The 144,179-nt window shown below is 37.6% G+C and overlaps 1 protein-coding gene and 5 long non-coding RNA genes across 7 annotated transcripts; 5 read left to right on the forward strand and 1 right to left on the reverse strand.

The window, feature by feature from the left end:
- Positions 1 to 14,073: 14,073 nt before the first annotated feature.
- LOC145789215 (uncharacterized) lies at positions 14,074 to 18,511 on the forward strand. The gene is made up of 6 exons (XR_014327956.1): positions 14,074 to 14,122; positions 14,220 to 14,253; positions 14,716 to 14,771; positions 16,437 to 16,526; positions 16,619 to 16,733; positions 17,915 to 18,511. It is a non-coding gene; the product is annotated as an uncharacterized LOC145789215 (long non-coding RNA).
- Positions 18,512 to 30,482: 11,971 nt separating this feature from the next.
- Positions 30,483 to 53,288, forward strand: LOC145823505 (uncharacterized). Its single transcript, XR_014365788.1, has 2 exons — positions 30,483 to 30,684; positions 53,159 to 53,288. It is a non-coding gene; the product is annotated as an uncharacterized LOC145823505 (long non-coding RNA).
- A 3,978-nt stretch (positions 53,289 to 57,266) lies between these two features.
- LOC114291197 (uncharacterized) lies at positions 57,267 to 99,746 on the forward strand. 2 transcript variants are annotated; one of them, XR_014365789.1, is made up of 3 exons: positions 57,267 to 57,665; positions 94,212 to 94,280; positions 99,550 to 99,746. It is a non-coding gene; the product is annotated as an uncharacterized LOC114291197 (long non-coding RNA). The 2 variants fall into 2 exon arrangements; XR_014365790.1 differs by lacking the exons at positions 94,212 to 94,280; positions 99,550 to 99,746 and adding an exon at positions 60,144 to 60,419.
- On the reverse strand, positions 78,279 to 82,763 carry LOC145789713 (uncharacterized). The gene is made up of 6 exons (XR_014327957.1): positions 82,660 to 82,763; positions 82,529 to 82,562; positions 82,012 to 82,067; positions 80,256 to 80,345; positions 80,050 to 80,164; positions 78,279 to 78,862 (listed from the first exon to the last, which is right to left on the reverse strand). It is a non-coding gene; the product is annotated as an uncharacterized LOC145789713 (long non-coding RNA).
- Positions 99,747 to 103,818: 4,072 nt separating the features above from the next.
- Positions 103,819 to 106,810, forward strand: LOC145823506 (uncharacterized). The gene is made up of 2 exons (XR_014365791.1): positions 103,819 to 104,056; positions 106,535 to 106,810. It is a non-coding gene; the product is annotated as an uncharacterized LOC145823506 (long non-coding RNA).
- A 15,177-nt stretch (positions 106,811 to 121,987) lies between these two features.
- On the forward strand, positions 121,988 to 122,521 carry LOC145824256 (secreted RxLR effector protein 161-like). Its single transcript, XM_082923880.1, has one exon. The coding sequence runs from the start codon at positions 121,988 to 121,990 to the stop codon at positions 122,519 to 122,521; it is 534 nt and encodes a 177-aa protein (XP_082780006.1).
- The last annotated feature ends 21,658 nt before the right edge of the window (positions 122,522 to 144,179 follow it).

Here is a 144,179-nt window from a genome sequence, read left to right on the forward strand (position 1 = left end):
CATAACGAAAAAATTAAAATATTTAAAAATATATTTATAAAATAAAATAAAATATTTAAAATAAAAATTATATATTTAAAATAAAAAAATAAATTTTTTTAAATTTTAATATTTAAAAAATATATTTAACATAAGTTTGTATTTTTTTAAGTTTGTGTTTGGTTATGAGTTTTGAAAATAATTTTTGAATTAAGTTTTGAGTTATGTATTTGGTTAAGACTCTATGAGTTTTGAAAATATTTTTGAAAATTTCTAATTGGAATTGTGATTCTAAAAGAGAACCAAACATGTTTCTAAAAAAAATATTTTTTCGGAACATGTTTTTACTCAAAACTCAATTCAAAAATTATTTTCAAAATTCATAACTAAACACAAACTTAAAACTCAATTCAAAACTTTTTTCAAAACTCAAAACCAAATTTTTTCAAAAACTCTATTTTAAAAGAAAAAAAATTTCAAAAAAAAATTATTTTATTTTTTATAATTATTTTTAGAATCATGATTTGAGTGTGGAGTCATATTTTGAGTTATGAGTTTAGAAAAAGAAAAAAATTGGTTATAAATTTTGAAATTTTTTGAAATTATTTTTTTAGGGTAAATATTTTATATTTTAAATATTTATTTATTTATTTTAATGTGCATTATATTTCATACATCTATGTGTTGTATTTTTTTTTAATTTTTAAAAAAGATTTCAAAATATTTTTTAAAAATTAAAAAATTTTAAAAATTTTATTTTTTATTTTAAATATATAGTTTTTATTTTAAATATTTTATTTTATTTTATAAATATATTTTTAAATATTTTAATTTTTTTTGTTATGCATTTGGTTACGATTTGACTGTAGAGTTTTGAAAATAGTGTGGAGTGCTGAGTTATGTGTTTGGTTATAAGATTTGAAAATAATTTTTGAATTGAGTTTTGAGTTATGTGATTGGTTATGATTTGAGTGTGAAGTTATGTTTTGAGTTTAAAATATTAAAATTAAAAAAATTAAAATATTTACGAAATAAAATAAAATATTTACATAAAAATTATATATTTAAAATAAAAAAATAAATTTTTTTAAACATTTTTAATATTTAAAAAAAATAAATCCAAAAATACTGTTCCAAACACTGTTTGTTTCTTCTAAACCTGTCCTCCAATCCAAAAACATTTTTTAATATTTTAAAAGGAAGGACAATAAGGTAATTTATTATAGAAAAAGTTAACACCGTTTGGAACAATTTGACAGAATGGGGAACCTTGACATTATCAGGTAAAGTAGGGAAAGTTACTGTAATTATTCAAACTACAAGAGAGGTCTCTGTATTTGTCAGAAACCTCAGGAGAGGTAAATGTAATTTACCCAAAAATAATTAATTTAGTGTGAGTTTTTAAAATAAATTATAAATCAATGGTAAAATTTATCAACTTTAATAATTGAAGTGATAAATTTTTTCACGACATTATAATTTATTATTATTGTTTTATCTTATCACTGGTTTGTAATTTTTCGATAAATTATTGGGTGCCGCGAGTAATGTTACACAGGGTCTTAATTTAGAACCCTACTTCCTTCTAATCTATAATTTGTTTGATCCATAGGTCCGTTGTGGGTCATATTAATTTAAATTGTTTATTTTTAAAAAAAATTCTCATATATCATTTTTTTTTAAAAAAAAAAATGGAGGAGGAAGAGGTCACACATGAGTTAGCGCAATATGAATATCAAAATGAATACAAATGTGAGTGGATGAATAAGTAAGTAATATCCGATTAACTTGATTTTAACAAACATTTTATATTTGATATATTCTAAAATATGAACGGTTTAAATTATTAAAATAGATCCCAAAATGAGCTCATTTAACCGTACAACAGTCGTTATTGCGTAACCCGCGCAACAGCATCCCCACTCTCAAGGTGGAGAGGTCAGATGAAGGCTGAGGACGACAGAAAAGGATAGAGAACTAGCAGACAGTAGGAAGAGAATAGAGCCTCCGACCCCAGTGGAGGTGCTGGGAGTCGTCCGTGATTGGTCAAAAAAAAAGTTTTTTTTTTTTTTTTTTGTTTCCAGCCAACCCCAAGCCGACACGTGACACTTGGGGGGGGGTGGTTCACTGGGGGTGCCCCCAGCTGGGGTCTGAAGCACGACTGGTAGGAAGAAGTGGAAGTGCGGTAGCTAGTGCCGATGAGAGTATGGAATGAGTTGGCTGACAAGGCTAGGGCTTGCAAAGTGAAAAAAAAAACAGATGATAGAAAAGAAAGAGGGAGAACAACAATTTCATAAATATTCTCACTCTAAACATTTTGAATAATTCTAGTGTAATTATTTTTGATTTTCTATCAATTTATAATTATTTTGCATTCTTTTTATCTATTTGTAATTTTTTCAAAGATTTGTTTGTGCAATGTCAACATTTTTTCTTTTTATTAATATGATTCCATTGAAAAAGAATAAATTAAAATTAAAATTATAAAAAAATTCATAAGAAACATCACAATAATTGATAGAACATTGTCCGGATCAAATAATTGGAGGAAACGGAGGGAGGGGGCTCATAGTTTTTTTTTTTTTTTGTTACTGGGAAATCCTTCGACCCTCCCGCAGGTCCAAGGCAGCGCCCCATGAGGAGATCACCTGTAACAACCCTCGTACTGTTTACTGATTTATGACCGATTGATTACCGTTAATCACCGATTACTGTTAAACGAAGCTGATAATGACTGATAACTAACTGATAATCGAACTGAATGAAATACTGAACCGACTGACTGAAGTTGAAACTGAATTGACTGAGTATATGTTAGTTAATTGCATTCTATCTGTTTGATTGTCTGATTATCTGTTCATGTTTATATGTTTAAACTGCTATTTGAAGGCCTTATCGGCGGCCGAACTAGAAACCGATTGATGTTACGTGACCCTCATATTTAATGTGATTTTATGGTATAAGTATCTGAAAATTGATTAGGTATGATTAAATTAGATTAAAATAAGCCAATTGAAGAGTTGGACTTAATTACCGTTTTGCCATTGAGTGGGCCACTATCTCACACACATACTTGAGCCAAGAACAACATTTCCTCAGCCATTTTCCTTCTCATTGCCGACCAAGAGGGAAGAGAGGAGAGAGAGTGAGAGGAATTGAATTCTACCTTGGGTTTTGCTTGGAGAATTGAAGGAATTGAAGTATAGATTGCATATTTGAGCTCCTAGTCTTCTAATTCAAGCTCTAGGTAAGGATCTTATCTTCTTATTGATGCTATTGAACTAGTTCTTGCATGGTTCATGCTTCATTGTAGAACTAAGTCATGATTTGGGTCATTAATGGTGAATTGAAGCTCATTTCTTGCATGCATGGTTGAATTAATGAGTTTTGAGTTGAATTCATGGTAAATGGTTACATGCATGTCCATGTTGTAAGAGTAGACCATGTTTTCATCTTGTTTTGGAAAGAAATGAGCTCATTTGAGCAAGCTTTGGAGCTTCAATTTGGTTTAAAACTCATGCATGACATGTTTGAATGTTGTTCTTGAAAATGGGTTTGAATGTGGTTTTAATTGACTCACCTTTGGGGCTTGAATTCATAAATTGAGCTTTGAAACTTGTTATACATTGAATTTAATGATGTTTTCCAGAATTTGGGCCCAAGAGGTCGAGTTTGGAGTGGTTGAATGCTTGGTTTGAGCTTGGGAGGCAAATCTGGAAATTCCAGATTTGGCTTACTCGCTCGAGCGAAGGATTCCCCGCTCGAGCGAGCACCTTTGTCCAGGGCTCCGCTCGAGCGACCATCGAGCGACCATCGCGCGTAAAATTTCAGCATCCAGTACTTTTACTGTTTTGCAGACCGCTCGAGCGAAGGATTCCTCGCTCGAGCGAAGCCTTTGATTTTGGACTTACGCTCGAGCGTAGAAAGTCTCGCTCGAGCGAGGCTCCTATTTTCAGCAAACTTTGCGAAATGTTTTCTAAGTGTATTTTTGCATCCTCATCCCATCCTAGGCATTCTTAGGCCTAGTTTAAGGCATCTTGATGAGGATATCATTGTAGAACACACCAAGGCAAATTAGGGATTAAGTTATGAGATTTCCCAACTGTGTAGCTTAGTGTGTGTTCAATTTGTTAACTGTGTAGGGTTGGCGACTAGGGAGACACGCTCTAGCATACTGTAGCCCAGAACTCTGTGAGTAACAATTGTGTAAAGATATGTTCAACTGATTATCTTCTGAATACTGAACTGAACTGTTTACTGAACTGGTATTATTTACTGAATGAATGTATGTCCTTTATTTCTGAACTGTACTGTGGCATCCTTAGTATCTACGGTTTACTGTTACTGTTACTGGCACAGAGATCTCTGTCGGTTTCCTTGTGGAACCACTACTGTTTACTGACTGATGGCCATCATTACTGTTCGGTCTTTTAAGACCTACTGTTACTGTTATGCTAATGGATGTACCACATATGACTGTTTACTGTACTGAGCAACTGAATTACTGATTGAAATGAACTGTTTTCATTACTGTAAGGACATTCATTCTAAACCCCTTTACGCTTTATGTTATTCACTGGGCTTTAGCTCACTGCTCATATATATATGTAGGTGTGCAGGCACCAGACCGCAGCTAGAGGCGTCAGGGTTACTCCAGTTTTGTCAAGCCAGCCTTTGTGCCTCACTGCGAGGTTCCGAGCCTACTGTTAAGGCTTAGGGGTGTTTTAGAATTTCCCCCTTTTTGTACTGTTTCACTGTTTTGTATAGACTGACTGTTTACTGTACTGTTATACAGGGATTAGGTCCCTGTACTGTGTGACTGTTAATTGTGTATACTGTTCTGTACTGTTTTTGTATAATGTATGAAAAGCCTTTTTGCATACAGACTGTCACAGCTCAATGGACACTATTTATTTACTGTATTGGCTTCCGCCAGGCCCTGTACTCTGTTTCACTGTATTACTGTTCAGCAGGCCTTCGGTAATCTCGGATTACTGGCCGGTTACGGTGCTAAACCCATAGGGCCGGGTTTGGGTCGTGACAGAGTGGTATCAGAGCGATACTTAACCACGAGTTATACCGCACACACGTGTCCAAATGAGCTATAGGGTGTCCTAGAAAGTGATTAGGGCATCTCATGAGCATGTTAAGTGTGTGATTACGTTATGACTGAATATCTGCTAATGTGTTAAACTGGTAAGCAAATGACTGCTTATGTTTAAAACTGTTATAACTGCTTATAGTGAAATGGACAATGCAAATGAACCTGAATCCTCATCTACTGAGGCAAGAATGGAAAGAATGGAAAGAATGATAGAACTGATAACTGCTAGACTGGAACAACAACAGAACCAACCGCCCCCACCTCCTCCTCCTCCGGTACAGCCGGAACCTAATGCGAATGCGGATGATGGGGATATTATTGCTCTCACCCATAAATTCAGTAAGATGAAACCGCCATCCTTCCAGGGAGGCCTTGAACCGTTAAAAGCTGAAGCGTGGGTGCTTGAGACAGAGAAATTATTTGAGGTGTTCCCGTGCTCTGAAGCGAATAAAGTACTGTTAGCTACCTTCACCTTACAAGAAGAAGCTAGAAGGTGGTGGATGTTAATCCGTGATACGAATACCGTTATGACTTGGGCTCAGTTCAAGGAGTCCTTCTTTGAAAAGTATTTCCCTCAATGTGTTAGGGATAGAAAAATGACTGAATTTGAACAGCTGAAGCAGGGCACAATGACTGTTGCGGAATACGAGACGAAATTCACCGAGCTTGCTAGATATGCACCGCATATGGTGGATACGGAATATAAGAAGGCCAGAAAATTTGAAGGTGGCCTTAATGTGGCAATACTTGACCGGATAAATGTTTTGAAATTACCGACTTTTGTGGGTGTTCTCGACCGGGCATTGATGGCCGAGTCGAACATTGCAGCAGTGAAACAATCTGAAACACCAACAACTGAATGGCATGGAAAAAGGCAGAGTTTCAAATTTAAGAAAGGCAAGCACAACCCAGCCAACAAGAAACAGAATACGGGGTTGACAACTAGCCCCAGCCAAGGGAGTGGTTTCATACCACCCTGTTCTGAATGTGGCAAGAAGCACAAAGGGGTTTGCTACAGAATATCTGGAGCCTGTTACAGGTGTGGCAAGGTGGGCCACATGGTTAAAGACTGCCCCTCTGCTCCACAAGCCAGTGGTAAAGCTGCACCAAGCGCAGCAGTGTCAAATGCTCCACCAAAGCCTAACCCTAAAGCTACCGGGAAAGAGCCTATGAGGCAAGGCCGAGTGTTCGCACTAGTACCGGGAGATGTGCAGAATACCGAGACCGTTGTGTCAGGTATTCTCTCTATCTGTACTCAAAATGCATATGTACTGATTGATTCGGGGTCTACGCATTCTTATGTATCATATGCTTTTTCACGGAAATTGGATAGACCCTTAGAACCCATGAACTATCTGCTAGCCGTATCATCACCCGTAGGGGGATCCATGACATGTGCTTATATGTACCCCGCATGTGAAATTATTGTTGGGGATATGCATCTGTTTATTGATTTACTGCCATTGAACATTGATCATTTTGACGTAATATTGGGGATGGATTGGTTACAAAAATATCATGCCACTATTGACTGTGTGACCAAGCAAGTTGTTTTCCGTCCACCTGATTTGCCTGAATTTGTGTTTAATGGGAGTGGAGTAGTACCTCCTCCGTATTTGATTTCGTCAGTGAAAGCTGTTAAATTAATTAGAAAGGGGTGTAAAGGATATCTGTGTTCTGTACTGACTGTGTCTACTGATAATAGTGTTAAAACTGATGTGAATTGTATTCCTATAGTCAGGGAATTTCCAGATGTTTTTCCAGATAATCTTCCAGGAGATTTGACTGATAGGGAGATTGAATTTACCGTTGATGTGATTCCCGGAACACAACCAGTTTCTAAAGCTCCTTACAGAATGGCTCCAACTGAACTGAAGGAACTGAAAGTGCAATTGCAAGAACTGTTAGATAAAAAGTTCATCAGACCTAGCACTTCGCCATGGGGTGCTCCTGTTTTGTTTGTCAAGAAGAAAGATGACTCACTGAGACTGTGCATTGACTACCGTGAACTGAATAAGGTAACTGTAAAGAACAAATACCCTTTGCCACGCATTGATGATTTATTTGATCAGTTACAGGGTGCACAAGTGTTTTCTAAGATTGATCTCAGATCGGGGTATCATCAACTGAAGGTTAAACCGGAAGACATCGATAAAACTGCTTTTAGAACGAGGTATGGACATTATGAATTTTTGGTTATGCCTTTTGGAGTCACGAATGCACCAGCTGCTTTTATGGACCTCATGAACAGAATTTTTAAACCATACCTTGATGACTTTATTGTTGTATTTATCGATGACATATTGATTTACTCCAAAAGTATAGAACAGCATGAACATCATCTGAGACTTGCCCTACAAACCTTAAGGGAACAGAAACTGTATGCTAAACTGTCTAAATGTGAATTTTGGCTTGACCATGTTATGTTTTTGGGGCATGTTGTTAGCAAAGATGGAATTTCTGTTGATCCGCAGAAAATTGAAGCTGTGGTGAACTGGCCTAGACCAACAAATGTGACTGAAGTCCGAAGCTTTTTGGGATTGGCTGGATATTACAGAAGATTTGTCAAAGATTTCTCTAAAATTGCCCTACCATTGACTCAGTTAACTCAAAAGGGGACATCATTTGACTGGACCGACCAAAGAGAATCTGCTTTCCAGGAGTTGAAAACTCGACTTGTGACTGCACCAGTTTTGACTTTACCCTCAGGTACGGATGGTTATACTGTATTTAGTGATGCTTCTCATAAGGGTTTGGGATGTGTTTTAATGCAGAATGGGAAGGTTATAGCTTATGCTTCCCGACAACTGAGACCACATGAAAAGAATTACCCGACCCATGATCTGGAACTTGCTGCAGTAGTATTTGCACTGAAAATTTGGCGTCACTATCTGTACGGGGTGACATGTGAAGTATACACCGACCACAAGAGTTTAAAGTATTTCTTCACACAGAAAGAACTGAATATGAGACAGCGGAGATGGCTGGAACTGATTAAAGACTATGACCTACAGATATTGTACCATCCGGGAAAAGCCAATACCGTTGCCGATGCATTGAGCCGGAAATCGATTGGAAACTTAGCCTGTTTGCTTACCGGACAGAAAGAGTTGCTTTGTGACCTTGAAAAATCTGAAATAGAAATTGTTTTGAGAGAACAAGGTGGAATCTTAGCTGCTATTTCTGCTCAATCGGCACTGATCGAGGAAATTAAAGAGAAACAGCAACTGGACGATTTCTTGAAGAAGATCATCGAGGAAAGAGAATCTAAACCGAGACCGGGATTCAAATTTGAGAATAATGTACTGAAATTTCAAGAAAGACTGTGTGTACCGAATGATACTGAACTGAAAAGAAGAGTTCTGCAAGAAGGCCACAATTCGAAATTGTCTATCCATCCGGGGAATACGAAAATGTACCAAGATCTGAAACAGAATTTCTGGTGGCCGGGAATGAAGAAAGAAATTGCTGATTTTGTATCCAAATGTCTTCATTGCCAACAGGTCAAAGCTGAACATCAACGACCTGTCGGATTACTGCAACCCTTACCCATACCGGAATGGAAATGGGAGCACATCACGATGGATTTTATCGTTGGGTTACCTCGCTCCAGAAAAGGTATGGATTCAATTTGGGTTATTGTTGATAGACTAACCAAATCTGCTCACTTCTTACCTGTCAAGACGATTTATAATGCGGACAAATTGGCTGTTATCTATATTGATGAAATCGTTAGACTGCATGGAGTGCCTGTGTCTATTGTTTCTGACAGGGATTCGAAGTTTACATCGAGGTTTTGGCAAAGCCTACAGACTGCATTGGGTACTGAATTGAGGCTGAGTAGTGCCTATCATCCTCAGACAGATGGCCAATCAGAAAGGACCATCCAAACTCTGGAGGATTTACTGAGAATGTGTGTCCTTGATTTTCAGGGAAACTGGGAAAGTCACTTGCCCTTAGCTGAATTCGCCTACAACAACAGTTACCATTCGAGTATTGGTATGGCGCCTTTTGAGGCATTGTATGGCAGAAAATGTAGATCTCCAATTTGCTGGGCAGAAGTTGGAGATGGGCCTTTGCTTGGGCCCGAGATTGTGTATGAAACAACTGAGAAAGTGAAACTGATACAGCAAAGACTAAAAACTGCACAGAGTAGACAGAAAAGTTATGCAGATGTCAGAAGACGGGACAGAGAGTATGAAGTGGGTGATCACGTTTTTGTGAAAGTGACACCAATGAAAGGCCAGACTCGTTTTGGAGTCAAAGGCAAGTTAGCACCGAGATACGTCGGACCTTATGAGATTATTGAGAAAATCAATCCGGTGGCGTATCAAGTTGCGCTTCCTCCTGAAATGGAGCACATGCATAACGTCTTCCACATTTCTATGTTGAGAGACTATCTCCGGGATCCCTTCCATGTAATAGAGCCTACCCACGTAGTGTTGAGTGATGACTACACTTACGAGGAACGGCCTATACAGATTGTAAACCGACGGATCAAGAAACTGAGGAACAAAGAGATCCCGTTAGTGAAAGTTGACTGGCAAAACCACGGTGGCGCGTATGCCACTTGGGAAAGGGAAGATGACATGGCCAAACGATATCCTGAACTGTTTCCACTGAATCCTGTTTTCTTCCAGAATGAAGGTAACTCGAGTTTAGAGGACTAAACTCTTTATAAGGAGGGGAGACTGTAACAACCCTCGTACTGTTTACTGATTTATGACCGATTGATTACCGTTAATCACCGATTACTGTTAAACGAAGCTGATAATGACTGATAACTAACTGATAATCGAACTGAATGAAATACTGAACCGACTGACTGAAGTTGAAACTGAATTGACTGAGTATATGTTAGTTAATTGCATTCTATCTGTTTGATTGTCTGATTATCTGTTCATGTTTATATGTTTAAACTGCTATTTGAAGGCCTTATCGGCGGCCGAACTAGAAACCGATTGATGTTACGTGACCCTCATATTTAATGTGATTTTATGGTATAAGTATCTGAAAATTGATTAGGTATGATTAAATTAGATTAAAATAAGCCAATTGAAGAGTTGGACTTAATTACCGTTTTGCCATTGAGTGGGCCACTATCTCACACACATACTTGAGCCAAGAACAACATTTCCTCAGCCATTTTCCTTCTCATTGCCGACCAAGAGGGAAGAGAGGAGAGAGAGTGAGAGGAATTGAATTCTACCTTGGGTTTTGCTTGGAGAATTGAAGGAATTGAAGTATAGATTGCATATTTGAGCTCCTAGTCTTCTAATTCAAGCTCTAGGTAAGGATCTTATCTTCTTATTGATGCTATTGAACTAGTTCTTGCATGGTTCATGCTTCATTGTAGAACTAAGTCATGATTTGGGTCATTAATGGTGAATTGAAGCTCATTTCTTGCATGCATGGTTGAATTAATGAGTTTTGAGTTGAATTCATGGTAAATGGTTACATGCATGTCCATGTTGTAAGAGTAGACCATGTTTTCATCTTGTTTTGGAAAGAAATGAGCTCATTTGAGCAAGCTTTGGAGCTTCAATTTGGTTTAAAACTCATGCATGACATGTTTGAATGTTGTTCTTGAAAATGGGTTTGAATGTGGTTTTAATTGACTCACCTTTGGGGCTTGAATTCATAAATTGAGCTTTGAAACTTGTTATACATTGAATTTAATGATGTTTTCCAGAATTTGGGCCCAAGAGGTCGAGTTTGGAGTGGTTGAATGCTTGGTTTGAGCTTGGGAGGCAAATCTGGAAATTCCAGATTTGGCTTACTCGCTCGAGCGAAGGATTCCCCGCTCGAGCGAGCACCTTTGTCCAGGGCTCCGCTCGAGCGACCATCGAGCGACCATCGCGCGTAAAATTTCAGCATCCAGTACTTTTACTGTTTTGCAGACCGCTCGAGCGAAGGATTCCTCGCTCGAGCGAAGCCTTTGATTTTGGACTTACGCTCGAGCGTAGAAAGTCTCGCTCGAGCGAGGCTCCTATTTTCAGCAAACTTTGCGAAATGTTTTCTAAGTGTATTTTTGCATCCTCATCCCATCCTAGGCATTCTTAGGCCTAGTTTAAGGCATCTTGATGAGGATATCATTGTAGAACACACCAAGGCAAATTAGGGATTAAGTTATGAGATTTCCCAACTGTGTAGCTTAGTGTGTGTTCAATCTGTTAACTGTGTAGGGTTGGCGACTAGGGAGACACGCTCTAGCATACTGTAGCCCAGAACTCTGTGAGTAACAATTGTGTAAAGATATGTTCAACTGATTATCTTCTGAATACTGAACTGAACTGTTTACTGAACTGGTATTATTTACTGAATGAATGTATGTCCTTTATTTCTGAACTGTACTGTGGCATCCTTAGTATCTACGGTTTACTGTTATTGTTACTGGCACAGAGATCTCTGTCGGTTTCCTTGTGGAACCACTACTGTTTACTGACTGATGGCCATCATTACTGTTCGGTCTTTTAAGACCTACTGTTACTGTTATGCTAATGGATGTACCACATATGACTGTTTACTGTACTGAGCAACTGAATTACTGATTGAAATGAACTGTTTTCATTACTGTAAGGACATTCATTCTAAACCCCTTTACGCTTTATGTTATTCACTGGGCTTTAGCTCACTGCTCATATATATATGTAGGTGTGCAGGCACCAGACCGCAGCTAGAGGCGTCAGGGTTACTCCAGTTTTGTCAAGCCAGCCTTTGTGCCTCACTGCGAGGTTCCGAGCCTACTGTTAAGGCTTAGGGGTGTTTTAGAATTTCCCCCTTTTTGTACTGTTTCACTGTTTTGTATAGACTGACTGTTTACTGTACTGTTATACAGGGATTAGGTCCCTGTACTGTGTGACTGTTAATTGTGTATACTGTTCTGTACTGTTTTTGTATAATGTATGAAAAGCCTTTTTGCATACAGACTGTCACAGCTCAATGGACACTATTTATTTACTGTATTGGCTTCCGCCAGGCCCTGTACTCTGTTTCACTGTATTACTGTTCAGCAGGCCTTCGGTAATCTCGGATTACTGGCCGGTTACGGTGCTAAACCCATAGGGCCGGGTTTGGGTCGTGACATCACCGGGGTGTCCTGTTGTCCGTTCCGAGTAAGAGACTATAACCTGAAAGCTTGTCCCGACCTCCCAAGGCAAGCTCCGATTAAGTCAGGACTCGCACAGCGGGGGAGCATTAAACCCACACGTTGTCCGTTCCTGAAAGCTTGTCCCGACCTCCCAAGGCAAGCTTCGATTAAGTCAGGACTCGCACAGCGGGGGAGCATTAAACCCACACGTTGTCCGTTCCGAGTAAGAGACTATAACCTGGAAGCTTGTCCCAATCTACGTTGTCCGTTCTGAGTAAAAGACTATAACCTGGAAGCTTGTCCCAACCTCCCAAGGTAAGCTCCGATTAAGTCAGGACTCGCACAGCGGGGGAGCATTAAACCCACACCAAGTAGCTGATTAGGCATCCTTGAGGTCCAATCTCCTAACTAACAGTGCTTCGCTCAGGAGATTGACCCAAGGGGAGAATTGAACTTGTGACCTTGGGGCTTAAACCCCAAGGCCTTACCACAATGCCACAACCCCTTGGGTTTGGGGGCTCATAGTTTGTCAACACGTTTTGATGAGATCAAATCTTGTGATTAATTCGGTGTCCAAGCAGAAGAAGTCTTTATGGAAAATGTTATAAGTTGTGTACCATGCATATTATTATAAATTGATATATTTTTATTATAAAATTTTATAACATTAATTTTAAAATGTATGATCTTGTTACAAATTAACATAATAAAATATTTAAAATTTTGTGATTTATGAATAAAAGTTTGTGGCTTGATTATGATATTTTTTTGTTACACTTTACATATTTTATAGTTGATATTACGAATTTTTATGATAAAATTACGTCTATTTATGATAAGGTGCTCATTGTACACATCAGATTTCCAGTCTTTTATCTATAATTCAGTTCTAACCAATCACAAAATACTCTCACCTTCTTCTGTCTGAATTACGTGACGATATGTTTTTTTTTTTTTCAAATGTTTTTCTTCTAAATATGCAATGCATTAAAAAAAAATTAATTGATAAAAAATTTATCCTTATGTAGTCATATGTTATTTATAGTTTAACTTTTTTCAATGATAAGGACAAAAGCTTGAACAGTTATCACAAAAGTCGCTAACGGTAGAAAAGTCGTTGGTGGAATGCGACGGCATCTAGTGACAGCAAAATGAATATATAAGTGACATTGGGCGACATATATATATATATATATATATATGGTATTTGAACATATAGTTGAACATTTTGAAATATATATATAATACATGTGATATTTTAAATAATATTTTAAATAAATAAATAACATTTAAATAAATAGATATATATATATATATATATATATCTATATAATAAGGCAAGAGGGATTTTGAAAATGTCTTCAAATGTGTGTGAGATACATTGTGATCCCATGGCTGAGATCAATCCTAAAAATATATTAAGGGTGCAGATCAATTCCCAAACCTTCTCTGCTCTCTCCCACCTACCCACGTCTCCTTCTCCATTCCATCTTTATCTCTTCTCTGTTGCAGAGACGCTACCTCTCTCCTTCTCTCTCACCAAGCCGATTTTGTTGTACCGGTTTTCTGAACAACAAGATAGACCTCCATATATAGATAAGCACTGAGAACAACAATATACAGAATATGTACATACATATATTAAACCCTCCTACTGGCTGCCTCTCCCCCTCTCCCCCCACGCTCCCACTCGCTGCCTCTCCCCCTCTCCCTCCTTTCGCAGAGACGCTACCTCTCTCATTCTCTCTCACCCGATCTCTGCCTTTCCCCCTCTCCCCCACCCTCCCGCTCGCTGCCTCTCCCCCTCCACCCGATCTCTGCCTCTCCCCCTCTCCCCCCACCCTCCCACTCGTTGCCCCGCAACCCTCCCACTCGCAACCCTCCCAGCCAGCCGCCGCCGCCATATTTTCTTTCTCTCTCTACTTCGAACCCCGATTGGAGCTCTCCGGGTTTGTTTTCTTCTCTTGCAATTTTGAGTTTGCTTTGAATTGCGATTTCAAACTTTGCTTGAAATTTAACTTGCTTCTGGGTGTTTTAATTTTTTAGGGTTCTTCTCCTAATTCAGCTAAAGCAAAGATCTGTACGCTCATTTCTCTCAATTCCTGTATTACTGTAAATTTCATTAGTTCTTGGTTTTTCTTTTGATATTTTGTGTATTATTTTTCGAAACTCCAATTGGGTTTTTGTAATCTTGATCCAATCCTTTTTTTTCCCCTCATCAAATTTGAGTGAAAATATGGTTAAAAGCTTGATCTGTTATTTAACACTGAAGTGTGTGACTATTAGAAATTTGGCCAAGGATTTGGTCCTATTCTTTTGATTTGATACAAGTTTGATGAAATGATTGGATCTCTTTTTTAGCTCTTTAAGAAGGATTGGAGATGCTCTTCCTATTATTTTTTTAAATTTTTCTTTTTTAAAAAAAAAATTTCTGGTTTGAAGCTGTAGTCAACTAGAAATTCATTCTTAATTTATTGTTGAGAGCTATGTTTGATTTATTTTAATTAATTAATTAATTATTTGTTTGGTGTGGTCAGAATAGCCTTTTGGAAGCTCGATTCTCATATCAGAGCACCATTCCTAGAAGTTCTAAAAATGGTTAGTTTTCGCAATTTTGATCTGTTGATTTCATAGTATCATAATTACTTGCTTCACTTCTGTCTTTTTCATTAAAGTGATGAAACTTGCTCCTTATTACTTCACCAGCATCAGCATGTGTAGGTTAGTTCGAAGGCGTGTATTGAATGATAAATATTAGTGATAGGTTACAAAAAGCCATCAAAATACCATCTTTGTGCATGTGTTTGAGACGTTAAGGTAGTGTTTGGTTCACTAAAATGAAGATAGAACGGAATAACGATCATTCCATCATAATGTTAATTCTCACATTTGGTTGGTTGAATTTAGATTACTATAATCTAGGTTTTTGTTTTTGTTTTTTTTTATTTTATCTTCTTTGGTGACGTGAATGTTCAAATTTAAATTGCTTCTGGGTCTTCAATTTTTCTTCCCTGTTTTTCAATGGGGACCCAAGTATAGTCTAAATCTTCTAAGGTCTGATGCCATCTTTGGTCTCACCATTGCAAGCCTTGCAATCCCACAGGCCTGTTTCTGTTTTCATTTTCTGTTTTTGTTTTCAAAAAACAGGTAAAAAGGTTGGTGTTTTGTTTGGTGAACTGTTTTTGATTTAATTAAATTTTTGTAATGAAATAGTGTTGGGATTAAAAAATATTTAACTAGCTTCCTTATATTTCATAATATATTTCATGAAATAGTGCTGCATCATAATATATCTCCCTTTCACTCTAGCCACATTTCGATTGTTTGCTATCCGAAGGATAGAAATTGTAATACTGGAGTTTGTATCCTTCCTATTGTAATTTTTCACAGAATGATGCAATGTAAATTAGAGCGCTGTTTACAACACAAAATCATTACCATTGTTATACATTTATTTGTTATGATGAAAAGAGTTAATTTTCTCAGGGTTTTGAGTTGTGTATAGTATTCTTGGTTTTGGTGTTGTGGTTAATTTCAAATGTTAATTTGGGATAACAATGTGATACAAGGAAATGCGGTTAGTTTCAGATTTTATTATCAAAAAACATTTTGGGAACATGGTTTTGGTGTTGTGGTTATCACATCCCAACTGTTGTTGTGAAGACGAGTGTCTTCCTTTTCCATGAGCTTGCTGCTGCTATCAAAATGGATTGGGGTGACAGTTGTGTTTGACTCTTCCCAATTGATCTATGCTTTTTATTTTTTAATTTTTTTTATTTATAAATATGTTTGTGATTGTAATGATTGTATTGTGTTGGCAGTCAGTTGATTGTTTTTTACCAAATGAACAATATTATAGAGGAATCTACATCTCGGATTAAATTTAAATAGTGTTGGGATTAAAAAATATCTAAATAGTGTTGGGGTTAAATTTAAATTTAAATAGTGTTGGGATTAAATTCAAATTTAAATAGTGTTGGGATTAAATCTAAATTTAAATAGTGTTGGGATTAAATCTAAATAGTGTTGGGAATAAATTTAAATTTAAATAGTGTTGGGATTAAATTTAATAGTGTTTGGATTAAATTTAAATTTAATCCGTGTTGGGGTTAAATTTATAATAAATTTAAATAGTGTTGGGATTAAATTTAAATAGTGTTGGGATTACTTTGCATAATCATTATGAATTTAAACTGACACATTTTTTTTCTTTTCTTTTCTATTTTGCCTGGTTGATTTGGGGGAATAATTGTGGTTTCTCAGTTTAATTTTTCTAGGTTTTCTTTCTCAAAACCTCCAAAAAGAGAAAAGAAATCGGAGGAAATGGTGGGGCATAAAAAAGGCAAAAGGGATGTAAGGGAAAGGAAAGAAGAATTGAAATTAAACTGTCTGATTTAATTTTTTTTCCTCTATTTTTTTTAAAAAAAATGTTGTTGGGATTTTAGGGTAAGTTCAAGGGAGAAGAAGAAGAGTGTACTCTTGATGTAAGTGTTGATTTGCAAGGCCAACCGGCAATCCGAGAAAGAACTGGCAAATGGGTTGCTGGAATTATCATCCTCTGTAAGCCCTATATTACCAATTTTATTTTGTTTTTATTTCGTTTTATTTAATTTTATTTAAAGAAAGTCTTGATATCTTAGTCCACTTATCTTCATAAATTAATTGTTTGAGAATATAGGGTACTCTGTTTATCTATGCATATATATATATATATATTCACACTGACATACCTGCTCTCTAGATTTTCATTTTTCATTCTTCATTTTCAGTTTTGAGCACTTTTCATGTTTTTTTATTAGAATCTTTAACCAGTCTATTTCATATGGGAATCTTCCTCCTTCTTCTTATTTATTTATTTATTTATTTTTTTCTCCAGGAATCTTACTTAGTACATTCTACACACATGATCAATTGTATGTGGGATCCTATAATTTGCATCTTTTGTGTTCCAAAACTGGAGAATTGTTTTCCTGGTTTTTTGCTTATTGTTAGATGGATTAGGATTGGTTGTCTTTCAGGAGTTGCTGACAGTTTAACAACAGCTTGCATGAAGATGTGAATCAGTGACCTTCCTATAAAATTAGCTTCAAGGACTGTCCATGTTTGGTTATTACCGGTGCATAGTATTTGTGACATTTTTGTTTAAAAATCATGTAGGAATGCACTTTCTTTTTATTCAAAATTCCCATTTTAGGATGGAGAAAAAGATTGAGGAACAGTGGAATGTATCTCATAATTTACATATTAATCGACCATATCCGTAGTTCCTCTGTGATAAGTGTTTGTTTGTTGAGCAATAGGTTGCACATGAGAAATGCGGGGGCATGGTCTCCCCTCTATTACTCCATTCTTTTGTTTATATTATATGTATATACTAGCGTATGCATGTTGTTCTAGATTGTTTGTCGTTTGCATTTCTAAATTTGATATCATAAGAACATGTACAAGAATCCAATTCCAGATTACTTTTTTATGACCTCTTATAGATTGGTGTACTGAAATATTATAAATGATTTGTTTTTTGGATTCACTAAATTCTAATGGGTTCCTTATTTTAATAGTCCGATATACACACATATAAAAATACTAAGAAACTTGAACGTATCTTATGAAAGAGTAGATCTGGAGCACACGAAGCAGAAAATTGGAGAGGAAAAAAAATAAATGATTTTCAATTTGAAGAGCTTTGAGTTTATAAAAATTGAAAGAAAATCTACTAATGTTGAAATGTTCATTCGTAGGTAAGATGTATCTCATAAAGAGAATGAGTGGTGGAAGATGGAAGAGAGAGAATGAGTGGGGAATTAATGGATAAGGTGTGGGTTCTGTGTTTTTAACCATTAAATTGATTTTTTTTTTTTAATGTCTCTGTTCTGTTTGTTCTTTTATTTATATAGATTTTTTTTTTTTTTATTTTTATTTTTAATGTAGCTTATGGATTTGGATTTAATTTTTTAAAAAGTTTTAGGTTTGAAATAATGGTTGATCTTTATAAAATAGGTTTTGATTTAGAAATATATTTTTATTTTCAGTTGGATTTATGAAATGAATTTAATTTCTTAATGGAAAATGAGTGTTGATTTTTTATGGTTTTGAACAAAGTTTTTGAAATGGATGTTGATTTTTTTTATTTAACAAAATCAAATCACAAATTTAAGATAAAATAGAGTGAAAAAAAATATAGAGAGAGGAAGATCGAACAAAGGAAATAAAGGGTTTGTTATTTGAGCTTTGAGAGGAGATGTAGTGTTTGTTAAGAGATGAGAGAAGATGAGAGGAGGAAATGAGAAAAGGAGACGTTACACAGAGAGAGAGAGAGAGAGAGAGAGAGAGAGAGAGAGAGAGAGTATTTTAAATACTATATTTTTTTAGATGGTGAAATTCTATAAAAAGTTTAATAAAAATTTCAAATACAAATTAATATTTTAATTTAAAATTTTACTAATGAATTTGATAAATTATATTTTAACTTAAACAAACCGCCATTGTATGATATCTTAAACTGATTTATTATAATTGATTTCTATAACAGTGAATTAATTATCATTTTGAATTGATTTTTTTGTAAAAGATGTGATACCAATATTAATAATTTATGTTAATTGATTTTTTTAAAATATGTGTACCAATATTATTTATACCGTGCCTTCAGGCACGGGCATATGCTAGTATATATATATGTAAGTTTCGAACAGTTGTCCTTTGTTCAAAAAAACATTCAACGTGGACCATGTCACTCATAAAAAGTAAAAATTCACTTTCTTTTACAAATGACCTAGAGAATATGATTTCATTTATGCTGTGTTTGATTGGAGAATTTGGAGAGAGATTTAGAAAGGAAAATGAAAAAAGTAAGTGAAATGTGAATAAATCATGCCTATATTTCACATAGTTTCACACACCTTTTCTTTTTTCCTTTCCAAATCCTTCTCCAAATCTTGAAACCAAACACAGCATTAGGGTTGATTTGGAAAGTGGGTTGGCTTTTTGGTTTTTTGATTTTTTTGGCTATTTTAGCCTGGGCTAAAAAGCTTGGTTTGGGAAGGGCTTTTTGACTTTTTGGCTTTTTTGACTTTTTTCGTGAGAGAAGAGTGTAATGATTATGGGTTAAATGCGATGTTTTGTTTGTTGTGGCTAAAATAGCCTATTTTGTCTTTTATGGCTAAAATAGCCAAAAAAGCCCACAACCTATCTTCCCAAACGGAGCACTACTTTTGGTTATTTACTGGTCAATTTATTTTTGATCCCCCATATAAAATATAAAAATAAACATTTGATCATACCATTTAATAACCATGATTAATTTTTTCAGAACCAACAAGCATATTTTTCCCCAATTTCTGGTCATTCTGTTTTAAAAACAACATCATCTTCGTTATTAGATTAAAGATGTAGCAATGTGAACTAGCAGTGAATAATTATTCATTAACAATGTTTTAATATTTTTTTAGTACTGAGAGGGTAATTTATGCATAAATTTGACCGAGCTAAATACATCTGTTGGAATGGACCGAGATAGATGTAGTCTCTTAGATATTGGGCCGAGCTACGGGCCGAGGTAATTATCTCTGTAGCTTGGTCCTTGGTCGCGTTAGTCCGGTCAGAAGTGGGCTACCAGTGGCCTGGTCTGGCGGTCATAAACCGAGGTATCAGTGGAAATTAGACCAAGCTAAAGGATAACTCGGCAGAGTGTCATTTCAAAGACAAGGTTGGCTAAATTGACTTAATTAGCACCGAGTTGTGTAAGCACGGTTATGTCTTGTGCCAGCCGAGGTAGGAGTTGCAACTATCTCACTTATATAAGCAGTGAGTAAGGAGTTATCAGGATAGGCTTTATCCTTGGGAGTGTGATTCGTAGGAGGACTCTTATAAGGAGAGTTAGAGTCCTAATAGGATTGTGCCATGTGGAATCTATAAAAACTCATAGTAGGACCTATGTACAAGTATCACAATTCTTACTTTAAAATACACAGAGCTTTTGTGTCTATTGTCTATTGTACTGACTTAGGCATTGGAGAGGTTTCCAGCACACCCCCGTTGACTAGCTCACGTTTGTGTTTTCAGGTAGTAAAGTGAAAACATTTGAAAGAGTGCAAACTTAATTAACAGGATTATACGAGAAGATTATTTATGTGCTCGTACAATTGGCGCCGTTTGTGGAAAAACACGGAGAACAAACCTTTTGATCAAGCTTCCTCATTAGTTGAGATCAATGGCGCACAGCGAAAACTTACCACATTCGGCTATTGATGGACAGACCTCGGAGGGAGGTGGGAGGCACGGAGGGTTACCTCTTATCCCACCTATGGCAGAATTAGAGCCCCAGCGACAGAACCCACGGAGAGACACATGAGAGAAACGGGGCTCAAGTCCTCGTCTCTCTCAAAGCCCTGACACGCAGAGGCGAAGGTTGAACCCTCAGGTTCTGGAGGATCGCGTAAAGGAGCAAGATGAATTAACATGGAGAATGACGACAGACATGGAGACAATTAAGTGCCAGATAAAGGGCAAATGGGTGGCAACGAAAGAGGGGGACAGAGGCAACACACGCTCTTACCACTCAGAAGATCGTGATAGATAGGTCACACCATCATAAGCTGAAAGTAGAAGCCTCAGGATGAGTGATACACAATCAAGGACTTTCAGGACTTGTTACTCCAGGTCTGAGAGAACGAGGACTGAAAGGTCTTACACAGAAGAAAGTAGTTATCGGCCCTCGCACACACACCAAACGACATCCAGGCACACAGAGTTACCTGGGTCAGCAGACCTGCGTACAGTGCTAGAGAAGAGGGCCCGATGGAAGGAGGTCATCCAAGCTCGCGACCTTCGTAGAGTTTCAGCTCTACAGCGATTGGCTCCTAGGACACATGCGAGTGTCGAGGTAGGGATGCCAATACCACGCCTTGCTTACGAACCAGCAGATAAAGTGTTAGCAAGGTTGTAGAGCTCACTGTTCATTCCGGCAATTGAGAACACACAGTTACCCTCAGGCTTCCACCAGCCCAAATTCATTACTTATGAGGGGAAGTCGGACCCCTAAATGCACTTAAGCCACTTTCGCCAGGTTATGGCCGTATATCGATGAAATGAGGCCCTGATGTGTATCTTATTTCCTTCCAGCCTTGGTGACCTGGGTCTAACATGGTTTAAAAGGTTGCCAGAAGGAAGCATAGCTTCATGGCAGAGGCATTTGTGATCAGATTCAGAACAAACACCAAGACGCCAGTGGAGATTGACCAGCTACTCTTCATTGACATGGGCGAGAAGGAAACGTTGATGTCTTACAACAGTCAATATTAGGAGACTTTCAATCAGATTGGGGATTGCCCGACAAACCTCGCCATCGCACAGTACAAACGGGGTTTACCAACAGGTAACAAGTTGAGGGATTCAATGACGATGATGCCACCCCTCACAATGGAGGCCCTAATAGAGAGAGTACATCAGCACATCCGGGTAGAAGAAGATAGCGCCCGCACTAAAGCAAAATCTGGCATAACAGCAATGCCGGATAGAAAGACTGCAGCAAAAGTCAACACGGTAGAACAACCGAGCAAGAATGGATGAGGCAGACGAGCCAACAAAGAGGACCCCTAAGCATGGAAGTTGAGAGTCCGCACTGCCATTACCACGGTATTCAACAAACCTATCTACCGAATTTTTAGCAAGATACACGATGAACCCTTCGTTCGGCGGCCAGCCAAGTTGGGAGAAGCACAAAGGGGCTACGATGATAGATACCGTTGCACCTTCCATGATGAAAAGGGGCACCGAACTGAAAATTGTACACTGTTAAGGCAACATTTGGAGGAGTTACTGGCCGCTAGTCACTTGGACCAGTATATAGAGGGGGGAACACAGCCGCCCCCCCAGGACCACAACAGGCCAAATAAGATGCCGGTCAACAGTCCATCCCAAGGCATAATCAACATGATATATGGGATCGTCGAACCCGAGAAGGTATGTAAGCTCAGAGGGGTGATCAAAAAGGCTGAGCACTTAAGAGAGGTACTAAGTGCACAACCTACCGTCAAAAAAGGGAAAAACGGAGGCAACGAATGTCATCTCGTTTTCTGACAAAGACTTGGCAAGGTTACAATGCCCTTACAACGACGCACTAGTGGTCACTTTGCGCGTCAAGAATTTTGACATCAAGCGAATCCTAATTGACCAAGGGAGCTTCTATGAGATAATGTATTACGAGACCTTCAAACAACTAAAATTGGAGGACAAAGACTTGGCACCCGTAACATCTCTCTTAGTCGGCTTCAACTCAATGCCTGATTAGCCGGTGGGCAAGATAATTATGCTGGTTAAGGCAGAAACAATGACGAAATAGGTGAAATTTTGAGTATTGAAAGTACCTTCCACTTACAACATAATCTTGGGAAGAGCATGGTTGCACGCCATGCGATCAGTAGCATCAACCTACCATTAGGTGCTACGGTTCCCCAACAAAACCGGAGTGATTGAAGAAGTCTTAGGAGACCAAATCATGTCAAAACAGTGCTTTGTCACAGTAAATGGCAGTCGGGCTGCAAAAGGGTTTGTACAAATGGTAGAAGAGCCAGAAAGTAACGAATTGTTCGCAGACGTCGACAAAACAGCCAAACAGAAGATAGTGGAAAACTTGGTGGAGGTAAGGATAGATGAAAAGTTCTTTTTGCTCGACTCGTCTCTGTCTAGCACCAAGAGAATAGATGTCATAGAATTTTTTACCTTTAACATCAAAGTGTTCGCCTAGATGCCGTACGACATGCCTGGCATTGACCCTAATTTCATCTGCCATCAACTTAATGTCTATCCAACTGCCAGACCAATTATATAACGAACTCGCCGATCGGCACTCCACGCAGAGATAGTGGCGGAAGAAGTGAGAAACTTGCTGGAGGCAGGAGCAATCACAGAAGTACACTATACTAGGTGGATTTCCAACATTGTAATGGTGCCAAAAAAGAACGGGAAATGGCTCGTTTGAGTGGACTACAAAATAGTTAACAAAGCATGCCCAAAAGACAGCTTTCCTTTACCACGAATAGACCAACTGGTGGACCAAACAGCAGGGTATAACCGACTTAGCTTTCTTGATGCGTATTATGGTTACCATCAGATCCCTATGTATGAACCGGATCAGGAGGTCACATCGTTTACAACACCCAAAGGACTATATTGCTACAAGGTCATGCCCGTTGGCCTAAAAAATGCAGGGGCCACATTCTAACGGATGATCACCAAAATATTTGAACCATTGTTAGGCAGAACAATGGAAGGTTACATAGATGATATAGTGGTCAAAAGTAGAGAAGAGAGAGACCATCTCAGGGAGCTAGATGAAATGTTCCAAATTTTGAAGTCCCACAAGTTGCGTTTGAATGCATCTAAATGCGCATTCGGCGTAGGGTCAAGCAAATTCCTGGGCTTTCTAGTGACCAACCATGGTATAGAAGCTGATCCCTCTCAGATTAAAGTCATCCAAGATCTGGAGAGGCCCAACACAGTCAAGGAGGTACAACATCTCACTGGCCTAGCAGCCGCACTAAACCGATTTATAAGTCGGCCGTCAAACAGGTGTTGACTGTTCTTCCAGGCACTAAAGGCCAAATTTGAGTGGGATGATGAGTGTGACCGCGCCATGGAAAGCTTGAAAGGCTACATGACCTCTCCTCCGTTATTGGTGATTCCAGTACGAGGAGAAGAGCTCTTTTTGTACCTAGTAGTATCCCAACATAAGTTAACGTAGTGTTGGTGAGAGCTGAAAGCTGAGAGAATACAACACTTGCTTATCTTTTATGTGAGCAAGACAACGTTGGGCACTGAAACAAGATACCTGCCGTTGGAAAAGCAGGCCTTAGCTTTGATGATGGCCTCAAGAAAATTGTCACACTACTTCCATTCTCACACCGTAATTGTCTTGACAGCTTTCCCCTTAAAAGCCTTGTTTGAGAGGGCAGATTTTTCTGGACGAATTTTGAAGTGGGCAGTGGAGTTGGGGCAGTTCGACATTAAGTTTCAATCAAGAACCGCAATAAAGGCCCAAGCTTTGGCAGACTTCATGGCCGAGTTCGTACCAGGAAGTCATCATATTTACCCAATCGACTTGACCAAGGCAATCGAAAGAAACGAGGGAAGTGCCGTAGGAATAGTACAGCCCCCAAAACAAGACGCCCAACTGCATAGTAAGCCATTCAGGCCTGAAGAAAGGAAAGAGGGAACAGACTGCAACACTACTAACATGGACTCACCCAAAAGCAAAGTCTTGAGACAGTCAGACAGTGAGGATCAAAGCCCAACGACATGTATTAACTTGGAAGAAGACATCAACAATGCCCCGGATCCCAAGACATCATCCGATCCCTCTACTTGCTGGAAGCTATTCGTCGGAGAGATGTGAAAACTCTTCATATATGGAGCATCCAATAGGCACGGTGCAGGACTTGGCATAGTCCTCGTCTTACCGGATGGCCTAAAAATTGAACAAACAGTCAACCTTGGTTTCCCAGCATCCAAAAACGAGGCGAAGTTTGAAGCATTGCTAGCAGGTTTAAAATCAGCACTTCGCATGAAGGCCATCAAGCTGATGGTGTTCAGTGACTCTCAGCTGGTAGTCAACCAGATTTCAAGGATGATATGATGGCTAAGTACCAAGACTTGGAAAAGAGATCACGAAGTTTGAATTAGTTCGGATAGAGAAAATCGGTCAGGAGGAAAATAGTGAAGCAGATGAGCTGGCCGGTTTTGCGGCAATGGTAGATACATCTATCCCACACCCATTGCTGATTGACTTCCTAGCCAGACCAAGTATTGAAGAACTTGAAGCAGCCGAAACATGTTGTGCCGAGCTAAGCCCTTCCTGGATGGACCCCATCATAGTATTTTTAAAAGATGGCATCTTACCTAAAGAAAAGAAAGAAACCAACAAAATTAGAGCAAAATCATAGTGATTTTGGCTTTCTCTATCACTAGCACTGTACAAAAAATTCTTCATAGGACCTTACTTGAAGTGTGTCCATCCCAGTAAGGTCAAGGAATTTTTGTTCGAAATACATGAAGGCGTCTGCGGAAGCCACCAAGGGAGAAGATCGCTGGCCTACGGAGCAATTTCACAAGGATATTAGTGGCCATACATGCAAGCAAATTCTGAGAAGTATGTCAAGAGGTGTGAGAAAAGTCAGAAGTTCGCACACCAAATACATCAACCAACCAGAGAGCTTCTACCATTGACCAGCCCATGGCCCTTTGCTATGTGGGGCCTGGATATAGTAGGACCACTCCCAACTGTGCTCGGCAACAGAAAGTTCTTTCTCGTAGCAACGAACTATTTCACAAAGTGAATGGAGACAAAAACACTCGCATCTATAAAAGAAAAAGACGTCAAGAAATTCGTCTGGCAGAACATCATAACTCGGCTTGGCATACCCAAGGCTTTAATATCCGACAACGGCACTCAATTTGATGGCAAAATCTTTTGGGGCTTTTGCGAAAAATACAAAATAGAATTCTACAACTTTACACCAGCATACCCCCAAGCTAATGGCCAGGCTAAGGCTTCCAACAAATTAGTCTTAGATGGTCTGGAGAAGAGGTTGGAAAGAGCAAAAGGCAAGTGGGCTGAGGAGCTTCCTAATGTTTTATGGGCTTACCATACCACACCTCAGCGGTCAACTGGCGAAACGCCCTTTTCTTTGGCTTATGGCGTGGAGGCAATAATCCCCCTGGAAGTGGGCCTCCCCACTATTAGAAGCGAAAATTTTGATCCAAACTTAGATGGTGAAGCCATAGCCCTAGAACTCGACCTCGTAGAAAAAAAAAAAGGGAAAAGACATTGGTGCACATTGCCTCATATCAACAAGAGTTATCCAGGAAATACAATAAAACAGTGCACCCAAGGTAATTCAAGATTGGAGATTGGGTACTGCGCAAAGTAATGGGCAACACTTTGGTACCTAGAGATGACAAGTTAGGACCTAACTGGGAAGGACCATACAAAGTGATTAGTTTAGCAGGAAAAGGGGCACATCACTTAGAAGATATGGACAACAAAACTGTTCCCAGGCCATGGAACACGGCCAATCTCAAACTATTTTATTTTTAGTTTTTTCTTAAAACACTTGTAATTTTTCTTTTTGCAATAAAGCAAGTAGTTTTTTTTCAGTAAATTTATTTTCCTTTGTAGAAGTTGTTCATAGTTATTGTCGACTATGGGCAATCAAGAAGGTTGGCAGGTTTGACCAACAGTTAGTTCTCTTGTTCAGCCAAGATAATGATCTAGGCTCAAGAAGGTTGGCAGGTTTGACCAACACCTTTTGTTCTTCAGCCGAGATAAGGATCTAGGCTCAAGAAGGTTGGCAGGTTTGACCAACACCTTTTGTTCTTTAGCCGAGATAAGGATCTAGGCTCAAGAAGGTTGGTAGGCTTGACCAACACCCTTTGTTCTTCAGTCGAGATAAGGATCTAGGCTTAAGAAGGTTGGCAGGTTTGACCAACACCTTTTGTTCTTCAACTGAGATAAGGATCTAGGCTCAAGAAGGTCGACAGGTTTGACCAACACTTAGTTCACCCCTCAAACTGAGATAAGGATCTAGACTAAAGGAAGTTAGCAGGTGTAATTACTTAGTTCGTTCTTTAGCAAAGATAAGGGTCTAGGCTCAAGTAAGTTTGCAGGTTTAATCAAAACTGTTTTCTTTTAGTCGAGATAAGGATCAAGCACTTTAGTCACAAAGGTTTTACAAATTCCAAAGTTCTTTTTTAGCCGAGATAAGTATCTCGATCGAAAAAGGTGGGCAAGATAAGGAACGATCGAACTAACCAGGTTGGCTAGGCTTGTATTAAAGGTAATGCACTAAAAAAGAAAAAGTGCTATAACCGAACAAAAAGATGTGAAAAAGAAAGATTTCATTCATAGGTAAGCAATTACAAAAGGTGGGGCATTTTAGCCCAGTTACATTACAAACAAAAAAAATAAAGAAGGCAAAGAAATCAGGCAAAGAGGTCATCTAGCTCGGCATCTAGGTCAACCGGGGCTTCACCACTGGAGAGGCCGGTTTGGGCAGCTGCCTCTTGGGATAGCTCGGTCTCGGGCTCCACGTCAACTGTGCTTGGCACAAGTTAGCCGAGCGGATCCACCCGAGCTCACGAAGAAAGCTAGAGACCGCAGTCGGTGTTGGTAAGAGGAGCGTTAGATGGATCTGGGGCGTCTTCCTTCTCCCCCTATTGGAAGAACTTTTATTGGACCACATTGGCATAGTCTGTCATATAGCTCGGTATAAAGTGAGGAGGAGGGTTGAGAAAGATATTAGAATCAGGCCCCTGACCGAGCTTGGCAACGACAGCTTTCTACCCACACTTAAAGAAGATGTCTTTGGACGCCTCGCATTCCTGGATGTAGAACTCCTCACCTTCTTTGAAACCGTGCTCCTCAACGTCTTCAATTTGCCTCTGCAATGCTTTTATTTTGGCATCTTTTTTCTTCTTGAGCTTGGCCAGCTCTCGAAGATAACGATCTTTCTTTTCGGCCAGAGCTTTGTTCTTTTCTACCTTAGCCGCAGAAACCTGCTTAGCCAATTAGTTTGGTAGGCTTTCAGCTCGGCAAACTTTGCTCGTAGTTCTTTGAGCTCGGCTTCTTTGGCCTTACCATCAGCAATGGCGGCCTTGGCCGTTCTTCTTAATTCAAGCACGCGCTTGTGTGCGATCTGGTTCTTTTGCACGGCCTGCAAAACATCTACAGTTAGAAGAACCGAGCGACAAGTTTGTGGCAAAATTAGAACATAAGTGGAATTCAGCATTGCCAGAATAAGCGATTTGTTGGCAGATCGTATGGCCTTCAGCTCGGTTAGATGGGCGTGGTGCTCCATATCGGCTGGAAGGCAGACATTTTTTGCCATGTTAACGCTAGAAGATGGTCCTTTTCGCCGTAAACAAAATCGGACATAGTCACGGCGCGGCCCTTGAAAGATACAACTGGTGCCCACACCGGCGGAGGAAATGGGATAGCCTGGTGTCTACCTATGGATGTTTTAGGGGGCGCGGCCTCAGGCTGTTCGGTTTCTTCTTCATCAACCAACGTTGTGTTTGGCCGGCCGAGGTACGCGGTCTCTTGTTAGGCCGGGATGACGAGGCTCTAGCAGTTGGTAGGGCGACCACAGCCTCACGAGCGTTACCAGTTGGAGACAGCTTGGTCTGGGCCTCGACTGTGAAAGGAGCGGTCTGCTCGGTAATAAGGGCGCGGATAGCTCGCCTCTTTTCCATCTCCTGTTCTTCAGTAAGAGAGATTAGGTTGATTTGGAGAAGAGTGGGGTTTGGCTTAGGTGAAGGTTCTAGGAGGAAGTCGGTGACTTTGGTTTTCCTCTTTCCACTATACCGGTAGGTCGGCTCGAAATTTAGTAGCTTGGTCCAATCTCGATGATGGTATCGAAGTGCGGAATGAAGGGCATCTTGATTGGCGTAAGCGTAATGTGATTTAAGCGGGTTTAAATATGCAAAAGAGATAAGAAACGTAGTGGGTTAGCGCGGTGGCTGTTGAAATAGCAAAGAGAATTAAACAGGAATGTTCTTACCAGCTGTTCCTTTATTCCAGTTGATGTTATAGCCTGGTATCTGGGCTTCATGGTCTTCAAAGTTTTCAGAAACCCAGAAGAAATCATCATCATTTAGATCTTTGTTCGGGGTGCTTTTTTATAATTTTTTCTTGACCTCTTCTTACTTTGAGGTAGCACACCCAGCCGTTGTCATTTTGGCCAAGCGAATATTGATTAAATAGCTCGGCCAATCCGAGGCTGAGGCCGAGCCAGCAGTTTAGCTTGACAATATCGTTTATTATTCTATAAGTGTTTGTGGACAGTTGGGTTGGACACAATCTTATTTGTCTTAAGAACTCACATATAAGGAGCTGTATAAGGAACCGAAGCCTGGCTTCCACAATCGATATCACTGTAAAAGGGACGAAGCCCGGTTTGTCCCAAGGTGTGGTGTCTAGCTCGACTAAGGAGAGGTGGGTGTCATCAGGAATATGGTAGTCTCTTCGGAATTCGGCCATGGCCCCAGGCAAGTCTACCAGGAATTGGTACTTACCTATTAAAGTTAAAGTTTGTTATGTAAAAATGAGTATGGCAGCTTAGCTCGACGCTGGTGTGACTTTGGATGGCTCGGTTGAGTAAAATCGCCTAGGGGCAAAGTGCAAGGGTGTGCCTGGCCAACCTAGTCAAGTCTGCAAAGTGGAAATGAAAAAGTGTTATGCCCGGATAAACTGGACCGAGCTAGCTAAGTAGGCAACAAATAAGAAAAAAAAGCCTAGCTCGGCTGAATCTGGGTTACAGACAGTTTGGCCATAAAACAGGGCCAACTCAAGGTTTGTAGCACGGATAGTGATCGGTGCACAAGGCTACAACTGGGTTACAAACCATTCCTAGTTCGACCGTTGTAACGACCCCATCACGTATAATGATTAGCACTTAATTAATTAAGGAGATTTGAAATTTTATCGCCAATTATTATAATTTAATCTGGGATTCACGAAAATTATAGAGATTGATTTATATATAGTTTTATCGAGGATTTATTTAGAATTAGAAATTGAAAGCCTAAATGGCTCAAGAAAGTGCAAATAGTGATTTGAATTATTTAAATTTTGAGTATCGGGTCATATGGAAGTTTAATTAAATATTCGATTCAGGTTTATAAAATTGATATTTGATTAATTTGGTCCGAATTGGAGTTAATTAAGTTAAGAGGATTGGGAATTAAGATTATCATAAATTAAATTCATTATGTGGTGTCTAATTTGAATATGTAATTTATTGACGAAATTTTGAGTCTGATCAGAAATTGAAGGATTAAATGATCTAAGAAACCAAAACTGAGGATGGAAATGAGTTTAATTTAATATTTGGAGCCTTTTGGGAGTTTGATTAAAAATCTAATTCGGATTGAGAAATTTAAATATATTTAATTAGGCTCTAATGGAAGTCAATTAGATTAATTAAATTATGGGAGATTTATGATTAGTTATGGTTAATTTAATTATATGTTAAAAAAAACTTATTAAGAATAAGTGTTATTTAATTGAATTAATCTTAACCGTAAATTTAATTGTAGAATAATTTAGAGTTTGAGGATATATGTGGGTGTGTGTGTGCGCTAAGAAATCTGGGTGTGCAGAGAAATTCTGTGTGCGTGTGTGCATGTGAGTGTTGTGCTAGAGGCTTCAAGGAGTGTGCACGTGTGTATTGTAAAGAATGGAGTGTGTATACATGAGGAGAGAGAGTAGGTAACTCTTGGTTTTATTATTTTATCTTGCTGGTTGCATTCTTATCTAGAGGGATTTGAGAGCAAAAAAAAAAAAAAAAAAAGGAACTTCACATTGCTTTTGGGCAATCCGTGAGTGAGAGAGAGAACCAAATGAGGGAAGGAAGCAATTTCAGCTCAAGAAGAAGGAAAACTAAGGGAAGAAAAGCTAGGAGGAACAAGGGAATTAGAAGGGAATCAATTAAATTTCTTGAGATTAAAGTTTAAGGTATGAAATCAAACTTAAATTTTTTGTAGAATCTTTACATTACACTTGAAATTAAGAGGAGTTTAAGATCAATTCGATGGAAATTGTAAGGACATGGGTTTGAACAAGAGAATAAAGCTAGGATTCATAGTTATGGGAATAAACTTGGAAATTAATCATTTTTGGTTTGATGTTGAATATCTTGCATGAATTTGGGCCTTATTTTTACATGTATGTAATTTGGAAGAATTAAAGAATAAATATGGGTTTTGATTTTAATTATTAACCCATTGTTGGCTTTTTGGCTTTCGAAGGTTACTTTTGTAATTATGAGCGTGCCAGTAAGGATCAATCAGTCCTTACAGAATTGTAATTGCCAAACAATTATTCAGACGATTATGTTATGGTTCTTTCGGCCTCAATAAAGAGGACTTTTACTGGTGGCTTACTAGTAATTTGACTTCAGAGAACTTGAGCATAAGAACAGTTAAATAAACTGAAGCATTTTATTAGTATGAAAAACTTACAATGATCTTAGTTCCGTAGAGAATTACAGCGGCAATATACTCGAAAACTACTCCTACAAATGAAGTGCAGCGCAGGAACTTAAAGTACAGAAATATAAAGGACAGGAAATAACATTGGAATATGTAAAGTAATTCTTTTGATCTTTTCTTCGTTTTCTTTTCTAAAGTCCTTCCTGCTATTTATACTTTCCGAAGATAACCATCGAATTGTACTTCAAACCGTCGAACTGCTCCTCTGTAGTCGCTGATCATGCTACCTTATAAGTAGCTCCACTACGCCTTCACTTGCAGTTAGGCTTCCCCCTTATATTCGAATTTGAATGTGAGCAACCGTTGAAGCCACGTCACTATACGTCTCTTTGTTGATCCGCTACTACTCAGATCTTATAACAACCAATATTAATTGCCATGTGTATGATCAGGATCGAAGACCTACCTGGTCTCCCCATATTACCCTCACTTTGCCACGCGTCGAATTGTCACTGGCTAGCACAAAATGTGTAGCCAACATTACCCCCCGCACTAATATACCCAAGACTTGGTGATATTAGTGGATCAGAGTCCCTTTTCCCACGTCTTAGAACGTGCATGGGTCTTGCATCTTCCCAGAAATGCAACTGTCACACACCATCTGTATTAATACTCTCGTCTTGATCCTTTAAGTACTTTCACTGTCTTATTATTCGAACAGACTGATACATTTCATGGCCAAATTAATTCTTTCCTCCAATGATGAAGCATACGAAGAGTCATATGTCGATGCTATTCCTCATCGAAAGCATGCATTTATTAGCCACCTTTACCCACCTTTCTATATTCAGGTCATGGACGCCTTTGCAAATTACCGACCTTTGGATTACAAACACATTGCTCTTAATCCTTCGATTCAGAAGGCTACAAACAAAGACATAAGAATTTTCCCCTCTGACCTACCTTTACAGTTCGAACAATCTGCTCTCAAACCTCTAATTCGTAAAATTGCAAATATGGATTTGAGCAACTCTTCTTCGCAAATTTCTGTATGGGATAAAGCTGCAACTTCTTCCTCTTCTGGAGGTTCTGACTGGACAAGCTGGTCAGCACCTGAGACTTATGATTTAAAGGAGCGAATCAACCACCATTTTGTTGAGTTCACCGACCCTTTAGAGTTTCCTTCGTATGCTTGAAGTTCAGTTGTTTATCCTTATGTGCCCATTGACCATCGGCGTAGTCTGGAGGAGAATCTTCTTGTAGCATGGTATACATCTTCTATGCCTACAAAGATAGTGCACTCTGCTCCTCGCCCAGAAGAAGCACAAGGGTATAACCCATCATTCTTAGCCCAGAAGGCGAAGATCTGTTCTTCTGACTGGCTTGATTATATTAATGCCTTTGTTCCTTCTGCTCCCGTATCATCCTCGAAAACAGAAGCGTCCACACCTTCTTCTTCGTCTCCCGAAATTGATTCTCCCCTACCAATTCTTTCCTGGACAGAGAAACTGAAGATTGCCCTATCCACGGAGAATGTCTCTCCACCTTATAAACCTCTGCCTTCTCCTACCCCAGCTGAGCGGAAACAGGCTCAACTTTTGCTTGCAGCCTTCTCTCACTTGCCCTTTAATGTTCTCGAGGACGAAGTCCCTCTCAAGAACCTTCGATGGGCTTGTGACATCATGACTAGGGGCCATGTCCTTAATCCCCTTGCTCAGGTAGAACTTCATATGTTTCTGGACCAACTTCCATTGCTTCTTCACTGGCATCGCAATTCTGTGGCTACTACACAATCTTTAGACCAACTTTCGTCCCTTCGAATTCATGCCCAGTACGAAGCAGAGAACTTTATTGAAGAATTCAATGATTTCAAGAATAAAGATTCTGCGTATTGGGATGACTTAGAAATTGATGAATTGGAACAAGGATTAAGAGAGGTGGCCTTTGAAATAAAGGCTGAAGAGCTCTACTATGAAGTGAGATCACATCAACTTATGCAGCCAATGCTAGAAAATTTAGAAGATAGAATAAGGAAAGAACAAAAGTTCATTAATCATTGTTGGACTAAATTTCATGATCTTGTTATTTATTCCATTCCTTATTTTTATGAGCTCGAGTTCATACCGAGATAGAGTCAGCTGATGTAATCGCTCTGATCTTAATATAAACAAAAATTCTTCTTCATTTGTCTTTGTTTGACCCTGTCTATACTCGTATTTTTACTTGTGTTTTAAAAGTCAACTCAGAGCTTCGAACCTCGAACAATTTCATCATTTGAATCTGGACTTAATTGTTTTAAATGAAACACTAAATGAGCCAATTGTAAACCTTTCCAATTTGTGGAATAAAGTTTTGGCTGATTTTCAATTGGAAACAGTGCTTCGAATCTAGCAATCTTACACTTAAAGCCTGTTTTGACCATAGTGAACATCTAGTCATTGTCATTATTGCTTTTGATGTTTCGAACACCAAATCCCATCCTTGAAGAATCTCAAGTTTTTGCTTCGAAGGATATTACCTTTGTTTAAGAAACCTAAAAATAGGTCTTTAACCTCTTTTAAGTGAAATAAATACTCGAGTATTTTTATATTTTGGGTAGGGCAACCCACTTCGAAGCTGGCTTCTCTGTTTCGAAGCCGTTTGACTCGGCTTCGAAGCAAAATATCTTACTTCGAAGCTAGCCTTAACAACTAGGCTTTGTTTTCCCTCCAAAAGCATCAATGTTGAAGGAAGTTTTTGTATTCGTACTTTTAATACTTTAACAGCTCATGTAATATATTTTCAAATACGAGAGCTTTAAAAACCCTTTTGTTTTGTGTTTTGAAAACACTTGCTCTTCTAATCGCACAAACCCCTCTTATTACCGATCGTCAGCTTCTCTCTACTTCCTTTCCTGGTTTCATTGTCAAGAAAAACATATCGTCAATGGCTTCTCCTTCAGTATCAGTCGTAGAGCGTATGAGCCCATCTGTGGCCCTGAAGAGGATTATTGATGCAGAATGCGAAAAGTACAAAGCTGGGAAGAAGAGCGCTATTGATGGACGCATCTTTGTCCCTCGTCGCCATGTGCAATCAGACTATGTGCTTGGGCCCATATTCAAAGAGGTCCTCACTGAACTCCCAGCCCTGTATCCCCGACTAGAAAACCAATGTCTTCTCTACGAAGGTGGTCTTGACTGGAGGAACTGGAGGATAAATCACCCCCACCGATGCTGGCCCACGGTGAGACCAGAGTGGCAAGAATGGTATGATCGGGTTATTCCTGCTAGGACCCTGGACCTTCAAGAACTCTGCCTTCTCGATGCTCTCAGACTGTCTAGGGTAACTATTTCAGAAGACCCTTTCCTTGTTCCCGCTGCCCTATGTTTTTGGAATCCTGTCTTTAACTTTTTCCAATTTAGATGTGGGATGATGGCCCCTACTGTTCTTGATATTTGCCATTTACTGGGACTATCTCCTATTGGCACTCCTTTTGGACCAGATTATCCTGATTTAGCAGTCCCTTTCTCTCTCCCCTCCCTTAACTCATCTTATAGTGATTTCGCTAGGGCTGAGAATAAAAGAGAGGGCCCTGTGACTGATAGGGAATTTTTTTCTTTCTTATTGTATTGGCTTTGTAAATTCCTTTTTTGCACTTCCTCTCAGAGAATTATGCCTGAATTTGCCCCTCTTGCCAAAGCCTTTGTTTTACAGAAAAAGGTGGCCTTAGCCCCACATGTTCTAGGGCACGTATATAGAGTCTGCTCACTTTTTTGTGAGAAACCCTTAGATGCTAATCAAGGGGGGCCATTCTAGATCCTTCAGTTTTGGCTTTTCGCCTATTTTACTGAATTACAATCCAAATGCCTTAAATTTTCCGAGCCAAACCCTCTTACTTATGGCATAAGGATAGCCAATGCTTCACTTTACCCTTCTACCTTTGCTTTTTACTTCTCTTTCTTTCACCAGCTTCCAGCCTTCCTTCCTACTTACCGCTTTCGTCCCTTCGAACCTTCCATTGGTCCATCTTAGTTGAGGAATTTTCTAAGTGACCAGTCCTGTACTTCACTTATTCACAAGGATATATGGGCTTCCATTCTGATTCCCAAAGAGTTATTCATCGGGACTTTGAACCCGAAGGCCTACAAATGCATTACCGAACCTTACTGTCCAGCTCAGTTTGCTAGACAATTTGGCCTCACACAAGGAGTCCCAATACCTCTCTGTAGCAATACAAATCTCTGCCTTACCAGAAGGGATTTGAAAGTTAGGAAATCCAGGCTAGAAGAGGCAACTTTGAAATTTGTAGATGACTTAGCCACCTTTGAATACACCCCTTTCATTCCTCAAGGTACCGTGTTGAAGAGGTACCAAAACTGGTGGGTAACTAACATGGAGATTTATTTGGCCATTCCACCTTTAAGCCTACTAACAGTGTTAGATGTGATCAAGCCCAAAGAAACTGGGGAGGTCACTTTTTCCATTGTTTCAGAATTAGCACATGCTGCTCCTGCTGCTTCAATTCCTCACAGAGTCACTCGGGCTGCCTCGAAGAAAGGTATACCCTTGTCTCTTCTCCTTTTGTCTTTCATAATGCATTTTGCCTTATCTTTAATTCTTTTTTTGTGGAGGTGGTCAATCACAAAAGAAAAGGAGCCTCTTTGAACTCGAGAAGGGAACATCCAATATTCAAGGGAAAGAAAAGGAAGAATCAGATGAAGAGGAAGAGTTATTTTTGAAAAGAAAGAAAAAGGCGATCATCTTTTCATCCGACTCGGTAACTGCCAGAGAGTCAGAAGATGAATTCATCTCTTTGGAATCTAGATCGCAGCTTGAAGAACTTGAGGGAAAAGTTGAGAAAGAAATTGAGAAAGAGCAGACCCTACCAATATAGAGGAAAAGGAAAAGAAAGATGACTGTCTCTCCTTCCGATATGGTCGAAGACTCTGATTCTGAGACAATCGCCAAAGCCATAGAGAAGAGAAAAAAGATGTCTGCTTCCGCTCCTATCTCAGTCGAAGATACCATCCATGAAGCAGCCGTCAAGACAATAGAGCAAGAACATCCTAAAGCCACGATTGTCTTTGAGAGAGTTGAGAAGAGACGGCAGCAACAGTTTCTGAGAGATGAACCTGCTGCTGCTGACATACTACAAAGGGAAATTGTAAGAAGGCAACAGACTGCCAGAGATTACACCCTTCGCAGTTCCCCCATTATCGCCGATACTTCTAGAGCAGGTAATTTTATGCTTCTGCGGTTTTTTCCTCTGTTAGCCTTTGGTATCGAGGTTTAACATTGCCTTACATTTCTTTCTCTTGCAGCGGCAACTTCTGAGTTCATCTTTCCGATAAGACCTCTCTCAGTTTCATTCGAGGTAGATCAGATGCAGGATGTAGGGACTACTCAGACCATACTTCCATTTTTAAGGTCTACATTTTCTACACTTTTCCTGAGGCCAAGCATTCCTGCACCTTTTCCTCTTGGTTTGGCTCCCTATCTTTCTTACTTGACTCTTGACTTTCCTCAATTTACTTCTTTACCGAGTCTTGCTCCTCTCTCTCCTTCCAAGGAGACTCCAAGTGCTACCTTGTCTTTGATGAGTGCTGACAGCTCTCCAATTCGTGACTTACCACCTTTACCTAGCTCCAGCCCTCATTCTCTTGATTCATTGGTGACCAGGACCATGGAGACCATCAAAGATGCTCCACCCATTTCTCCTATTGCTATGCAATCTTCTGTGTCTCCCATGGCAACTCTCTCTGCTGCCCTCATGTCTACTGATGAGATTGATATTTTTGAAGCAAGATTAGCTAGTCTTTTTGACATCACTTCTACTTCTCCGACATTCGATGAGGAGACTGAGCCATTAGTTTTAGCTGATTCTTTGCTGGAAATTTTTGAGAGCTCTCCTTCCTCCAGCAGCCAACCTTCTGTGCCTTCGATAGACTTGGACACCTGTCTAGACCTGCTAATTTCTTTTTCAAGGATTCCCTTCGAGGCTCTACAAAGGCCTATAATAAAAAACGGGTTTCTTCAATGCTGCAAACTTGCTGAGTAGTCTGGTATGGATGTCTCTAACCACCTATCCCAGGCAGCAGCTACCATCGATTTTTACATCAGCATCTGTCATGCTGCCAAGGCCGCAGATGAGAAATTGGTCAGAGATCAAAGTTTTGTTTCTCAAGTGCATACTGAAGTATCGACGCTTAAGGAACAACACTCCTCTGCCTCTCACTTCCGAACTCAACTGCTGGAGAGGAAAGCTCAACTCGAAGAGGAGCTTTCTGCAGTGAATCAAGCCTTACTCCAAACTGACCTCAAACTGCAAATCACCAATCAAGGACTGGCTGATCAAAAGAAAGATATGACTGCAGCTATTCAACTGTTTTCGTCGTTTACCAATAGGAAATCTGTTGTACAAAAACAGCTAAAACATTGTAATGATTTTTGGGCCAACTTGTGGCACAATGTACTTGACTCTTTATAAAACATTTCCTTGTTTACTATTTTATGTTCTTGTACTCACTGTTTATTTTATTCCCTGTGTTTCCCAAATAGTTGGAAAATAAGGTTTTAAATATCTGCCATTAATCTTTTTGGGATGCACATAACCACTCAAATCCTTCAAATGGTATGCCCCAAAAGGCAAAACTCTATGAATTTGATATGGTCCTTCCCAGTTAAATGACCATTTGCCAAATCTATGGCTTCTAATCCCTATTGGGAGTATTGTTTTCCACACCAAATCACCTTCATCGAAGCCAATGTGTTTGACTTTCTTGTTATAATTTTTGGCTGCTTTCTTCTTCTGAAAGAGAATGCTATTTAATGCCAAAATTCTAGCTTCATCTATATCTTCTAATTCCAAGCACATACTTTGATAGTACTGCTCAGGATCCAACTGGTCTTGGCATCTTACCCTTAAGGATTTAACATTGATCTCCACTGGTAACACTGCATCATGCCCATAAACTAAGGCATAAGGAGTGACTCCTGTGCTTGACCTTGGAGAAGTTCTATAAGCCCACAATACATCTAACAATAAGTTGTGCCAATCTCTCGGATTATCTTCCACAAACTTTTGTATTCCCTTTTTTAAGGACTTGTTAGATGACTCAGCTTGACCATTGGCTTGTGTGTAATATGGAGTGGAATTCACAAGGCTAATCCCGAACTCAGCCACAAAAGACTTTACCATTTTCCTATAAAAAACAGTCCCATTATCGACCGTTATCGTTTGTGGGATGCCAAATCTATGGATCAAATCTTTAATGAACCCAATAACCTTCGTCTGATCTACAGCTTTATATGGTTTGGCTTCGACCCATTTGGTGAAATAATCAGTAGCCACCAAAATAAAACAATGATGCTTCGAAGAGGGAGGGTGTATTTTCCCCATCATATCCATGGCCCATCCTCTAAATGGCCAAGGCTTTACTACTGCATGTAGATCAGTTATGGGCACATGCCTTATTGTACCATGCTTTTGACATGCCTGGCAGCCCTTTGCATATTCTATGCAATCTTTAAGGATAGTCGGCCAATAATAGGAATGTCTTCGAAGCAGCCATCTCATTTTTACACCAGGCTGATGTGCACCACAGATACCTTCGTGAACTTCAGCCATAGCTATTAATGCTTCTTTTGGCCCTAAACATTCTAACAATAGACCATCTCCCCCTCTTTTGTAGAGATCATTGTTGTATATGATATATTGCACAGATTGCAATTTAACTCTTCTGCTGGCTTTCGAGGATGGGCCAGCCAAGTATTGTATTATTGGATGTCTCCAATCCTGTTCCTGCAGATCATTATAATTGATTTCCAGGACCATGTTCCTCTTACTTAAAGGAGGTATAGGTTTTTGGTATGTCGTTTGGCTTACATCCCAATGGGTACCATCTTTACTCTTGAAATTCGAAGCTTTCTGCGCCACATCGTTAGCTCTATTATTCAAGAATCTTGGGACATAAGTTACATTTACTATTTCAAATTGAGAGAGAAAATGTAATGCGACGACATAATATGGCAGCATACTTATACTTTGACACTTGAAAATCCCTTTTACTTGGTTAACGACCAATTGGGAATATCCAAATATGTCAACTGCATGTACTTGTAATCCAATAAGAATTTCCAATCCTACTATCAAAGCTTCATATTCAGCTTGATTATTAGAACAAGCAGTTTCATCTATTCTGAAACCATGTATGGTTTCAATTCCTTGTGGTGACTTGATTACTATACCAATTCCAATTAGGCCATTGGCTTTCGATCCATCGAACCACATTTGCCATGGCTCGACACTAGCCATACTGAGTTCCATTATTTCTTGACTCTCTGTTTGAGATGGATGGTCTGCCAAAAAATTGGCTAAAACTTGTCCTTTCACTGCCCTTTGGGGCACATATTCTAAGTGAAATTCTGACAGGGCTAATACCTATTTGCCAATTCTTCCCCTCAACATAGGTCTAGATAACATGTATTTAACCAAATCTGTGGTTGCAATTACCAAGACAGTTGTAGGCAAAAGGTAATATCTTAATTTCATTACAGCAAAATACAATGCAAGGCAAAGCTTTTCTACAGCTGAATATTTACATTCGCAAGAATTTAAAAACCTACTAAGGTAATAAACAGCTTGCTCCTTGCCTTCCTCATTGTCTTAGGCCAAGAAAACTCCCAATGAATCTTCTGCTGCGGCTATGTACAACTTCAAAGGCTTAACGCCATTTGGTGGCATCAGTACTGGAGGGTTGGCCAAGTAGGCTTTGATTCCATCGAAAGCACTTTGATGCTCCGTTGTCCACACAAATTCTTCTTCATCCTTCAGCCTTAATAAAGAAAAAAAAAAAATTAGTTTTCCTTGCAGTGTTAGAAATGAATCTTCGAAGAAAATTAATCTGACCAAGGAACTTTTGTAATTCTTTCTTACTCGATGGAGGTCTGGCTTCAATGATGGCTTTGGCTTTATTCTGGTTGATCTGTATTCCTTTCTTGTGTACTACATAGCCCAAGAAGTTTCCAGATGATACGCCAAAAGCACACTTAAGAGGATTAAGCTTCAATTTGAACCTTCTCATTCTTTCAAAGGCTGCCTCTAGGTGAAACAAATGTTCCTCCATGGATTGGGATTTAACCACAATGTCGTCAATATAACATTCTAAATACCCACCAATAAGGTCATGAAAGATAGTGTTCGTAGCCCTCTGATATGTGGCCCCAGCATTCTTCAGGCCAAACGGCATTTTAACCCATTCGAAGGTCCCAATATTCCCAGGGCATCTAAATACTGTCTTGTGAACATCTTTCTTCGCAATGCAGATTTGGTTATAGCCTGAGTGTCCATCCATCATTGATAAAATGTGATGTCCTGCTGAGCTATCCACCAACAGATCTACTATAGGCATAGGATATTCATCTTTTGGAGTTGCCAGATTTAAGTTTCTAAAATCAATGCATACTCTCATTTTGCCATTTTTCTTGACTACAGGTACAATATTAGATAGCCACTCAACATACCTGGCTGTTCTGATAAAGCCTGCCTTGAGTAGTCTAAGAATTTCTTCCTTGACTTTCTGGATCACTTCTGAACCCATTCTTCTTGGTTTTTGTTTGTATGACTTGAAGTTAGGCTTCATGGGAAGCCTATGTTCCACTAATGACCTAACCAATCCTGGTAGTTCATTGTATGACCATGCAAAACAATCTTTATATCTTCTCAGAATAACCAATAACTGGTCCCTATCAAGAGAACTCAACCAAGCACTTATATAAATGGGTTGTTGTACAGAATCTTCCCCTAAATTTATTTCTTCTAAGGGGTCTTATATCTGAGTACTTACTGGAACTCCTTCTTTGATCTTCTCTGACTTCGCAGAAATCTCCTTACTGTGTTCTGCTTCCAGGCTCTTTGATTCCTCCTCTTTATTCTCCTCCTCATAGACAAAATATGTCCACAAGGTTTCTTCTTCCTGTATTTCTTGGACTTTTGTTTCTATGTCCAATGCACAGTATTTATCAAGGGTCAAAACTTTGGCTTGTTGCTGCTTCCTCTTGCAGCCAATCGTCATGACTTCTTTCTCCTGCTCTCGAACTTTCTGGACTATTGACTTTATATCCAATATTGAAAACTTGATTAAAGCCAAAGACCTGGCTTCTGGTGCTTCATCTTGCTGCCTATAACCAGGCATCATTGTCATCTTTAACCACTAGCTCTTCACCAGCACTCTCCTGGACTAATTGCTTCAGGTGTGCTACTTCCTTATCAGCCGTTACTTCGGCTGAGCCATCGAATTCCATCAGTATACTGAGCGTACCACGCCATCAATATACAACTTGGCTTCTGCGAAATCTGCACAGGCTATGAAAGGTTGAGGATCTGCATTAATTTCCTCCATCTTCCCATTGCCTAGAGCTATTATCATTTTCTGATGCAAAGAGGAAGGCACACATTTATTAGTGTGGATCCAATCTCTACCAAGTAAAGCATTGTACTTCGCATTGCTATCGATGACGAAAAACGCCGTCATGCAGTCCTTGGTTCCCACACTCAGGTTGATGGGTAGAATTCCCTAGGCCATCTGCTTGTCTCCAGCAAAACCAGCGATGGTTGTACTGGTTGGGATCAACCTGGGATTCCTCTTCCCTAATTTCTTCAAGGAGGATTTCGGTAATAAGTTCACAGCCGCTCCATTATCCACCAAGACTCGGTTTAACTGAACCCCATCGAAGAAGGCCTTAATGTACAAAGGCTTAACATGTTGCGTCATGGAATTCGAGGGATACTCGAATGGATACGAGAGGTTAATGCTTACCACTTCCTCGCTCTCATATTCAGCTTCCATTGGGGTGACCATTTCGAAATTATCTTGTACCATACTCGCTTGTGAATCTTCACTAGAGATCGGAATTGGATCAGCTTCCTGCCCCTCTTGATTCTCATCTCCAGCTTGGAATTCCTGTGGTAGTATGTGTACCATGTTCACTGATACTGGGAGAAACGAGCCAAACTGGATGGCTGGCTGTACCTGTTTCCCCTCTTGGTCACCTTGGTCAATTACCTCATAAACATCCTGCATGATGCATTCTGGTATTTCATTGGTAACGGGTCCCTTCGAATGATTTTCCTCAGCTGGTTTTCCAATCAGAAATGTTTGCTCAGCCATAAAAGCTTCGAACATTTCTTCTTCCACCATTTCTTTCTTCTGACTTACGCCAATATCTTCTTCCGTTTCGCTACCACTCTCCATCAGAGCTTTCTCCAACCCTGCTAGACTTTCCTTCTCTCTGACCTTTAGTTCAGAATGAACCTTGGCCAACTGTTCTCTGCTGCGATCCACCTCGTTTTGTGAAACTGGCTTTGAATTATGGTCTGACTTTCGATTCTTCTTTTCTCCAGTCTGGATCATTGAAGAATTCTCTCCACTTTCTTTCAACTCTCTCTGGTATTGGGTGTACCTACGCTGAATTTTCCTCCTTTGTGATCTGGAAATAACAGGGACCATATCTGGTTCCCTCGTTCTTGGGTGTTTCAACAATACCCAGTTGTTGGGGGCCACCAAAGGAGGCTTAACCATCCTACTTTGATTTCCAAAATTCCTTTGGGTAGGCATTTCCCTAGGTTTGTTTTGCATCACAAACCAATCTGGGACTCCAGGTACCCACGAACTTACTGACCCAGACGTTGAACTGCTTCTTTCTTCTTTCGAGGTCACCTTCGAGGCTGGCTGTGAAGACAACTGTTTGGCCCTGTCTCCAAGCTTTGAGCCTGATTCAGGTTCTCGATGATGGTGATCATTTTCTGTCCTTCGTGAAGCTGGCCCAAGGGGCCAATTCCTGGTTTTGATCCCAAAACCCGAACTCTTTTCCAGCCTTCTTTCAGAATGACTACTCTCCAACCTATAATAGTTAGGTGATCTGGACTCATATAAGAGCCTCTTGCCTTTAGCATACATTCTCTCAACTGTAGGTTCAATCACTAATGGTTGTCGCCTAACATTAGCCGGATACGGCCTTTTATTATAAGCATTGGTTGGTTTGGGACGCCTCTGCACATCCCTGTAATACTGCTTCCCATCGACCGGAAGGCCTTTCAACCACTTATAACTCAGTCTGCACCTGGGACACATTCGGTGCATTACGGCTGCCTCTAGGGAGTCATCATCCAGTGCTTCTTCATCAGAGTCTTCCCTCTGATGTGAGAAATCTCGTCCCATAGCTGGTGGACTTCTAAGGTCTTTTTTGGTTGCTGTCTGGTTGGCCACATGCATCTGTACATTGACTTCCTCCAATTCTTTCAAAGACAGGTTCTGAAAGTCTGACATAATGACATTGGCTGCCACCTCTCCAATTTCTGGAAATGGATTGCTATCGATCCCCATGGCTTTTTCAGCTTTGGCTGGGAACTTCAAACTCCCTTTCCGAATTTGTTCTTGGATCCTGTCTCGAAAAACAACACAGTTTTTAGTCGAGTGAGACCAAGAATTATGCCATTTACAATATATTTTTCCTTTAAGTTCATCAAGAGATGGAATTTTAACACCTTTTGGTAACTTAAGGAAGTTGGCCGCAAGCAAATGATCAAAAATGTCATCTGCCTTAGTTAAATTGAAAGAATATTTCCTGTGGAGATCTTTCTTTTTAAACTGCTGGTCAATTGTCGTATCTTTATGAATTAACGCTTCACAGATCATAGGCTCTTTTCCCACAATCTCTGCTGCATCAATCTCATAATTAGGATCTTTGTAGTATGTCCTATATGATGCATTATTTCGATCCTGTTCCTCTTCTAGTAATGCTTCATATCTAGATACTTTATAAGTTAGTTCCACTAAATCTCTAAACTCTGTTGAATCAAACTTCTTTCGAAGCCTGAACTCTAAGCCATTTTGGGCCAATCTTACAAATTCAGTTTCTGGCAAGATTACTCTACATTTATTTCGAGCCCTCTTAAATCTAGAAATAAACTGAGTAGCCTTCTCTTCAGGCCTTTGACTCAGTCTGGCCAAGTCTTCCATGGAAACTTCTGGCTCTGATTGGAAGAATTGGGCATGAAATGCCTCTTCCATTTGCTGCCAAGTCTGGATGGAGCCAGGTGGAAGGTTAATATACCATACAAATGCTCCTCCAGTTAGAGAATTTGGGAATAGTCTTAACTTTATATAGTCATGATTGGTAAATTCACCACATTGAGCGGCAAACCTAGTAATATGTTCTACTGTTGATTGGTTTCCGTTCCCATGAAAGAGGACAAAATCTGGTATCCTGAAACCTCTTGGATATTCATGTACCCTATCGACCCATTCTGGGTATGGTTTTCTATACACAGGGGTCTGGACCCCCCGAGCCATTGGTCCACACAACTCCTTAACTATCTCAGTGATCTGGTCCCTAGGGACCATATTTTGTGCCTGCTGAACCACCACTGGGGGAACAAACACAAGATTTGGTGGACAAACTTGTACTTGTGGTCCTCTTGGTCCATAAGGTGGTACATTTGGGACTGGTTGTCCCTGTGGTAGAGGGTGCTGTTGGGGGTGTAGATAACCTCTTTGAGCCTGTCCTGCGAAAGGACCCACGAAAGGTGCTGGAACAGGTATTGTATCCCTTCCACTTGTAGGAAAACCTTCCAACCCCCCGGGTATAAATTCGAATAAGGCATTATTGTACCCCCTGGTGCCAGGTATGGCTTCGAATGTGGGATTTGGAATCATTCTTATGCCATTCTCTTGTACCGGGCCAGATCCACCAATTTGCATGGCTTCACTGTTGAACATGGAGACATTCTGGCCTGCTACAGGCCTCGAAATGGGTTCGTACCAAGACTGAGGTGGTAATCTTTCATGAATCTGATTACTGGTTTGACCATTAGAATGTCCATTAGCTTGCATAAGCTGTTTGTCTCTAGTCAATCTTTGCTGAGGGACATTCACCTCCTCTATGTGTCTTACATTCGTTGGTTGGTGGTTATTCATTCAATCCAAAAAGGATACTGCCCACCTTTCCATTGTGTTTATTAATTGCTGTCCCATGGCATCTACCAAGCCGCCCCACGGATTGACTGGCTGAGTAGATGGGACACTGGATGGTCCAATTCCTTGGTCTCGTCCACTATTACGAACAAATGGTATTTGCTCTGAAATATTGGTCTGTTCGACCATAGGTTCCGATAGGATAGGAGTCTCCACAGGATGTGTTATCACATTATCCTCTGGATTGGATGTCTCCACCTCTCCTTCCACGCCTTCTTCCAAACGTTCATTTTCTCCTTGTCTCCTACGTCTAGCCATTTTTTAAAGGGTCCCACTGGGCGTGCCAAAAATATATGTTGGCTTTTTGGCTTTCGAAGGTTACTTTTGTAATTATGAGCGTGCCAGTAAGGATTAATCAGTCCTTACAGAATTGTAATTGCCAAACAATTATTCAGACGATTATGTTATGGTTCTTTCGGCCTCAATAAAGAGGACTTTTACTGGTGGCTTACTAGTAATTTGACTTCAGAGAACTTGAGCATAAGAACAGTTAAATAAACTGAAGCATTTTATTAGTATGAAAAACTTACCATGATCTTAGTTCCGTAGAGAATTACAGCGGCAATATACTCGAAAACTACTCCTACAAATGAAGTGCAGTGCAGGAACTTAAAGTACAGAAATATAAAGGACAGGAAATAACACTGGAATATGTAAAGTAATTCTTTTGATCTTTTCTTCATTTCCTTTTCTGAAGTCCTTCCTGCTATTTATACTTTCCGAAGATAACCATCGAATTGTACTTCAAACCGTCGAACTGCTCCTCCGTAGTCGCTGATCATGCTACCTTATAAGTAGCTCCACTACGCCTTCACTTGCAGTTAGGCTTCACCCTTATATTCGAATTTGAATGTGAGCAACCGTTGAAGCCACGTCACTATACGTCTCTTTGTTGATCCGCTACTACTCAGATCTTATAACAACCAATATTAATTGCCACGTGTATGATCAGGATCGAAGACCTACCTGGTCTCCCCATATTACCCTCACTTTGCCACGCGTCGAATTGTCACTGGCTAGCACAAAATGTGTAGCCAACACCCATGCATGTAATGTAATATAAGAGTTTGACTTAAATTAAACATATTTTGAAACATCTATGATTATGAATTAAATTGAGGTTAAAATAAATTGAGCTAAGCTTGAGATTAAGGAAATGAGTTTGGGAAAATTTATCAAGTAAGTTTAATTTGTGTTATTCCTCATGAATTTGGGCTTCATCTTTACATGCATCAATGAATCTTTGAGAAAGTTGGAGAATTAATTTCATGTTTGGGTACAAGGAGAGCAAGTTTTGGGAAATTATGAATTCATGAACATTTTGAACTTAATATTGAATTAAAGGAATTTTGGATGTAATTGGTTTGAATTTTGACCCTAATTTCGCACATGCAAATATTTTTCTAAGAGTTTTATAACTTTAATTTCATGTTTTAGATAATCCTCCATGCATCATGAATTAAGAAAGTTATGGAATTAGTCTCATGGATTTTGTAAAAAATAAGGTTTTAAGTGAGAAATTAAGTAGACTCATAGTTGTGGAAATTAATTTGGAAAATTAATTGTTTTGATTTGATTTTGTAATATTTTCTTGTAATACATGAGTTTTAAGGGAATTGAGCCATTCGAGTTCATATTTTGAGGGGACAAAGGAAATGTTTTAAGAAAATCAAGTTTATGGAAATTTGGAATTAATGCTAAAGTTTGGATTTTATAATTAGATTTTTATTTAATCCATGCATGTGATGTAATTTAAGAATTTTATTCAATTTAAACACATTTTAGAACACCCATGATTATAAATTAAGTTTTTGGTTAAAAATTAAGTTAAGTTGAATTTCTAAGAAATTGATTTGTGTAATTCATAGTTAAGTTGATTTTGTTATTAATAATAAAATTGGATCTATTGGTATTACATACGTCATGGAATTTCAAGAGATTGGGAAGTCTAATTTATATTTTAGAATTGTGGGTTGATATAAAGAAGATGAGTTAAAACTAAATTTGGACAATTGGAGCATGATTTTGAATTAATGATTTCTAATTGAAAGTGTTTACTAAATTATACAATGGTTTTCCATTTTTGTGTACCAAAAATATATGTTTTGAGGCTTTGAATATCAAATTTGAACTTCAATTGCAATTCTGGAAATTCCAGAATTTACGCTATCCGCTCGAGCGAGCAAAGTCTCATTCGAGAGTGAAAATCGATCTCCCAGAAGTTTTCAAATTTTACAGTCCACTCGAGCGACCGAAGTGGCGCTCGAGTGAAGACCATATTTTCAGCATATTTTGGAAAATTACATTTAGTTCACATTTTTATTCTCATCTCTTTCCAAGGCATTCTAGACGTGATTTATGACTCAATAAAGATTAATAAGCTACCAATCAACATAAATTAGTTAGTTAAAGAATGAATCATTGATCTAGTGGTAATTGTTTAAGAAGCCAAGTAAAAGATCAATCTATTTGGAAAAGAAGGACTTAGTAATGGAAGAATATGTGAAATAAGAACCTGGTTTATTTGAATGAGAAAGAATAAGCGTAGTAGAACTCCGAACTATTTAGACAGAAAAAGACTAGAAAAGTCAAGTTTGATCAAGGAAGTAATATGGTATTTCAATGTGTATATATTATGTGCTTGTGTAGGTTACGCGCCATTGTCTGTCTGATTTACCTGATATGTCCAGTCTGTCTGATTTGCTTCTGCAGCTACCTATGAGTAATAACTTAGTAAAGCTATGTTCAGCTTTATTTATTTTCTGTATGATGAATTAAGATCTGCTCTCTGAAATGATATGTTCTGTATAATGAATGATTGTCCAATTTGTAATAATGTATTCGTGGCATCCTTAGCATCATGTGATATCTGTTAGCTGTTACCCGGTATCGGAGGTTCTATCATGGAACTTAATATGTCTGCACTCTATTACCCGTACTGGAGGCTCCATTATGGGGCTCAGCATGTTTATTCTCTGTTACTCGAATCCGGAGGTTCCTTTATGGAACTGGTTATTCATAACCACCATTTGTCTATATATGTTCTGTATCTACTTGTAGACGTCCCTCGAACGTCCCGGGAGGGTTAGCTCCCGTTCTGTTCACTTTGGGGTCACTACAGCTCAGGACTCTCAAATTTGTCACGGTTCTAAGTCTGAACCAAAGAGTCCAAATCCGGCAAATCGTTTTGAGAAAAACAGATTTTTGAAAAGAAGTGCCAAACATGGACTGCTTTGCCAGATACAGAGTCGCCACCTAAATGTTTTATTTTGGGAAATTTAGGAAACCCTGACTCGGTGCCAAGAGGCCACGTGTCCGTCATCACCAAAGTTGCCTCGGCTCGGGAACTTGGGTACGATTGGGGAAGGTCACTTCGTGAGCACCCCCGCTCGCCCGATCAAAGATCGGCCTCTACTAACCATGATATCAATTTTTGAAAACATTGTATGTTCTTATTCCGGTTATTAGCCTAGGTTACTATGTGATGCTCACAGCATACAAGTATAGACCGGGTCGCCCAAATTGGAACGAAACATTTCATGTTCGTTTTTGAAAATGGTTTGCTACCCGCAGGTAGGCTTGAAACATTTGATGATTTATTCCAATTCAGATAACCCAACCTTCATCCACAGGCATTCAGGCAGGTATATCAGATAAGCACATAGCCTCATGGTAAGTATGCTATTCATGGCAGCACTCACACGCATGCAAGGATGCTAAAGCATAAAGCTTACCAAGTACTCCAAGCCAAAATAGAAACTCATTAGAAATCATGCATGATCCTAATTATACAGAAATGCCTAATGCAACACATACAAAATGCAATTATGGCAGGCTCGGCTATTCTAAGATGGTATATGAAATGCTACAACTATCATTTATTCAATTTGGAATTGAAAGTACAATGCAGTTAGTATGATGCGCCGAGCCCAGTGCATGCAATACAGATGAATGAATGCAAACATGCTGTCATACTGTATGCTAATTTAAATATGCCCTAATCTAACCATCGTAAGCTGGTAAATAAAAGGGAAGAAAGACGTGGGGTTGGAAAACATACATCACACTCACGCACACTTATTACAATTATGCCCTCGCAGAGAGGGTCCGAATAAATAATACAGTCCAAATATTACAGTCCCGAATAAAAGAATATTACAGAAAATCCTAATTAATTAATGAATTAACTAAGAAAGCAAATAAAACTGGCGTGCAAGCCAGGGACTGCCTTGCTTCTGACGGATAATGCATGTCCGGATTGTCTTGCGCGGAAATCCACCGGAATGCCCCAATTAGCCTCTGTTTACACCTGTTCTTGAAATGCGTGCCAAGTCCCGGAAAGTTGCTGATTCCTGATTTTGCTGCAACAGAGAGCAGGAAAGGGGCATAGCAATGTATTTTCACAGATGTATGCATGTCTCGATTCTCGTGCCACCAATCACGCATACCGAGGCATGATAGCCGAGGAGTCGAAATGCACAACTCAATATAGAATGAATGCACATGAAACTACAGCTAAAACCTAACTCCATCATGGATAATCCGGAGTGTCGGTGACTGGAGAACTGAGACACATTCCGTCACTCGGAGTACGAAATGTACCTCGTTTCCCGTGCCCGGGCTAACTCCTATTCCGGACACGATGCAATATGCATGATATGCATGAAATGCAACTAAGATACAATCCTAACATATACAATACTATGGAAATGAAATGCCTCGAAATGCGTGCGCACAGGCACGCAAACTGAGAAAATGACAGAATGCAATCTAAGATACAACCTAGTATGCACAATGCTATGAAAATGAGGTGCTTCGAAGTGCGTGTACTCGGGCACGCAAACCGAGGCAATGGAAAAATGTGATGAAAATGAGGTGCCTCGAAATGCGTGTACACGGGCACGCAAACTGAGGCAATGGAAAAATGCAATGAAAATGAGGTGCCTCGAAATGCGTGCACACGGGCACGCAAACCGAGGCAATAGAAAAATGCAATGAAAATGAGGTGCCTCGAAATGCGTGCACACGGGCACGCAAACCGAGGCAATAGAAAAATGCTATGAAAATGAGGCGCCTCGAAATGCGTGCACACGGGCACGCAAACCGAGGCAATGATAAAATGCTATGAAAATGAGGTGCCTCGAAATACGTGCACACGGGCACGCAAACCGAGGCAATAGAAAAATGCAATGAAAATAAGGTGCCTCGAAATGCGTGCACACGGGCACGCAAACCTAGGCAATGGCATACGCAATGCAAATGACATGGAAACATGATATGGGCTTATACCAACATGAGTGGGCCTCAACCACACTCACATAGGATGCCGGCGGATAAAAAAGGGGTGCCTCGAAATGCGTACACACGGGCACGCAAACCGAGGCAATGTAAAAATGCGAACTATGGCATGGGAAATGATATGCAAACATGGTAATGGGATTTCAGCACTAAAAGGTGGGGGAAAACAGTCCCGAAATGAGGCGAAATGACATGAAATGCATGGAATTGTCCCGAAATGCGAATTTAGGCACCCGAAATGACCTATAGCTATGCCAAACATGCACAATATGGACATGCAATGCAAAGGCAGAAGCTAGACAGTCCCAAAAAATGCACTTTCACAGTTATAAACATGGCCAAACAGCAAGCATAGGTATGGTAAAAAAGCATGCAAGAATAGGGCCAAAAGAGGGGTAATGAAGCAAGTGATACAAGAAAAATCCAAACTGAAAAATTTCCTTCTACAACATTGAAGAGGGACCAAAAATATGAATATTTACAGTTTATGGAAGCCTTAAAATCAGTATACAAACATGCTAAAAGTGTGATGCAAAATTAGGCTCAAAAGTGGCTACAACATGAAGTATACAAAATAATCACCAAACAGCCAAAGACCCTTAATAAAACATGTAGAATGGACCAAAATAAGAACTTTTCCAGAACTGTAAAATGGCCAAAAACAAAAGCATGGTAGGCTGCCATTGCATGCAAGAATGGGGAAGAAAAGAGGAGTATAAAGGTAGGTACAACATGGAAGTCCCAAATGGTGTTGAGCCCTTCTTCAATGTTGAAGAGGGGCTCAAAATAAGCCTAATATAAGTTTACAACATGCTCGAAAATAAATTGCTCATGGGCCAAAAATAGCATGCAAGATTGTGACATATAAGAGGATCAATGAAGCAAGTGTGTCATGGAGGGCTCAAACAGGGTTGAGCCCTTAATGAAAAGTGAATATGAGCTCAAAACAGGGCCCTTTTCAGTTAGGGCCGGAGCTTGAAACAAAAAGAAAGTGGGGCTTAGAAATAGATCAAGAAAAAGGGTCAAAAGGGTAAAAGTATTACTTACCCTTGAAGACTCAAACTTTTGTTGCTTCTTGGATGAATTTGCAGCTTCTTTGGCCTTTGAGAAACCTTCCTTGTTGCTGGAAATGAGGTGGTGGTGGTAGAGCTTGGTGGTGTAGAAGGAATGATGGTTAGGGACTTAGGGTTTTTCAAAGAATTGAGAAGGATGAAGATGGAGTTGTGTATGGAGGCTTGAAGGAGAGTTTTTCTAACCCCAAAATACTACAAGGCTTGCTTGCTATATAGGCCAAAGAAGGGGTGTAAAGGTGGGGGAAAAGGAGAGCAATATTCCCCCACGAAATATCCCCCAGATAAAGATCTTGTCTGGGGGAAACAGCTCCACAGCTGTAAAGTGTACAGTGCAAGGAAGCAGGCCGGCCTGGTACTTTTGTTGCAGGTGGCCGGCCGGCTAGGGGTCAAAAGGTTCAATCATATTTTCTGGCCGGCCACCAACTGGTGAGGTACTCCTATGTGTGTACAACACAACCATGTGGTTAAAAGTCCAAGAAAGTGGGTCCAAGGGGTTCAACATTAGCTCGGAAAGAGGGGTTCAAAAGGGTCAATTTGAATTACTGGCCGGCCATGAACTTTTAGGGTCCTCTCATGTGTGTACATCACAAATATGTGGTTCAAAGTTCGAGAGAAAGGGTCCAAGGGGTTCGACATTAGCCCGGAAGGAGGGGGTCAAAAGGGTCAAGTTGAATTAATGGCCGGCCATGAACTTTTAGGGTCCTCTCATGTGTGTACATCACAAATATGTGGTTCAAAGTTCGAGAAAATGGGTCCAAGGGGTTCAACATTAGCCCGGAAGTACGAAAAACGAGCGCCGGAGGGCGTCGGAGGATGTATAACTGGCTGCTGCAACAATTGCTGGCCTCCCACCCTTCAGTGGCCTCCCCGGTGATAAAACAGAGGTACCTGCCAAAAATGAACAAAAACCGTTGCAAAACGAATGCTTGGGGACCAAAACACGCAGTTCGGGGTCCCGAAAATGGGCTGTTAAACACCGAAAGTGGTGTTCGGCCACGAAGTGGGTTTCTCAGACCCCAGTGTCCCTCAAAAGGGATTAAATAAGATGTGTGCCAAAAACCGGAGCAAAAGGAGATGGTTAAGCGGTCCCGAACCGAGGCACACGGCCAACGGTCCCGAAAACCGGGAACCGGACTCCGAAATGGGCAAAATGGCCTACGGCCACCAAATGTAGCCTACGGACATTGAGAGATGGTCTACGGGACCTCTCCCTCCCCTCAGGAAAAGAAACAGAGAAAACCGAGTCTGGTTCGCAAACCGAGACAAGGCACAGAAGAAGGTTCGGAAGTCCGGAGGTAGGGCTCACGGCCGCGACTCTGAAACTTCTGAACGAGCACATTATGCAACATCACCAAGCACTCAATCGGTGACGTCTGAGTCTTAAGGTCGGTCAAAAATGGGGTGTCTACACTACTCTGTTAGCGCTAATGGATGTATCACGTATGATTAAGCATGGACTCTGATTTCTGTGTTTACTTTAAGCTAGAATATGAATATGAATCTGTTATGAATCTGAATTATGATTTTTGAATCTGGTATGGATATCATTCATTAAAACTCTTTACTCTGTTATTATTCACTAGACTCTAGCTCACTGTATTATTTATGTATGTAGGTGATCAGGCGCGTGACCAGGCTTAGAGGCATCTGCCTAGAATCTGTTTTTGTCAGCCAACCTATGTGCCTCCCGTGGAGGTTCTGGATATGTGAAGTGATTATGGCAATGTGATTTAAAGTTTAAGTTTTGTTTTCGTGTTTGGTTGAATAAGTCTTGTGTATTTTGTAAATACGGCTAAGTCTCTTTTTGTCTAATCTGTACATATAGAATGACTTAAAGATGATGTGTATATATGTATATAAAAAGTTAAAAAAAAAATAAAAAAATTTATGTCTCATATAAGTCTGCACAGCTCAATGAACGTTGTATATTGTTATTTGCTTCCGCTAGCCCCTAATATTATGTTAATCTGTCTCAGAGGCCTTCGATAATCCCAGGATTACTGGCCGGTTACGATGCTAAACATATAGGGACGGGTTTGGGTCGTGACAGAGTGGTATCAGAGCACGAGTTAATACCTCACACATGTGTCCATTGAGCATTAGAATGTCTACAACGGATTTAAGTTTCATGCATCTAGTAAGTAAGTAAGAAGTTGTGCATTCAAGAATATGTATATACGTTTGTGTAATACGTTTAAGTACTAAAGCTAAGAATTAAGAACTATTGTGGACTTTTGATAATTATAAGGAAACTGGAATGTGTTGAATCAGTTTAGCAATGAGGCTGAAAGCTAAGAATTATGGTGAAATTTCTGAAATTTTTACTGTTATAAAGAAATCAGAATATTTGACTTGTACATTGGTGAGAATAAGTATGTTGATTTGTGGAAACATAGTATTATGCAGAATTAGAATCTTTAATGAAAGTCATGAAAGCTATATGGGTTATATGTTAAATTGGACTATGAGAATATTTGGAAATTGAGGAATTTGATGGTCAATGAAATATGTGGAACTATGATAATTGAGGACAAGAAAAGTCATTTGATATGTAAGATAGTATATTTTGGTGGGAACCTATTATGTGGAATGTCAAACCGTAGAGTCTCATGCCTTTGCCGAATGACCTCGAAAGTCCGATTGGAATCACGTTTGGCCAGCGTAGCTTCGAATCGAAAATTCTTGGTAAATTCCTTGGGAATGAATAGGTTACCCTACCAATGTCCTTATATGCCTATATGTGTATGTCTACTTGTATATGATATGTGCTTTGTGTTATAATTTAAGTCAATTAATTAACCCAAGTGTTATCAACCATCTTCTTGTGTTTAACCCTTCTTTTCCGTCATTAGGAGAAGATGGTGAAAAAGTATGAATGGAGTGGAAATTGAGTCTTTATCAGAGTGATTAGGTAAAGTAGAAGAAGTACTAGGGAACGTGGTGAAAGCTGTGAATCCTACCATACATGGCAAGATCAAAAGAAAGAGTTAAGTGTGGAAGTGAAAAGTGAATCAAAGAAGAAAACTAAGAATTTTGTGGTAGGAAAGACGAGTAATTCTAGGCAAGGTTGTAAGAGAAGTAAGTTATCCTAGTATATCAATATGTCACAAGATCCATTGGAGGACTATGCCATCGAATTATTGGAAATGTGAGAAGTTGGGGCATCAAATAAAAGATTGTCCCAAATCTAAGAGAAAGCTCAAATAATTTAATTGGTTAAGGAGAGTACTTAACTACAAGTAGGACTACTTAAAGTTAACAGTTTATGTGCGAGTGGTATTTTTAATAAAGCTATGTTATAATGTTTTGATAAAGCTTTGCTTTGTTTTGTTTTGGAAAAGTATTTGATCAAGCATGAATGATTATCCATTAGTTTCTGTATCAAGTATTAGCTTTCTTTTGATGACATTCTTGAAAGGTCCTTTCGTGGTAGGGGACGTTAAGCTTATGCAGCATCCTTGTTGAGATATCTCTTTGCCATCGACGGTCATGTACGGATGGTACCACCGACGGTCTTGTACAGGTGGGTTACGTTTTTCCACCGACGGTTTTCCGGGTGAATTGTCTAACTGATTTCGGGTCGGCCACCGACGGTCATGAACGGTGTGCTTCGATCCGGGACAGTTATTCCTTTGTTTTGTCAGGAATGCCATCTTTGTATTAGGTAGATGTTAGTAAACATCCTAAGAAGCTTTGAAAGAATTCGATTGATGAACTCAATTCATCCCATATTTCGTTACAAGCTATGTTATGTATTGCTTGATAAAGATGGAACTCATTCGTTAGACCATTTAGAACTCAACCTGAAATTGCCAAAAAAAAAAAAAAAAATTGATTAAAACATCGCTAAGACTTGAGCTAAATAAAAGACTAAATGATTTAAGCCAATGAAAATTTTTATACTTGATGACCGAATAAGTAACACTTAATTTACTGGAATCATATTGTTTGGAACCTTTAAAAACATTGAAAGTGACCGATTATGATATATTGAATTACAAATCTGAAAGAATTATTCCCCTTCAAAAAAAAAAAAAAAGGACGTAATGGGAAATAAGAGATTAAATTTCATTAGAATGACAAACATATATTTCTTAAAGAACATTTGGGAACATAAGAATTTCGGTCTGCTAATTGTTATGGTTTGAGAAAGCTTAAAATTTAGCCCTAAGATACCATGTGTCAAGTTATCAAAATCAATATATATATATAGGTCTAAGATTTAGAATAAGTATGAAGACAATGTAATTTGAATTCCTTATGTAAATGTAACCTTAAGTAGATAAGAAACCTAATAAGGAAGCTAATGACCGCGTAAAACATAGACCTGTTGTGAATCGAATCACCACTTTGAAATGTTAGTGTGAGTTAGATTGTCAAAACGGTAATTTTAATTGCACAGAAGTATGTAAAGTTCTGCTCTGATCTGTATGACTGTCTGCTATTATATGAGAGCAAGCCAACATCTGTTACTCAATAGGCTCAATGAATTTCTATGAAATATGCTTCTGTTATGACTTTGATATGCTTCTGTTTGGAATCCAATGTGCTCCTCTGTTTTGAACTTACCATCATATTGGTACCCAAGATGTTTGTTTGAAACTGAGACCATTAATATGTGATTACAATTCTATATAATTCAAAAAAATTCGTTATAGATCAACCAGTGAAACCTTATTTGAAGGATTTAACATGTCAATAGCGAAATATTTTGATCTGTTTGAAAAATAAGGAGAATCATGAACATTCCTTAAAAGAAATCTCCTACTATTGGAAGTATATGAACTATAGATTGATGAGTTAAAGTATATGAGTTATGTGATTGATGTCAATAGAAACGATAGTGAATCGCCAATTTGGGTTATTAACCACTAAGTGATTGGGAATAAGTTCAACTTGTGTAGAGAAAGTCCAATGAAAAGAAGTTACCTAGGGGAGGAAATGAAGTGAGACCAAGTTATATAACTGATTTTCTGTACAATTATCTTAAGTTTGGAGGACCAAACTTCCTAATGGGGGAAGGCTGTAACGACCCCATCACGTATAATGATTAGCACTTAATTAATTAAGGAGATTTGAAATTTTATCGCCAATTATTATAATTTAATCTGGGATTCACGAAAATTATGGAGATTGATTTATATATGGTTTTATCGAGGATTTATTTTAGAATTAGAAATTGAAAGCCTAAATGGCTCAAAAAAGTGCAAATAGTGATTTGAATTATTTAAATTTTGAGTATCCGGCCATATGGGAGTTTAATTAAATATTCGATTCAGGTTTATAAAATTGATATTTGATTAATTGGGTTCGAATTGGAGTTAATTAAGTTACGAGGATTGGGAATTAAGATTAATATAAATTAAATTCATTATGTGGTGCCTAATTTGAATATGTAATTTATTGACGAAATTTTGAGTTTAATCGGAAATTGAAGGATTAAATGATCTAAGAAACCAAAATTAAGGATGGAAATGAGTTTAATTTAATATTTGGAGCTTGATTAAAAATCTGATTCGGATTGATAAATTTAAATATATTTAATTAGGCTCTAATGGAAGTCAATTAGATTAATTAAATTATGGGAGATTTATGATTAGTTATGGTTAATTTAATTATATGTTAATAAAAACTTATTAAGAATAAGTGTTATTTAATTGAATTAATCTTAATCGTAAATTTAATTGTAGAATAATTTAGAGTTTGAGGATATATGTGGGTGTGTGTGCGCGTTAAAAAATCTGGGTGTGCAGAGAAATTCTGTGTGTGTGTGTCCGCGCGCGCATGTGAGTGTTGTGCTGGAGACTTCAAGGAGTGTGCACGTGTGTATTGTAAAGAAGGGAGTGTGAATACATGAGGAGAGAGAGAGTAGGTAACTCTTGGTTTTATTATTTTATCTTGCTGGGTGCATTCTTATGCTAGAGGGATTTGAGAGCAAAAAACAAAAAAAAAAGAAGAGGAACTTCACATTGCTTTTGGGCAACCCGTGAGTGAGAGAGAAAACCAAGAGAGGGATGGAAGCAATTTCAGCTCAAGAAGAAGGAAAACTAAGGGAAGAAAAGCTAGGAGGAACAAGGGCATTAGAAGGGAATCAATTAAACTTCTTGAGATTAAAGTTTAAGGTATGAAATCAAACTTAAATTTTTTGTAGAATCTTTACATTACACTTGAAATTAAGAGGAGTTTAAGATCAATTTCATGGAAATTGTAAGGACATGGGTTTGAACAAGAAAATAAAGCTAGGATTCATAGTTATGGGAATAAGCTTGGAAATTAATCATTTTTGGTTTGATGTTGAATATCTTGCATGAATTTGGGGCTTATTTCTACATGCATGTAATTGGAAGAATTAAAGAATGAATATGGGTTTTGATTTTAATTATTAACCCATGCATGTAATGTAATTTAAGAGTTTGACTCAAATTAAACATATTTTGGAACATCTATGATTATGAATTAAATTGAGGTTAAAATAAATTGAGTTAAGCTTGAGATTAAGGAAATAAGTTTGGGAAAATTTATCAAGTAAGTTTAATTTGTGTTATTCCTCAATGAATTTGGGCTTCATCTTTACATACATCAATGAATCTTTGTGAAAGTTGGAGAATTAATTTCATGTTTGGGTACAAGGTGAGTAAGTTTTGGGAAATTACGAATTCATGAACATTTTGAACTTAATATTGAATTAAAGGAATTTTGGATGTAATTGGTTTGAATTTTGACCCTAATTTCACACATGCAAATATTTTTCTAAGAGTTTTATAACTTTAATTTCATGTTTTAGATAATCCTCCATGCATCATGAATTAAGAAAGTTATGGAATTAGTCTCATGGATTTTGTAAGAAATAAGGCTTTAAGTAAGAAATTAAGTAGACTCATAGCTGTGGAAATTAATTTGGAAAATTAATTGTTTTGATTTGATTTTGTAGTATTTTCTTGTAATACATGAGTTTTAAGGGAATTGAGCCATTCAAGTTCATATTTTGAGGAGACAAAGGAAATGTTTTAAGAAAATCAAGTTTATGGAAATTTGGAATTAATCCTAAATTTTTAATTTTATAATTAGATTTTTATTTAATCCATGCATGTGATGTAATTTAAGAAATTTATTCAATTTAGATACATTTTAGAACACCCATGGTTATAAATTAAGTTTTTGGTTAAAATGGAGTTAAGTTGAATTTCTAAGAAATTGATTTGTGTAATTCATAGTTAAGTTGATTTTGTTATTAATAATAAAATTGGATCTATTTGTATTACATACGTCATGGAATTTCAAAAGGTTGGAAAGTCTAATTTATATTTTAGAATTGTGGGTTGATATAAAGAAGATGAGTTAAAGCTAAATTTGGACAATTGGAGCATGATTTTGATTTAATGATTTCTAATTGAAAGTGTTTACTATATTATACAACGGTTCTCCATTTTTGTGTACCAAAAATACATGTTTTGAGGCTTTGAATATCAAATTTGAACTTCAATTGCAATTTTGAAAATTCCAGAATTTGTGTTGTCCGCTCGAGCGAGCAAAGTCTCGCTCGAGCGTGAAAATCGAGCTCCTAGAAGTTTTCAAATTTTACAGTCCGCTCGAGCGACCGAAGTGGCGCTTGAGCGAAGACCCTATTTTCAGCATATTTTGGAAAATTACATTTAGTTCACATTTTTATTCTCATCTCTTTCCAAGGCATTCTAGACGTGATTTATGACTCAATAAAGATTAATAAGCTACCAATTAACATAAATTAGTAGTTAAAGAATGAATCGTTGATCTAGTGGTAATTGTTTAAGAAACCAAGTAAAAGATCAATCTATTTGGAAAAGAAGGACTTAGTAATGGAAAAATATGTGAAATAAGAACCCGGTTTATTTGAATGAGAAAGAATAAGCGTAATAGAACTCCGGACTATTTAGACGGAAAAGGATTAGAAAAGTCAAGTTTGATCAAGGAAGTAATATGGTATTTCAATATGTATATGTTATGTGCTTGTGTAGATCACGCGCCATTGTCTGCCTGATTTACCTGATATGTCTAGTCTATCTGATTTGCTTCTGCAGCTATCTGTGAGTAATAACTTAGTAAAGTTATGTTCAACTTTATTTATTTTTTGTATGATGAATTAAGATCTGTTTTCTGAAATGATATGTTCTGTATAATGAATGATTGTCCAATTTGTAATAATGTATTCGTGGCATCCTTAGCATCATGTGATATCTGTTAGCTGTTACCCGGTATCGGAGGTTCTATCATGGAATTTAATATGTCTGCACTCTATTACCCGTACCGGAGGCTCTATCATGGGGCTCAGCATGTTTATTCTCTGTTACCCGGATCCAGAGGTTCCTTTATAGAACTGGTTATTCATAACCACCATATGTCTACATCTGTTCTGTATCTGCTCTGTTAGCGCTAATGGATGTACCATGTATGATTAAGCATGGACTCTGATTTCTGTATTTGCTTTAAGCTAGAATATGAATATGAATCTGTTATGAATCTGAATTATGATTTTTGAATCTGCTATGGATATCATTCATTAAAACCCTTTACTCTGCTATTATTCACTGGGCTCTAGCTCACTGTATTATTTATGTATGTAGGTGATCAGGCGCGTGACCAGGCTTAGAGGCATCTACCTAGAATCTGTTTTTGTCAACCAACCTATGTGCCTCTCGTGGAGGTTCTGGATATGTGAAGTGATTATGGCTATGTAATTTAAAGTTTAGGTTTTGTTTTCGTGTTTGGTTGAACAAGTCTTGTGTATTTTGTAAATACGGCTAAGTCTCTTTTTGTCTAATCTGTACATATATAATGACTTAAAGATGATGTGTATATATGTATATAAAAAGTTTAAAAAAAACAAAAAAATTTATGTCTCATATAAGTCTGCACAGCTCAATGGACGTTGTATATTGTTATTTGCTTCCGCTAGCTCCTAATATTATGTTAATCTGTCTTAGAGGCCTTCAGTAATCCCAGGATTACTGGCCGGTTACAATGCTAAACCTATAGGAGCGGGTTTGGGTCGTGACAGCCGTGAAGCAGGACCGGCTCAAGGTTCCTAGTTCGGTCAAGTGCAAGCCTGAAAGTAGCAAACAGGTTCCTAGTTCAGTCAAGTGCAAGCCTGAAGGTAGCAAATAGGTTCCTAGTTCGGTTATAGCACGACTTTGGATCAAAAGTTGTGTTCTAGACTGATTCAAAGTCCAGCTAGTATGTTTTTAGGTTTGACCGTGTGGTTTTGGGTTTCTGGTATTTTCTTAAACTTTGGTGGTCATAACACGCATATATGGAGCTAAAGTACTGCATTTTAGAAAAAGAATAAAAAGGAGAAAGAGGCATAAGCAACTTACGAATTTAGAACGAGAAGTCGAAATCTAATCAATAAGAGTGCTGGCCAGAAAACAAGCGGAGCAGGTGCTATAGTTATTTGGGTTGAGACTGGAGGTGCAGATGTGGAAACTCAGGTGGCAAGGGAGAGAAGATGAACAGGGAGGATGTTTGATTCGAAAAATGGGTTTTTGTATAGGCGCAAAAATGGCAGGACTTTTCAAAACCTTCTGATAAATGAGAGACGGTTGTCACAGAACGAATGAGCAATGAACACATGCCACGTGTCCCAATAAGGACACGATGTAAGGTACGTGAAATGACGAGTTGCATGATATGCACGGTCCTAGAAAGACCAGGATACCTAGAAACGAGCATATTTGTAGTTTGGACGGGGGGAGTATTTCAGCTCGGTTAGGTTGCTTTTTGTTCAGTTGGTTTAAGGATGTTAGCACGGCTTGAGAGGACTAATCTCAATCATGTTGCGCAGATAAAATTAAGGGGCAATTAAGAAGGTAATTTATATATAAATTGGGCCGAGCTAAATACATATGTTGGAATGGACCGAGATAGATATAGTCTCTTAGATATTAGGCCGAGCTACGAGTCGAGGTAATTATCTCTGTAACTTGGTCCTTGGTCGTGTTAGTCTGGTCAGAGGTGGGCTACCAGTGGCCTGGTCTGGCGGTCATAGACCGAGGTATCAGTGGAAATTGGACCGAGCTAAAGGATAACTCGGCAGGGTGTCATTTCAAAGACAAGGTTGACTGAATTAACTTAATTAGCACCGAGCTATGTAAGCACGGTTATGTCTTGTGCCAACCGAGGTAAGAGTTGCAACTATCTCACTTAGGTAAGCAATGAGTAAGGAGTTATCAGGATAGGCTTTATCCTTGGGAGTGTAATTCCTAAGAGGACTCTTATAAGGAAAGTTGGAGTCCTCATAAGATTGTGCCAGGTGGAATCTATAAAAGCTCATAGCAGGATCTATATACAGGTATCACAATTCTTACTCTAAAATACACAGAGCTTTTGTGTCTATTGTCTATTGTCTATTGTACTGACTTAGGTATCGGAGAGGTTTCCGGCATACTCCCGCCGACTAGCTCACGTTTGTGTTTTCAGGTAGTAAAGTGAAGACGTTTGGAGAAGTGCAAACTTGATCAACAGGATTATACGAGAAGATTATTTCTGTGCTCGTACAAATACTATGTTGGATCATGAATTTAACTAGGAATTATATATAATAAAAAAAAATGTGAAAGAAAAATGTGAAATAAATATTTGGGAAGATAATGAAAGATGAAATAATTTTTTTCTTCATTTCTTTCACATTTTCTCTTACATTTTCAAATCTCTATCTAAATTTAAGATTCAAAGGAATCAGAATGTGATGATTTTTTAGTGAAAGCTATTCTATTAATGTTTTTAATAAAGGAAAAACAACCTACACAAAATTACATAAATTTTCATGAATTTATATAAGTGATTTTACAAAAATGCACAAGTTCAACATAAATTTATGTAATGACATAAGTTTTCATGAATTTATAGAAATTTTGTGTTTAACTTATATATTTTTATGTGATTATTTATATAAATTTGTGAAAAATTTTATAATTTTATATAAAATTACATACAGTGTGTATTGCGCACGGTAGCATTTTCTAAAATTTTGACCAGTTTACATTCTTACCAACCAACCACCCAAAACAATAAAATATGTATTTAATATTTGTCTTGTAACTATATTGCCTGCTATATCTAATTCTAAGGGCTGTTTTATTTTATTTTAATAATTGATAGGATTCAAGTCCTAACATTTGCTTCACAAAACCTCTCATATTATTATTGGGTCTAAATTATAAGTATTAATTGCAATACCAAATTACTTCAAGGGGCACATAAGCAAAGTGGGAAGTTGCATATTTGGAGAGGGGGGGTGGGGGCAGAGAGATGGCCAAAAAATAAAGACAAGAAACAAATTTAAAAACATTAATAGAATAGCTTGAAGGCAAGAGGCGTCCCAAACCAACCAATGCTTATAATAAAAGGCCGTATCCGGCTAATGTTAGGCGACAACCATTAGTGATTGAACCTACAGTTGAGAGAATGTATGCTAAAGGCAAGAGGCTCTTATATGAGTCCAGATCACCTAACTATTATAGGTTGGAGAGTAGTCATTCTGAAAGAAGGCTGGAAAAGAGTTCAGGTTTTGGGATCAAAACCAGGAATTGGCCCCTTGGGCCAGCTTCACGAAGGACAGAAAATGATCACCATCATCGAGAACCTGAATCAGGCTCAAAGCTTGGAGACAGGGCCAAACAGTTGTCTTCACAGCCAGCCTCGAAGGTGACCTCGAAAGAAGAAAGAAGCAGTTCAACGTCTGGGTCAGTAAGTTCGTGGGTACCTGGAGTCCCAGATTGGTTTGTGATGCAAAACAAACCTAGGGAAATGCCTACCCAAAGGAATTTTGGAAATCAAAGTAGGATGGTTAAGCCTCCTTTGGTGGCCCCCAACAACTGGGTATTGTTGAAACACCCAAGAACGAGGGAACCAGATATGGTCCCTGTTATTTCCAGATCACAAAGATCAGAGCGATTACATCAGCTGACTCTATCTCGGTATGAACTCGAGCTCATAAAAATAAGGAATGGAATAAATAACAAGATCATGAAATTTAGTCCAACAATGATTAATGAACTTTTGTTCTTTCCTTATTCTATCTTCTAAATTTTCTAGCATTGGCTGCATAAGTTGATGTGATCTCACTTCATAGTAGAGCTCTTCAGCCTTTATTTCAAAGGCCACCTCTCTTAATCCTTGTTCCAATTCATCAATTTCTAAGTCATCCCAATACGCAGAATCTTTATTCTTGAAATCATTGAATTCTTCAATAAAGTTCTCTGCTTCGTACTGGGCATGAATTCGAAGGGACGAAAGTTGGTCTAAAGATTGTGTAGTAGCCACAGAATTGCGATGCCAGTGAAGAAGCAATGGAAGTTGGTCCAGAAACATATGAAGTTCTACCTGAGCAAGGGGATTAAGGACATGGCCCCTAGTCATGATGTCACAAGCCCATCGAAGGTTCTTGAGAGGGACTTCGTCCTCGAGAACATTAAAGGGCAAGTGAGAGAAGGCTGCAAGCAGAAGTTGAGCCTGTTTCCGCTCAGCTGGGGTAGGAGAAGGCAGAGGTTTATAAGGTGGAGAGACATTCTCCGTGGATAGGGCAATCTTCAGTTTCTCTGTCCAGGAAAGAATTGGTAGGGGAGAATCAATTTCGGGAGACGAAGAAGAAGGTGTGGACGCTTCTGTTTTCGAGGATGATACGGGAGCAGAAGGAACAAAGGCATTAATATAATCAAGCCAGTCAGAAGAACAGATCTTCGCCTTCTGGGCTAAGAATGATGGGTTATACCCTTGTGCTTCTTCTGGGCGAGGAGCAGAGTGCACTATCTTTGTAGGCATAGAAGATGTATACCATGCTACAAGAAGATTCTCCTCCAGACTACGCCGATGGTCAATGGGCACATAAGGATAAACAACTGAACTTCGAGCATACGAAGGAAACTCTAAAGGGTCGGTGAACTCAACAAAATGGTGGTTGATTCGCTCCTTTAAATCATAAGTCTCAGGTGCTGACCAGCTTGTCCAGTCAGAACCTCCAGAAGAGGAAGAAGTTGCAGCTTTATCCCATACAGAAATTTGCGAAGAAGAGTTGCTCAAATCCATATTTGCAATTTTACGAATTAGAGGTTTGAGAGCAGATTGTTCGAACTGTAAAGGTAGGTCAGAGGGGAAAATTCTTATGTCTTTGTTTGTAGCCTTCTGAATCGAAGGATTAAGAGCAATGTGTTTGTAATCCAAAGGTCGGTAATTTGCAAAGGCGTCCATGACCTGAATATAGAAAGGTGGGTAAAGGTGGCTAATAAATGCATGCTTTCGATGAGGAATAGCATCGACATATGACTCTTCGTATGCTTCATCATTGGAGGAAAGAATTAATTTGGCCATGAAATGTATCAGTCTGTTCGAATAATAAGACAGTGAAAGTACTTAAAGGATCAAGACGAGAGTATTAATACAGATGGTGTGTGACAGTTGCATTTCTGGGAAGATGCAAGACCCATGCACGTTCTAAGACGTGGGAAAAGGGACTCTGATCCACTAATATCACCAAGTCTTGGGTATATTAGTGCGGGGGGTAATGTTGGCTACACATTTTGTGCTAGCCAGTGACAATTCGACGCGTGGCAAAGTGAGGGTAATATGGGGAGACCAGGTAGGTCTTCGATCCTGATCATACACATGGCAATTAATATTGGTTGTTATAAGATCTGAGTAGTAGCGGATCAACAAAGAGACGTATAGTGACGTGGCTTCAACGGTTGCTCACATTCAAATTCGAATATAAGGGGGAAGCCTAACTGCAAGTGAAGGCGTAGTGGAGCTACTTATAAGGTAGCATGATCAGCGACTACAGAGGAGCAGTTCGACGGTTTGAAGTACAATTCGATGGTTATCTTCGGAAAGTATAAATAGCAGGAAGGACTTTAGAAAAGAAAACGAAGAAAAGATCAAAAGAATTACTTTACATATTCCAATGTTATTTCCTGTCCTTTATATTTCTGTACTTTAAGTTCCTGCGCTGCACTTCATTTGTAGGAGTAGTTTTCGAGTATATTGCCGCTGTAATTCTCTACGGAACTAAGATCATTGTAAGTTTTTCATACTAATAAAATGCTTCAGTTTATTTAACTGTTCTTATGCTCAAGTTCTCTGAAGTCAAATTACTAGTAAGCCACCAGTAAAAGTCCTCTTTATTGAGGCCGAAAGAACCATAACATAATCGTCTGAATAATTGTTTGGCAATTACAATTCTGTAAGGACTGATTGATCCTTACTGGCACGCTCATAATTACAAAAGTAACCTTCGAAAGCCAAAAAGCCAACAATGGGTTAATAATTAAAATCAAAACCCATATTTATTCTTTAATTCTTCCAAATTACATACATGTAAAAATAAGGCCCAAATTCATGCAAGATATTCAACATCAAACCAAAAATGATTAATTTCCAAGTTTATTCCCATAACTATGAATCCTAGCTTTATTCTCTTGTTCAAACCCATGTCCTTACAATTTCCATCGAATTGATCTTAAACTCCTCTTAATTTCAAGTGTAATGTAAAGATTCTACAAAAAATTTAAGTTTGATTTCATACCTTAAACTTTAATCTCAAGAAATTTAATTGATTCCCTTCTAATTCCCTTGTTCCTCCTAGCTTTTCTTCCCTTAGTTTTCCTTCTTCTTGAGCTGAAATTGCTTCCTTCCCTCATTTGGTTCTCTCTCTCACTCACGGATTGCCCAAAAGCAATGTGAAGTTCCTTTTTTTTTTTTTTTTTTGCTCTCAAATCCCTCTAGATAAGAATGCAACCAGCAAGATAAAATAATAAAACCAAGAGTTACCTACTCTCTCTCCTCATGTATACACACTCCCTTCTTTACAATACACACGTGCACACTCCTTGAAGCCTCTAGCACAACACTCACATGCACACACGCACACAGAATTTCTCTGCACACCCAGATTTCTTAGCGCACACACACACCCACATATATCCTCAAACTCTAAATTATTCTACAATTAAATTTACGGTTAAGATTAATTCAACTAAATAACACTTATTCTTAATAAGTTTTTTTTAACATATAATTAAATTAACCATAACTAATCATAAATCTCCCATAATTTAATTAATCTAATTGACTTCCATTAGAGCCTAATTAAATATATTTAAATTTCTCAATCCGAATTAGATTTTTAATCAAACTCCCAAAAGGCTCCAAATATTAAATTAAACTCATTTCCATCCTCAGTTTTGGTTTCTTAGATCATTTAATCCTTCAATTTCTGATCAGACTCAAAATTTCGTCAATAAATTACATATTCAAATTAGACACCACATAATGAATTTAATTTATGATAATCTTAATTCCCAATCCTCTTAACTTAATTAACTCCAATTCGGACCAAATTAATCAAATATCAATTTTATAAACCTGAATCGAATATTTAATTAAACTTCCATATGACCCGATACTCAAAATTTAAATAATTCAAATCACTATTTGCACTTTCTTGAGCCATTTAGGTTTTCAATTTCTAATTCTAAATAAATCCTCGATAAAACTATATATAAATCAATCTCTATAATTTTCGTGAATCCCAGATTAAATTATAATAATTGGCGATAAAATTTCAAATCTCCTTAATTAATTAAGTGCTAATCATTATACGTGATGGGGTCGTTACAACGGTCGAACTAAGAATGGTTTGTAACCCAGTTGTAGCCTTGTGCACCGATCACTATCCGTGCTACAAACCTTGAGTTGGCCCTGTTTTATGGCCAAACTGTCTGTAACCCAGATTCAGCCGAGCTAGGCTTTTTTTTCTTATTTGTTGCCTACTTAGCTAGCTCGGTCCAGTTTATCCGGGCATAACACTTTTTCATTTCCACTTTGCAGACTTGACTAGGTTGGCCAGGCACACCCTTGCACTTTGCCCCTAGGCGATTTTACTCAACTGAGCCATCCAAAGTCACACCAGCGTCGAGCTAAGCTGCCATACTCATTTTTACATAACAAACTTTAACTTTAATAGGTAAGTACCAATTCCTGGTAGACTTGCCTGGGGCCATGGCCGAATTCCAAAGAGACTACCATATTCCTGATGACACCCACCTCTCCTTAGTCGAGCTAGACACCACACCTTGGGACAAACCGGGCTTCGTCCCTTTTACAGTGATATCGATTGTGGAAGCCAGGCTTCGGTTCCTTATACAGCCCCTTATATGTGAGTTCTTAAGACAAATAAGATTGTGTCCAACCCAACTGTCCACAAACACTTATAGAATAATAAACGATATTGTCAAGCTAAACTGCTGGCTCGGCCTCAGCCTCGGATTGGCCGAGCTATTTAATCAATATTCGCTTGGCCAAAATGACAACGGCTGGGTGTGCTACCTCAAAGTAAGAAGAGGTCAAGAAAAAATTATAAAAAAGCACCCCGGACAAAGATCTAAATGATGATGATTTCTTCTGGGTTTCTGAAAACTTTGAAGACCATGAAGCCCAGATACCAGGCTATAACATCAACTGGAATAAAGGAACAGCTGGTAAGAACATTCCTGTTTAATTCTCTTTGCTATTTCAACAGCCACCGCGCTAACCCACTACGTTTCTTATCTCTTTTGCATATTTAAACCCGCTTAAATCACATTACGCTTACGCCAATCAAGATGCCCTTCATTCCGCACTTCGATACCATCATCGAGATTGGACCAAGCTACTAAATTTCGAGCCGACCTACCAGTATAGTGGAAAGAGGAAAACCAAAGTCACCGACTTCCTCCTAGAACCTTCACCTAAGCCAGACCCCACTCTTCTCCAAATCAACCTAATCTCTCTTACTGAAGAACAGGAGATGGAAAAGAGGCGAGCTATCCGCGCCCTTATTACCGAGCAGACCGCTCCTTTCACAGTCGAGGCCCAGACCAAGCTGTCTCCAACTGGTAACGCTCGTGAGGCTGTGGTCGCCCTACCAACTGCTAGAGCCTCGTCATCCCGGCCTAACAAGAGACCGCGTACCTCGGCCGGCCAAACACAACGTTGGTTGATGAAGAAGAAACCGAACAGCCTGAGGCCGCGCCCCCTAAAACATCCATAGGTAGACACCAGGCTATCCCATTTCCTCCGCCGGTGTGGGCACCAGTTGTATCTTTCAAGGGCCGCGCCGTGACTATGTCCGATTTTGTTTACGGCGAAAAGGACCATCTTCTAGCGTTAACATGGCAAAAAATGTCTGCCTTCCAGCCGATATGGAGCACCACGCCCATCTAACCGAGCTGAAGGCCATACGATCTGCCAACAAATCGCTTATTCTGGCAATGCTGAATTCCACTTATGTTCTAATTTTGCCACAAACTTGTCGTTCGGTTCTTCTAACTGTAGATGTTTTGCAGGCCGTGCAAAAGAACCAGATCGCACACAAGCGCGTGCTTGAATTAAGAAGAACGGCCAAGGCCGCCATTGCTGATGGTAAGGCCAAGGAAGCCGAGCTCAAAGAACTACGAGCAAAGTTTGCCGAGCTGAAAGCCTACCAAACTAATTGGCTAAGCAGGTTTCTGCGGCTAAGGTAGAAAAGAACAAAGCTCTGGCCGAAAAGAAAGATCGTTATCTTCGAGAGCTGGCCAAGCTCAAGAAGAAAAAAGATGCCAAAATAAAAGCATTGCAGAGGCAAATTGAAGACGTTGAGGAGCACGGTTTCAAAGAAGGTGAGGAGTTCTACATCCAGGAATGCGAGGCGTCCAAAGACATCTTCTTTAAGTGTGGGTAGAAAGCTGTCGTTGCCAAGCTCGGTCAGGGGCCTGATTCTAATATCTTTCTCAACCCTCCTCCTCACTTTATACCGAGCTATATGACAGACTATGCCAATGTGGTCCAATAAAAGTTCTTCCAATAGGGGGAGAAGGAAGACGCCCCAGATCCATCTAACGCTCCTCTTACCAACACCGACTGCGGTCTCTAGCTTTCTTCGTGAGCTCGGGTGGATCCGCTCGGCTAACTTGTGCCAAGAACAGTTGACGTGGAGCCCGAGACCGAGCTATCCCAAGAGGCAGCTGCCCAAACCGGCCTCTCCAGTGGTGAAGCCCCGGTTGACCTGGATGCCGAGCTAGATGACCTCTTTGCCTGATTTCTTTGCCTTCTTTATTTTTTTTGTTTGTAATGTAACTGGGCTAAAATGCCCCACCTTTTGTAATTGCTTACCTATGAATGAAATCTTTCTTTTTTCACATCTTTTTGTTCGGTTATAGCACTTTTTCTTTTTTAGTGCATTACCTTTAATACAAGCCTAGCCAACCTGGTTAGTTCGATCGTTCCTTATCTTGCCCACCTTTTTCGATCGAGATACTTATCTCGGCTAAAAAAGAACTTTGGAATTTGTAAAACCTTTGTGACTAAAGTGCTTGATCCTTATCTCGACTAAAAGAAAACAGTTTTGATTAAACCTGCAAACTTACTTGAGCCTAGACCCTTATCTTTGCTAAAGAACGAACTAAGTAATTACACCTGCTAACTTCCTTTAGTCTAGATCCTTATCTCAGTTTGAGGGGTGAACTAAGTGTTGGTCAAACCTGTCGACCTTCTTGAGCCTAGATCCTTATCTCAGTTGAAGAACAAAAGGTGTTGGTCAAACCTGCCAACCTTCTTAAGCCTAGATCCTTATCTCGACTGAAGAACAAAGGGTGTTGGTCAAGCCTACCAACCTTCTTGAGCCTAGATCCTTATCTCGGCTAAAGAACAAAAGGTGTTGGTCAAACCTGCCAACCTTCTTGAGCCTAGATCCTTATCTCGGCTGAAGAACAAAAGGTGTTGGTCAAACCTGCCAACCTTCTTGAGCCTAGATCATTATCTTGGCTGAACAAGAGAACTAACTGTTGGTCAAACCTGCCAACCTTCTTGATTGCCCCTAGTCGACAATAACTATGAACAACTTCTACAAAGGAAAATAAATTTACTGAAAAAAAACTACTTGCTTTATTGCAAAAAGAAAAATTACAAGTGTTTTAAGAAAAAACTAAAAATAAAATAGTTTGAGATTGGCCGTGTTCCATGGCCTGGGAACAGTTTTGTTGTCCATATCTTCTAAGTGATGTGCCCCTTTTCCTGCTAAACTAATCACTTTGTATGGTCCTTCCCAGTTAGGTCCTAACTTGTCATCTCTAGGTACCAAAGTGTTGCCCATTACTTTGCGCAGTACCCAATCTCCAATCTTGAATTACCTTGGGTGCACTGTTTTATTGTATTTCCTGGATAACTCTTGTTGATATGAGGCAATGTGCACCAATGTCTTTTCCCTTTTTTTTTTTCTACGAGGTCGAGTTCTAGGGCTATGGCTTCACCATCTAAGTTTGGATCAAAATTTTCGCTTCTAATAGTGGGGAGGCCCACTTCCAGGGGGATTATTGCCTCCACGCCATAAGCCAAAGAAAAGGGCGTTTCGCCAGTTGACCGCTGAGGTGTGGTATGGTAAGCCCATAAAACATTAGGAAGCTCCTCAGCCCACTTGCCTTTTGCTCTTTCCAACCTCTTCTCCAGACCATCTAAGACTAATTTGTTGGAAGCCTTAGCCTGGCCATTAGCTTGGGGGTATGCTGGTGTAAAGTTGTAGAATTCTATTTTGTATTTTTCGCAAAAGCCCCAAAAGATTTTGCCATCAAATTGAGTGCCGTTGTCGGATATTAAAGCCTTGGGTATGCCAAGCCGAGTTATGATGTTCTGCCAGACGAATTTCTTGACGTCTTTTTCTTTTATAGATGCGAGTGTTTCTGTCTCCATTCACTTTGTGAAATAGTTCGTTGCTACGAGAAAGAACTTTCTGTTGCCGAGCACAGTTGGGAGTGGTCCTACTATATCCAGGCCCCACATAGCAAAGGGCCATGGGCTGGTCAATGGTAGAAGCTCTCTGGTTGGTTGATGTATTTGGTGTGTGAACTTCTGACTTTTCTCACACCTCTTGACATACTTCTCAGAATTTGCTTGCATGTATGGCCACTAATATCCTTGTGAAATTGCTCCGTAGGCCAGCGATCTTCTCCCTTGGTGGCTTCCGCAGACGCCTTCATGTATTTCGAACAAAAATTCCTTGACCTTACTGGGATGGACACACTTCAAGTAAGGTCCTATGAAGAATTTTTTGTACAGTGCTAGTGATAGAGAAAGCCAAAATCACTATGATTTTGCTCTAATTTTGTTGGTTTCTTTCTTTTCTTTAGGTAAGATGCCATCTTTTAAAAATACTATGATGGGGTCCATCCAGGAAGGGCTTAGCTCGGCACAACATGTTTCGGCTGCTTCAAGTTCTTCAATACTTGGTCTGGCTAGGAAGTCAATCAGCAATGGGTGTGGGATAGATGTATCTACCATTGCCGCAAAACCGGCCAGCTCATCTGCTTCACTATTTTCCTCCTGACCGATTTTCTCTATCCGAACTAATTCAAACTTCGTGATCTCTTTTCCAAGTCTTGGTACTTAGCCATCATATCATCCTTGAAATCTGGTTGACTACCAGCTGAGAGTCACTGAACACCATCAGCTTGATGGCCTTCATGCGAAGTGCTGATTTTAAACCTGCTAGCAATGCTTCAAACTTCGCCTCGTTTTTGGATGCTGGGAAACCAAGGTTGACTGTTTGTTCAATTTTTAGGCCATCCGGTAAGACGAGGACTATGCCAAGTCCTGCACCGTGCCTATTGGATGCTCCATATACGAAGAGTTTTCACATCTCTCCGACGAATAGCTTCCAGCAAGTAGAGGGATCGGATGATGTCTTGGGATCCGGGGCATTGTTGATGTCTTCTTCCAAGTTAATACATGTCGTTGGGCTTTGATCCTCACTGTCTGACTGTCTTAAGACTTTGCTTTTGGGTGAGTCCATGTTAGTAGTGTTGCAGTCTGTTCCCTCTTTCCTTTCTTCAGGCCTGAATGGCTTACTATGCAGTTGGGCGTCTTGTTTTGGGGGCTGTACTATTCCTACGGCACTTCCCTCGTTTCTTTCGATTTCCTTGGTCAAGTCGATTGGGTAAATATGATGACTTCCTGGTACGAACTCAGCCATGAAGTCTGCCAAAGCTTGGGCCTTTATTGCGGTTCTTGATTGAAACTTAATGTCGAACTGCCCCAACTCCACTGCCCACTTCAAAATTCGTCCAGAAAAATCTGCCCTCTCAAACAAGGCTTTTAAGGGGAAAGCTGTCAAGACAATTACGGTGTGAGAATGGAAGTAGTGTGACAATTTTCTTGAGGCCATCATCAAAGCTAAGGCCTGCTTTTCCAACGGCAGGTATCTTGTTTCAGTGCCTAACGTTGTCTTGCTCACATAAAAGATAAGCAAGTGTTGTATTCTCTCAGCTTTCAGCTCTCACCAACACTACGTTAACTTATGTTGGGATACTACTAGGTACAAAAAGAGCTCTTCTCCTCGTACTGGAATCACCAATAACGGAGGAGAGGTCATGTAGCCTTTCAAGTTTTCCATGGCGCGGTCACACTCATCATCCCACTCAAATTTGGCCTTTAGTGCCTGGAAGAACAGTCAACACCTGTTTGACGGCCGACTTATAAATCGGTTTAGTGCGGCTGCTAGGCCAGTGAGATGTTGTACCTCCTTGACTGTGTTGGGCCTCTCCAGATCTTGGATGACTTTAATCTGAGAGGGATCAGCTTCTATACCATGGTTGGTCACTAGAAAGCCCAGGAATTTGCTTGACCCTACGCCGAATGCGCATTTAGATGCATTCAAACGCAACTTGTGGGACTTCAAAATTTGGAACATTTCATCTAGCTCCCTGAGATGGTCTCTCTCTTCTCTACTTTTGACCACTATATCATCTATGTAACCTTCCATTGTTCTGCCTAACAATGGTTCAAATATTTTGGTGATCATCCGTTAGAATGTGGCCCCTGCATTTTTTAGGCCAACGGGCATGACCTTGTAGCAATATAGTCCTTTGGGTGTTGTAAACGATGTGACCTCCTGATCCGGTTCATACATAGGGATCTGATGGTAACCATAATACGCATCAAGAAAGCTAAGTCGGTTATGCCCTGCTGTTTGGTCCACCAGTTGGTCTATTCGTGGTAAAGGAAAGCTGTCTTTTGGGCATGCTTTGTTAACTATTTTGTAGTCCACTCAAACGAGCCATTTCCCGTTCTTTTTTGGCACCATTACAATGTTGGAAATCCACCTAGTATAGTGTACTTCTGTGATTGCTCCTGCCTCCAGCAAGTTTCTCACTTCTTCCGCCACTATCTCTGCGTGGAGTGCCGATCGGCGAGTTCGTTATATAATTGGTCTGGCAGTTGGATAGACATTAAGTTGATGGCAGATGAAATTAGGGTCAATGCTAGGCATGTCGTACGGCATCTAGGCGAACACTTTGATGTTAAAGGTAAAAAAATCTATGACATCTATTCTCTTGGTGCTAGACAGAGACGAGTCGAGCAAAAAGAACTTTTCATCTATCCTTACCTCCACCAAGTTTTCCACTATCTTCTGTTTGGCTGTTTTGTCGACGTCTGCGAACAATTCGTTACTTTCTGGCTCTTCTACCATTTGTACAAACCCTTTTGCAGCCCGACTGCCATTTACTGTGACAAAGCACTGTTTTGACATGATTTGGTCTCCTAAGACTTCTTCAATCACTCCGGTTTTGTTGGGGAACCGTAGCACCTAATGGTAGGTTGATGCTACTGATCGCATGGCGTGCAACCATGCTCTTCCCAAGATTATGTTGTAAGTGGAAGGTACTTTCAATACTCAAAATTTCACCTATTTCTTCATTGTTTCTGCCTTAACCAGCATAATTATCTTGCCCACCGGCTAATCAGGCATTGAGTTGAAGCCGACTAAGAGAGATGTTACGGGTGCCAAGTCTTTGTCCTCCAATTTTAGTTGTTTGAAGGTCTCGTAATACATTATCTCATAGAAGCTCCCTTGGTCAATTAGGATTCGCTTGATGTCAAAATTCTTGACGCGCAAAGTGACCACTAGTGCGTCGTTGTAAGGGCATTGTAACCTTGCCAAGTCTTTGTCAGAAAACGAGATGACATTCGTTGCCTCCGTTTTTCCCTTTTTTGACGGTAGGTTGTGCACTTAGTACCTCTCTTAAGTGCTCAGCCTTTTTGATCACCCCTCTGAGCTTACATACCTTCTCGGGTTCGACGATCCCATATATCATGTTGATTATGCCTTGGGATGGACTGTTGACCGGCATCTTATTTGGCCTGTTGTGGTCCTGGGGGGGCGGCTGTGTTCCCCCCTCTATATACTGGTCCAAGTGACTAGCGGCCAGTAACTCCTCCAAATGTTGCCTTAACAGTGTACAATTTTCAGTTCGGTGCCCCTTTTCATCATGGAAGGTGCAACGGTATCTATCATCGTAGCCCCTTTGTGCTTCTCCCAACTTGGCTGGCCGCCGAACAAAGGGTTCATCGTGTATCTTGCTAAAAATTCGGTAGATAGGTTTGTTGAATACCGTGGTAATGGCAGTGCGGACTCTCAACTTCCATGCTTAGGGGTCCTCTTTGTTGGCTCGTCTGCCTCATCCATTCTTGCTCGGTTGTTCTACCGTGTTGACTTTTGCTGCAGTCTTTCTATCCGGCATTGCTGTTATGCCAGATTTTGCTTTAGTGCGGGCGCTATCTTCTTCTACCCGGATGTGCTGATGTACTCTCTCTATTAGGGCCTCCATTGTGAGGGGTGGCATCATCGTCATTGAATCCCTCAACTTGTTACCTGTTGGTAAACCCCGTTTGTACTGTGCGATGGCGAGGTTTGTCGGGAAATCCCCAATCTGATTGAAAGTCTCCTAATATTGACTGTTGTAAGACATCAACGTTTCCTTCTCGCCCATGTCAATGAAGAGTAGCTGGTCAATCTCCACTGGCGTCTTGGTGTTTGTTCTGAATCTGATCACAAATGCCTCTGCCATGAAGCTATGCTTCCTTCTGGCAACCTTTTAAACCATGTTAGACCCAGGTCACCAAGGCTGGAAGGAAATAAGATACACATCAGGGCCTCATTTCATCGATATACGGCCATAACCTGGCGAAAGTGGCTTAAGTGCATTTAGGGGTCCGACTTCCCCTCATAAGTAATGAATTTGGGCTGGTGGAAGCCTGAGGGTAACTGTGTGTTCTCAATTGCCGGAATAAACAGTGAGCTCTACAACCTTGCTAACACTTTATCTGCTGGTTCGTAAGCAAGGCGTGGTATTGGCATCCCTACCTCGACACTCGCATGTGTCCTAGGAGCCAATCGCTGTAGAGCTGAAACTCTACGAAGGTCACGAGCTTGGATGACCTCCTTCCATCGGGCCCTCTTCTCTAGCACTGTACGCAGGTCTGCTGACCCAGGTAACTCTGTGTGCCTGGATGTCGTTTGGTGTGTGTGTGAGGGCCGATAACTACTTTCTTCTGTGTAAGACCTTTCAGTCCTCGTTCTCTCAGACCTGGAGTAACAAGTCCTGAAAGTCCTTGATTGTGTATCACTCATCCTGAGGCTTCTACTTTCAGCTTATGATGGTGTGACCTATCTATCACGATCTTCTGAGTGGTAAGAGCGTGTGTTGCCTCTGTCCCCCTCTTCCGTTGCCACCCATTTGCCCTTTATCTGGCACTTAATTGTCTCCATGTCTGTCGTCATTCTCCATGTTAATTCATCTTGCTCCTTTACGAGATCCTCCAGAACCTGAGGGTTCAACCTTCGCCTCTGCGTGTCAGGGCTTTGAGAGAGACGAGGACTTGAGCCCCGTTTCTCTCATGTGTCTCTCCGTGGGTTCTGTCGCTGGGGCTCTAATTCTGCCATAGGTGGGATAAGAGGTAACCCTCCGTGCCTCCCACCTCCCTCTGAGGTCTGTCCATCAATAGCCGAATGTGGTAAGTTTTCGCTGTGCGCCATTGATCTCAACTAATGAGGAAGCTTGATCAAAAGGTTTGTTCTCCGTGTTTTCCCACAGACGGCGCCAATTGTACGAGCACATAAATAATCTTCTCGTATAATCCTATTAATTAAGTTTGCACTCTTTCAAATGTTTTCACTTTACTACCTGAAAACACAAACGTGAGCTAGTCAACGGGGGTGTACTAGAAACCTCTCCAATGCCTAAGTCAGCACAATAGACAATAGACACAAAAGCTCTGTGTATTTTAAAGTAAGAATTGTGATACTTGTACATAGGTCCTACTATGAGTTTTTATAGATTCCACATGGCACAATCCTATTAGGACTCTAACTCTCCTTATAAGAGTCCTCCTACGAATCACACTCCCAAGGATAAAGCCTATCCTGATAACTCCTTACTCACTGCTTATATAAGTGAGATAGTTGCAACTCTTACCTCGGCTGGCACAAGACATAACCGTGCTTACACAACTCGGTGCTAATTAAGTCAATTTAGCCAACCTTGTCTTTGAAATGACACTCTGCCGAGTTATCCTTTAGCTTGGTCTAATTTCCACTGATACCTCGGTTTATGACCGCCAGACCAGGCCACTGGTAGCCCACTTCTGACCGGACTAACGCGACCAAGGACCAAGCTACAGAGATAATTACCTCGGCCCGTAGCTCGGCCCAATATCTAAGAGACTACATCTATCTCGGTCCATTCCAACAGATGTATTTAGCTCGGTCAAATTTATGCATAAATTACCCTCTCAGTACTAAAAAAATATTAAAACATTGTTAATGAATAATTATTCACTGCTAGTTCACATTGCTACATCTTTAATCTAATAACGAAGATGATGTTGTTTTTAAAACAGAATGACCAGAAATTGGGGAAAAATATGCTTGTTGGTTCTGAAAAAATTAATCATGGTTATTAAATGGTATGATCAAATGTTTATTTTTATATTTTATATGGGGGATCAAAAATAAATTGACCAGTAAATAACCAAAAGTAGTGCTCCGTTTGGGAAGATAGGTTGTGGGCTTTTTTGGCTATTTTAGCCATAAAAGACAAAATAGGCTATTTTAGCCACAACAAACAAAACATCGCATTTAACCCATAATCATTACACTCTTCTCTCACGAAAAAAGTCAAAAAAGCCAAAAAGTCAAAAAGCCCTTCCCAAACCAAGCTTTTTAGCCCAGGCTAAAATAGCCAAAAAAATCAAAAAACCAAAAAGCCAACCCACTTTCCAAATCAACCCTAATGCTGTGTTTGGTTTCAAGATTTGGAGAAGGATTTGGAAAGGAAAAAAGAAAAGGTGTGTGAAACTATGTGAAATATAGGCATGATTTATTCACATTTCACTTACTTTTTTCATTTTCCTTTCTAAATCTCTCTCCAAATTCTCCAATCAAACACAGCATAAATGAAATCATATTCTCTAGGTCATTTGTAAAAGAAAGTGAATTTTTACTTTTTATGAGTGACATGGTCCACGTTGAATGTTTTTTTGAACAAAGGACAACTGTTCGAAACTTACATATATATATACTAGCGTATGCCCGTGCCTGAAGGCACGGTATAAATAATATTGGTACACATATTTAAAAAAAATCAATTAACATAAATTATTAATATTGGTATCACATCTTTTACAAAAAAATCAATTCAAAATGATAATTAATTCACTGTTATAGAAATCAATTATAATAAATCAGTTTAAGATATCATACAATGGCGGTTTGTTTAAGTTAAAATATAATTTATCAAATTCATTAGTAAAATTTTAAATTAAAATATTAATTTGTATTTGAAATTTTTATTAAACTTTTTATAGAATTTCACCATCTAAAAAAATATAGTATTTAAAATACTCTCTCTCTCTCTCTCTCTCTCTCTCTCTGTGTGTGTGTGTAACGTCTCCTTTTCTCATTTCCTCCTCTCATCTTCTCTCATCTCTTAACAAACACTACATCTCCTCTCAAAGCTCAAATAACAAACCCTTTATTTCCTTTGTTCGATCTTCCTCTCTCTATATTTTTTTTCACTCTATTTTATCTTAAATTTGTGATTTGATTTTGTTAAATAAAAAAAATCAACATCCATTTCAAAAACTTTGTTCAAAACCATAAAAAATCAACACTCATTTTCCATTAAGAAATTAAATTCATTTCATAAATCCAACTGAAAATAAAAATATATTTCTAAATCAAAACCTATTTTATAAAGATCAACCATTATTTCAAACCTAAAACTTTTTAAAAAATTAAATCCAAATCCATAAGCTACATTAAAAATAAAAAAAATAAAAAAAAATCTATATAAATAAAAGAACAAACAGAACAGAGACATTAAAAAAAAAAAAAAAATCAATTTAATGGTTAAAAACACAAAACCCACACCTTATCCATTAATTCCCCACTCATTCTCTCTCTTCCATCTTCCACCACTCATTCTCTTTATGAGATACATCTTACCTACGAATGAACATTTCAACATTAGTAGATTTTCTTTCAATTTTTATAAACTCAAAGCTCTTCAAATTGAAAATCATTTATTTTTTTTCCTCTCCAATTTTCTGCTTCGTGTGCTCCAGATCTACTCTTTCATAAGATACGTTCAAGTTTCTTAGTATTTTTATATGTGTGTATATCGGACTATTAAAATAAGGAACCCATTAGAATTTAGTGAATCCAAAAAACAAATCATTTATAATATTTCAGTACACCAATCTATAAGAGGTCATAAAAAAGTAATCTGGAATTGGATTCTTGTACATGTTCTTATGATATCAAATTTAGAAATGCAAACGACAAACAATCTAGAACAACATGCATACGCTAGTATATACATATAATATAAACAAAAGAACGGAGTAATAGAGGGGAGACCATGCCCCCGCATTTCTCATGTGCAACCTATTGCTCAACAAACAAACACTTATCACAGAGGAACTACGGATATGGTCGATTAATATGTAAATTATGAGATACATTCCACTGTTCCTCAATCTTTTTCTCCATCCTAAAATGGGAATTTTGAATAAAAAGAAAGTGCATTCCTACATGATTTTTAAACAAAAATGTCACAAATACTATGCACCGGTAATAACCAAACATGGACAGTCCTTGAAGCTAATTTTATAGGAAGGTCACTGATTCACATCTTCATGCAAGCTGTTGTTAAACTGTCAGCAACTCCTGAAAGACAACCAATCCTAATCCATCTAACAATAAGCAAAAAACCAGGAAAACAATTCTCCAGTTTTGGAACACAAAAGATGCAAATTATAGGATCCCACATACAATTGATCATGTGTGTAGAATGTACTAAGTAAGATTCCTGGAGAAAAAAATAAATAAATAAATAAATAAGAAGAAGGAGGAAGATTCCCATATGAAATAGACTGGTTAAAGATTCTAATAAAAAAACATGAAAAGTGCTCAAAACTGAAAATGAAGAATGAAAAATGAAAATCTAGAGAGCAGGTATGTCAGTGTGAATATATATATATATATATATATATGCATAGATAAACAGAGTACCCTATATTCTCAAACAATTAATTTATGAAGATAAGTGGACTAAGATATCAAGACTTTCTTTAAATAAAATTAAATAAAACGAAATAAAAACAAAATAAAATTGGTAATATAGGGCTTACAGAGGATGATAATTCCAGCAACCCATTTGCCAGTTCTTTCTCGGATTGCCGGTTGGCCTTGCAAATCAACACTTACATCAAGAGTACACTCTTCTTCTTCTCCCTTGAACTTACCCTAAAATCCCAACAACATTTTTTTAAAAAAAAATAGAGGAAAAAAATTAAATCAGACAGTTTAATTTCAATTCTTCTTTCCTTTCCCTTACATCCCTTTTGCCTTTTTTATGCCCCACCATTTCCTCCGATTTCTTTTCTCTTTTTGGAGGTTTTGAGAAAGAAAACCTAGAAAAATTAAACTGAGAAACCACAATTATTCCCCCAAATCAACCAGGCAAAATAGAAAAGAAAAGAAAAAAAATGTGTCAGTTTAAATTCATAATGATTATGCAAAGTAATCCCAACACTATTTAAATTTAATCCCAACACTATTTAAATTTATTATAAATTTAACCCCAACACGGATTAAATTTAAATTTAATCCAAACACTATTAAATTTAATCCCAACACTATTTAAATTTAAATTTATTCCCAACACTATTTAGATTTAATCCCAACACTATTTAAATTTAGATTTAATCCCAACACTATTTAAATTTGAATTTAATCCCAACACTATTTAAATTTAAATTTAACCCCAACACTATTTAGATATTTTTTAATCCCAACACTATTTAAATTTAATCCGAGATGTAGATTCCTCTATAATATTGTTCATTTGGTAAAAAACAATCAACTGACTGCCAACACAATACAATCATTACAATCACAAACATATTTATAAATAAAAAAAATTAAAAAATAAAAAGCATAGATCAATTGGGAAGAGTCAAACACAACTGTCACCCCAATCCATTTTGATAGCAGCAGCAAGCTCATGGAAAAGGAAGACACTAGTCTTCACAACAACAGTTGGGATGTGATAACCACAACACCAAAACCATGTTCCCAAAATGTTTTTTGATAATAAAATCTGAAACTAACCGCATTTCCTTGTATCACATTGTTATCCCAAATTAACATTTGAAATTAACCACAACACCAAAACCAAGAATACTATACACAACTCAAAACCCTGAGAAAATTAACTCTTTTCATCATAACAAATAAATGTATAACAATGGTAATGATTTTGTGTTGTAAACAGCGCTCTAATTTACATTGCATCATTCTGTGAAAAATTACAATAGGAAGGATACAAACTCCAGTATTACAATTTCTATCCTTCGGATAGCAAACAATCGAAATGTGGCTAGAGTGAAAGGGAGATATATTATGATGCAGCACTATTTCATGAAATATATTATGAAATATAAGGAAGCTAGTTAAATATTTTTTAATCCCAACACTATTTCATTACAAAAATTTAATTAAATCAAAAACAGTTCACCAAACAAAACACCAACCTTTTTACCTGTTTTCTGAAAACAAAAACAGAAAATGAAAACAGAAACAGGCCTGTGGGATTGCAAGGCTTGCAATGGTGAGACCAAAGATGGCATCAGACCTTAGAAGATTTAGACTATACTTGGGTCCCCATTGAAAAACAGGGAAGAAAAATTGAAGACCCAGAAGCAATTTAAATTTGAACATTCACGTCACCAAAGAAGATAAAATAAAAAAAAAACAAAAACAAAAACCTAGATTATAGTAATCTAAATTCAACCAACCAAATGTGAGAATTAACATTATGATGGAATGATCGTTATTCCGTTCTATCTTCATTTTAGTGAACCAAACACTACCTTAACGTCTCAAACACATGCACAAAGATGGTATTTTGATGGCTTTTTGTAACCTATCACTAATATTTATCATTCAATACACGCCTTCGAACTAACCTACACATGCTGATGCTGGTGAAGTAATAAGGAGCAAGTTTCATCACTTTAATGAAAAAGACAGAAGTGAAGCAAGTAATTATGATACTATGAAATCAACAGATCAAAATTGCGAAAACTAACCATTTTTAGAACTTCTAGGAATGGTGCTCTGATATGAGAATCGAGCTTCCAAAAGGCTATTCTGACCACACCAAACAAATAATTAATTAATTAATTAAAATAAATCAAACATAGCTCTCAACAATAAATTAAGAATGAATTTCTAGTTGACTACAGCTTCAAACCAGAAATTTTTTTTTAAAAAAGAAAAATTTTAAAAAATAATAGGAAGAGCATCTCCAATCCTTCTTAAAGAGCTAAAAAAGAGATCCAATCATTTCATCAAACTTGTATCAAATCAAAAGAATAGGACCAAATCCTTGGCCAAATTTCTAATAGTCACACACTTCAGTGTTAAATAACAGATCAAGCTTTTAACCATATTTTCACTCAAATTTGATGAGGGGAAAAAAAAGGATTGGATCAAGATTACAAAAACCCAATTGGAGTTTCGAAAAATAATACACAAAATATCAAAAGAAAAACCAAGAACTAATGAAATTTACAGTAATACAGGAATTGAGAGAAATGAGCGTACAGATCTTTGCTTTAGCTGAATTAGGAGAAGAACCCTAAAAAATTAAAACACCCAGAAGCAAGTTAAATTTCAAGCAAAGTTTGAAATCGCAATTCAAAGCAAACTCAAAATTGCAAGAGAAGAAAACAAACCCGGAGAGCTCCAATCGGGGTTCGAAGTAGAGAGAGAAAGAAAATATGGCGGCGGCGGCTGGCTGGGAGGGTTGCGAGTGGGAGGGTTGCGGGGCAACGAGTGGGAGGGTGGGGGGAGAGGGGGAGAGGGGGAGAGGCAGAGATCGGGTGGAGGGGGAGAGGCAGCGAGCGGGAGGGTGGGGGAGAGGGGGAAAGGCAGAGATCGGGTGAGAGAGAATGAGAGAGGTAGCGTCTCTGCGAAAGGAGGGAGAGGGGGAGAGGCAGCGAGTGGGAGCGTGGGGGGAGAGGGGGAGAGGCAGCCAGTAGGAGGGTTTAATATATGTATGTACATATTCTGTATATTGTTGTTCTCAGTGCTTATCTATATATGGAGGTCTATCTTGTTGTTCAGAAAACCGGTACAACAAAATCGGCTTGGTGAGAGAGAAGGAGAGAGGTAGCGTCTCTGCAACAGAGAAGAGATAAAGATGGAATGGAGAAGGAGACGTGGGTAGGTGGGAGAGAGCAGAGAAGGTTTGGGAATTGATCTGCACCCTTAATATATTTTTAGGATTGATCTCAGCCATGGGATCACAATGTATCTCACACACATTTGAAGACATTTTCAAAATCCCTCTTGCCTTATTATATAGATATATATATATATATCTATTTATTTAAATGTTATTTATTTATTTAAAATATTATTTAAAATATCACATGTATTATATATATATTTCAAAATGTTCAACTATATGTTCAAATACCATATATATATATATATATATGTCGCCCAATGTCACTTATATATTCATTTTGCTGTCACTAGATGCCGTCGCATTCCACCAACGACTTTTCTACCGTTAGCGACTTTTGTGATAACTGTTCAAGCTTTTGTCCTTATCATTGAAAAAAGTTAAACTATAAATAACATATGACTACATAAGGATAAATTTTTTATCAATTAATTTTTTTTTAATGCATTGCATATTTAGAAGAAAAACATTTGAAAAAAAAAAAAACATATCGTCACGTAATTCAGACAGAAGAAGGTGAGAGTATTTTGTGTTTGGTTAGAACTGAATTATAGATAAAAGACTGGAAATCTGATGTGTACAATGAGCACCTTATCATAAATAGACGTAATTTTATCATAAAAATTCGTAATATCAACTATAAAATATGTAAAGTGTAACAAAAAAATATCATAATCAAGCCACAAACTTTTATTCATAAATCACAAAATTTTAAATATTTTATTATGTTAATTTGTAATAAGATCATACATTTTAAAATTAATGTTATAAAATTTTATAATAAAAATATATCAATTTATAATAATATGCATGGTACACAACTTATAACATTTTCCATAAAGACTTCTTCTGCTTGGACACCGAATTAATCACAAGATTTGATCTCATCAAAACGTGTTGACAAACTATGAGCCCCCAAACCCAAGGGGTTGTGGCATTGTGGTAAGGCCTTGGGGTTTAAGCCCCAAGGTCACAAGTTCAATTCTCCCCTTGGGTCAATCTCCTGAGCGAAGCACTGTTAGTTAGGAGATTGGACCTCAAGGATGCCTAATCAGCTACTTGGTGTGGGTTTAATGCTCCCCCGCTGTGCGAGTCCTGACTTAATCGGAGCTTACCTTGGGAGGTTGGGACAAGCTTCCAGGTTATAGTCTTTTACTCAGAACGGACAACGTAGATTGGGACAAGCTTCCAGGTTATAGTCTCTTACTCGGAACGGACAACGTGTGGGTTTAATGCTCCCCCGCTGTGCGAGTCCTGACTTAATCGAAACTTGCCTTGGGAGGTCGGGACAAGCTTTCAGGAACGGACAACGTGTGGGTTTAATGCTCCCCCGCTGTGCGAGTCCTGACTTAATCGGAGCTTGCCTTGGGAGGTCGGGACAAGCTTTCAGGTTATAGTCTCTTACTCGGAACGGACAACAGGACACCCCGGTGATCTCCTCATGGGGCGCTGCCTTGGACCTGCGGGAGGGTGGAAGGATTTCCCAGTAACAAAAAAAAAAAAAAAAAAAAAAAAACTATGAGCCCCCTCCCTCCGTTTCCTCCAATTATTTGATCCGGACAATGTTCTATCAATTATTGTGATGTTTCTTATGAATTTTTTTATAATTTTAATTTTAATTTATTCTTTTTCAATGGAATCATATTAATAAAAAGAAAAAATGTTGACATTGCACAAACAAATCTTTGAAAAAATTACAAATAGATAAAAAGAATGCAAAATAATTATAAATTGATAGAAAATCAAAAATAATTACACTAGAATTATTCAAAATGTTTAGAGTGAGAATATTTATGAAATTGTTGTTCTCCCTCTTTCTTTTCTATCATCTGTTTTTTTTTTCACTTTGCAAGCCCTAGCCTTGTCAGCCAACTCATTCCATACTCTCATCGGCACTAGCTACCGCACTTCCACTTCTTCCTACCAGTCGTGCTTCAGACCCCAGCTGGGGGCACCCCCAGTGAACCACCCCCCCCCCCCCCAAGTGTCACGTGTCGGCTTGGGGTTGGCTGGAAACAAAAAAAAAAAAAAAAACTTTTTTTTGACCAATCACGGACGACTCCCAGCACCTCCACTGGGGTCGGAGGCTCTATTCTCTTCCTACTGTCTGCTAGTTCTCTATCCTTTTCTGTCGTCCTCAGCCTTCATCTGACCTCTCCACCTTGAGAGTGGGGATGCTGTTGCGCGGGTTACGCAATAACGACTGTTGTACGGTTAAATGAGCTCATTTTGGGATCTATTTTAATAATTTAAACCGTTCATATTTTAGAATATATCAAATATAAAATGTTTGTTAAAATCAAGTTAATCGGATATTACTTACTTATTCATCCACTCACATTTGTATTCATTTTGATATTCATATTGCGCTAACTCATGTGTGACCTCTTCCTCCTCCATTTTTTTTTTTAAAAAAAAATGATATATGAGAATTTTTTTTAAAAATAAACAATTTAAATTAATATGACCCACAACGGACCTATGGATCAAACAAATTATAGATTAGAAGGAAGTAGGGTTCTAAATTAAGACCCTGTGTAACATTACTCGCGGCACCCAATAATTTATCGAAAAATTACAAACCAGTGATAAGATAAAACAATAATAATAAATTATAATGTCGTGAAAAAATTTATCACTTCAATTATTAAAGTTGATAAATTTTACCATTGATTTATAATTTATTTTAAAAACTCACACTAAATTAATTATTTTTGGGTAAATTACATTTACCTCTCCTGAGGTTTCTGACAAATACAGAGACCTCTCTTGTAGTTTGAATAATTACAGTAACTTTCCCTACTTTACCTGACAATGTTAAGGTTCCCCATTCTGTCAAATTGTTCCAAACGGTGTTAACTTTTTCTATAATAAATTACCTTATTGTCCTTCCTTTTAAAATATTAAAAAATGTTTTTGGATTGGAGGACAGGTTTAGAAGAAACAAACAGTGTTTGGAACAGTATTTTTGGATTTATTTTTTTTAAATATTAAAAATGTTTAAAAAAATTTATTTTTTTATTTTAAATATATAATTTTTATGTAAATATTTTATTTTATTTCGTAAATATTTTAATTTTTTTAATTTTAATATTTTAAACTCAAAACATAACTTCACACTCAAATCATAACCAATCACATAACTCAAAACTCAATTCAAAAATTATTTTCAAATCTTATAACCAAACACATAACTCAGCACTCCACACTATTTTCAAAACTCTACAGTCAAATCGTAACCAAATGCATAACAAAAAAAATTAAAATATTTAAAAATATATTTATAAAATAAAATAAAATATTTAAAATAAAAACTATATATTTAAAATAAAAAATAAAATTTTTAAAATTTTTTAATTTTTAAAAAATATTTTGAAATCTTTTTTAAAAATTAAAAAAAAATACAACACATAGATGTATGAAATATAATGCACATTAAAATAAATAAATAAATATTTAAAATATAAAATATTTACCCTAAAAAAATAATTTCAAAAAATTTCAAAATTTATAACCAATTTTTTTCTTTTTCTAAACTCATAACTCAAAATATGACTCCACACTCAAATCATGATTCTAAAAATAATTTTAAAAAATAAAATAATTTTTTTTTGAAATTTTTTTTCTTTTAAAATAGAGTTTTTGAAAAAATTTGGTTTTGAGTTTTGAAAAAAGTTTTGAATTGAGTTTTAAGTTTGTGTTTAGTTATGAGTTTTGAAAATAATTTTTGAATTGAGTTTTGAGTAAAAACATGTTCCGAAAAAATATTTTTTTTAGAAACATGTTTGGTTCTCTTTTAGAATCACAATTCCAATTAGAAATTTTCAAAAATATTTTCAAAACTCATAGAGTCTTAACCAAATACATAACTCAAAACTTAATTCAAAAATTATTTTCAAAACTCATAACCAAACACAAACTTAAAAAAATACAAACTTATGTTAAATATATTTTTTAAATATTAAAATTTAAAAAAATTTATTTTTTTATTTTAAATATATAATTTTTATTTTAAATATTTTATTTTATTTTATAAATATATTTTTAAATATTTTAATTTTTTCGTTATGTGTTTGGTTACGATTTGAGTATAGAGTTTTGAAAGTAGTGTAGAGTGTCGAGTTATATGTTTGGTTATGAGGTTTGAAAATAACTTTTGAATTGAGTTTTGAATTATGTGTTTGGTTACGATTTGAGTGTGAAATTGTGTTTTGAGTTTAAAATATTAAAATTAAAAAAAAATAAAATATTTAAATAAAAATTATATATTTAAAATTAAAAATTAAAACATTTTTTAATATTTTAAAAAAATAAATCCAAAAATACTATTCCAAATACTGTTTGTTTCTTCCAAACCTGTCCTTCAATCCAAAAACGTTTTTTAATATTTTAAAAGGAAGGACAATAAGGTAATTTATAAGAGAAAAAGTTAACACCGTTTAAAACAATTTGATAGAAGGGGATTCTTGACATTGTCAGGTAAAGTAAGGGAGGTTACTGTAATTATTCAAACCACATAGGAAGCCCCTATATTTGTCAGAAATCTAAGGGAAGGTAAATATAATTTATCCATTATTTTTTCATAATTTATGTCAATGAAAATTTCATTTCATGGGGTTACAATCATAAGAAAAGAAATGAGATCCACAATTTTGTAGTAGATGATTAAAAGACATGAATATTTGTAATTAGTAGAAATATGATGACGTGGTGCACCTGAAAAAGCTAATCAGTGTGTTTGGTTTCAATTTTCTAGAAATTGAATTTTTTATTTTTCGTTTTTTTTATTTTTAGTGAATATTTTTGAAATTTTAAGCAAAATTTTCACTTTTTTTAAGGGAGATTTACTAATAAATCCCAAAATTTGAATTTATAAACCAGTTGGTCCCATTTTTATTCTACTAAACTGTTTAGTCCCATTCAATTGTGAGGGACGTAATTACCCTCATTTAATCGTTATTGATGCGATTGTTAGGGGAAAATTGGGTGTGGTGCATGTGTGTCTCACGTGCATAATTAGTGAATGGATGTGTGATGTGTTGCAGGTGATACATTGTAAGGGTGTCACAGAATGGCAAAGCGCTATAAGGGGTTTTTGTTTTGGGCTGGGTTGGTGTGTTTGGGGGTTCACACAGGCAGACACACACACATTCACAACACACACTCAAGACCGAGATGCATACACATTGATAGATTTGGACACAAACCCAAGGGACCATTGACACACACACGGTTGAGAGAGGGAGAGGATTACACCCAGCAGCCTCAGCATCTCAGCATCTCTATACTCACACAACCAGATCAAACACATCGAATCGTTGATTCCACCGCCTCGATCCTTCGAGAATGGAAACCTAGGGTATGAATTGATGACTGCTTGATCGAGCCCTACGACGGCGTTATTGCTGTCTTCGTTGTCGTCTTCAGCGACGAAGATTATGCAGGGGAGGATGATGCCGTTGTCGGAAGAAGTTGCGGTGGTGGTGGTGGAGCTAGGGTTAAGGTTTTGGCGGTGGCGGCGATGGCAGAGGCAGACGTAGGAGACGAGGAGGAGGGTGGAGAGGAGGACAAGGAAGCCGAGGGCGATGGCGATGGCGTAGCCGAGGCCGAGGCCTCAGCTGAGGCTGGTTAGGTAGTTGGTTGTGGAGTGGGGGGAGGTGGTGGTGGTGTGCCGCCGGGAACGGCGACGGTGGTGGTCAAACACACACAGCACACACCAAACCCAGCTCTCTTCTCTCTCTAAGACACACACACTGCTGGCTTCAACACACCCACACACACACAATGATACACACACAACGCACACAACGCACACAGTACACACGGAATGAGCAACGCTTCCAAAAAAGGAACTAATCCAGCAAAACAGTCCCACATTAAACCAAGGGCACTCTCGTCCACACAGTTAAACAAAAATGAAAAAAAAAACAGAAAGGACCAAATCAACCCACCAGCAGGACTATTTGGTATAATAGAATAAAAGTGGGACTATTTGGTATAACAGTTTGTAAAGTAGGATTTATTGGTAAATAATACTTTTTTTAAATGCATTTTACTTCGATGGATCTAAATAGTAAAATATTTATGAAAAGATATTTTAAAAAATTAATAAATACACAAAAATATTTAAAAAAAATGTACTGATTTTTTTTTGTATTTTTTGTATTTTTGATATTTAATGAATTTTTTTTTAAAAAAAATCACAAATATTATAACTTTTAAGTGTATTTATATTAGGTGTATTTAAAAAATAAAAAATTTACTTAAAATATTAAAAAAAATTAATAAAAAAATATGAAAAAAAAAATTAAAAATGAAATCTAGAAATGAAAACTGAGTGAATAATTTTTCCCCAACCATGTAAAAATGCAAGTTCCAAGCAATGACACTTCAAGATCGACGGGTCTATTTGTCCTGGTAAAACCAAGCCCGTTTCTGTCTCTCTGGTAATATTTTTTATTGTTGAAAAATATTTTTTGGCCAAATTCGGTGCATTACGGCTGCCTCTAGGGAGTCATCATCCAGTGCTTCTTCATCAGAGTCTTCCCTCTGATGTGAGAAATCTCGTCCCATAGCTGGTGGACTTCTAAGGTCTTTTTTGGTTGCTGTCTGGTTGGCCACATGCATCTGTACATTGACTTCCTCCAATTCTTTCAAAGACAGGTTCTGAAAGTCTGACATAATGACATTGGCTGCCACCTCTCCAATTTCTGGAAATGGATTGCTATCGATCCCCATGGCCTTTTCAGCTTTGGCTGGGAACTTCAAACTCCCTTTCCGAATTTGTTCTTGGATCCTGTCTCGAAAAACAACACAGTTTTTAGTCGAGTGAGACCAAGAATTATGCCATTTACAATATATTTTTCCTTTAAGTTCATCAAGAGATGGAATTTTAACACCTTTTGGTAACTTAAGGAAGTTGGCCGCAAGCAAATGATCAAAAATGTCATCTGCCTTAGTTAAATCGAAAGAATATTTCCTGTGGAGATCTTTCTTTTTAAACTGCTGGTCAATTGTCGTATCTTTATGAATTAACGCTTCACAGATCATAGGCTCTTTTCCCACAATCTCTGCTGCATCAATCTCATAATTAGGATCTTTGTAGTATGTCCTATATGATGCATTATTTCGATCCTGTTCCTCTTCTAGTAATGCTTCATATCTAGATACTTTATAAGTTAGTTCCACTAAATCTCTAAACTCTGTTGAATCAAACTTCTTTCGAAGCCTGAACTCTAAGCCATTTTGGGCCAATCTTACAAATTCAGTTTCTGGCAAGATTACTCTACATTTATTTCGAGCCCTCTTAAATCTAGAAATAAACTGAGTAGCCTTCTCTTCAGGCCTTTGACTCAGTCTGGCCAAGTCTTCCATGGAAACTTCTGGCTCTGATTGGAAGAATTGGGCATGAAATGCCTCTTCCATTTGCTGCCAAGTCTGGATGGAGCCAGGTGGAAGGTTAATATACCATACAAATGCTCCTCCAGTTAGAGAATTTGGGAATAGTCTTAACTTTATATAGTCATGATTGGTAAATTCACCACATTGAGCGGCAAACCTAGTAATATGTTCTACTGTTGATTGGTTTCCGTTCCCATGAAAGAGGACAAAATCTGGTATCCTGAAACCTCTTGGATATTCATGTACCCTATCGACCCATTCTGGGTATGGTTTTCTATACACAGGGGTCTGGACCCCCCGAGCCATTGGTCCACACAACTCCTTAACTATCTCAGTGATCTGGTCCCTAGGGACCATATTTTGTGCCTGCTGAACCACCACTGGGGGAACAAACACAAGATTTGGTGGACAAACTTGTACTTGTGGTCCTCTTGGTCCATAAGGTGGCACATTTGGGACTGGTTGTCCCTGTGGTAGAGGGTGCTGTTGGGGGTGTAGATAACCTCTTTGAGCCTGTCCTGCGAAAGGACCCACGAAAGGTGCTGGAACAGGTATTGTATCCCTTCCACTTGTAGGAATACCTTCCAACCCCCCGGGTATAAATTCGAATAAGGCATTATTGTACCCCCTGGTGCCAGGTATGGCTTCGAATGTGGGATTTGGAATCATTCTTATGCCATTCTCTTGTACCGGGCCAGATCCACCAATTTGCATGGCTTCACTGTTGAACATGGAGACATTCTGGCCTGCTACAGGCCTCGAAATGGGTTCGTACCAAGACTGAGGTGGTAATCTTTCATGAATCTGATTACTGGTTTGACCATTAGAATGTCCATTAGCTTGCATAAGTTGTTTGTCTCTAGTCAATCTTTGCTGAGGGACATTCACCTCCTCTATGTGTCTTACATTCGTTGGTTGGTGGTTATTCATTCGATCCAAAAAGGATACTGACCACCTTTCCATTGTGTTTATTAATTGCTGTCCCATGGCATCTACCAAGCCGCCCCACGGATTGACTGGCTGAGTAGATGGGACACTGGATGGTCCAATTCCTTGGTCTCGTCCACTATTACGAACAAATGGTATTTGCTCTGAAATATTGGTCTGTTCGACCATAGGTTCCGATAGGATAGGAGTCTCCACAGGATGTGTTATCACATTATCCTCTGGATTGGATGTCTCCACCTCTCCTTCCACGCCTTCTTCCAAACGTTCATTTTCTCCTTGTCTCCTACGTCTAGCCATTTTTTAAAGGGTCCCACTGGGCGTGCCAAAAATATATGTTGGCTTTTTGGCTTTCGAAGGTTACTTTTGTAATTATGAGCGTGCCAGTAAGGATTAATCAGTCCTTACAGAATTGTAATTGCCAAACAATTATTCAGACGATTATGTTATGGTTCTTTCGGCCTCAATAAAGAGGACTTTTACTGGTGGCTTACTAGTAATTTGACTTCAGAGAACTTGAGCATAAGAACAGTTAAATAAACTGAAGCATTTTATTAGTATGAAAAACTTACCATGATCTTAGTTCCGTAGAGAATTACAGCGGCAATATACTCGAAAACTACTCCTACAAATGAAGTGCAGTGCAGGAACTTAAAGTACAGAAATATAAAGGACAGGAAATAACACTGGAATATGTAAAGTAATTCTTTTGATCTTTTCTTCATTTCCTTTTCTGAAGTCCTTCCTGCTATTTATACTTTCCGAAGATAACCATCGAATTGTACTTCAAACCGTCGAACTGCTCCTCCGTAGTCGCTGATCATGCTACCTTATAAGTAGCTCCACTACGCCTTCACTTGCAGTTAGGCTTCACCCTTATATTCGAATTTGAATGTGAGCAACCGTTGAAGCCACGTCACTATACGTCTCTTTGTTGATCCGCTACTACTCAGATCTTATAACAACCAATATTAATTGCCACGTGTATGATCAGGATCGAAGACCTACCTGGTCTCCCCATATTACCCTCACTTTGTCACGCGTCGAATTGTCACTGGCTAGCACAAAATGTGTAGCCAACACCCATGCATGTAATGTAATATAAGAGTTTGACTTAAATTAAACATATTTTGAAACATCTATGATTATGAATTAAATTGAGGTTAAAATAAATTGAGCTAAGCTTGAGATTAAGGAAATGAGTTTGGGAAAATTTATCAAGTAAGTTTAATTTGTGTTATTCCTCATGAATTTGGGCTTCATCTTTACATGCATCAATGAATCTTTGAGAAAGTTGGAGAATTAATTTCATGTTTGGGTACAAGGAGAGCAAGTTTTGGGAAATTATGAATTCATGAACATTTTGAACTTAATATTGAATTAAAGGAATTTTGGATGTAATTGGTTTGAATTTTGACCCTAATTTCGCACATGCAAATATTTTTCTAAGAGTTTTATAACTTTAATTTCATGTTTTAGATAATCCTCCATGCATCATGAATTAAGAAAGTTATGGAATTAGTCTCATGGATTTTGTAAGAAATAAGGTTTTAAGTGAGAAATTAAGTAGACTCATAGTTGTGGAAATTAATTTGGAAAATTAATTGTTTTGATTTGATTTTGTAATATTTTCTTGTAATACATGAGTTTTAAGGGAATTGAGCCATTCGAGTTCATATTTTGAGGGGACAAAGGAAATGTTTTAAGAAAATCAAGTTTATGGAAATTTGGAATTAATGCTAAAGTTTGGATTTTATAATTAGATTTTTATTTAATCCATGCATGTGATGTAATTTAAGAATTTTATTCAATTTAAACACATTTTAGAACACCCATGATTATAAATTAAGTTTTTGGTTAAAAATTAAGTTAAGTTGAATTTCTAAGAAATTGATTTGTGTAATTCATAGTTAAGTTGATTTTGTTATTAATAATAAAATTGGATCTATTGGTATTACATACGTCATGGAATTTCAAGAGATTGGGAAGTCTAATTTATATTTTAGAATTGTGGGTTGATATAAAGAAGATGAGTTAAAACTAAATTTGGACAATTGGAGCATGATTTTGAATTAATGATTTCTAATTGAAAGTGTTTACTAAATTATACAATGGTTTTCCATTTTTGTGTACCAAAAATATATGTTTTGAGGCTTTGAATATCAAATTTGAACTTCAATTGCAATTCTGGAAATTCCAGAATTTACGCTGTCCGCTCGAGCGAGCAAAGTCTCATTCGAGAGTGAAAATCGATCTCCCAGAAGTTTTCAAATTTTACAGTCCACTCGAGCGACCGAAGTGGCGCTCGAGTGAAGACCATATTTTCAGCATATTTTGGAAAATTACATTTAGTTCACATTTTTATTCTCATCTCTTTCCAAGGCATTCTAGACGTGATTTATGACTCAATAAAGATTAATAAGCTACCAATCAACATAAATTAGTTAGTTAAAGAATGAATCATTGATCTAGTGGTAATTGTTTAAGAAGCCAAGTAAAAGATCAATCTATTTGGAAAAGAAGGACTTAGTAATGGAAGAATATGTGAAATAAGAACCTGGTTTATTTGAATGAGAAAGAATAAGCGTAGTAGAACTCCGAACTATTTAGACAGAAAAAGACTAGAAAAGTCAAGTTTGATCAAGGAAGTAATATGGTATTTCAATGTGTATATATTATGTGCTTGTGTAGGTTACGCGCCATTGTCTGTCTGATTTACCTGATATGTCCAGTCTGTCTGATTTGCTTCTGCAGCTACCTGTGAGTAATAACTTAGTAAAGCTATGTTCAGCTTTATTTATTTTCTGTATGATGAATTAAGATCTGCTCTCTGAAATGATATGTTCTGTATAATGAATGATTGTCCAATTTGTAATAATGTATTCGTGGCATCCTTAGCATCATGTGATATCTGTTAGCTGTTACCCGGTATCGGAGGTTCTATCATGGAACTTAATATGTCTGCACTCTATTACCCGTACTGGAGGCTCCATCATGGGGCTCAGCATGTTTATTCTCTGTTACTCGAATCCGGAGGTTCCTTTATGGAACTGGTTATTCATAACCACCATTTGTCTATATATGTTCTGTATCTACTTGTAGACGTCCCTCGAACGTCCCGGGAGGGTTAGCTCCCGTTCTGTTCACTTTGGGGTCACTACAGCTCAGGACTCTCAAATTTGTCACGGTTCTAAGTCTGAACCAAAGAGTCCAAATCCGGCAAATCGTTTTGAGAAAAACAGATTTTTGAAAAGAAGTGCCAAACATGGACTGCTTTGCCAGATACAGAGTCGCCACCTAAATGTTTTATTTTGGGAAATTTAGGAAACCCTGACTCGGTGCCAAGAGGCCACGTGTCCGTCATCACCAAAGTTGCCTCGGCTCGGGAACTTGGGTACGATTGGGGAAGGTCACTTCGTGAGCACCCCCGCTCGCCCGATCAAAGATCGGCCTCTACTAACCATGATATCAATTTTTGAAAACATTGTATGTTCTTATTCCGGTTATTAGCCTAGGTTACTATGTGATGCTCACAGCATACAAGTATAGACTGGGTCGCCCAAATTGGAACGAAACATTTCATGTTCGTTTTTGAAAATGGTTTGCTACCCGCAGGTAGGCTTGAAACATTTGATGATTTATTCCAATTCAGATAACCCAACCTTCATCCACAGGCATTCAGGCAGGTATATCAGATAAGCACATAGCCTCATGGTAAGTATGCTATTCATGGCAGCACTCACACGCATGCAAGGATGCTAAAGCATAAAGCTTACCAAGTACTCCAAGCCAAAATAGAAACTCATTAGAAATCATGCATGATCCTAATTATACAGAAATGCCTAATTCAACACATACAAAATGCAATTATGGCAGGCTCGGCTATTCTAAGATGGTATATGAAATGCTACAACTATCATTTATTCAATTTGGAATTGAAAGTACAATGCAGTTAGTATGATGCGCCGAGCCCGGTGCATGCAATACAGATGAATGAATGCAAACATGCTGTCATACTGTATGCTAATTTAAATATGCCCTAATCTAACCATCGTAAGCTGGTAAATAAAAGGGAAGAAAGACGTGGGGTTGGAAAACATACATCACACTCACGCACACTTATTACAATTATGCCCTCGCAGAGAGGGTCCGAATAAATAATACAGTCCAAATATTACAGTCCCGAATAAAAGAATATTACAGAAAATCCTAATTAATTAATGAATTAACTAAGAAAGCAAATAAAACTGGCGTGCAAGCCAGGGACTGCCTTGCTTCTGACGGATAATGCATGTCCGGATTGTCTTGCGCGGAAATCCACCGGAATGCCCCAATTAGCCTCTGTTTACACCTATTCTTGAAATGCGTGCCAAGTCTCGTAAAGTTGCTGATTCCTGATTTTGCTACAACAGAGAGCAGGAAAGGGGCATAGCAATGTATTTTCACAGATGTATGCATGTCTCGATTCTCGTGCCACCAATCACGCATACCGAGGCATGATAGCCGAGGAGTCGAAATGCACAACTCAATATAGAATGAATGCACATGAAACTACAGCTAAAACCTAACTCCATCATGGATAATCCGGAGTGTCGGTGACTGGAGAACTGAGACACATTCCGTCACTCGGAGTACGAAATGTACCTCGTTTCCCGTGCCCGGGCTAACTCCTATTCCGGACACGATGCAATATGCATGATATGCATGAAATGCAACTAAGATACAATCCTAACATATACAATACTATGGAAATGAAATGCCTCGAAATGCGTGCGCACAGGCACGCAAACTGAGAAAATGACAGAATGCAATCTAAGATACAACCTAGTATGCACAATGCTATGAAAATGAGGTGCTTCGAAGTGCGTGCACTCGGGCACGCAAACCGAGGCAATGGAAAAATGTGATGAAAATGAGGTGCCTCGAAATGCGTGTACACGGGCACGCAAACTGAGGCAATGGAAAAATGCAATGAAAATGAGGTGCCTCGAAATGCGTGCACACGGGCACGCAAACTGAGGCAATAGAAAAATGCAATGAAAATGAGGTGCCTCGAAATGCGTGCACACGGGCACGCAAACCGAGGCAATAGAAAAATGCTATGAAAATGAGGCGCCTCGAAATGTGTGCACACGGGCACGCAAACCGAGGCAATGATAAAATGCTATGAAAATGAGGTGCCTCGAAATACGTGCACACGGGCACGCAAACCGAGGCAATAGAAAAATGCAATGAAAATGAGGTGCCTCGAAATGCGTGCACACGGGCACGCAAACCTAGGCAATGGCATACGCAATGCAAATGACATGGAAACATGATATGGGCTTATACCAACATGAGTGGGCCTCAACCACACTCACATAGGATGCCGGCGGATAAAAAAGGGGTGCCTCGAAATGCGTGCACACGGGCACGCAAACCGAGGCAATGTAAAAATGCGAACTATGGCATGGGAAATGATATGCAAACATGGTAATGGGATTTCAGCACTAAAAGGTGGGGGAAAACAGTCCCGAAATGAGGCGAAATGACATGAAATGCATGGAATTGTCCCGAAATGCGAATTTAGGCACCCGAAATGACCTATAGCTATGCCAAACATGCACAATATGGACATGCAATGCAAAGGCAGAAGCTAGACAGTCCCAAAAAATGCACTTTCACAGTTATAAACATGGCCAAACAGCAAGCATAGGTATGGTAAAAAAGCATGCAAGAATAGGGGCCAAAAGAGGGGTAATGAAGCAAGTGATACAAGAAAAATCCAAACTGAAACATTTCCTTCTACAACATTGAAGAGGGACCAAAAATATGAATATTTACAGTTTATGGAAGCCTTAAAATCAGTATACAAACATGCTAAAAGTGTGATGCAAAATTAGGCTCAAAAGTGGCTACAACATGAAGTATACAAAATAATCACCAAACAGCCAAAGACCCTTAATAAAACATGTAGAATGGACCAAAATAAGAACTTTTCCAGAACTGTAAAATGGCCAAAAACAAAAGCATGGTAGGCTGCCATTGCATGCAAGAATGGGGAAGAAAAGAGGAGTATAAAGGTAGGTACAACATGGAAGTCCCAAATGGTGTTGAGCCCTTCTTCAATGTTGAAGAGGGGCTCAAAATAAGCCTAATATAAGTTTACAACATGCTCGAAAATAAATTGCTCATGGGCCAAAAATAGCATGCAAGATTGTGACATATAAGAGGATCAATGAAGCAAGTGTGTCATGGAGGGCTCAAACAGGGTTGAGCCCTTAATGAAAAGTGAATATGAGCTCAAAACAGGGCCCTTTTCAGTTAGGGCCGGAGCTTGAAACAAAAAGAAAGTGGGGCTTAGAAATAGATCAAGAAAAAGGGTCAAAAGGGTAAAAGTATTACTTACCCTTGAAGACTCAAACTTTTGTTGCTTCTTGGATGAATTTGCAGCTTCTTTGGCCTTTGAGAAACCTTCCTTGTTGCTGGAAATGAGGTGGTGGTGGTAGAGCTTGGTGGTGTAGAAGGAATGATGGTTAGGGACTTAGGGTTTTTCAAAGAATTGAGAAGGATGAAGATGGAGTTGTGTATGGAGGCTTGAAGGAGAGTTTTTCTAACCCCAAAATACTACAAGGCTTGCTTGCTATATAGGCCAAAGAAGGGGTGTAAAGGTGGGGGAAAAGGAGAGCAATATTCCCCCACGAAATATCCCCCAGATAAAGATCTTGTCTGGGGGAAACAGCTCCACAGCTGTAAAGTGTACAGTGCAAGGAAGCAGGCCGGCCTGGTACTTTTGTTGCAGGTGGCCGGCCGGCTAGGGGTCAAAAGGTTCAATCATATTTTCTGGCCGGCCACCAACTGGTGAGGTACTCCTATGTGTGTACAACACAACCATGTGGTTAAAAGTCCAAGAAAGTGGGTCCAAGGGGTTCAACATTAGCTCGGAAAGAGGGGTTCAAAAGGGTCAATTTGAATTACTGGCCGGCCATGAACTTTTAGGGTCCTCTCATGTGTGTACATCACAAATATGTGGTTCAAAGTTCGAGAGAAAGGGTCCAAGGGGTTCAACATTAGCCCGGAAGGAGGGGGTCAAAAGGGTCAAGTTGAATTAATGGCCGGCCATGAACTTTTAGGGTCCTCTCATGTGTGTACATCACAAATATGTGGTTCAAAGTTCGAGAAAATGGGTCCAAGGGGTTCAACATTAGCCCGGAAGTACGAAAAACGAGCGCCGGAGGGCGTCGGAGGATGTATAACTGGCTGCTGCAACAATTGCTGGCCTCCCACCCTTCAGTGGCCTCCCCGGTGATAAAACAGAGGTACCTGCCAAAAATGAACAAAAACCGTTGCAAAACGAATGCTTGGGGACCAAAACACGCAGTTCGGGGTCCCGAAAATGGGCTGTTGAACACCGAAAGTGGTGTTCGGCCACGAAGTGGGTTTCTCAGACCCCAGTGTCCCTCAAAAGGGATTAAATAAGATGTATGCCAAAAACCAGAGCAAAAGGAGATGGTTAAGCGGTCCCGAACCGAGGCACACGGCCAACGGTCCCGAAAACCGGGAACCGGACTCCGAAATGGGCAAAATGGCCTACGGCCACTAAATGTAGCCTACGGACATTGAGAGATGGTCTACGGGACCTCTCCCTCCCCTCAGGAAAAGAAACAGAGAAAACCGAGTCTGGTTCGCAAACCGAGACAAGGCACAGAAGAAGGTTCGGAAGTCCGGAGGCAGGGCTCACGGCCGCGACTCTGAAACTTTTGAACGAGCACATTATGCAACATCACCAAGCACTCAATCGGTGACGTCTGAGTCTTAAGGTCGGTCAAAAATGGGGTGTCTACACTACTCTGTTAGCGCTAATGGATGTATCACGTATGATTAAGCATGGACTCTGATTTCTGTGTTTACTTTAAGCTAGAATATGAATATGAATCTGTTATGAATCTGAATTATGATTTTTGAATCTGGTATGGATATCATTCATTAAAACTCTTTACTCTGTTATTATTCACTAGACTCTAGCTCACTGTATTATTTATGTATGTAGGTGATCAGGCGCGTGACCAGGCTTAGAGGCATCTGCCTAGAATCTGTTTTTGTCAGCCAACCTATGTGCCTCCCGTGGAGGTTCTGGATATGTGAAGTGATTATGGCAATGTGATTTAAAGTTTAAGTTTTGTTTTCGTGTTTGGTTGAATAAGTCTTGTGTATTTTGTAAATACGGCTAAGTCTCTTTTTGTCTAATCTGTACATATAGAATGACTTAAAGATGATGTGTATATATGTATATAAAAAGTTAAAAAAAAAATAAAAAAATTTATGTCTCATATAAGTCTGCACAGCTCAATGGACGTTGTATATTGTTATTTGCTTCCGCTAGCCCCTAATATTATGTTAATCTGTCTCAGAGGCCTTCGATAATCCCAGGATTACTGGCCGGTTACGATGCTAAACATATAGGGACGGGTTTGGGTCGTGACAGAGTGGTATCAGAGCACGAGTTAATACCTCACACATGTGTCCATTGAGCATTAGAATGTCTACAACGGATTTAAGTTTCATGCATCTAGTAAGTAAGTAAGAAGTTGTGCATTCAAGAATATGTATATACGTTTGTGTAATACGTTTAAGTACTAAAGCTAAGAATTAAGAACTATTGTGGACTTTTGATAATTATAAGGAAACTGGAATGTGTTGAATCAGTTTAGCAATGAGGCTGAAAGCTAAGAATTATGGTGAAATTTCTGAAATTTTTACTGTTATAAGGAAATCAGAATATTTGACTTGTACATTGGTGAGAATAAGTATGTTGATTTGTGGAAACATAGTATTATGCAGAATTAGAATCTTTAATGAAAGTCATGAAAGCTATATGGGTTATATGTTAAATTGGACTATGAGAATATTTGGAAATTGAGGAATTTGATGGTCAATGAAATATGTGGAACTATGATAATTGAGGACGAGAAAAGTCATTTGATATGTAAGATAGTATATTTTGGTGGGAACCTATTATGTGGAATGTCAAACCGTAGAGTCTCATGCCTTTGCCGAATGACCTCGAAAGTCCAATTGGAATCACGTTTGGCCAGCGTAGCTTCGAATCGAAAATTCTTGGTAAATTCCTTGGGAATGAATAGGTTACCCTACCAATGTCCTTATATGCCTATATGTGTATGTCTACTTGTATATGATATGTGCTTTGTGTTATAATTTAAGTCAATTAATTAACCCAAGTGTTATCAACCATCTTCTTGTGTTTAACCCTTCTTTTCCGTCATTAGGAGAAGATGGTGAAAAAGTATGAATGGAGTGGAAATTGAGTCTTTATCAGAGTGATTAGGTAAAGTAGAAGAAGTACTAGGGAACGTGGTGAAAGCTGTGAATCCTACCATACATGGCAAGATCAAAAGAAAGAGTTAAGTGTGGAAGTGAAAAGTGAATCAAAGAAGAAAACTAAGAATTTTGTGGTAGGAAAGACGAGTAATTCTAGGCAAGGTTGTAAGAGAAGTAAGTTATCCTAGTATATCAATATGTCACAAGATCCATTGGAGGACTATGCCATCGAATTACTGGAAATGTGAGAAGTTGGGGCATCAAATAAAAGATTGTCCCAAATCTAAGAGAAAGCTCAAATAATTTAATTGGTTAAGGAGAGTACTTAACTACAAGTAGGACTACTTAAAGTTAACAGTTTATGTGCGAGTGGTATTTTTAATAAAGCTATGTTATAATGTTTTGATAAAGCTTTGCTTTGTTTTGTTTTGGAAAAGTATTTGATCAAGCATGAATGATTATCCATTAGTTTCTGTATCAAGTATTAGCTTTCTTTTGATGACATTCTTGAAAGGTCCTTTCGTGGTAGGGGACGTTAAGCTTATGCAGCATCCTTGTTGAGATATCTCTTTGCCATCGACGGTCATGTACGGATGGTACCACCGACGGTCTTGTACAGGTGGGTTACGTTTTTCCACCGACGGTTTTCCGGGTGAATTGTCTAACCGATTTCGGGTCGGCCACCGACGGTCATGAACGGTGTGCTTCGATCCGGGACAGTTATTCCTTTGTTTTGTCAGGAATGCCATCTTTGTATTAGGTAGATGTTAGTAAACATCCTAAGAAGCTTTGAAAGAATTCGATTGATGAACTCAATTCATCCCATATTTCGTTACAAGCTATGTTATGTATTGCTTGATAAAGATGGAACTCATTCGTTAGACCATTTAGAACTCAACCTGAAATTGCCAAAAAAAAAAAAAAAAATTGATTAAAACATCGCTAAGACTTGAGCTAAATAAAAGACTAAATGATTTAAGCCAATGAAAATTTTTATACTTGATGACCGAATAAGTAACACTTAATTTACTGGAATCATATTGTTTGGAACCTTTAAAAACATTGAAAGTGACCGATTATGATATATTGAATTACAAATCTGAAAGAATTATTCCCCTTCAAAAAAAAAAAAAAAGGACGTAATGGGAAATAAGAGATTAAATTTCATTAGAATGACAAACATATATTTCTTAAAGAACATTTGGGAACATAAGAATTTCGGTCTGCTAATTGTTATGGTTTGAGAAAGCTTAAAATTTAGCCCTAAGATACCATGTGTCAAGTTATCAAAATCAATATATATATATAGGTCTAAGATTTAGAATAAGTATGAAGACAATGTAATTTGAATTCCTTATGTAAATGTAACCTTAAGTAGATAAGAAACCTAATAAGGAAGCTAATGACCGCGTAAAACATAGACCTGTTGTGAATCGAATCACCACTTTGAAATGTTAGTGTGAGTTAGATTGTCAAAACGGTAATTTTAATTGCACAGAAGTATGTAAAGTTCTGCTCTGATCTGTATGACTGTCTGCTATTATATGAGAGCAAGCCAACATCTGTTACTCAATAGGCTCAATGAATTTCTATGAAATATGCTTCTGTTATGACTTTGATATGCTTCTGTTTGGAATCCAATGTGCTCCTCTGTTTTGAACTTACCATCATATTGGTACCCAAGATGTTTGTTTGAAACTGAGACCATTAATATGTGATTACAATTCTATATAATTCAAAAAAATTCGTTATAGATCAACCAGTGAAACCTTATTTGAAGGATTTAACATGTCAATAGCGAAATATTTTGATCTGTTTGAAAAATAAGGAGAATCATGAACATTCCTTAAAAGAAATCTCCTACTATTGGAAGTATATGAACTATAGATTGATGAGTTAAAGTATATGAGTTATGTGATTGATGTCAATAGAAACGATAGTGAATCGCCAATTTGGGTTATTAACCACTAAGTGATTGGGAATAAGTTCAACTTGTGTGGAGAAAGTCCAATGAAAAGAAGTTACCTAGGGGAGGAAATGAAGTGAGACCAAGTTATATAACTGATTTTCTGTACAATTATCTTAAGTTTGGAGGACCAAACTTCCTAATGGGGGAAGGCTGTAACGACCCCATCACGTATAATGATTAGCACTTAATTAATTAAGGAGATTTGAAATTTTATCGCCAATTATTATAATTTAATCTGGGATTCACGAAAATTATGGAGATTGATTTATATATGGTTTTATCGAGGATTTATTTTAGAATTAGAAATTGAAAGCCTAAATGGCTCAAAAAAGTGCAAATAGTGATTTGAATTATTTAAATTTTGAGTATCCGGCCATATGGGAGTTTAATTAAATATTCGATTCAGGTTTATAAAATTGATATTTGATTAATTGGGTTCGAATTGGAGTTAATTAAGTTACGAGGATTGGGAATTAAGATTAATATAAATTAAATTCATTATGTGGTGCCTAATTTGAATATGTAATTTATTGACGAAATTTTGAGTTTAATCGGAAATTGAAGGATTAAATGATCTAAGAAACCAAAATTAAGGATGGAAATGAGTTTAATTTAATATTTGGAGCTTGATTAAAAATCTGATTCGGATTGATAAATTTAAATATATTTAATTAGGCTCTAATGGAAGTCAATTAGATTAATTAAATTATGGGAGATTTATGATTAGTTATGGTTAATTTAATTATATGTTAATAAAAACTTATTAAGAATAAGTGTTATTTAATTGAATTAATCTTAATCGTAAATTTAATTGTAGAATAATTTAGAGTTTGAGGATATATGTGGGTGTGTGTGCGCGTTAAAAAATCTGGGTGTGCAGAGAAATTCTGTGTGTGTGTGTCCGCGCGCGCATGTGAGTGTTGTGCTGGAGACTTCAAGGAGTGTGCACGTGTGTATTGTAAAGAAGGGAGTGTGAATACATGAGGAGAGAGAGAGTAGGTAACTCTTGGTTTTATTATTTTATCTTGCTGGGTGCATTCTTATGCTAGAGGGATTTGAGAGCAAAAAACAAAAAAAAAAGAAGAGGAACTTCACATTGCTTTTGGGCAACCCGTGAGTGAGAGAGAAAACCAAGAGAGGGATGGAAGCAATTTCAGCTCAAGAAGAAGGAAAACTAAGGGAAGAAAAGCTAGGAGGAACAAGGGCATTAGAAGGGAATCAATTAAACTTCTTGAGATTAAAGTTTAAGGTATGAAATCAAACTTAAATTTTTTGTAGAATCTTTACATTACACTTGAAATTAAGAGGAGTTTAAGATCAATTTCATGGAAATTGTAAGGACATGGGTTTGAACAAGAAAATAAAGCTAGGATTCATAGTTATGGGAATAAGCTTGGAAATTAATCATTTTTGGTTTGATGTTGAATATCTTGCATGAATTTGGGGCTTATTTCTACATGCATGTAATTGGAAGAATTAAAGAATGAATATGGGTTTTGATTTTAATTATTAACCCATGCATGTAATGTAATTTAAGAGTTTGACTCAAATTAAACATATTTTGGAACATCTATGATTATGAATTAAATTGAGGTTAAAATAAATTGAGTTAAGCTTGAGATTAAGGAAATAAGTTTGGGAAAATTTATCAAGTAAGTTTAATTTGTGTTATTCCTCAATGAATTTGGGCTTCATCTTTACATACATCAATGAATCTTTGTGAAAGTTGGAGAATTAATTTCATGTTTGGGTACAAGGTGAGTAAGTTTTGGGAAATTACGAATTCATGAACATTTTGAACTTAATATTGAATTAAAGGAATTTTGGATGTAATTGGTTTGAATTTTGACCCTAATTTCACACATGCAAATATTTTTCTAAGAGTTTTATAACTTTAATTTCATGTTTTAGATAATCCTCCATGCATCATGAATTAAGAAAGTTATGGAATTAGTCTCATGGATTTTGTAAGAAATAAGGCTTTAAGTAAGAAATTAAGTAGACTCATAGCTGTGGAAATTAATTTGGAAAATTAATTGTTTTGATTTGATTTTGTAGTATTTTCTTGTAATACATGAGTTTTAAGGGAATTGAGCCATTCAAGTTCATATTTTGAGGAGACAAAGGAAATGTTTTAAGAAAATCAAGTTTATGGAAATTTGGAATTAATCCTAAATTTTTAATTTTATAATTAGATTTTTATTTAATCCATGCATGTGATGTAATTTAAGAAATTTATTCAATTTAGATACATTTTAGAACACCCATGGTTATAAATTAAGTTTTTGGTTAAAATGGAGTTAAGTTGAATTTCTAAGAAATTGATTTGTGTAATTCATAGTTAAGTTGATTTTGTTATTAATAATAAAATTGGATCTATTTGTATTACATACGTCATGGAATTTCAAAAGGTTGGAAAGTCTAATTTATATTTTAGAATTGTGGGTTGATATAAAGAAGATGAGTTAAAGCTAAATTTGGACAATTGGAGCATGATTTTGATTTAATGATTTCTAATTGAAAGTGTTTACTATATTATACAACGGTTCTCCATTTTTGTGTACCAAAAATACATCTTTTGAGGCTTTGAATATCAAATTTGAACTTCAATTGCAATTTTGAAAATTCCAGAATTTGTGCTGTCCGCTCGAGCGAGCAAAGTCTCGCTCGAGCGTGAAAATCGAGCTCCTAGAAGTTTTCAAATTTTACAGTCCGCTCGAGCGACCGAAGTGGCGCTCGAGCGAAGACCCTATTTTCAGCATATTTTGGAAAATTACATTTAGTTCACATTTTTATTCTCATCTCTTTCCAAGGCATTCTAGACGTGATTTATGACTCAATAAAGATTAATAAGCTACCAATTAACATAAATTAGTAGTTAAAGAATGAATCGTTGATCTAGTGGTAATTGTTTAAGAAACCAAGTAAAAGATCAATCTATTTGGAAAAGAAGGACTTAGTAATGGAAAAATATGTGAAATAAGAACCCGGTTTATTTGAATGAGAAAGAATAAGCGTAATAGAACTCCGGACTATTTAGACGGAAAAGGATTAGAAAAGTCAAGTTTGATCAAGGAAGTAATATGGTATTTCAATATGTATATGTTATGTGCTTGTGTAGATCACGCGCCATTGTCTGCCTGATTTACCTGATATGTCTAGTCTATCTGATTTGCTTCTGCAGCTATCTGTGAGTAATAACTTAGTAAAGTTATGTTCAACTTTATTTATTTTTTGTATGATGAATTAAGATCTGTTTTCTGAAATGATATGTTCTGTATAATGAATGATTGTCCAATTTGTAATAATGTATTCGTGGCATCCTTAGCATCATGTGATATCTGTTAGCTGTTACCCGGTATCGGAGGTTCTATCATGGAATTTAATATGTCTGCACTCTATTACCCGTACCGGAGGCTCTATCATGGGGCTCAGCATGTTTATTCTCTGTTACCCGGATCCAGAGGTTCCTTTATAGAACTGGTTATTCATAACCACCATATGTCTACATCTGTTCTATATCTGCTCTGTTAGCGCTAATGGATGTACCATGTATGATTAAGCATGGACTCTGATTTCTGTATTTGCTTTAAGCTAGAATATGAATATGAATCTGTTATGAATCTGAATTATGATTTTTGAATCTGCTATGGATATCATTCATTAAAACCCTTTACTCTGCTATTATTCACTGGGCTCTAGCTCACTGTATTATTTATGTATGTAGGTGATCAGGCGCGTGACCAGGCTTAGAGGCATCTACCTAGAATCTGTTTTTGTCAACCAACCTATGTGCCTCTCGTGGAGGTTCTGGATATGTGAAGTGATTATGGCTATGTAATTTAAAGTTTAGGTTTTGTTTTCGTGTTTGGTTGAACAAGTCTTGTGTATTTTGTAAATACGGCTAAGTCTCTTTTTGTCTAATCTGTACATATATAATGACTTAAAGATGATGTGTATATATGTATATAAAAAGTTTAAAAAAAACAAAAAAATTTATGTCTCATATAAGTCTGCACAGCTCAATGGACGTTGTATATTGTTATTTGCTTCCGCTAGCCCCTAATATTATGTTAATCTGTCTTAGAGGCCTTCAGTAATCCCAGGATTACTGGCCGGTTACAATGCTAAACCTATAGGAGCGGGTTTGGGTCGTGACAGCCGTGAAGCAGGACCGGCTCAAGGTTCCTAGTTCGGTCAAGTGCAAGCCTGAAAGTAGCAAACAGGTTCCTAGTTCAGTCAAGTGCAAGCCTGAAGGTAGCAAATAGGTTCCTAGTTCGGTTATAGCACGACTTTGGATCAAAAGTTGTGTTCTAGACTGATTCAAAGTCCAGCTAGTATGTTTTTAGGTTTAACCGTGTGGTTTTGGGTTTCTGGTATTTTCTTAAACTTTGGTGGTCATAACACGCATATATGGAGCTAAAGTACTGCATTTTAGAAAAAGAATAAAAAGGAGAAAGAGGCATAAGCAACTTACGAATTTAGAACGAGAAGTCGAAATCTAATCAATAAGAGTGCTGGCCAGAAAACAAGCGGAGCAGGTGCTATAGTTATTTGGGTTGAGACTGGAGGTGCAGATGTGGAAACTCAGGTGGCAAGGGAGAGAAGATGAACAGGGAGGATGTTTGATTCGAAAAATGGGTTTTTGTATAGGCGCAAAAATGGCAGGACTTTTCAAAACCTTCTGATAAATGAGAGACGGTTGTCACAGAACGAATGAGCAATGAACACATGCCACGTGTCCCAATAAGGACACGATGTAAGGTACGTGAAATGACGAGTTGCATGATATGCACGGTCCTAGAAAGACCAGGATACCTAGAAACGAGCATATTTGTAGTTTGGACGGGGGGAGTATTTCAGCTCGGTTAGGTTGCTTTTTGTTCAGTTGGTTTAAGGATGTTAGCACGGCTTGAGAGGACTAATCTCAATCATGTTGCGCAGATAAAATTAAGGGGCAATTAAGAAGGTAATTTATATATAAATTGGGCCGAGCTAAATACATATGTTGGAATGGACCGAGATAGATATAGTCTCTTAGATATTAGGCCGAGCTACGAGTCGAGGTAATTATCTCTGTAACTTGGTCCTTGGTCGCGTTAGTCTGGTCAGAGGTGGGCTACCAGTGGCCTGGTCTGGCGGTCATAGACCGAGGTATCAGTGGAAATTGGACCGAGCTAAAGGATAACTCGGCAGGGTGTCATTTCAAAGACAAGATTGACTGAATTAACTTAATTAGCACCGAGCTATGTAAGCACGGTTATGTCTTGTGCCAACCGAGGTAAGAGTTGCAACTATCTCACTTAGGTAAGCAATGAGTAAGGAGTTATCAGGATAGGCTTTATCCTTGGGAGTGTAATTCCTAAGAGGACTCTTATAAGGAGAGTTGGAGTCCTCATAAGATTGTGCCAGGTGGAATCTATAAAAGCTCATAGCAGGATCTATATACAGGTATCACAATTCTTACTCTAAAATACACAGAGCTTTTGTGTCTATTGTCTATTGTCTATTGTACTGACTTAGGTATCGGAGAGGTTTCCGGCATACTCCCGCCGACTAGCTCACGTTTGTGTTTTCAGGTAGTAAAGTGAAGACGTTTGGAGAAGTGCAAACTTGATCAACAGGATTATACGAGAAGATTATTTCTGTGCTCGTACAAATACTATGTTGGATCATGAATTTAACTAGGAATTATATATAATAAAAAAAAATGTGAAAGAAAAATGTGAAATAAATATTTGGGAAGATAATGAAAGATGAAATAATTTTTTTCTTCATTTCTTTCACATTTTCTCTTACATTTTCAAATCTCTATCTAAATTTAAGATTCAAAGGAATCAGAATGTGATGATTTTTTAGTGAAAGCTATTCTATTAACGTTTTTAATAAAGGAAAAACAACCTACACAAAATTACATAAATTTTCATGAATTTATATAAGTGATTTTACAAAAATGCACAAGTTCAACATAAATTTATGTAATGACATAAGTTTTCATGAATTTATGGAAATTTTGTGTTTAACTTATATATTTTTATCTGATTATTTATATAAATTTGTGAAAAATTTTATAATTTTATATAAAATTACATACAGTGTGTATTGCGGACGGTAGCATTTTCTAAAATTTTGACCAGTTTACATTCTTACCAACCAACCACCCAAAACAATAAAATATGTATTTAATATTTGTCTTGTAACTATATTGCCTGCTATATCTAATTCTAAGGGCTGTTTTATTTTATTTTAATAATTGATAGGATTCAAGTCCTAACATTTGCTTCCCAAAACCTCTCATATTATTATTGGGTCTAAATTATAAGTATTAATTGCAATACCAAATTACTTCAAGGGACACATAAGCAAAGTGGGAAGTTGCATATTTGGAGAGGGGGGTGGGGAAGAGAGATGGCCAAAAAATAAAGACAAGAAACAAATTTAATTATAAAAAATAATGTTAGAATGATCAACTTTTTACTCTAATATCATTTAATCTAACATGACACCTTACATATCATTTATGTTGGGTGGACGGTAAGAAAAGGAAGGAACTGTGCAAAAAAACGAAAAATGCAAGGCAACGGGGTGCGGGTAGAGGGGGTGAGTGAGTGAGTGTAGAGCAAAGGGGGTAATTGGCAGGGTCATGACCATAAAGTCCTTTTAATTTTTAATTTTTATTTTATATTATATATGTTTGGTGAGATTAAAATAAAGGAATTCCACTAAAATTGTTGTGTCTGAAAACTCATTTTCAAAAAGTTTTGGGATTTCTTCTAATTTGTGTTCTTCTGAAGTCTTTCATTTAATTTAAGTGAAACTTTGTATTTCTTTATGTTATCTTATTGTATGTAACAAACTGCTCATAATATCCCTAATATCATTATTGTTAATTTCAAATATATTTTTTGAATAATATATATTTTAAACTTCTTTCTATACATTTTTTTAAATATTTTTGTTGAATTTGAATATACAACCTCCAAAGAGTATGTATCATATACACCGGTGTGTATCATATACAAGTTATGACATTTATAGTGTTGATTATTACAAATGTCATAAAGAAATTTTTTTTTCAATCATAAAAAAACCGATATAATCATATAATCAAAGATCTTTTAGATCAAATCACAAATATCATAATTGAGGGATATGGGGTATTATAAAATTTTTCTATATTTATATTTAAAATGACAATAAGGTTATTTTGATATTTATTTTTATAATCAGTAAAAAATAATTATTAATTATTAGATTAACACTTTAAGAATTAAACTCCTAATCTCTATATTCGAAGCATTTAAATTATACCATGCCACTAGGCCAGAAGACCGCATGCTTCATATCCATTATAACAGTGTTGGAATTAAATTATCAATCATGTGAGCCTCACAAATTTGATATTTAGTTATTTTAAATTGGACTGACATCAAAAGATTTCTGAACAAACAATTCACCAGAAATACGCGTTCTCATAAAAGTCCTAATGAATTTCCCCTTACGAAAGTCATTTTTCATTAAGGACTTTATAGCATGTTGGTTTGGTAGGATTAAAATGTGAGATTGGATGAGTTTGGGATTGGACTAATAGTCCAATAAAATTATTAATCTGATATTTGATTAAACAATTAAAGTACGGACTAATTATTTTAAACTTGACTATTAGTTAAGATAGGATACATAATCCAACGGATTCGTAATCCTAGGACTATTAGTCATGGGAATGCTAATCCAGTCCGCCCAAACAAATATGGCCTATTTGTTTTAAATTTTTTGCACCGGACTATTAATCTCAAATTTGTTGGACTATTGTATCCTATGGAGAGTGGGACACAAATCATGAGATAACTCATCCCATAGGATTAGGTTGTCAAATTACATTGTTGTTCCTCTAGTATTAAATATCTTTTTCCTTATGGTATTTAATATATTTAATAAAGTAGTCTCAATTTAAAAATAAAATAATTTTATTTAATTTTTATTGATGTTTTATTTATTTAATTTTTTTTAATTATTTTTTATAGATATTTTATTTTAAAATTTTGTTGATATTTTATTTAATTTCATTATTTAAATTTTAGTAGATGTTTTATTTAATTATTATTATTTTTAAAAATAAATTTATTTAAAATTTTAATTAAAAAAATAGCATATATTTTTATTGATATTTTATTTATTTAATTTTAAAAAAATTATTTAATTGTGTAAAAAATAAAATAAAATAATTTTTTATTTAATCTAGCTAAAAATAATTAAAATATTAAAGATATGTTTAATATTGTTATTACTTAGTAAATAATTGAAAAAGATAAAATAGTCATTTGAGAATTTATCATTCTCCATAATATCCCAAACAAACATAGAGTTCATATCCTATCTAACCAAATAGTCATTTTCTAACATCTAATCTCATGACTAAACAAATATGAGATACATATCATATCCAACTAAATAGTCTCAAGACTATGAATCTCATGATTACAATCTGATGAATTTCAATTCCTCTTATCTAATCCGTCCAAACAAACAAGACCTTAAAGGATAAGAAATTATGCCAAACGGGCATAGAGAAAAATTGTGGGTGTAAATAAAAGTATCCATGCCAAAATAATTTGTTTGTTACAAAGAACCCCACAATTTTAAAAAATTACCTTGTTGGAATGGGTTCCCTTATAAGAAATTCCAAAATTCATAATTTTAGCCATATCAATCAACTATTGCATGCAATTATAATAATAGCTGTGAATTTAGTAGGGTTCCAGATGAAATTTTTTATAATTATAACTAATTTGTTGCCACGTCACCAAATACAAATGGAATATATATTGTTAACAAGAAGACAACTTGAGAAGGCCAAAAAAAAAAAAATTAGGGCAGAATGTGACAAAGAGAGATGGGATTTTTGTTTTATGTTATTTTGGAGCAAACATAATAGCCATGGTATAAAGATTGACAAGAAAATTTCACCTCATGAGTGATTGTCCTCTTGCTTGTACATGAAATGTATTAAGATTGACAAGAAAATTTCACCTGATGAGTGATTGTCCCCTTGCTTGTACAGGAAATGTTAATTAAATCTTGCTCACTTAATTTATGTAGATTACTCACACATGTAAGATTGAAACTACTGTTAGGAAATTTTCAAAATGGTTAGTTCAATTTTTAGGTGTTTTAAAACCTTTCATGTTTTCCTTGAAAAGCATGAAATAAGTTTGGGGATTTTGTCCCACATTGGAAAGAGAGCAAAACATGGAGCACTTAATAAAGTGTTACATAGAGTATTCTTTTGAATGGGAAATGCTACAAACCCCCAATGGGGTGACCCCCACTGACAACCCCCAGTGCGACACGTCACTGCGGTTGGCCGAAAAAAAAAAAAAAAAAAAAATCGTCTTTTTGTCCAATAGGAGCCGACCCCCAGCCAGCTGGGGGTCTAAGTCATTTTTCCTTTTGAATATAGAATTATGGGATGAAAGCTAGTGTACATGCACCCACACCGCACGCGGCGCGGGGTGGGTTGTGTGGCGTTTGATAGCGCACTTTGCACTTAGTACGGATACATCAGCGCCATGAGGGCAATGACATGGAATACAGTCAGCTCCATGTGGCAGTGACGTGTCGTCCGTTGGCGATGAGTCAACCAACCGATCAAACGGTTGTGTGTCCGATCTGGAGCGGGTTGATCATAGCCGTTGATTGGAGATGCGCGCGATCGTACGGATGAGATGGCACCCGATCGTGATCAGATGTGATTAGTCAAGGCATCTATTTAGTGTCAGAATGATCTGCACCATAGATCATCAATCCAACGGTCAGATCTGATCGGATGCGATCAAGGGACATGACCATTCGATCAGATCCATCAAGGCCTATAAATAGGCTATGAAATCAGCCATTTCATTCCATCCAAAAATTCAAAATTCATTCTTGGAATTCTCTCTCTCTCTTTCTCTCCTTCTTGATTTTGAATTTTTGATCAAGAGTTTCTTAAGCAAATTTCTATTTTTCTTATTAATAATCAAGTTCTGCAGATTTGATTATCAGTGTCTTGGTTTCTTGATTATATCAAGAGTGTTCTGATTTATTGTCGTCAGTGCAGACGCCGATAAACTAGATCTTTAGATCAGGCTTCATTGTATCTTGGAGGCAAATTTGTTGTAACCTCCTGCACAAAATTTGGTGGGTACAAATATTATCTGTAGGAAAGCGACTTAGTAACGGGACTTGAAGCACTAATTTTCTGTTCTATATAGACAAGATCATTGCCAAATTTTGAAGACCCGAAGACCACCATTTAAAGAATTCAAGACCATTTGCTCCAACAATCTAAAGACAAAATTTGGATATGGCGATGTCTATTCAGAAAATGACTCAAGATTTCATAAAGCTTGATCGTTTTGATAGAGAAAATTTCCGACGCAAGCAAAAGAAGATGCACTTTTTGCTCACCACTCTCAAAGTGGTCTATGTGCTAACTACCCCCTATCCGATGGAGTAAGAAAACGAGACTGTGGAGCAACCCCGTGCTAAAACCAAATGGGAGAATAATGACTACATTTGCCGAGGACACATTTTGAATGCGCTGTCAGACTCTCTATTCAATGTGTATCAACATCTGGAAACGGCAAAGCAACTCTCGGACTTATTACAGTCAAAGTACTTCACCGAGGGTGCCACCAATAAGAAATTTCTTGTTAGTAATTTTATGCGTTTTACAATGATTGATACAAAGCCCATTATGGAACAATTTCATGAGATCCAACATATTCTGAGTCAATTTCGGCAAAAGAATATGAACATGGATGATTCTATTGTAGTTTCATCTATAATTAAAAAACTGTCATCTTCTTTGAAGGACTTTAAGAAAACTCTAAAACACAAAAAAGAAGATCTTACTTTAGAGGAATTGGCTCAACACCTCCGAGTTGAGGAAGAGTCAAGGTTACTTGAAAGTAAAGATAACCAATTGGCTCAGACGTCCAAGATCCACATGGTGGATAATGGTGAGAGGTTCAACAAAAAGAAGCGTAAGCATGAACCCCAATCCAAGAAAAATGCTACGAAGCCGAAAGGCGCTTGCTAGCATTGTGGCAAGCCAGGGCACTTCAGAAATGAATACCGGTCATACAAGAAGAAGCCAGGAGCATCAAATGCGAGGAACAAGTTCGTGGCTGTTGTATCTGAGGTGAACATGCTCGAAGATGCTAGTGACTGGTGGATTGACTCAGGAGCAACAAGGCACGTCTGCAACGACAAGAGCCGTTTCACTACTTATGAGCAAGTGAGTGATGGAACAGTTCTTTACATGGGCAACTCTTCAACTGCTGCTATCAAATGCAAAGGAACAGTGGATCTAGAGTTTAGATCTGGAAAAGTCCTAAGTCTTAATGATATTTATCATGTACCTAATGTCAGGAAAAACCTTGTATCTGGAAGCCTGCTTAATAAGCATGGTTTCAAGTTAGTATTTGAGTCGGACAAATTTGTCCTGTCTAAGGGTGGGATTTTTGTTGGGAAGGGCTACATGTATCAAGAAATGTTCAAACTTAACGTTATCAATAATACATATGTTTCTGCTTATATTGTTGATTCTCTTTCTTTATGGCATGCTCGTTTAGGTCATGTTAATACTAGGAAAAGGCATGATATGGTTAATTTAGATTTAATACCTGTTAGACTTATTTATTTTGATGATTTATTTAATTATGTTTTAATTTATTTGAAAGAGAAAAATAGAATCCAAAATTTATTTTGATGATTTATTTAATTATATTTTAATCAAAATTTATTGGGGGATGCACCAATAAATCCCAAATTAATAACTTATACACTGTTTAGTCCTAAAAGTTTTCTTATAGACTGAAAGGTCCCATTACAATGTTTCAAACATCAGATTAATGTTTCGAACATTAGATTTCGAACATCAGATTAATGTTTCAAACATTAGATTGATGTGCAAATGGGACTAAATGGAGCATAAGAAAACTTTTAGGACTAAATGGTTCAACTTTCCAGAAACTAGGACTTATGGGTAAATTTTCCAAATTTATTTTGATGATTTATTTGAAAGAGAAAAATAGAATCAAAATTTATTTTGTCCCATTATTTCTCACCTAAACCTTTATCCCAAATGTTGTTAGAATGTATTTAATATTTGATTAAATCAGGAGTTCAAACAACCCAAAACAAAGGTTCAAACAGCCTAGCACAGCAGCAGGCCAAAAAGTTCAAAAGGTTCAAGTGGAAGATATTCAAATTTGTAATGATGGAAGTACAACGGCTATAAAGGTTCAAAAAGTAAAAAAGTTCAAAAGGTTCAAGTGGAAGATATTCAAATTTGTAATGATGGAGTGGAAGATATTCAAATTGGTAATGACGGAAATACAACGGCTATAAATTCAAATGACTACAACGGCTATAAATTTAAATGAATACAACGGCTATAAACGGCTATTTATTGATGTTTTATTTATTTAATTTTTTAAAACTATTTTTTATAGATATTTTATTGATGTTTTATTTTAAAATTTTGTTGATATTTTATTTAATTTCATTATTTAAATTTTAGTAGATGTTTTATTTAATTATTATTATTTTTAAAAATAAATTTATTTAAAATTTTAATTAAAAAAATAGCATATATTTTTATTGATATTTTATTTATTTAATTTTAAAAAAAATTATTTAATTGTGTAAAAAATAAAATAAAATAAAATAAATTTTTATTTGATCTAGCTAAAAATAATTAAAATATTAAAGATATGTTTAATATTGTTATTACTTAGTAAATAATTGAAAAAGATAAAATAGTCATTTGAGCATTTATCCTGTCTCCATAATATCCCAAACAAACATAGAGTTCATATTCTATCTAACCAAATAGTCATTTTCTAACATCTAATCTCATGACTAAATAAATATGAGATACATATCATATCCAACTAAATAGTCTCAAGACTATAAATCCCATGATTACAATCTGATGAATTTCAATTCCTCTTATCTAATCCGTCCAAACAAACATGACCTTAAAGGATAAGAAATTATGCCAAACGGGCAATGAGAAAAATTGTGGGTGTAAATAAAAGTATCCATGCCAAAATAATTTGTTTGTTACAAAGAACCCCACAATTTTAAAAAATTACCTTGTTGGAATGGGTTCCCTTATAAGAAATTCCAAAATTCATAATTTTAGCCATATCAATCAACTATTGCATGCAATTATAATAATAGCTGTGAATTTAGTAGGGTTCCAGATGAAATTTTTTATAATTATAACTAATTTGTTGCCACGTCACCAAATACAAATGGGATATATATTGTTAACAAGAAGACAACTTGAGAAGGCCAAAAAAAAATTAGGGCAGAATGTGACAAAGAGAGATGGGATTTTTGTTTTATGTTATTTTGGAGCAAACATAATAGCCATGGTATAAAGATTGACAAGAAAATTTCACCTCATGAGTGATTGTCCTCTTGCTTGTACATGAAATGTATTAAGATTGACAAGAAAATTTCACCTGATGAGTGATTGTCCTCTTGCTTGTACATGAAATGTTAATTAAATCTTGCTCACTTAATTTATGTAGATTACTCACACATGTAAGATTGAAACTACTCTTGGGGAATTTTCAAATTGGTTTTCAAAATGTATAGTTTAATTTTTAGGTGTTTTAAAACCTTTCATGTTTTCCTTGAAAAACATGAAATAAGCTTGGGAATTTTGTCCCACATTGGAAAGAGAGCAAAACATGGAGCACTTAATAAAGTGTTACATAGAGTATTCTTTTGAATATGGAATTATGGGACGAAAGCTAGTGTACATGCACTCACACCGCACGCGGCACGGGGTGGGTTGTGTGGCGTTTGATGGCGTACTTTGCACTTAGTACGGACACATCAGCGCCATGAGGGCAATGACATGGAATACAGTCAGCTCCATGTGGCAGTAACATGTCGTCCGTTGGCGATGAGTCAACCAACCGATCAAACGGTTGTGTGTCCGATCTGGAGCGGGTTGATCATAGCCGTTGATTGGAGATGTGCGCGATCGTACGGATGAGATGGCACCCGATCGTGATCAGATGTGATTAGTCAAGGCATCTATTTAGTGTCAGAATGATCTGCACCATAGATCATCAATCCAACGGTCAGATCTGATCGGATGCGATCAAGGGACATGATCATTCGATCAGATCCATCAAGGCCTATAAATATGCTACGAAATCAGCCATTTCATTCCATCCAAAAATTCAAAATTCATTCCTGGAATTCTCTCTCTCTCTCTCCTTCTTGATTTTGAATTTTTGATCAAGAGTTTCTTAAGCAAATTTCTGTTTTTCTTATTAATAATCAAGTTCTGCAGATTTGATTATCAGTGTCTTGGTTTCTTGATTATATCAAGAGTGTTCTGATTTATTGTCGTCAGTGCAGACGCCGATAAACTAGATCTTTAGATCAGGCTTCATTGTATCTTGGAGGTAAATTTGTTGTAACCTCCTGCACAAAATTTGGTGGGTACAAATATTATCTGTAGGAAAGCGACTTAGTAACGCGACTTGAAGCACTAATTTTCTGTTCTATATAGACAAGATCATTGTCAAATTTTGAAGACCCGAAGACCACCATTTAAAGAATTCAAGACCATTTGCTCCAACAATCTAAAGACAAAATTTGGATATGGCGATGTCTATTCAGAAAATGACTCAAGATTTCATAAAGCTTGACCGTTTTGATAGAGAAAATTTTCAACGCTAGCAAAAGAAGATGCACTTTTTGCTCACCACTCTCAAAGTGGTCTATGTGCTAACTACCCCTTATCCGATGGAGCAAGAAAACGAGACTGTGGAGCAAACCCGTGCTAGAATCAAATGGGAGAATGACGACTACATTTGCCGAGGACACATTCTGAATGCGCTGTCAGACTCTCTATTCGATGTGTATCAACATCTGGAAACGGCAAAGCAACTCTCGGACTTATTACAGTCAAAGTACCTCACCGAGGGTGCCACCAATAAGAAATTTCTTGTTAGTAATTTTATGCGTTTTACAATGATTGATACAAAGCCCATTATGGAACAATTTCATGAGATCCAACATATTCTGAGTCAATTTCGCAAAAGAATATGAACATGGATGATTCTATTGTAGTTTCATCTATAATTAAAAAACGGTCATCTTCTTTGAAGGACTTTAAGAAAACTCTAAAACACAAAAAAGAAGATCTTACTTTAGAGGAATTGGCTCAACACCATCGAGTGGAGGAAGAGTCGAGGTTACTTGAAAGTAAAGATAACCAATTGGCTCAAATGTCCAAGATCCACATGGTGGATAATGGTAAGAGGTTCAACAAAAAGAAGCGCAAGCATGAACCCTAATCCAAGAAAAATGCTACGAAGTCGAAAGGCGCTTGCTGGCACTGTGGCAAGCCAGGGCACTTCAGAAATGAATGCCGGTCGTACAAGAAGAAGCTAGAAGCACCAAATGCGAGGAATAAGTTCGTGGCTGTTGTATCCGAGGTGAACATGCTCGAAGATGCTAGTGACTGGTGGATTGACTCAGGAGCAACAAGGCACATTTGCAACGACAAGAGCCGTTTCACTACTTATGAGCAAGTGAGTGATGGAACAGTTCTTAACATGGGCAACTCTTCAACTGCTGTTATCAAATGCAAAGGAACAGTGGATCTAGAGTTTACATCTGGAAAAGTCCTAAGTCTTAATGATGTTTATCATGTACCTAATGTCAGGAAAAACCTTATATCTGGAAGCCTGCTTAATAAGCATGGTTTCAAGTTAGTATTTGAGTCGGACAAATTTGTCCTGTCTAAGGGTGGGATTTTTGTTGGGAAGGGCTACATGTATCAAGAAATGTTCAAACTTAACGTTATCAATAATACATATGTTTCTGCTTATATTGTTGATTCTCTTTCTTTATGGCATGCTCGTTTAGGTCATGTTAATACTAGGAAAAGGCATGATATGGTTAATTTAGATTTAATACCTGTTAGACTTATTTATTTTGATGATTTATTTAATTATGTTTTAATTTATTTGAGAGAGAAAAATAGAATTTAAAATTTATTTTGATGATTTATTTGAAAGAGAAAAATAGAATCAAAATTTATTTTGTCCCATTATTTCTCACCTAAACCTTTATCCCAAATGTTGTTAGAATGTATTTAATATTTGATTAAATCAGGAGTTCAAACAGCCCAAAACAAAGATTCAAACAGCTTAGCACAGCAGCTGGCCAAAAAGTTCAAAAGGTTTAAGTGGAAGATATTCAAATTAGTAATGATGGAAGTACAACGGCTATAAAGGTTCAAAAGGCAAAAAAGTTCAAAAGGTTCAAGTGGAAGATATTCAAATTTATAATGATGGAGTGGAAGATATTCAAATTGGTAATGACGGAAATACAACGGCTATAAATTCAAATGACTACAACGGCTATAAATTCAAATGAATACAACGGCTATAAACGGCTATAATTTTCATTATATATACCAAAGTCTCTAATGTAAACAAGTTACAAAAAACCTGAAAATATTCTTTGATCTATAATCACTCATATCTATTCTCATAAATTATACGTTGAGCCTTATAGCTTTAAGCCCGTCTTTCCTGTGTGAGATTTACAGAAAAATCAAAACTTCATTTTATATATCTATCTTTGAGAGATATTTATTATAAGCTTTCTTTGAAAGCAAAAATACCATTTCATATTGTAACAGTGTTACAAACACTGTGTTCTTGAAATCTTGAGAGTGATTGTGAATCACCTAAGATTTGCAAGGGTTTGGATTTGTGAAGTCTGTGTAAAATCCGTGGAGGATTGCTCCATTTGTAAAGAGGTTGCTAGTACCCCTGTGAAGCTAGAAGATAGTAGAAAATCTCAAGTGAAGCTTGAGGAGTAGATGTAGGCTTGGTTGAAGCCGAACCACTATAAATCTGTTTGTCTCCTCTTCCCGAATCTCTTTACTTTCTTACTACTACTATAGCTATCTAATATTCATGTGTTAATCATTTGATTTACCCTGTATGTTAGTTATACTTCATTGTTATTTTGCTTGATCATTTACTGCTAAGTTCATCATTGTGCTTGTTAATAATTTGTTATACTAGTAGTTAACTTTCTTGGGGTATTATTAATTTTAACTTATAGAAACCTAATTCACCCCCCCTCTTAGGTTGCTTTTTGGGTAACAATACCTAAGTATGATATTGATATGTTTGAAAAATGCAAATTTTGTGTACAATCTAAAATTACTCACATTCTATTTCCTAAAGTAGATAAAACCACATCCCTGCTTGAACTTGTGCATAGTGATGTATGTGACATGTATAGTATCCCTTCTAGAGGTGAAAAGAAATATTTTGTAACATTTATTGATGATTTTTCTAAGTACTGTCATATCTATCTTTTGCCTTCAAAAGATGAGGTGCTTGATAAATTCAAGATTTTTAAGACAGAAGTAGAAAATCAGTGTAATGTCAAAATAAAGAGCCTTAGGTCTGATATAGGCGGTGAATACCATTTTCCAGAATATTGTGAAAATGTTGGTATTATTCATGAAAAGCCTGCACCCTACACACCACAACAAAATGGAGTAGCTGAAAGAAAGAATAGGACATTAACAGAAATGATTAATGCTATGCTTTCTTATTCCAGTTTAAGTTCTGGTTTTTGGGGTGAAGCCTTGCTCACTGCCTATCACATACTCAATAGAATTCCTCTTAAGGGAAGAAATGTTACTCCTTATGAACTTTGGAAAAACAAGAAACCTAATCTTGGTTACTTGAAAACATGGGGCTGTAGAGCAATAGTCAGATTGCCTGAACCTAAAAGGAAGAAATTAGGTGAAAAAGGAATTGAATGCATATTCCTTGGCTATGCTATACATAACAAAGCATATAGGTTTCTGGTAGTAGAGCCCAATGGTTCAATGGAAACAAATACCATCATTGAATCACGTGATGCTGTATTTTATGAGAATCGTTTCACAACCATTCCAAGGTTGGATTCTAATCAAGAAAATGAATCAACTCCTTTGATGTCTACAGAGGAAAGTGAACGACATGAACCTATTGAGCCTAATGAACCTAATGAGCCTATTGAGCTAAGAAGGAGTAAGAGGGCTAGGACTGAGAAGTCATTTGGCCCTAATTTCATTGTTTACCTTGTAGAAGGAACTAGAAAAGCTTATTGTAAGCAAACAATGATTTCTTTGAATATGGGTTCAGATCCATTAACCTTTGAGGAAACTATGAAGTCTCAAGATGTTGCTTTCTGGAAAGAAGAAATAAATGATGAGATGGATTCTATCATGGGTAACAATACTTGGATACTTGTTAATTTGCCACCTGGATCCAAACCCATTGGTTGTAAATGGATTTTCAAAAGAAAAATGAAAGTTGATAGCACAATTGATAAGTTCAAAGCAAGATTAGTTGCTAAGGGTCTTACTTAAAAGGAGGGTATTGATTATTTTGATACATATGCTCCAGTGGCTAGAATCGCCACCATTCGAGTGTTGATTGCCTTAGCCTCAATCTATAAGCTTGAAACCCATCAATTTGATGTTAAGACCGCTTCTCTAAATGGTGAGTTAGATGAGGAAATCTACATGTAACAACCGGAAGGATTTGTTGTACAAGGTCAAGAGCACAAAGTGTGTAAACTCATGAAGTCACTATATGGCCTGAAACAAGCTCCAAAACAGCGGCATGAGAAATTTGACAAAGTAATAGTGTCAAATGGTTTTAGGATACATGAATTTGATAAGTGTGTGTACAGTAAGTTTACTGGAAATAGAGGTGTAATCATATGTCTATATATAGATGACATGCTTATTTTTGGTACTGACAATGATACCATTGAAAGTACTAAAAGTTTCTTGTCGTCTAGCTTTAGTATGAAAGACATGGGCTTGGCTGATGTAATTTTGGGTATTAAGATCAAACGAGAAGACAATAATTTGATTCTAACCCAGTCGCACTATATTGAGAAAATTCTTAAGAAATTTAATCAATATAATTGTACACCCATGTCTACACCTTTTGATTCAAATTTGAAATTGTATCCTAATACTGGAGGAGTTGTTGATTAGCTAGAATACTCGAGAGTAATAGGTAGCCTGATGTATGCCATGACTTGCACTTGACCTAATATTGCTTTTACAATGGGAAAACTTAGTAGATACACTAGTAATCCCAGTAGTGTGCATTTGCATGCTGTTAACCGAGTACTTAGGTACTTAAGGAAAACAATAGATAATGGAATAGTCTATAATGGCTATCCAGCAGTGCTGGAAGGATTCACGGATGCTAGTTGGATAACTGACCGCGAAGATCACTCGTCCACGAGTGTTTGGATTTTTACTCTTGGAGGAGGAGCTATCTCCTGGGGTTCTAAGAAGCAAACATGCATAACAGACTCAACCATAGCGTCAGAGCTTGTAGCGTTGGCTTCATGTAGCAAAGAGGTAAAATGGCTAAGGAATCTCTTGTTAGAGATTAAGATATGGCCAAAACCTATGCCACCAATATCTTTGCACTGTGATAGTGAAGCAACTCTATCACGGCCCTATAGCCATGTCTATAATGGAAAGTCCAGGCATATAGGACTGAGACATAGCTGTGTCAAGCAATTAATCACAGAAGGTGTGATTACCATTAGTTATGTAAAGTCAAGTGAAAACTTGGCTGACCCCTAATAAAGGGACTTGCAAAGGATTTGGTGTGGAAAACATCAAAGGGAATAGGTCTCAAGCCCACTTAACATAATCACTCCTAGTGAAAACTCGACTCAACGCTTGAAGAAACATAAAGTCTTGAGTTCAATGAGCCCAAGTACGCTATATGTCATGATTGCAAGCACTTAGTTTTATTTCATTTTTATCCCAAGGTTGAAGTGCTTGGTACCTGTAATGTGAAAAGAAGATGATGAGTTAGCAAACTCTTAATAAGCTTACAACTGGGTTGTTAGAGTATTGTAAATTACAGGGGTACTCTCAGTAAGCTTACCTATGTGAGTGTAGGAGGTGGTGCCGCTTTCTATAAGTCCAAGGGCTTGACTCTAGAGCGCTCATGAAACAGGATATAGACACAAGGCCAATCCACATGTCGGTTTGTTTGAATACTTGAGGTAACCTGTACTGTGCGTGAGACATGTCCAGTTAGTCATGTAAGATCGCTAGTTCAAAGACAAGTCTACTATGCCATCTTGACTACCTTTGAGATGTCTTCACTAAGTGAATGATTCAAATTGTAAGATATCTTCACCTATGCATAAAGCTGCCAAGTGAACCAAGAGTCATCATCTGGTATTTTGAAAATGGTGGGGGAATGTTGGGGAATTTTCAAAATGTATAGTTTAATTTTTGGGTGTTTTAAAAACCTTCAATGTTTTCTTTAGAAAGCGTGAAATAAGCTGGGGGACTTTGTCCCATATTGGAAAAAGAGCAAAACATAGAGCACTTAATAAAGTGTTACTGGAATATTATTTTGAATATGGAATTATGGGATAAAAGCTAGCGTACATGCACCCACACCGCAAGGATGGTGCTTCACACTATCCGCACACGCATGCACGGACGTGGGCAGCGGGCTGCGTGGCGTTTGATGGCGCACTTTGCACTTAGCACGGACGTATCGGCGCCATGAGGGCGCTTTCCTATTTGCATCGAACAGGTTGGAGCAATGATGTGGATCCAACGTGGCATGGGTGACGTGGAATACAGTCAACTCCATGTGGCAGTGACGTGTCGTTCGTTGGCGATGAGTCAACCAACCGATCAAATGGTTGTGTGTCCGATCTGGAGCGGGTTGATCATAGCCATTGATTAGAGATGCGCGCAATCGTACGGATGAGATGGCACCCAATCGCAATCAAGTGTGATTAATCAAGGCATCTATTTAGTGTCAGAATGATCTGCACCATAGATCATCAATCTAAGGGTCAGATCTGATCGGATGTGATCAATGGACATGACCATTCGAATAGATCCATCAAGGCCTATAAATAGGCTACGAAATCAGCCATTTCATTCCATCCAAAAATTCAAAATTCATTCTTGCAATTCTCTCTCTCTCTCTCTCCCTCCCTTTTGATTTTGAATTTTCAATCAAGAGTTTCTTAAGCAAATTTCTGTTTTTCTTATTGATAATCAAGTTTTACCGGTTTGATTATCAGTGTCTTGGTTTCTTGATTATATCAAGAGTGTTCTGATTTATTGTCGTCAGTGCAGACGCCGATAAACTGGATCTTTAGATCAAGCTTCATTGTATCCTGGAGGCAAATTTGTTGTAACCCCCTGCACACCTTTTGGTGGGTACAAATATTGTCTTTAAGAAAGTGACTTAGTAACGCGACTTGAAGCACTAATTTTCTGTTCTATATAGATAAGATCATTGCCAAATTTTGAAAACCCGATGACCACCATTTGAGGAATTCAAGACCATTTGCTCCAATAACTACTTGATTATCTATCTATACTAGTATTAAGTGAAAGTATAAATTGGTTTAGTGAAATGTTCTTCTTTTCATGCCATGTGACAACTTTATATATGCTCAAATAAAAAATTAAAAAAAAAATTATTATACACAGCTGTGGGGGCCGAATAATGGAAAGATCATATGGTGTGTATCTTTGGAAGACTGATATTAATCGGCTATATCCTACGAGAGCGGGGAGCCGAATAGAATATATGTGCCGAATAAAATATAAGTACTTAGGGCCGAATAAAGGAAAGGACAATGATTAAAAAGTAGGCCCTGGCCCCAAGGATCAAGAAGAACAGGTATAAATACAGGAACAACGGTTATAGAAAGGTATGTAAGAATCACTTCACAAAACTAGTAAATAGGCTATCCTGAGCGTCTGAACTAACTTGTCCGTCGGAGTGCTAATTCCGGCACCCCCGACCGGAGTGTTTATTTCTTTTCAGGTGACTAGCTGAGGATCACTAGCGTCTCCCAGGATCTGAAGAGTATTTCCAAACCACTTCCCCACAATTGGCGCCGTCTGTGGGAATACTCAAATACATCCATGGCAGGCGTGACTGAAGATCCTCCGGTAGCCATTGACGAGACCGCACAGGGAGATGACCTCACTCCAGTAAATATGCTCGGAAAAGAAACCATCGCTGCAAGACGCGCCTTGAACTTCGACTCACCAACGACCTCAGCGCAAGAGACAATTCAAGCGATCATCGAACAAGCAAAGCAGAATCAACAAAGGCTGGAGAACATGATCGCTGAAAACGAATGTCTCCGTCAAGATTTGGCCCTCGAAGTCGCAAAATTGAGAGAAGCCATGAGCCAAGATCCCGAACGACCTCCGAGGGCTGGTGGACAACGACCTCGAGCCCGACCAAAGGATACCGATAGCGACTCCAACTCATTAACCACGGAGCTCAACAAGAAGGGACGATCCGAAACTTCTAGCTCCTCCGAAAAGAGTCCGCATACAAGGAACAAGCGTAGGAAGAGCAGTTCAGACGAAGAGGACCAGCACGATCCTTTTGTCCGACGGATTGCAAGGGCGACCCTGCTTAAGAAGTTCAAAACTCCGTCATTCACTCTTTACGATGGAAAATCAAACCCCACTGATCATATCCGTCACTACAAGCAGGCCATGACATTGCATGCAGACAACGAAGCCCTCATGTGCCGAATATTCCCTAGCAGCCTGGGGCCGTTAGCTGTCAGGTGGTATTACAAGTTGGAGCCGGCCTCGATCAAAAGCTTCCATCAATTACAGAAATCCTTCGACGCTTGCAACAACTCCATGGCCATCACCGCCTTCAAAATGGGACTACATCCTGACAGTCCCCTTCGCAGTTCCCTGACCAGAAGACCCCCCAAAATAGTCTGGGCATTGATGAAGAAAGTTGAAGAGTATTGCAAGGTGGAAGACGATGCCTTGAGAATAAAAGCCGGCCAAATGTCCAACAAAACGGCCCCCCTTGAAATTGCTCAACCAATAAGTTCCGCACCACCTCCTAGCCCAAAGCCTCGGCAACGCGCTAAACTAGACAAAAAGAGGGATACTCGTCGATCAAGCGATCAATGCTCCCACAGGACGAATGAACAACTGCAAGTCGACAGCAGGCGTTCAAGACGTGCCGACAAGAAGTACACAGAGTTGTCAGAACCGATCGCTGCAATAATGACCAAAGTCCAACACCTTCCATTTTTCAAATGGCCGTCAAAGATGGTGGGGCCGTTCGACATGCGAAGAAGGGATAGGCGGTGCGAATATCACAAAGATCACGGCCACGAAACAGAGAGTTGTTATGCATTAAAAGATCACCTGGAAGAACTGGTGCAAGACGGCCGACTGCAACAATATGTGAGAAAGGGAAAGCCAACCACGGCACTGGCCTTGAGGCAAGACTCACCTCCACTTGGCGTGATCCATATGATCTACAGCCTGCCTGAACCCCCAGCTGTGCACACAATTCAATCGCATCCAATCTCCCAAAAGCAACGTATTCTGACTGAATGGCCCAAACAAGCTCTGACAATTACTTACAATGACTCCGATTTTAGCGGCACAACAGCTTCCCACATCGATCCGTTGGTCATTAAATTACGCATAAATCGGTTCACCATCGAACGCATTCTCATAGACCCGGGGAGTACTTCAGAGGTTATGTACTACCAAACTTTCATCAAACTCGGCCTCAACAAGTCAGATCTGTTTCCGTCGCCCTACCCATTGTTCGGCTTTAATATGAATCCCGAATATTCATTAGAGAAGATCATACTACTTGTTCGAGCAGGTTCCAGAACGATCGAAGTAGAATTCCTGGTCGTAAAGCTCCCTTCGTCGTATAATGTCATCATGGGGCGAACCTGGATACATATGATGAAGGCTGTTCCAAGCACTTATCATCAGCTTGTGCGCTTCTCGACAGCCCATGGCATTGAAGAAATCCGTGGCTCCTTCCAATCGGCACAAGCAGAGACTTAATGAAAACCCTATCACTGACCCGATCTGTGGGCTTTGATACTTGTATATGTATCACTTCTGCAATGTAAACCATTTTTCTTCGTGGCTCTATTCATCTTTCAAAGTCTCCAGATTCGGAGCCCCCTTTAGTGCATGACACCTTAGGGCCGACTAAGTCTCCGAATTCAGAGCGCTCTTCGTGGATATCACGATTGGCCAAATAAAGTCTCCGGATTCGGAGCCCCCTTTGGTGCATGACACCTTAGGGCCGATTAAAGTCTCCGGATTCGGAGCCCCCTTTGGTGTATGACACCTTAGGGCCGACTAAGACTCCGGATTCGGAGCGCCCTTCGTGGATATCACGATTGGCCAAACAAAGTCTCCGGATTCGGAGCCCCCTTTAGTACATGACACTTTAGGGCCGAATAAGACTCCGGATTCGGAACGCCCTTCGTGGATATCACGATTGGCCAATTAAGGCTCCGGATTCGGAGCCCCATTTGGTGCATAACACCTTAGGGCCGATCAAAGTCTCCGGATTTGGAGCCCCCCTCTTTGGTGCATGACACCTTAGGGCTGACTAAGACTCCAGATTCGGAGTGCCCTTCGTGGATATCACGATTGGCCAAACAAAGTCTCTGGATTCGGAGCCCCCTTTGGTGCATGACACCTTAGGGCCGACTAAGACTCCGGATTCGGAGTGCCCTTTGTGGATATCACGATTGGCCAATTAAGGCTCCGGATTCGGAGCCCCCTTTGGTGCATAACACCTTAGGGCCGATCAAAGTCTCCGGATTCGGAGCCCCCCCCTTTGGTGCATGACACCTTAGGGCTGACTAAGACTCCGGATTCGGAGCGCCCTTCGTGGATATCACGATTGGCCAAAAAAAGTCTCCGGATTCAGAGCCCCCTTTGGTGCATGACACCTTAGGGCCGACTAAGACTCCGGATTCAGAGCGACTTTCGTGGATATCACGATTGGCCAATTAAGGCTCCGGATTCGAAGCCCCCTTTGGTGCATAACACCTTAGGGCCGATCAAAGTCTCCGGATTCGAAGCCCCCCCCCTTCGGTGCATGACACCTTAGGGCCGACTAAGACTCCGAATTCGGAGCGCCCTTCATGGATATCACGATTGGCCAAACTAAGTCTCCGGATTCGGAGCAACCTTTGGCACGAACAAAACAAAACTCGCCAACATCGCAAATAAGGTGCTTAACTAAGAATATAAAAAAAATTCAGAATAAGACGCAAATGTTCAAAATAAAGCTTTTTGTTCAATCAAGCAGTTGTTACATAAACGCAACCCGCATTTGAGCGTTACAATTTTTATTTAATCACACAGTTGTTACATAAACGCACCTTGCATTTGAGCATTACAATACCCATCTCCAAACTTAAAAGCTAAAAAAGAGAGAAGACGCATTAGTAAAGTGGCAGCGCCGAATCACCTCTCGTCACCCGGACGTCCTCCGCGGTTTGCAACGCCTTAAGCAGACTGTGCCCAAGTCCTCCACTGATACCATTGACAATGTCAAGGCAAAGATCTAGGACAAGGAAGGATAAAAACCCGACGGTCGTTGCCTTTCCTTTCGGGGTGATCTGCTTCGACGACTCAAAGATTCATGCCAACGTTTGGACGCCCTACTTCCCATAGGGATGGGTCCTCTGCAGCGCTCCATGGCAACACCAAGATCGGCTGAACTCCAGTCTCTCTAACTAACATACCCACTTATTCCATCACACATGAGTGATTGTTTATCTGCGCGAAGCGCCCACTCCTTTTATTTTCAATACTGGCAGCGATCTCGAGACCCAATCCCGAGGCGATTTCACTAACTCTAAACTCCACGAGAAAAACGTCGGTTGACATTTGCTACGGCGTAGTTATCCAAACGACTTTTTGAAGCACGTGCACCGTCCGAAAATCTAGGCCCCAAGCCGAGTTGAATTTGCCGTAGCCACCTTACCCACTGGCTTTTGGCTTCCTCAAGTTACAATAGCCTCATTCAGGGATAAACAGCTATCATGTATGGGTCGACCCTGCCGATCAACGTTTATACATCCATTCAAACATATACAAAAACGAAACGCATACATACCAAATACGAACTGCAACAAAATATTTATCATAGAACGCTTTTTATTTAATAAAACAGGCAATATATTACATAGTTTTCAACGCGATCTGCGCTTCAACCTTACAACAAGTACACTTATACGGCGTCACCCTCATCCTCACTCTTCTCGACCTCAAAAGAAGAAAATGAAAAATATTTATTGTGGTAGAATGGCGATGCCGAATCAATGCCTGACGCTTCAAAAGCTTCTGCGGCTTGAGATGCCATGATCCAACCATGCCTAAATCCACGATTTCCACATCGGCAAACTTCTTCGGCAAGTTTTTCCTTTGTCTTTTCGATTCCAACTTTTCAGCCGTCATGAAAGCCTTTCTCATAGGCCCTCCTCTTCGCGTTCTCCAGTGCGAACATACTCGCCGTCTCACGATCGGCAAGCGCAGAACTAATGAGCCGACTGGTAACCCTTTCTTCCACGATTGGGTTTCCGTGCCCGGCAGTTTGTGCCTGGGCCGCCTTGGTCTTCCTTAACTCGCGCTCAGCCACCTCCGCGCGAGCCTCCAAACTTCGAATACGTTCCTCTTTCTTCTCCATCTCTCGGCGGGCAACGCGCAACCACATGCCGATTTCATAGGCAGTGTAAAGCCCCTTCACTGCCCCGTGAATGCCTTCACAAAATACTTCGTAGTCCTGACGACCTACCATCGATTGCTGAACCTCAGGAGGAAGAATTTGTCGAGCAAACTCGACCGCTACATTTGGGTCCCGCAAGATCGAATCCGCCTCTGTCATGGGTCTATTCCCCACAAACACCGCAAAGCTTAATGGGCACGGATTCAAGTCAGATCCCTTCTCAACTCGAGGTTGAGAAGACCTGCCCTGCGACTGCTTGTCTTGCCTGGGCGACCTGCTCTGACGTCGGGGAGACTGACGCCTCTCTCGATCCCTAGAACTCCTACCCCCGGTGCGCGAAGGGTCACCACCTTGATGCATGTCTCCACCCAGCTCAACTAGCGTCTTCGCTTCCCCTCTGCTGTTAAAGAAAAGTCTGTTCGACATTCACACGATTCCTTCAAAAGCTGGAGTCAGTTGTTTACTGTATTCATAAAAGTTGTACCCATAATCATTTATCCTTCACAGAGGCAGCACCCTCGAGGCAATTTCATTAATTGTAAAAACCTCAATCACCCAGCGCTGACTGGATAGACCCGCCGGTGCCCGAATGATCATGTCCGCCTGGGGCAAGGGCGGGATAGATTAATGAATCCATTCGGCTTAGGTGTCGGCTCACGAATCGATTTCAGAATGATCATGCCCAGCCTGGGGCAAGGGCATGATAGATTAATCAATCTATTCGGCTTAGGTGCCCAAGTCGGCTCACGAATCGATTTCAGAATGATCATGCCCGCCTGGGGCAAGAGCGGGATAAATTAATGAATCCATTCGGCTTAGGTGCCCCAGTCGGCTCACGAATCGACTTCAGAATGATCATGCCCGCCTAGGCAAGGCCGTGATAGATTAATCAATCTATTCGGCTTATGTGCCCCAGCCGGCTCACGAATCGACTTCAGAATGATCATGCCCAGCCTGGGGCAAGGGCGTGATAGATTAATCAATCTATTCGGCTTAGGTGCCCCAGTCGGCTCACGAATCGATTTCAGAATGATCATGCCTGCCTGGGGCAAAGGCGGGATAGATTAATGAATCCATTCGGCTTAGGTGCCCCAATCGGCTCACGAATCGACTTCAGAATGATCATGCCCGCCTGGGGCAAGGGCGTGATAGATTAATCAATCTATTCGGCTTAGGTGCCCCAGTCGGCTCACGAATCGATTTTAGAATGATCATGCCCGCTTGGGGCAAAGGCGGGATAGATTAATGAATCCATTCGGCTTAGGTGCCCCACTCGGCTCACGAATCGACTTCAGAATGATCATGCCTGCCTAGGGCAAGGGCGTGATAGATTAATCAATCTATTCGGCTTATGTGCCCCAGCCGACTCACGAATCGACTTCAGAATGATCATGCCCCGCCTGTGGCAAGGGCGTGATAGATTTATCAATACATTTGGCTTAAGTGCCCCAGCCGGCCCATGAATCGACAACAAAACTAAGTTTGCCTCCTCAGACGCACGAATGATCATGCACCGCCTGGGGCAAGGGCAGATTAATCGTGATAATCAATCATAGAAAGGTCAACAGAGTAGTCATTCTAACTAAAATAGTGAAAGGCAAACATTCTACACCAACATAACATCACAAACTGCACATTAGTAGTGACATAAGAAGATAATTTTCATTAATAAACTGAGCGCAGACAATAGCCAATTTATACATGAAAACTACTTGAAACCAAAAAAATTCCTAAAAACAAAAACATACATTAAAAGGGAAAGTATTTCATAAAATTCGACTGACTCCCAGATCAATCCTCGGGGTCAGACTCAAGTGGCTCAACGTCTACCTGCTCATAAGGAATTGGCAAGGCCAATGTAACCCCAGCGGCACCAAGGGCCTTGAGCCACCCGTGTTTGAACCCCCGATTCTTAAACCTGGGGACTTCATCTACGTATTCTTTGAAGGCGGCGTCTTTTCCCGCTTTGAATGCGGCAGAAGCCTCAGATTCTACCTTTTCCTTGGCCGCCTTCAATTCTGCTAACTCAATCTCCATCCTGGTAAGCGCCTCCTCAGCTAGCCTAAGCGATTCTTTGCTCACGTTCGCTCTATCTTCGGCTTCAGAACGGTGCTGATCGGTAGCCCGAGCCCTTTCTGCTTCGGCATCGGCTCGCGCAGCCTCCATAGCGGCCCTCATCATCTCAAACTCGGCCCTGCTCTTTTGATCGACCACTTCCGACTGCAAACAGTCAATCCTCTCAAGGGCGTCGGGTAGGCAGCGGCCCAAGTCGGCGATCCTGCCGACTGTCTGCAAAACGAGTTGCGATCGTTAGATGCCATAGGCAACCAAAATCAAAACAAGTCAAAGTTTACCTACCAAAAGGGCCGACTGCGCAGATAGAGCTATGGCCACCAAATTCGGCACGGCATGAAAGGACGCCTTATCAGCTGGTACGGAGACTGACGCTGCCAGGCTCAAGGCTACCGCCGGGTCGGTAATGATGGATGCATCAGAAGGAATCAGCGTGTCTCTAATATTTGGCTGAATAATAAAAGGAACAACCACGTCCGATTCTTCTAAGCGAGGCATTTTGTCGGCAAGACTATCTTCTGAACCGGCCTCTCCCTCGACGCTACGCTTCTTGCCCCGTTCTTCCAGAATCAACCGTTTATCAATGACCGGTTGTTCGACCTCTTTCGCCTTTTTGGCCTCAACAATCTTAGTCGGCTCTTCAATAACAGATTCGGAAGACTCAACCAAGGTAGGTCCAGAACGGGCGGCCTCGGCCTTTTTCTGGGCGGCCATACGCTCGGCATTTTTCTTTCAAGCCATTTGCGTGAGGCTTTCCCCAGCCATACCTTCAAAAAAATCGCCCGGTAAATCTCCCAAACCTCCAAAAATATCTCCAAAAGAAAACTCTACCCAACCCGAAATGGACGGCGAGGTAGGCTGACTACGTCTGGCTGCCTCAAACGCCGAGTTTAGGGCCTCGTCAACCTCTTCGGCCTCCTCACCGAACTCTCTGTTTGGTTCGGCGACTACCTCTACCACCGGCTCGACGTCTTGCCCCGAGTTAGAGGCCTCGAGGCCAACTTGTCTGAGACTCTTGAAGCTAGGAAAAATAAGAGCCGTAAGCTGTCAATCGCCGGATGGAATTGGAATATTGTCAGCGGCCGAAAAAGTAGTGTAAGTAGGCTCGTATCGAAGAAGTATGTGGGCCGCTCTCCCTTGCTTCTGTAAGTTCGGGCGGCCGAAGTATCCGAGTGCAGTCGCAACCTGCGAAAGGACCACGTCGTCGGCAGAAACCAGAATCTTCTTCAAATTACTGCCTGCAAAGGCAAGGGGTTAGACACAGGGGGAAAGCCGAGTAAAAGAAAAGTTCAGTAAAACACAAGGAGGTCTTTCAAGTGTTTGGCCATTTTCACGGGGAATAAAGGGTTCACGAAAATGAAAGCGATAAACAAAAAGTAAGATTGCAAAGAAAAGAGAAGAAGACTTACGAGGAACAAGGGAGACGAGGGTAGACGGAGAAGAGTTGCAGAGAATGCGAGTCAGAGAAGGGATATCTGCTGGCAGTCCAAGAGTCTCGAATACTCGACGAACTATGCATTCGAAAGGACTGAAATTTCAAATCACAATAAATGCGAGACGCAAGGTTGAGGCGGGAAAGCGTAATGATGAACGAAAAGGTGTGCGCATCCACGAAGCTGCCTGACCTATTTTAACCTTTCCAATTCAAGACCGAACACGCCGATTAACTTCCGTCAATGGGGAGTTCGGGGGGCAATTGTGGGGGCCGAATAATGGAAAGACCAGATGGTGTGTATCTTTGGAAGACTGATATTAATCGGCTATATCCTACGAGAGCGAGGAGCCGAATAGAATATATGTGCCGAATAAAATATAAGTACTTACGGCCGAATAAAGGAAAGGACAATGATTAAAAAGTAGGCCCTGGCCCCGAGGATCATGAAGAACAGGTATAAATACAGGAACAACGGTTATAGAAAGGTATGTAAGAATCACTTCACAAAACTGGTAAATAGGCTATCCTGAGCGTCTGAACTAACTTGTTCGTCGGAGTGCAAATTCCGGCACCCCCGACCGGAGTGTTTATTTCTTTTCAGGTGACTAGCTGAGGATCACTAGCGTCTCCTAAGATCCAAAGAGTATTTCCAAACCACTTCCCCACAACAGCGTAGGTAAGTTTTGAGTCCAAGACCTTAAGTTTCATTAAAAATATACTTATTACTTAAACAACATACATATTATGATATTAAATTCCTTATTAAGTGTTTTTATTATTAGTTATCTGAATTGTACACACATCGTGTGTGTCACCCACATATATATATATATATATATATATATATATATATATATAAAAAGATATAAAGACTCTAAAATATTTACTTCTCCTTTCTTTTAATTTATTGTATTACACCCTCTAATAATTAAGATAAAATACACCTATTGGAAAAGGGGTTACTGCTAGGCTAAAAGCACAACAGTGATTGTGGTACCTCTATTTAAAGTGTATTATGATCTTATTTTTATAATCCAAGCCGTTCACTTTATAGGGTTTGTTAATTACTTTACGGCTACCAAAAATCATATTAATCAGATATCAACAACTATATGATCAATAATCAAAAAAATAAATAATAAGTTTTTCTTTTGAAAAATAACATAAATAATATGCAATTCGATCATATAATTATTGATATCTGATTAATATGATTTTTGGTAAGCAAAAAGTACTAAACAAACCCTACAAAATGACGATTTAAATTATAAAAATAAAACTATAATACACCTCAAATAGAGGCATCACAGTCACTACTGTACTTTCCTTTTCCGCAACTATTAGGTCAAAACATACTTATTAATTTGTCTCGTTTTTATAAAAAGTACGGCTTGTTGACTCTTCATTTTTGTTTTTTTAAAAAATATCAAAAACCATTTTATAAATAAATTGAGAGTTCGAGCGCGACACGACTTATGTACCAATTTTTTTATGAGGAAAATTATGCGGATTATAATTTATTAGAAGTATTTAATTTGATATTTATTTTTTTTAATTTGCTAGATATGGAGTCTGGCCGAACTCTATATCCCTCATATGAAGGACTATTGTATCTTGAGGGGGTGAGATTATTTCCATAGGACTATTTACTGCTGAGATTAGGTTGTGAAATAACCATTTTGACCATTTACTATTTAATTATATATTATATTTAGTAAAATTCAATAAAATTTAAATGTCTCAATCTAAAAATAAAATAATTTTATTTAACTTTTTATTGATGTTTTATTTATTTAATTTTTTAAAATAAATTTTTATTGATGTTTTATTTTAAAATTTTGTTTATATTTTATTTAATTTCATTATTTAAATTTTAATAGATGTTTTATTTAATTTTGTTATTTAATTATTATTTTTTAAAAAAATAATTTTATTTAAAATTTTAATAAAAAAATAAAATATATTTTTATTGATATTTTATTTATTTAATTTTTTAAAAATAAATTTATTTAACTATGTAAAAAATAAAATAAAATAAATTTTTATTTAATCGAGGTAAAAATAATTAAAATATTAAAGATATATTTAATATTGCTATTACTTAATAAACAATTTAAAAGGGGTAAAATATTCTTTTGCTCATTTATCATATCTAGTTCATCTAATCAAACATTGAATTTTTTAAAAATATTCCTTTCCAGACATATAATCCCATGAGAAAATAAACACGGGATACACATTCAATCCAACCAAATAGTCCAGAAGATTCGTAGTCCCAGAATTCAAGTTCGATGGATTCTAATCCCCCTTATCCAGTCCGTCCAATCAAACACACCCATAGACTGTAGTATAAATGCATTTAAAGCATGGAAAATGACCCGTAACTCGAAAGTTTTGGCTCGAAAGGGCTCGAAAATACGAATTTCTCTCTCCTCTCTATCTTTTCCTTTCCTTTCCTTTCCCTTTGCTCTCCTCTCCTCTCCGCCTCTGCACTCTCACCTCTTGATCTCTCTCATCCCTCTCATCTTTCGCAAAAGGAGGAATCACTCTCACCCCTCTCACCTCTGCAGATGAAGGGAAAAAAAAAATTGTTGGCTGATGATGATGTGTTGATGTTGATGAAGATGTTGTTGTTTGATGATGATGATGTGTTGATGAAGATGGTGTTATTGATTTTTTTTTTTTTTTTTTCTACTAGATCTGAATCTGGATTTGAAGATGAAGATAAAGGGGAAAAGTTGATTTTTTTTTTTTTTTTTTTTTTTCCCTACTGAATAAGAAGATAAAGATGAAGGGGGGAAAATTTTTTGTTGGCTGATGGTGATGTGTTGATGATGATGATGTTGATGAAGATGTTGTTAATGATGATCTCCAGCTTCTTCTTCTTCTTCTTCCTTCTTCCTTCTTCTTCTTCTTCGGAAAAGAGAGAAAGAAAAAAGAAAAGAAAAGAAAAGAAAACCCAAAACAACGTCATTTTGGGTTTTGAGCTAATTCGAGCCAATAATTTTCGAGCTATCAATCGGAACCGTTAAAGCATCCAACACACTACACTTATTAATTTGTATAAATTTCCCATTATGATAGTATATTTGTTTAAGAGGTTTGGTTTTTTCAATTTTTCATCTCAATTTAAGAAATCGTTTAGGCTTGATATGTTCATTTTAGAATCGATTCCGATGATCTAAATCGTTTATTTTTTTTTAAACTCTTTGAGTAGAATATTTATACAAAAAATTAAGATGATTAGATATCGGTAGTTATATGTTTAAATCATATTTGTTTTTAAAAAATAGACGATAAATATAATTTCAAGAATAATTATTCATTTTTTTTCTAATATAAATATGATTCAAACATATAGTTACAAATATCCGATCGTCTTTATTTTTTGCATGAATATTTTACTCAACGAGTTTTAAAAAGTGAACGGTTCAGATCATTGAAACAAAATATGTGATGGGCTCCACGGCTCCTTCAAATTCTCTCACGTTGAGATGTAAGGAATTGTTTCTTGTGAATCAAAAAATTATATCATCCCTCTTCAAGTTTCTAATTACATAACGAATAATCTATTTCAAAATTATATGAAATAATTTGTATTTTAAATAAATTTTAAAAATTAATTCGCAATTTTTTCTTAATTTTTGTATATGTATATATATATATTTGTGTCAGTTGCTCAATTTCCATCATTAATATCCCAAAATATTGCTTCAAATTCCATTTATAATCCACCTTTGACATTAACATTGCGGCACCGTTGGGAGAGGAGCACCGACAGCAAATCCTTCTGTGCAGCAGGGTACCCCTCCTCCAGAAAGGTATACAAAAATGATTAATAAATGCAACTAATTTTGGGATCCAATCATTCATCATTTAATTAGTGTGGTGACAACTGGCACACACTTTGGAAAGCAGGCACTTTGAAAAGCAAAAATAGCTATCAAAAAGAAGAAAAGCAAAAGTGGAAGAAAAATGTTTGAAAACTTTAAATTGAGAGCACTAAAGAAGCTCTAAATAGTGAGTTTTATTGACTGATGTGATGTTTTAGCCTTAAATTTTTTTATTTTTTTTTTTTTAAATTTCTACTCCATTAATGGTCTATTAATGCTCTTAAATTAGTGGAATGTATCATTGTTAAAAGTAGAAACTTTGTAGAGCATCTAATAGGTTCTTTAATTGCCATTACTGTCAACACATACGACAGCTTATTTTATCGGATGAATTAAAAAAACAAAGTAACCTTATAACATTTGATTAAAATATAAACTATTTTTTAAAATTTTTAAAATTATATATATATTTTTTAAAAATTTTAATTTTATAATAAATTATTTTTTTATTAATAAATGATTAAGTCAATTAACAGTTTTTAATAATGTTATAAATATGTTTCAATTAATAATTTAAGTAATTTCATTATTATATAAGAGAGCAATTATGAATTTCATATTTTTAGTTAATTTTTTCTAAATAAATTTTTTTAACAATGGGGTATATGTAATTTTTCAAACTACATGAGACAATCTGTACTTTAAGCAAATATAAGGGGGTGTATTTGTAATTTATCCAAAAAATAACAATGATTGAGATCTCTTTTTTGGGACCCACACAATCCCTATTGGATCTCAACCATTGGTGGTGTAGGTCCCATGCATACATGAGTAGGTTCCATACATACATCAATAGTTGAGATCCAAAGAGGAGTGTGGGGATTCTAAAAAAAGAGGTGCCAAGCATTTTTCTTAAACAAATAACAATAAAAAATAAAAAATAAAAAATAAAACAGTTAACAAGTGAACTTTATCTTATTATTTTCAATGAGTATGTTAAATTGTTTAGGGAAATTTACACCCAACTCTTAATTTATGAACTTATACTCTATTAAGTTATAATTAAAAAAATTTAGACCTTCAAGTTCCATTAAATTTTTAATAGTCAAAGTTACCCTTCAAACAATAAGGTGATGTTTGTTTTGAGGGATTGAGCCATGGAATTGGACTAATAGTCCATCTGGACTAACAGTCTGTTATTTACTTCAAAATTTTTGCACCGAACTATTAGTCCCAAATCTATTGGACTGGTAGGACACAAATGGGAGGATAAGTGAGAATATGAGATTAGGTGGTGAAATGACCATTTTGACCCTCTACTATTTAATTATGTATTATATTTAGTAAAATTTAATAAAATTTAAATATCTAAATTTAAAAAAAAAATTTATTGATGTTTTATTTATTTAATTTTTTAAAATAATTTTTTATAGATATTTTATTGATGTTTTATTTTAAAATTTTGTTTTTTTATTTAATTTCATTATTTAAATTTTAATAGATGTTTTATTTAATTTCATTATTTAATTATTATTATTTTTAAAAATAAATTTATTTAAAATTTTAATTAAAAAATAACATATATTTTTATTTATTTAATTTATTTAATTTAAAAAAAATATTTAATTGTGTAAAAAATAAAATAAAATATATTTTTATTTAATCTAGCTACAAATAATTAAAATATTGAAGATATGTTTAATATTGCTATTACTTAGTAAATAATTGAAAAAGGTAAAATAGTCACTTGAGTATTTATTATTCTTCATAATATCCCAAATAAACATAGAATTCATATTCTATCCAACTAAATAGTCATTTTCTAACATCTAATCTCATGACTAAACAAATATGGGATGCAAATCTAGTTCAACCAGATAGTCCAAGGACAATGTATCCTAGGACTAATAGTCTGATGGATTTCAATCCCCCCTTATCTAATCCGTCCAAACAAACATGTAATTGTTCATCATTTATGATTATTTTTAAAGGAATATGATAATTTGATATTGATTTTGATTTTCAAAATTTTAAAATATCAACTTTCAAATTGAAAAAACTTTTAAAAAAAAAGAGAAGATTGACTAATAAGTCCCATATTTTGGCCTTGTAATCCATATAATCTTATATTTTTTCTTGTGATTTATTTAGTCCTTTTGGATGTGTAATGATTCATTTGTCCGCCACATTGCAGTGTCACATTTAGAAAAAATACATTAAAGAGTTTTTTAGTGTCACATCATACCTGCCATGTTATAGTGTTATATTTGAAAAAAGTACACTAAATTTTTTTTAATTTTTTTAGAGTGTTGCATCATACCCGCTATGTTGGAATGTCACATGTCATGTTTGGAAAAAAAAACACTAAGGAGTTTTTTTTTTAATTTTTTTTAAAGTGTCACATCATACTCGCTACGTTGTCACATTTGGAAAAAGTACACTGAGGAATTATTTTTTTTTGAGTAAAAGTTTTGGAATGTCACATCATACCCGCCACGTTGTCATATTTAGGAGAAGTACACTAAGGAAATTTTCATTTTTTTGGAGTGTCACATCGTTGGAGTGTCATATTAATATCTGTCACATTGGAATATCATATCATATCTTTCACATTAATAAAATGGTATAATTGCCCACCAAAACACTACCAAAATCAAAAATAGCACCACACGGAAAGAAACTCTCAATTAATAGGACTTAACAGATCAATAGAAAAAAAATTAGAACTAATTGGAATACTTGTTTGTGAGATGAGATTTATTGATAAATATCCTAAAAAGAATTATGTGCAAAAATAAATAAATAAATATTTTTTTTTGAAAAACTTGAATTATTTTTTTGTGCAAAACTAAAAATTTTATGTTTATAAAGGGTTATTATGATGGAACATTGATGTGCACAACTTAAAAAAAAAAAAAAAACTTTAAAAATGAAAAAGCTGATAATGTTATTAGTTTTAAAATTGGAAAAAATTGATAAAGTTTTCAATTTTATTAGATAGTTGAATCAAACCAATAAGTAGAAAGGTAAAAACGTTTAATCTCATATTCTATTTTTTTTATCAGTTAATGAAATAATTATCTGGAATATTACTATACAAAATTGATAATGTTATTAATTTTAAAAATTAGAAAAAACTAAAATATATTCCCAGTTTTACTAAATAAGATTGATTCAAAAAAATTTAGATAGAACCTGAGTTACCATAACATTTGTAAATAAAATTTTTAGGTAATTAAGTCAAGAGTGATGCTAGAGGCCCTCAAAAATTTTACTAAAATTTTTACCAAATATCTCACATAAGTGTAGAACCCGCTGTCTAGCATTTTTATTAACTCAATTGTTTATCAACTTTTAAAACTGCCACATGGCAGAGTGAGGAGAGAAAGAATTGATTAACTTTTATTTTTATTTTTTTGTAATTCTTTAATTGTTTTTTTTCCTCATTGCATACTCTCTAAATTAATAAACACTTAATAAATAAAATTTAATTTTTTTAACACACAAATTTAAAGAATTCATTAGAATCACTTCTTAATTTTGGATAGATAATTAAAGCGACAGTATTATTATTGCCTTCTATTATTCATTGTCAATCCACATCTCAAAAATTTGAAAAATATCATATATTATATTATAAATTTTAAAATAATTTAAAATTATAGGAGTTCGCACCCTAAATTTTTTTGTAGATAATTTCAAAATTATATAGAATAGCTCTCTTAAATTTTTTAAACTATAGAATGACCCTCCAAAAATATAATTCTGAATCGGTCCTGCTCGTTCTATTGTACTTTGGAAGATTAAGTGGTATATTTTTTTTTTTGTCTTAAATAGCACATCTGTTTTTGGTGCTCTTCAGCTTGTTTTAGAAGATATTCAATGGGTCCTGCTACGTTTCATGAAAACTGTCATGAAAACTGTCATGAAAACCATCTGCACCGTTGGATCATGAGACATATACCTGATCTAACGGTGCAGATGGTTTTCATGACAGTTTTCATGAAAATTCTTCATGACACCTAGCATTTCCCTTATTCAATTATTTTGGTGATGGCTTTTCTCTTGTTTTTTAGACAGGAATGACTTTTCTCTTGTTATATTATGATTTGTTAAAATTTATCTATTCTGCAATCTCTGCGTTTCTTATAATTCATCTGTATATAATTTGATGACAGTAAAAATTAGATTTCATTACCACAAAAAATCACATAAAAATTCCGGAAAAATACAAAAAAAAAAAAAAAAGACCCTAGAGTTAAGTCTTGTAATAAAATAAATGAGAATTTTTTTTAAAGTCCCTGATATTAAGATTTTATATGATCGGAAAAAAAAATTTAAGTTGAATTTTCTCTGTAAAAATGTTGAGGGACCTTAGCTAATAAAAAAAAAAATCTTGGGCCTCTCCTACTACACAAAATTCGAGAGGAATGTTTCACTAATTTTTCCTAAAATAAATCTTAAGTTTTAATTTTGCCAATTTAAATATTAATTTTATGATGTGTTTTCAATTTAAATTATTTGTCTATTTCCATTAACTTAGAAAAAAATAATATTTTAGCTATTAAACTCATTGCAGATATACTTTTATGTCTAAAATATCATTTTTCATGAAGATTAATTACTAAAATATCATTTTTTTTCGTTGATTTTACTTAACAAAAATACGCAGTGGTTAGATGAAAACTGAAAACAAATCAAAAAATTAGTATTTAAATTAATAAAAATTAAAACTTAAAATTTATTTTGTTATAAGAGTCAAACTATGAGATTTTTTTTTTTCTTTTTGTAATTTTTCCAAAAAATTCTCTTGTACATTTGTTATTTTATTTTCTACATATTTTTATTTTTTTTATCATTGATTTATATTTGTGAAGAAACATCTATTTTTCTCAAGAACTCATTAATAAACTACACGTACTTTATTCTCCTACCAGAATTAGAAAGGAAAGAGATAAGAAAGGGCAGTTTGCTCTGCAAAATTGACCAATGGGGTCAATGATCCAGGGGTAAAAAAGTCAAGAAAAGAGTATTGTCGAACCTTCTTTGGGAGCTTCTATCTACACACACCAAATCTCCTCACACACTTAATGATATTTTTTTGTATTACAATTTTATCCCTAAGTGTAATTACTATTTTAGACATCTATCCAATTCAAAACGTCTCAATGCACACATCCATCCAGACTTCACGTTGAAGCTCCAAGTTCAGCTTCTTTCATTGAGCTAGAAGTGAAAGCACTGATTCACTCATTCGTAGCTTCTTCCAAGTTCGTAGCTTCTCAATGCACTCATTCATCATACATTAAGCTAGAAGGGAAAGCATCAACCTTCCTCATTCGTAGCTTCTTCCTCATTCATCATTGTTATGGAGGATTTGTCTTCTGAAAATCAGCAAATAAATGTTTATGAGAAACATAGCGAAGGAAATGTGAGTTTCTCTTCTTTCTTTTTTTCCAGCGTCGTTCGGATAACCTGAGTCGAATTATATTATTTTGTTCGGAAATCTACTACCGAAATAAGTATTTAATTTCGGAAGTTGTTGTCCGAAAAAAGTATTTAATTTCGGAAGTTGTTGTCTGAAATAAGTTAACTTTTACAACATTCAACTTCCGAAATTTTAAAATGAATTCGGACAACTACTTCCGAATGAAGTAAAAAAAAATTTTCCCCATTTTATATTCCAAATTTGCAAACTGCATACCAAATTTACAGTTTCGAATTGCAAATTAATCTTTATAATGCCATTAAAAATTTGTAATGTTATACAAAACATGTAGGAATATGTGTCAACTCAAGGAAGTCAGGTTTGCGCAAATTTTGTGTTGGATTACACTACTCAATTCACAACTGAACAGGTTCACTCTACGAAATTGTAATGATTATGTTTTGAATTGCTCAACAAATGTAAATGTTTGATAATATTTATTTGACTTTGTAGGTATTCAAAAGTAAGGATGAATTGCTCAACTGGGTATGTGAAGTTGGAAAGAGAAATGGTTTGGTTATTGTAATCAAAACATCAGACTATGGTGGAGGGAAAAAAAGACCCAGGATGTATCTTGCTTGTGAGAGGAGTGACCAATATAGAGCGACAAAGAAATTAAAACATGATGGCAACAATACATAAAAAATAACCGGTACGAAAAAGTGTGGTTGTCCTTTTGATATGAGGGCTCACAGGTTTACCATACATGATGAATGGACATTGACCGTAGTATTCGGATTGTATAACCATCCACCTGCGGAGCACCTTGAGGGACATTTATATGCGGGGAGGCTATCAAAGGATGAGAAAGCATTGTTAATGGATATGTCAAAGAGCATGGTTCGGCCAAAAGAAATCCTAGTAACCTTGAAACAACGAGATGCCCTCAATGTAAGCACATTTAAAACCATTTACAATGTACGCCATTGAAACAGGATGGTACAGAGAGCTGGAAGATCACAGATACAAAACTTATTGGGTGAATTGACCAAGTATAATTACATTGAGCGCCATCGGTCTGAAGAGTCCACGATGACTGTGACGGACTTGTTTTGGGCACATCCTACCAGTTTGGACTTATTTCGGTCTTTCCCACGTATATTAATTATGGATTGCACATATAAAACCAACAGATATCGTCTTCCTCTTCTTGAAATTGTGGAAGTGACATAAACTGAAATGACTTTCTTTGTAGCTTTCGCATACTTACAGTATGAGAGGGTCGATAACTATGCGTGGGTGTTAGCTACATTGCGTGATGTCATGGATGGTTTTGTTGTGCCAACAATTATTGTTACTGATAGAGAGCTAGCCTTGATAAATGCCATATAGAAGATATTCCCGAGTGGCAGACATTTATTATGTCGTTGGCATATCAGTAAGAATGTATTGACCAAATGTAAGTAAATGTTTGAGACACAGTAGAAATGAGAGAAGTTCAATCATGAGTGGAACTCTTTAGTGTATTCATCTTCTGAAATTCAATACGATGAGTGTGTTAAATCATTACTTAAGGAATTCAGTAGTTATCCAGATACAGTCAAATACGTCATGGATACTTGGTTGGTTCCTTACAAGGAGAAATTTGTGGCGGCATGGACAGACACGTGTATGCATTGTGGCAATGTTAGAACGAACCGGTAAGATTACTTTTGTTCAATATGTTATTAATAAGTGCCATGTACTTGATTTTAATTTGACTTACATTGAATTGAACAGGGCTGAGAGTGCACATGCAAAACTTAAAAGACAATTGGGTTCATGTCAAGTCTCATTTCAGGCATCATTAGAGAAAATACATAGTCTGCTTGAGTTGCAACACACTGATATCAAGGCTTCATTTGAGAAAGTCTAATTGTTGTGCAATATCAATTTAA

The sequence above is a fragment of the Camellia sinensis genome, chromosome 4, assembly GCF_055761805.1.
Source record: "Camellia sinensis isolate YWXY chromosome 4, ASM5576180v1, whole genome shotgun sequence".
NCBI lineage: Eukaryota > Viridiplantae > Streptophyta > Magnoliopsida > Ericales > Theaceae > Camellia > Camellia sinensis.

Excerpts from the sequence above, each read along its gene's own strand:
- LOC145824256 (XM_082923880.1), top strand. The coding sequence starts at position 121,988 with ATGGGAAAACTTAGTAGATACACTAGTAATCCCAGTAGTGTGCATTTG.